The 133,071-nt window shown below is 41.4% G+C and overlaps 1 protein-coding gene across 1 annotated transcript; it reads left to right on the plus strand.

Annotated features, from left to right (window-relative positions):
• The first annotated feature begins 28,728 nt into the window (after window positions 1-28,728).
• LOC122672086 (formin-like protein 20) lies at window positions 28,729-101,154 on the plus strand. Its single transcript, XM_043869588.1, has 19 exons — window positions 28,729-29,812; window positions 30,120-30,150; window positions 30,505-30,890; window positions 37,069-37,772; window positions 37,850-38,071; window positions 38,152-40,538; window positions 40,639-41,445; window positions 41,745-41,877; window positions 42,466-42,537; window positions 65,241-65,339; window positions 65,558-65,599; window positions 80,477-80,557; window positions 80,633-80,683; window positions 80,771-80,852; window positions 81,967-82,058; window positions 98,118-98,189; window positions 98,277-98,393; window positions 100,708-100,776; window positions 100,868-101,154. The coding sequence occupies exons 1-19, from the start codon at window positions 28,729-28,731 to the stop codon at window positions 100,988-100,990; spliced, it is 6,654 nt and encodes a 2,217-aa protein (XP_043725523.1). The 3' UTR covers window positions 100,991-101,154.
• The last annotated feature ends 31,917 nt before the right edge of the window (window positions 101,155-133,071 follow it).

Genomic DNA, 133,071 nt, shown 5'->3' on the forward strand with positions numbered 1-133,071 from the left:
CCTTTACCAGGAGAGGACTTTAGGTACCTTAGGATTCGGTATGCTGCCTCTAAGTGAGAAGAGTGAGGATCATGCATAAACTGGCTGACTACACTTACAGCAAATGCAATATCTGGTCGGGTATGAGACAAGTATATCAATCTCCCAATCAACCTCTGATAATTGCTCTTATCAATAGGGTCACCATCCTTACTCTGTAAGTGTGTGTTAGGTTCCAGAGGTGTATCGGCAGGTTTACACCCAAGCATCCCAATGTCCTTCATCGAGAGTATACTTTCTCTGAGAAAGAGATATACCTTTAGCAGAGTAGGCAACCTCTATTCCTAAGAAATACCGCAACCTGCCTAGGTCCTTGACCTCAAACTCGGTACCCAAATCGGTCTTCAACCGCTGAATTTCTTGTTTATCACTTCCGGTGATCACTATATCATCTACATAGACAATCAAAATAGTGATATGCTGTCCCACCCTTGTAACAAATAGCGTGTGGTCAGCATTGCTTTGCTGATATCTATTAGCAACCATAGCTCTATGGAAACGACCGAACCAGGCCCGGGGAGACTGTTTTAAGACATATAAGGCTTGCTTCAGTTTGCACACCTTTCCCTGAGTATTTGGTGAGGCAAAACCCGGAGGTATCTCCATGTAGACATCTTCTTCCAACTTTGCATGTAAGAAGGCATTTTTCACATCAAGTAGTTGAAGATCCCAACCTTGATTCATAGCACAGGAAATGATGACTCTCACTGTATTCATCTTTGCCACAGGAGCAAAGGTTTTCTGATAGTCGATTCCTTGGGTTTGAGTGAACCCTTTGGCAACCAACCTTGCTTTATACCTTTCAACTGAACCATTAGATTTGTGCTTCACAATAAATACCCATTTATAGCCAACAGGTCTCTTTCCTGATGGAGGAATTACCAAATCCCAGGTCTGATTTTTCTCTAAGGCACACATTTCTTCATGCATCGCATCCTTCCATTTTTGCTCTGCTATTGCTTCCTGCCAATTGTTAGGAATAATAACAGAGGATAATGAAGACAAAAATGTATGGAAAGAAGGAGTAAGGGAGTTGTAAGATACAAAATTAGAAATTGGATGTTGAGTACAACTCCGCTTTGGCTTCCGAACAGCAATAGGTAAATCCAAACTGGGATCATAAGGAGGCTTACCAGGAGAATGAGTGGGAGAACTCGGAACAGGTGCTGATTAAGTAGATAGTGTGGTAGTGGTCTCTTTGTACAATGGTCCATGAGGAGGAAAAAACGTTTCTTGAGAATAATTCTTCAAATCTTTCTCCCCCTGAACTGGTTGCTACTCAATCTGTCCCATTTTTTGTTCTTGACTTGTAATCCCATCCTCCAATTTCACAGAAGAATCCTCTATAACAGGTACATGAACATCCAGAGGAACAATCAGTGGGACCTCTGAATTTGCACTTATGATCTCCCCCTGCAGAGGTTCTGGTGATGAAAAGTAGGCCTTGGATTCACGAAACACAACATCCATGGTAACAAATATTTTTCTGGTTGGAGGATGGTAGCATTTGTAGCCCTTCTGAGTAGCCAAGAAAAATGCACCGAAGTCCCTTTGGGTTGAACTTGCCATGAACATGGTGGTTTCAAGCAAACACCACACAACAAAAAAATTTTGGTGGTATAACAAAGGTCAAGGAGCCCAACGAAATATCCAACGGGCAGCGTCCTCATAAGACTCTCGAGGGAAGCCGATTAATAAGATAAGTAGCTGTGAGGACCGCATCACCCCAAAAACAAGGGGGAACAGCCATATCAAACATCAGAGATCGAGCCATCTCAAGTAAATGTCTATTCTTGTGTTTAGCGACCCCATTCTGAGCAGGTGTATCCACACAAGAGGTTTGATGGATAATCCCATGAGTTTCCAAGTATGACCCAAAGGCCTCATCCATGTATTCTTTGCCATTGTTAGACCGAAGAATTCTTACTTTGGCATCGAACTGGGTCTGAACCATCTTATGAAATAGGGTAAAACAGTGGAAAACATCACTCTTATTGTGCATCAAGTAGACCAAGTGGTCCGACTACAATAATTGATGAAGGTGACAAACCACCGAAAGCCAGAAGTAGAAACACACCGGGTAGGGCCCCAAACGTCAGAATGAATCAAATTAAAAGGGGATCAAAAATAGGATAAACCGTCCGAGTTTGCTTGGCTAAAATGTAAGCATCACTAGAAAGGTTAAATTTATTACATCGTTTAACCAAACTGGGAAAAAGATCAGATAAAATCCCCATAGGGGGATGGCCCAGATGTTTATGCCAATTATTCAACTCCAAAATTGCCGAATCAGATTTAGTAGAGGAAGACTGAGATGTCAAGGCTTTCGGCGCAGCATCAAGTACATAAAGACCATCAACCACTTTACCACATGCAAACATACGACCCGTCTCCAAGTCCTGAAACAAGCAATGGTTGGGAAAAAAAGTCACTCTGCAATTTAAATCTCTGGTTATACTGCTAACTGAAAGTAAATTAGTAGAGAATTTTGGAACATGCAAGACAGAGGAAAGGCAAAGAGAAGATGTGCACTATACAAATCCCTTTCCCAAGATAGAAGAAAGAGATCCGTCAGCAACACGGACTTTAGTATGACCAGATAAAGAAAAATACTTGAAAAAAAAGAGATAAAGAACCTGCCATATGGTTGGTTGCTTTAGAGTCAATCACCCAAGAATCGGGAATGATAGAGGAGCAGTTCCCACCAAATGAAATACCTGGAGAAGGAGTGGTAGGAGTAGTAGAAGGCACAGAAACAGCAGAGGCAGCCAATGAAGAGGATGTAGATGCCGAAGAAGACGTGTCCAAACAAGTCACCATATCCCTGAGATGATTGAGTTCAGCCATAACTTGAGAAAGAGACTACGCAGGTTCTTCTTCAGTGGATGCTTGATTTACACGTGTGCCAGTAGACCGATTGGAACCACCCCTGCCCCGCCCCCGAGTATCTGTAGGGCGACCATGTAGCTTCCAACAACGATCCTTTATGTGTCACTCCTTTCCACAATGATCACATTTAATAGGAGGACGATTCCCAGATGGCCGATCACTAGGAATAGAACGGGAAGTATTGCTACGGGCAGAAGATTGCGAACTAGAAATAAGAGTCGATCGTTCCTGAGGGACAGGATTAACCATGGCTATACGTCGACTGTTCGGCAGAAAGAATTGCATATGCCTGCTCAAGAGTAGGTAGAGGATCACGATTCAGAATATTAGACCGGATCGGATCAAATTCAATATTGAGCCCAGCCAAAAAATCAAAACACGAAGACCGTCTTCCCATTTTCTATAAGCTGTTGCATTAGCAGCACTAGTTGTAGTAAAGGTGCCCAAAAAATCCAACTGTTGCCACAGAGTACACATGGTGTTTTCCATATCTTGGCCGCCGAATCGAGAAGAAGATAACGTCTGACAATCTCTTGCTCCATGGAATTCACCAAATAGTACATAACTAGAAAATTAAAATTCTCCCACCGATCTTGGGCAGAACCAGTTTCAACAGGCCTGACAGAGGTTCCAGTGATGTAGCCAGAGGGACCACGAGAACCGATTGCAAACAAGCATGAACGAAACCACAGGAGGTAATTGGCCCCATTTAACTTTATAGGACTGGCTGGAAAAGGAACAAAGTCACGGTGCGATGTGCCGTCAGGGCCAGAGGAAGCAAACGTAACTTCAGAGTTGTCAGGTATGGTGACTGGTCGGAAAAAAAATAATAATGGAAAAAAAATCGCAGATTTGTTTACTGCATAGGGGAAAAAAGAGCCCTTGATGGGAGACAACTCACCACCAAGGGAGGGTCTAAAATCGCAAGGAGGCGAGAAGTCCTCTCGCGAGAAAAAAAGAGAGAGAGAGAGCTGCGGGAGGCTGGCGGTGGTGTGAAAAAGTGGGGAAAGGCTGCCGGAGGGCTGGTGGGAGGCTGGTGGTGGTATGAGGGGCTGGCGGAAGGCTAGCAGTGGTGTGGAGTGTTGGCAGAAGATTGGCGGAGGTGCTGCTGGCGGTGGTGTTGTTGCTAGGGTGACTTCACGATGGAGAGAAGAGAAAAAACATAAATAAAGGAAAGAAATTTTTAGATCCCATATTCTTGGATTGGCTCTGATGCTATGTTGAAATCCTTGAATAATGGCTTGTGAACAGTATGCCCACAACCTCTTTATTAATAATCAGAGATCATTACAATAAAGGAAATAAAATCCTAGTTAAAATGGGTTGGGTACGATCGGTTTGGTGCGATCAGCCAATTCCATAATACCCCAAACCAAAGCTAGCCTGATAGGGAATCAATTTGAATTGATTCGGGTTTGTTTGGTTGGTTTGATCGGTTCAGTCAAGGCTTTGACACCCCTAGTTAATGGTGTAGGCTCTGTCAAGTCTTAACTCATGTGTCTCCAAATCAAGTCCAGAGTCTGTTATGTTAGGATTGAATAAAATATCAGCAACAACAACAACAACAACAAACACAGCCTTATACGACCTTAATAGGGTCGGCTACATGGATCCAAACAAAACAAAGTAGGTAAAACTGAGGTGTACAAACAAAGGGGGAATGAAGAGATGGGAAAAGAGATGAGACATGAAAAATGGAAAATGACCAATGAAAGATGGAAAATAAAAGACAAATGAAAGATGAAAGTAAGAGGAAAGAGGCACAGCCCAGCAAGTTAGGAGAATCTTAGCTAAGTGGGATTTGCTACATGGATCCTTGCCCACCAATTGGCTCTATCCGAGGTCATACTTGGTACAAGTCCTAGGCTATGCATGTCCTTCCTCACAACTTCTCCGATGGTCATTTTAGGCCTGCCCCTAGCTCTTTTAGCTCTTCCAATCAGAATCATATCACTCCTCCTTACTGGGGTGTCCGTAGGCCTTCGTTGAACATGACCATATCACCTCAAATGACTCTCTCGGAGCTTATTGTTGATCGGGGCATCTCCCAAGTCAGCTCTAATACGTTCGTTCCTTACTTTATCCTTCCTAGTTTTTCCGCACATCCTTCTTATCATCCTCATCTCCGCTACACATAGCTTCGCAATATGACACTTCTTAATTGCCCAACATTCTGCCCCATACATCATAGTCAGTCGTATCACAGTCTTATAGAACTTTCCTTTAAGCTTTAAAGGAATACGTTGGTCACAGATCACTCTGGACGCACCTCTCCACTTCATCAAACAAATTGAGACTTCGAGAAATTGGACCACGAGATTCTCACTTATACATTGTTCTTTTGATGGATAAGTTATTGTTGTAATGTAATGGGTACAAGGGTAATTCTGTCCTAGGGGTATTATTGTCATTTGTATCCATTCTGGAATGTTCCTCATCTAGTTATAAATAAAGAGGCTGTGGACACATTGTTCATAAGCCACATTCTAGGATTTCCATATGGCATTAGAGCGGGAATCAATCCGAAAATCCTGGAGATAAATTTTTCTCAAATTTTTTTCTCCTCCTCTCTTGCGTTCGAACCCTAGCCCCACCACACACTTCCGCCACCCCCCATTGGCAGCCTCTCTTCCGCCTTCCCTCCACCTTCCGCCTCCTCTCACCACTTCCTCCTCCTCCCACCACTTCCGCCAGCCCCTCTCTCGCCTCCCCATACCTTCGGCCACCACCACCACTTCCGCCAGTCCCTTTTACCGCCACCCCCCTTCTCCAATGTTTTTGCCTCCCTAGACCCTTCCGCCTTCCCTTTTATTTTTTATGGAAGGGTTTCTCCTTTTTTTTGTTCCCCGACTCCCTTCCCCACCCATGGTGGTGAGTTGACTCCCACCAAGGGGCTTTTTGGGCTCCTGATGACTTAAGACCATTCGACAGGTTTTTTTTCGATCTTCCCGGTGATTTTTTCTCTATAACTAGCCACCATGCTAGGAGATTCAGACATTTCCACAGCCACCTCTGACCACGAAGGCACAAATCAGTGTGATTTCCTTCCGTTCCAGACTAGCTCCATTAAACTGAATGGAAGCAATTATTTGTTGTGGTCTCGTTCCTGCCTCTTTGCAATCGGTTCCCATGGTCATTCTGGCTATATCACGGCGCGGTTGCCAAACTCTTTGATGCTGGTTCTGCGCTTGACAAGTGGGTGACTTCCAATTTTCTTGTCTTGTCCTACCTTGTCAATTCTATGGAACAGGAAATCGTTGGGCGTTGTCTTTTTCTTGACACGGTTGCGAAAAATTGGAAGACAGCCAAGGATACTTACTCTAAAGTTGACAATGCTGCTGCTCGGTATGAGCTTCGCCAAAAAATTCTTCAGACCAAGCAACTAGAGCTATCCCTTTCCCAGTATTACTCTAAGTTGTGTACCATGTGGCAACAATTGGATTTTTTTGGGACTTATACTGCTACCTGTGAGACGGATGCTATGGGGTTTCAGAAATGGGAAGAGGACTTACATGTGTTTGATTTTCTTGCTGGACTCAATATTGAGTTTAACCAGATCCGAGCTGCCGTCCTCCATTGTGATCCTCTTCCCTCCCTTGAACAGGCGTATTCTCTTGTTGCTGCTGAGGATGATCGCTGGACTGTTATGATTCAGCCTGCTACACAGGAACGATCTGCTCTTCTCTCTGGTTCTCAGTCTAGTACCCGTGGAAATTCTGCCCGTAGTACTAGGACTGATCGTACAGGCACTGATCGACCTCCTGTCAAATGTGATTATTATGGTCGGGAACGACAAACATAGGACTCAAGCTTCACGGCCGTCTTGCAGATACCCGGGGATGTGGTTCGAGTCGTCCTTCCCGGACTAATCAGGCTGTCTCTGATGATCATTTTTTCTGACCCGACCGGCTCTCTTTCTAGTGATGAGATGCAGCACCTCCGTACTTTGATGTCCAGGCTGGACACTACTGCCTCTTTTACGGCTGCCTCTACCATTTCCTTGCCCAAAATTTCTGGTTCAGGTATTTCTTTTTGTGGTAGTTGCTCCTCTGTTGATTCCACCTCATGGGTAATTGACTCTGGCGCAGCTGATCACATGACAGGTTCTTATTTTTTGAATTATTCTCCTTTACCTGGTAATTCCAAAGTTCGTGCTGTTGATGGTTCTCTCTCCCCTATCTTTGGGAAGGGAACCGTACAGTGTTTGCCGTCTATGCGTATTTCCTCTGTCTTGCATGTTCCCAAATTTTCTACTAATCTCGTCTATTAGTAATCTTACTAAAGATTTGCACTGCAAAGTCACCTTTTTTCCTTCTCACTGCTTGTTTCAGGATTTGGACACAAGTTGTACTATTGGTAGTGGTAAGGTGGTTGGTGGTCTCTATGTGCTTGATGGCTGTTCGTCTGCAAATTCTGCTTTGGCATCTCCTGGTTCTCCTACTGGCACCTCAGATTCTGCCCTTACTGAGCTTCTTACATGGCACAAGTGTCTTGGCCATCCTTCCCTTGGAGTTTTATCTACTTTATTTCCGTCTTTGATTAAGAGATGTAATCCGAATAATATTAGTTGTGATGCTTGCATTTTTGCTAAACAAACTAGAGCTGTTTATCCTGTTTTTGATAATAGAAGTTTAGTTCCTTTTACTTTGATTCATTCGGATGTGTGGGGCCCTGCCCGGTGTGTGTTCACTTCTGGGTTTTGTTGGTTCATTACTTTTATTGATTGCTTTAGCCGGACTACCTAGGTCTACTGGATGAATCAAAAGAGTGATGTCTTTAGTTGTTTCTAGTTATTCCATAAGATGGTTCAGACTCAATTCGATGCCCGTGTGAAGATTGTGCGCACTGATAATGGGAAGGAGTACATGGACAGCCGGTTCCGCACTTACTTTGACTCACACGAGATTATCCATCAGACCTCCTGTGTCGACACGTCAGCCCAGATTGGTGTTGCCGAATGAAAAATCAGACATCTTTTGGAGGTTGCTCGCTCCCTTATGTTCACCATGCATGTCCCTACATGATTTTGGGGGGATGCTGTGCTTGCTGCCTCATATTTTATTAGTTGGCTGCCTTCTCGGGTCTTGGATGCTTGCTACCCTCTAGAGGTTCTGTTGGGGAGTTCCTCCTTTGTTGTCCCTCCAAAGGTGTTTGGGTGTGTTGTGTTTGCCCGTAATCACCGTCATATTGGGAAGCTTGATCCTCGGGGTCTTCGGTGTGTGTTCTTGGGATACTCTGCCACTCAAAAGGGCTACAAATGTTACCATCCTCCCACATGGTGATTGTTGATCTCTATGGATGTTGTGTTCCGTGAGTTTAAGGCTTATGTTTCACCTACTACACCTCTTTAAGGGGAGCCTCGGTGTCACACCCCCAGAACAACTAGACCTAGTGGGGCCCATGACATCGAATCTAGTTGGGGTCCATACAAGTTTAACTTAAACACTTCTCTTAAATAACTTACTATGCATGGATCATAAACAGTCATGAAGTTTAAAACTCCATCTATCACAATTATCCAATCAAAGATCCATGACATAATACCTTTCAGAGTCTTAGCGGAAACTTTCTTGGGTTAGGGACATCTAATTAAAACTTTGAACCATAAAAACAATCAATCCCTAATACCCATCTATTGAGTAGTAACACTGTTGGCATCTATCCCTATTATTTACAGTCATCCTTTAAAACATTCTTAAACATCCAATAAGATAATTGTCTAAACATCCATAATGATAATAATGACCTTATCTAAACTGTAAGAAATAGAAAAGGTCCTCCTCTTTAATCCGATTGCTTGTTCAATCACTAATCCTTTACCCTTATCTTTTGCTCCTTGATCTGTGAAAACTTTCAACAATAATGGGATGACCTTTACAGCCCAGTAAGCAAGATAAACAATCATGCATGACTATACATATACATAACTCATAACCATTCTTAGAGCAACATGCATCTTACTTCATTTACATAATCCATAACCATTCTTGGGGCAATGTGCATCTTACATCATTTTCATCATTCTTTGGACCATTCATAAGTTATCCAGTTTCGTTCTTAGCCTTAGTCTCATCTTACTTTTGGGTATGGTATTCCTTTGTGTCAGGCTGTGTCTTGGCAGAAGCCTCGACGCCTTTCCTTACCTTTATTTTGAGTCATATATTGGCCTTAGCCTCAATGTCTTTTTTATCATTTCCATCGAGTTATGTCTCTGCCTTAGCCTCAACGCCTCTTATGACACCATTTCATACCATACCGAATCGTCTATTGACTTAGGATATCAACTGATTTTCTTTCTTTATCCTTGGACATTTATTGTGTACTAAATGTACCATTTCATAATTAATTTTAACATTACCATGAACATGTACATGATACATAGGGAGCATATCATAAGTGTATGCACAACAAGGGCACATGCATTCATTCCATTCCTTAGTTCATTCGTAGTCCTATGTAATTATTGTATCCATTCTGTTGAGATAGGCTAGTTACCCGATTGGGGGAACTAGTCCTACTTGTGTTAGGATTGCAGTCCTAGTTGTGTTTGTGTTAGGAATGCAGTCCTAGTTGTGTTAGGAATACTCTTTTTCTTTCTTTTATTTTTTATTTTCCACTGTTTTATTGTATTTTCCTCCTCAGCCGAGTGCTATTCTGGGATTCCTAGTTGTACTAGGAATTCCTAGTAGGATTAGGACTGAGGAGTTTTACTTCAATTACATGTACTTCAGATTACTATAAATAAGGGCCTGGGTGATCGATTCTGATCACTCAAGCATTCATATTTAGAGCTGACTACATGGTATCAGAGCCATCTCTGATCTGAAGAACAGCTTCCCCTCGATTTTTCTGGTTTCCATCTTCAACACACTCTCGGCTTCTGGTTCTCTTCTTCTCCAACTCTCTCGGACTCTCTACTTCATGCAGGGCAGCAGCTTTGAGGTGATTCAATGAAGAATTAGCTGCTGCCCTCCATGACACCTCTCTGAAAATCATTCAAATACTGGGGTGATCTGAACCTGCCGCAGGTTTAACCTTGGAGATCAAGCTGCTGCCCTAATCGAGCTGGATTTGTGGTTTTATTTGGAGATTGATTCCTGCACCTTCTGATCTACACCTTATTGTTTTCAAACTGCAGATCTAAAGCTGCAATTTTTTTGCATTCAAACTGCAGATCTGAATTCAATCCACAGCAGATCCAAATCTGCAATTATTTTGCATTCAGATCTGTCCCTGCTGACCTAAATCTTCTCCAATTCAGGGCTTTTATTGGCTCATCCGAAGGGGCCACTGTCTGGAGGACACTTTCTCTGCTACAAGGAAGACACTGGAACCTTGTTTCAGCCAGTTCTAAGGGCTGCAACTCATACAGCCTTAAAACCCAGGGCTCTACTCGATTAAGGGTTTCCTATTACATCATCAGTTTTTTTCTGATTTTTGAAGGAACTTTACATGATGTCTGACATCACTTCAGCTGACTCTGAAGGATCTTCTCGATAAGAGTATCTTCCTTTTGCTTCTCCCACCAAACTAGATGGGACAAACTATTTAATGTGGTCCAGATCCACTTACCTTACAGTTGCTGGCCGTGGCTACACAGGACACCTTACAGGCACTACTCCTATCCCTACTGAAGAAGGAGCTGCCAAGACTAAATGGTTATCCACTGACTCCATGGTCATGTCATACCTTATTCATTCTATGCATCCTTCAATTGCATCGGGCTACCTTCTCCTAGACACTGCTGCCCAGATATGGAAGGCTGCCAAAGACACCTATTCACAGGTAGGGAATGATGCTCAGGTCTACGAATTAAGGAAGAAAATCCATGACACCAAGCAGAATGATTCATCAATCCCTCAATACTATGCTGAACTCCGCAAGTATTGGCAAGAACTTGATCATTACTCTGATTATCAGCCCACTAATGCCATTGACATTGCTGCCTACAGAAAGCATATTGACAAAATTAGGGTTTATGACTTTTTGGCTGGACTTAATGTGGAATACGACCCAATTAGGGTTCAGATTCTAGGCAAAGACCCTTTCCCTACATTGGAACAGTCTTATGCCTTGGTTAACAGTGAAGATCGCCGAAGAACTGCTATGCTCAATACTACAGTTCCGGATCGATCAGCATTGCAGACCGGGGCTGGTTCTACTCCTTCAGTTGCTGATACTTCTAAATTTGAGAAGACACAGGTTAAATGTGAGCATTGTGGAAAATTGTGGCACACCAAGGCCACCTGTTGGAAGATACATGGCAAACCAGCCGACTTTGAGGCTAAACGTGCTGCTCGCAAATCGAAAAACAAAGCTAATCATACTGAAGCTGTCACTCCTACCCCTCCTATTGACACTGGACTATCCAAGGATGAACTTCAAGCTTTTCGTCGTATGTTACAGGCTTCCGCTTCTAGAACAACACTTGCCAATTCTTCCACTCCTCCAGGTTCAAATTTAGCTCACTCAGGTATTTCTTTTGTTGGTCACTGTGCATCGGTAGTCTCCTCTCCCTGGATCATAGACTCCGGTGCCACTGATCATATGACTGGATCCTCCAGTATCTTTACTCGTTACTCTCCTACATCTGGTAAAGACAAAGTACGAGTAGCTGATGGCTCTCTCTCCATCTCTGGAAAGGGCTCCATCAGTTGCACACCTTCCTTACAGTTATCATCTCTTTTACATATTCCTAAATTTACCACTAATATTCTTTTTATCAGTAGTCTTACCCGTGACCTAAATTGTAAAGTAACATTTTTTCCTTCACACTGTGTGTTTCAGGATCTGGCAACGGGGGCGACGATTGGATGTGGTAAGATGCATGGTGAATTGTACCTGCTTGATACTGGGAGTCTTACTTCACCACCGCCTTTGGCTTCTCCCATCCATCAAAGTGCGTTAGTTTCTTCTGAACTTCAACAATGGCATAATAGACTAGGTCACCCCCCTGTAGGAACATTATCCCTTTTATTTCCAGTATTAGCTAAAGAATGTCATAAAGATGATTTTTTTTGTGAAGCCTGTGTTTTGGCTAAACAACATCGTTCTACTTATTCTATTTCTAATAAAAGAAGCTCTTCTCCTTTTAATATTGTTCACTCTGATGTTTGGGGGCCTAGCCGCAAACCATCCCTTAAAGGCCACCGTTGGTTTGTTTCTTTCATTGATTGTTATTCTAGGTGTACTTGGGTATATTTAATACACAACAAAAGTGAAGTTTTCTCTTGTTTTCAAAATTTTCATAAAATGATTCAGACCCAATACACTGCCACTCTCAAGATATTGTGTAGTGACAATGGTAAAGAATGCATGGATGGTCAGTTTCAGCAGTACCTTGCTGCCCATGGAATACTCCATCAGACCAGTTGTGTTGATACCCCAGCCCAAAATGGTGTGGCTGAAAGAAAAAACCGCCACCTTCTTGAGGTGACTCGGGCTCTTATGTTTGCCCATTCTGTCCCTTCCCAATATTGGGGAGATCTTTGTCTGATTGCTGCCTATCTTATCAATAGGCTCCCTACTCGAGTCCTTGACTCTGCCACCCTGCTTCATTCTGCAGGGGTCCTCCATCTGTTGTCCCACAAAGGAGTTTGGTTGTGTCTGTTATGTTCGCGATACCCGATCTCCGAGTAAGCTTGAACCCCGTGGGACCTGGTGTATTTTTTTAGGTTACTCTCCTTCCCAAAAGGGATATAAGTGTTACCATCCTCCTACCCGTCGCACCTTCACAGTATCGATGTTGTCTTTCATGAAACTCTATCTTATTATCACCCCACACCTCTTCAGGGGGAGACTTTTGGTGAAGATGTGATGGTTGACCTTCCCATACAGACTCAGACCCGAGTCCAACTACCTATTTCACCCACCCCTCAACCGACTGTTGTTTCCTCCCCTCTCCCCTCTCTTGCTTCCCCACCTGATTTTCCCCAGGGGGAGAACTTAGAGGATGCTGAAAATCCTATTGGTGATAATTCCCTTCAGGGGGAGGCGACTCCAGTCCAACAAACCATTAGGGAATTTCAAAAGAAAATTAACGACTCTAATCTCAAAACATATCACAGGGGACATTCCCAATACAAGCAGCTTCCATCCACTATAGCTCCAGCACCACTACAGTTGTCGGCCCTGGAACCAGATCGATCTTCAGCTAACGTATCCTCTCCTTCATCTCTTGATTTACCTATTGCTCATCGTAAAGGTATTCGGGCTTGTACTCAGCACCCCATTTCTCATGTAGTCTCTTATGACTCCCTTTCTCCATCATTTCGTACATTTGTCTCCTCTCTTTCTTGTGTTCGTATTCCCCAAAATTGGCAGGAAGCTTTTGCAGATGGAAAGTGGAAAGCAGCAATGATGGAAGAAATGCAAGCCTTAAAAAAGAATAATACATGGGAACTTGTGGTTCTTCCTCCAGGAAAGAAACCAGTTGGATGTAAGTGGGTGTTTGTGGTGAAACAGAAGGTAGATGGCACTGTAGATCGATACAAAGCACGTTTGGTTACAAAAGGATTTACTCAGACCTATGGGATCGATTACCAGGAGACTTTTGCACTAGTCTCGAAATTAAACACTGTCAGAGTGCTACTTTCTTGTACAGTGAATCTTGGCTGGGAGTTGCAACAATTAGATGTGAAGAATGCCTTCCTCCATGGAGAACTTGACGAGGAAGTGTACATGGACATTTCACCTGGATTCTCTTGTGATAAGACCAGCGGGAAAGTTTGTAAATTGAAGCATGCTTTATATGGACTGAAACAGTCCCCTCGTGCATGGTTTGGACGATTTCATAAGGCAATGGTCTCTGCAGGTTATAAGCAGAGCAACGCTGATCATACTTTGTTTATCAAGAAAAATGGTGAAAAGGTAACTCTCCTAATAGTTTATGTTGATGATATTGTGGTGACCGGGAATGATAATCATGAAATCACCCAGTTGAAGACTTATCTTGGGCGAGAATTTGAAATAAAAGATCTAGGAAAACTAAAGTACTTTCTAGGGATAGAAGTTGCTAGATCTTCTAAAGGCATCTTTCTTTCTCAAAGAAAGTACATCCTAGATTTATTGACCGAGACTGGAATGCTAGGGTGTCATCCTTCCGATACACCTATGGATGCTAGTACAAGACTTAAAGAAAAGGAGGGAACTCCTGTTGATAAAGGTCGGTATCAAAGATTGGTTGGTAAGCTCATCTATCTGTCTCATACAAGACCTGACATAGCAGTATCTGTGAGTATGGTTAGTCAGTTCATGCATGATCCACACTCCTCTCACATGGATGCTGTTATCCGGATCCTTCGATATTTAAAATCAGCACCGGGTAAAGGAATTCTTTTGTCTCCGAATGGTCATCTTCGTGTCGAAGCATATACTGATGCGGATTGGGCTGGTTCCTCTGATAGAAAGTCCATTTCTGGCTATTGCTCATTTGTTGGCGGCAATCTTGTTACGTGGCATAGTAAAAAGCAGAACGTCGTGGCAAAATCTAGTGCTGAAGCAGAGTTTCGTGCTATGGCACAAGGTATTTGTGAAATGTTGTGGCTCAAAGGTTTATTACAAGATATCAGGACTCCAGTTCCTCTTCCCATGATGTTGTATTGTGACAACAAGGCTGCTATTAGTATTGCTCACAACCCGGTTCAGCATGATCGTACTAAGCATGTGGAGGTTGACAGACACTTTATTAAAGAAAAGTTGGAAGTAGGGCTGGTGTGTGTTCCGTTTGTGCAATCTTCTGACCAGCTTGCTGATGTGTTTACTAAAGGCTTAAGTGGAAAGATTTTTCATCCTATTCTTGTCAAGTTGGGCATGGTTGACATTTATGCTCCAACTTGAGGGGGAGTGTTGAGATAGGCTAGTTACCCGATTGGGGGAACTAGTCCTACTTGTGTTAGGATTGCAGTCCTAGTTGTGTTAGGATTACTCTTTTTCTTTCTTTTATTTTTTATTTTCCACTGTTTTATTGTATTTTCCTCCTCAGCCGAGTGCTATTCTGGGATTCCTAGTTGTACTAGGAATTCCTAGTAGGATTAGGACTGAGGAGTTTTACTTCAATTACATGTACTTCAGATTACTATAAATAAAGGGCCTGGGTGATCGATTCTGATCACTCAAGCATTCATATTCAGAGCTGACTACACATTCAATCATTCACATTATATTATATGTGTGGGATAAACATTGTATCATCATCATCATAACTTTGCATTATGCTTCCTACTCATAGTCCATCTGTCATGCATTCTTATCATTCTAGCCATTCACCGTACGTATAATACTTAATTAGTATCTCGTATCACGTTGAACCATCATAGTTACACTCTAACATGCATCCTTTATATCTATCATGCATGCATAGTTCATAGTTGACATGAATCATAGCATTCATTCATTCCAATCATCATTCATACGTTTTTATCATTCATAACTTATAACTTGCATCTCCTCTCATTTTGAGTTCTCATACTCATTTTCAAACATGTATACTTTAAATCTATCATGTGTGCATCGTTGATAGTTAGCATAGTCTTAGTGTTCATCCATTTGCATAATGATAGACATAGGGAATAATCATTATATCATCATCATTCATAACTTCACATTAGGTTCCCATTAATAGTCCATCATTCAAGCTTTCTTGTCATTCCAATCAATCACTTTAGATATAGCACATAATCATCATCTCTTTTCGTATTGAGCCTTTGTACTCACATTCTATCATGCATTCTTACATCTTTCATGTTTACATAGTTTATAGCTAACATAAAACTTGTCATTCATTCATGGTATTTAACAATTATACATGCATAGCTTAATAGCTATATGTCCTAACATGATTGAGTATCGTTACTTACCTTCCAACGCTTCCCAATATTTCCAACTTTGAATCCAATCTTCGAGTGGCCCTAAGGGTCATCAAATTAATCCATTTTGATGTCATTTTTGGTGTCCAAAGACTGACCAATTTATAGAACAAAGCCATATAAACATTTTTCGAAAAATCACATTTTCAATTTTTGGAACCTTTCTACTCAGGGGAAAATACAGCATGGATGAGGTAACTTCACTGGGGTTTTTTCCCACTTCTAAGCATTTTCTGGTAAAACTCAAAACATAGTTAATGAAGCCCTATGAGTCTACTTTTTAATGCCTCCTTAAACACTGTGTTTGCACTTCAAATGAGTGAGTTATGCCACTCCGAGTACACAAAGGTCAGTCTGCCCAGAATTAAAAATTCAGCAGGACATGGGTAACTTCAAGGGGTTTTTTGACCCAGTTACGAGCAGATTTAGGAAAACCTTATTTCACAAAACATGACGCTATGAAAGTCTTCTTTCACTAGAAACAAGAATCACTCAATTCCGATCTAAAATGAGTGAGATATGGCATCTGGAATGCATAAAGGTCAATCTGTCCAAAATAAAATACAGCAAGAATGATGTTCAATCATGGGGTTTTTCTCAAAAATTGGGGATTTTGTTCCCAAGCTTCCATTCATGCTTTCCAACATTAAAACCCATCAACATAAGCTTCCTAATTCACCTAGAAAGCTCAAACTCAAACTAATTTGATCATTCAATGAATAAAAAAGAGATACCTTCTTCTCAAATGGGAAACCCCCAAAATTCCAAGTGTTCTTTTCTTGAATCCTTTCTCAAATCATGAAATCTCTTAAATTCTTCAATAATCTAGCAACAAAACCATGTAATTTAGTCATTAAAACTATCAATCATCAAAACCCTTTTACTTGGAGGTAAAACTAAACATAAATCTAAACTTTTTTTACCTTCAAATCCTTTGTAAGAAGACACCTCTTCAATCCTAAGCTCAAATCCTCCATTAGCCCTTTCAAATTACCTTGAAAGGCCTTCAATTCCATCATCTTTTAGCTAAAACCCTTCTCTTCTTCTCCTAATCTAATTTCTTAAGCTAAGAGTATCTTTTCTTATGAGCATTAATCTTCCATAGAGATGATTTATAGGGAATGGCAATCTTGTAATTAGTTGGTCTTCTTAATGAAATACCTATAAAACCAAGCCATAAATCTTAACCCTAAACCTTGCAACCAATAGTGCTTCAATAAATGGTATCTTTTTAGTGAGTTTCCTATAATGTCCTTGTTTCCCTATTTTAATAGTGACAAAGTTACTATGCACTTAAATTGAACCAAATAGTAACTCACAATGAACCAACATGAACCAAATAGTAAACCAAACATATATTTCATACACTTTAAACCATAGTATGTAAAAATGTACTATAGTGTATAAAATCAATACATAGTCTATATAAATGACATGAAACCTTACCATAAATTGGCAATATCAAACATGAAAATTGATTCCCTTCCATTCAGTCCAGTCATTCTAAAAGTAAGACAGTAAACCAATAATAAAAGATAATTCTTGGGTCGGGATATTACACTCGGAGTGAAGAGGTGTCTCCTCTCATTGAGCCGTTGAAAGTTGAGATTTCTACTGTGGAAGAACCATTGACGGAAATAGAGACTCAAGATGGGATCACCGGACAGGAACAGGACCAGTCCCTGATACAAGGAGTTATTGAGCAGCCTATTGTCCAGGGGGAGACTAGAAGAAAATACCCCTATTATGATGAGACGTTTGCTAGAGGAATTTGGCACAGACAGACTACCACCACTGAACCATCTCCACCTGTACTTCCGACTCCAAGTTCTCCTCAACCTCCTTCGAGTTCCTCTCCTGGTAAGCCTACTTATGATCCTAGTCTTGATTTCCCTATCGCTATTAGGAAGCCTAAAAGGAGTTGCACTCAACATCCTATTTCTAATTTTGTGTCTTATGACTCCCTTTCCCCTTCCTTCCAAGCCTTTGTTACCTCTCTATCCTCTGTTTCTATTCCTAACTCTTGGCAGGAGGCTATTGCCGAACAGAAGTGGAAAGAAGCAATGAATGAAGAGATGAGTACTTTGGAGAAAAATAAAACTTGGGAGTTGACAACTCTTCCTCTTGGAAAGAAACCAGTCAGTTGTAAATGGGTCTTCGCCATCAAACAAAAAGTAGATGGGCCTATTGAAAGATATAAGGCCAGATTAGTTGCAAAGGGCTTTACCTAAACCCATGGCATTGATTACTAGGAAACATTCGCCCCTTGCGAAGATGAACACAATCAGAGTAATTATCTCTTGTGTTGTTAATCAGGGTTGGGAACTTCAACAACTTGATGTAAAGAATGCCTTCCTCCATGGTGATCTTGAGGAAGAAGCTTACATGGAAATTCCTCCAGGATTTACCACTTCAAAGACTAGAGGAAAGGTATGTCATCTAAAGAAAGCTTTGTATGGGTTGAAGCAGTCTCCAAGAGCCTGGTGTGGGAGATTTCATAAAGCTATGGTGTCAAATGGCTACAAGTAGAGTAATGCTGATCACACATTATTTATCAAGAAATCAGGGCAGCGTATCACAATGCTAATTGTCTCTGTCGACGACATTGTGATTACAAGAAGTCACACTAAAGAAATAAAGAAGTTGAAGAAGTACTTGGGTATTGAATTTGAAGTAAAGGATCTAGGAAAACTTAGATATTTCTTGGGAATTGAGGTTGCCCATTCATCTTGTGGCATCTCTCTGTCCCAACGAAAATATACCCTTGATCTGCTCAGTGAAACTGGAATGTTAGGGTGTAAACCTACAGACACACCTCTGGAGCCTAATACTCATTTGAAGAGCAAGGACGGAGATCCTGTTGATAAAGGCAGCTACCAGAGACTTGTTGGCCACTTGATATACTTATCACATACCCGGCCTGATATAGCCTTTGCCGTGAGCTTGGTCAGTCAATATATGCATGACCCTCATTCTTCTCATTTGGAAGCTGCCTACAGAATTTTGAGATACTTGAAGTCTTCTCCTAGAAAGGGAATTTTATACTCTCCTCATGGCCATACTCGAGTTGAAGCATACACAGATGTTGATTGGGCTGGTTGCCCTGATGATAGGAGATCTACTTCAGGATACTGCACCTTTGTTGGAGGTAAATTAGTCACTTGGCGGAGCAAGAAGCAGTCTGTTGTTGCTTGATCAAGTGCTGAAGCTGAATTCTGAGCCATGGCACATGGAGTTTGTGAGTTACTGTGGTTACAAGGCCTTCTACAGGATTTACGCCTTCCAATAACTCTACCCTTGCATCTCTACTGTGACAGTAAATCTGCCATTAGTATAGCACGCAACCCTGTTCAACATGACCGTACCAAGCATGTGGAGGTTGATAGGAACTTCATTAAAGAGAAGCTGCAGCAAGGAGTTGTGTGTGTCCCATTTGTTCAGTCCAGTGATCAACTGGCTGATGTTCTTACTGAAAGTCTTTGTTCTAAGTCTTTTTCTTCTGTAGTTAGCAAGTTGGGCATGGTTGATATATATGCATCAACTTGAGGGGGAGTGTTGTAATGTAATGGGTACAAGGGTAATTCTGTCCTAGGGGTATTATTGTCATTTGTATCCATTCTGGAATGTTCCTCATCTAGTTATAATAAAGAAGCTGTGGATACATTGTTCATAAGCCACATTCAAGGATTTCCACAGTTATAAATGCATAATATTTCATTAGAAATGGAGAAGGAAATTTAGAAGTGTAAAACAGTACAATAAGGCAATTGTACGGACATCAAAATCCCAAAATCATGCTGTCTTATAATGACACCAAGATCTAAAAGTTATATATCAATCAATGTCCACTACACTGGAGTATTGGACCTGTATTTTTCACATTGAACTATGTTACACAATATAAACTAATGATATGATATTGGCATATGTCACCTAAAGATCATGTGGGTCAGTCAGTATTGGGAAATGTAAGAACAATGCATATTATACTTTTATAATAGCCTTTTGTTACCAGTTCTCTTATTTGCTTTCCTCTAAAGTTTTTTTCTTCTCTTTATTCCTTCTAATTGTCATTTGATGTTGCAAATTCATCTTCACTTTTTTCTCCTTCCTTTTAGGTTGTATTTTTGTGTATTCAGTTCATGTTTTGGCATCATTTCAATGGCAGGCTATCTCGGCCCTTAAGAAAGGGGCATATCTGCTAAAGTATGGGCGCAGAGGAAAGCCTAAGTTTTGCCCATTCCGTCTTGCTAATGTAAGTTGCATCCATCACAAGCATATCATTAGTTATTTGTCGATTTATTACTGGTTTTTCTTCTCATAGTGTTCGGCATGTTATATTGTTATTCTTCAAGATTGTTACTTACTTTGGGGAGGATATAATATGGTTCTAGATCACTTAATGGATAGGTTTCAGAACCAACAGTAAACCAGAATCGAAGACCTAAGGAAAATTTTGGAATTCAGGACAAAACTGATATCAAACAACCAACAAATCAGACAAGTCCAAAAATCTGGTATAAGGCTAGTATTAGACTGATAAACTCTATAAAATTTGAAACAATGGACAGATTAGAAGATATGAACCAGTTAAAGAAACTAAAAATTCACTGCAAATCCAGAATTTGATAAACAGTAACTGACCAGTAATTGCATCAACAAGGTTGGATTTTAAAACTGAGATATTTTTAAGTTTAATAAGCAAACTAAAGTATGAAATCAGATCTTGAAACAACACCAGAAGCTGAGATTTCTAGAGTTTTAAGTAGGAAACCTGAAATGACACCAAGAAATGAAGAAAACAGGAATTTTAGAAACAAAAATAAATATGTGATTAAAGGATCTCTTTGGGTTTGAATATCCCTTCCCCTGTTTCTTGTCCCTTGACATTCATATTTACTTTGAAATTGAAGAGGCTTGGGAAATTCTCCATTTGTTTGGAAGAATGCTGGCAAGGCCTTAGAAGAGTTGAACTATTCAATCACTTGGTAGTTCGAAAGTGTTATGGACTAATCATTTTTGCGTTGGTTATATACTTTGGTTTCTTTCAAATTGGAGATTATTATATGCTGTACGCAAGATTAGTGAAGCTGTCATGGTGTCTGGAAAGATTTTGTTGACCTTGTGGTGAAGTCCTTACCTCGAAGAGAAGCGTCGGTGATTCCATTGAAACTTTCTTCTTGCAATTATAGACGTAGCATGTCTTATTGATAATGACTGCTTTTTTCACCTTTGCTTTCTTTCAATATTTTTCCTGCATTGTTGTCGAATATTTCTATCTTTGGTAGCACTGGATTCGATGGAAAATTTTGTTTTTAAATAAATTATTGTTTGTGTTTGAAACCTGGAGGCTAATATATTGTTTGGGTAATTTGTCGTGTCAGAAGAAACTGAAGTCAAAACTTACTCTTTTCCGACATATTTGGTGTTAGAAAAGAAATAATCTTTCCATCTCTCCTTAATGAGGACATTAAGGAGAGATAGAAAGATAATTTCTACAGCCGACTACATGAAGACAATAAGAGTAATAGTGTCCCAGAAGATTGCATTACCCATCAAGACACCATATCTCGTAGATATGTATGAAAGACTACGGTGTCTGAAGTAGGCAATGTAATAGAAATGTGGAAGAGCTTAGGAATCTGTGATTTATCTTGGTTAATCAAGCTGTTTAATAAGATTATGAGTATAAGGAAAATGCCAGATGAATGGAGGAGAAGTATTGTGGTTTCGATTTACAAAAATAAAGGTGATATTCAGAGTTGCAATCACTATAGAGGCAAAAAACTAATGAGTCGTACTATGAAATAATTATGGAGAGGGTTAATGAAACCCACTTGAGAGTTGAGACAAGAAACTACTATCAAGTTTTATGCTAGGAAGATCCATGAGAAAAGCTATTTACTTAGGAAAGTCATGGAAGGTTTTAGAGATTGCAAGAAGGATTTTCATATGGTCATTATTGACCTAGAAAAAACTTATTATGGAGTCCCTAGAGAGTTAATCTGGAAAGTACTAGAGAACAGAAGTGTTTCAAGTAAATATGTGTACATAATTAAAGATATGTATGATGGTGTGGTGACTAGTGTAAGAACTGTGGGGGGTCAAGATAGTGAATTCCAATTACAATTGGGTTACATCAAAGTTCAGCTTTAAACCCTTATTTTTTTGCGCTTATCATGGATGAACCATGAACATTCAAGTTGAGGTTCCTTGGTATATGTTTTATGCTGATGATATTGTTTTGGTGGATGAGACAAAAGTAGGGATTAACGCCAAGTTGGAGTTATGGAGATCAACCTTGGAATCAAAAGGTTTTAAGATACGTAGAACGAAGATGGAGTATAGCGTAACTTTAGTTACACAGGACTAATGCAAAAGTTGACCTCGAACCAGGGAAACCAGTTGGAGATCGATTGCAGCCAGTATCAACACAATAAGGATGAACAAATTGAATAACTGAAATTTTATTGCTTTTTTTTCCTTTCTGTTTACATATGAATGAAGATAATAAACAAGGATAAGAAGAAGAAGAAGAAGAGGATCTAGAGAAGATAGAAGAAGGGGGTAGGGAATGGCTTTCTCAGCCTGGGTCTCTCACTCACAGCTATCCCAGCTGTTGAAACAAGGAATTACTCCCATAATCGATGGCAAGCTTGGCCACAAAATTCTATTCTTCAAAATCTGTTTCTATTACAAGATGGGCTGCCTATTTAATTTAATAGGTCAGCTTACAAAATTAGAAACTTAAGAAATAGTCTTCTAAAGATAGAAACCTAATGAAAATATAAACTAGACTTTATAGTTCAGCCAACATGCAAGAAACAAAATTAGAAACTAGTAAATATAGTAATTACTAAAAAGAAAGAAACAAAGTTATAAACTACTAGATACCTAGACTTAATAACTAAGAAACTGTTAGAAGATGAGAGAATAATGTAGAGCTAAAAATAGGAGAATGGCTTGAGTGAGTTAATTGTTCACTCAGCCCCTTCATATATATATATATATATATATATATATATTTATATATCATTCAATAATGAGGTAGAATTACAATGTTGTCCCTGTACAGCCGACTATGCTAATAACAGGGAATAAAACAAGGAAAAAACAAAAAATACCCTTATTGGGTTACATAACTCAACAAAAACTATTACAAAAATAGAAACTAAGTTAATAGCAGCTTCTAATAGAATATTCCTCCAACATCCAGTAGCTAATCTTCACACCAGCTGTCCATATCAGCCCCCAAATCATTGTTCACGTGAACAATAACTCAGGTACTGTTCATGTGAACAGTAACTTTTTATTTTTTAAAATTTCTGCCTTGGTCTCTTATCTTCTTCATGCTTCTCTCTGGGCTGGGGCTGCCTTAGGTGATGCTCCATTAAACCAACAAAAAATTGCCACATCATCAGACCAGGCTGCCTCTCACAGCAATTGAATCCCACAACCTTGTTGGGCTGGTTTTGGGGCTTGTTCCTGTGGGTACATAAGGACTTGTGATCTACATCAAGGACAGATAATTAGGTGGAGAAAATTGATTGGTCGGAGATTTCGCAAAGTGATTATTTTAGGTATTTGGGTCAATCATTACTAAGAGAGTGATAATGATGATTCATAGAGAATTAAAATAGGATGAATGAAGTGGGAGAGGTGTGTCCGAAGTTTAGGACAGTCATATGACTGATTATTGATATATGGTGCAAAATGTTGGGCAGTTAAAAACATCATGTAGATGTAAACTCTCCCTCTCTCCTATTTTGTTTCCTTGCGTATTCACCAATAATCCAGATCATTGATGCCTTTGCCTTGGGTTCATCTAGAGTGTCTAAGCTCTCATAGACCGTTGCAATGATGGACTCATAAGTGTTTGGATATTGTCTAAAGATATCTTTGATGACTATAATAGCCTCCTGGACCATATAGTTTGCTTTTATTTTAATCAGTTCAAGCAAAACACTTATACACCGCTCAACTACTCTCTCTAAATTTATTGCACAGCGGCCAATAGCACGGACAGCCTTTGTAACGAAATCTACATCTACCTATGTCGCATACTCTTTGAATTCCAACAGAACCTGGTCTATGTTTCGGTCAGATGCAAGCTTTATCATAATCTCTAAGTTTTCTATCTTAACATAAATCGGATCATTATACTTGTAGAAAAAGAAAACCTTGATTCCGTTAGCAAGGATTGTAAGCTGCCTTTGTACAATAAGGTTGATGTTTCGTAGTGTTGGAACCGCTTCCTCTAAAAGGCCGACCTTGTAGGAAAGGGAGGAAACAGTATGTATATCATACAGGAGCTCTAACACGGCGGATTATCCAAAGGGGGACACGGGTGGATAAATAATTCAACACCTGCCCGCTCCTAGGGGGACTCGATACCGTGATCCCTGCCTACTCTGATACCATGACCCCTGCCTGCTTTGATACCATGTTAGAACCACTTCCTCTAAAAGGCCGACCTTGTAGGAAAGGGAGGAAACAATATGTATATCATACAGGAGCTTTAACACGGCAGACTATCCAAAGGGGGACACGGGTGGATAAATAATTCAACACCTGCTCGCTCCCAGGGGGACTCGATACTGTGACCCTTGTCTGCTCTGATACCATGTAGAAAACCTAGGACCTGTAACCCATAACTTTAGAGAGAAGAAAAGAGAGGTAGAGAAAATAATAACTTATATTCATTGATAGGTAAACCCCTCTATTATAAATAGAGGGGCAAATACAAAGGGACTGAAATAGGCGATGTGGGACTAAAACCCACATAGCTGACTATAGACATAATTACCCCTAACTAACTGTCTCTATAAGAGCAGTGACTTAAACTTAATAACAAAGGAATGAAACTATCCCAAAAGGACCAGAATACCCCCACAGTATTTTGGATTACATATTCCAACACTCCCCCTCAAGCTGGATTATACAAATAAGTAAAGAAAGAAGATCCAGCTTGAACTAATGAGAAAAAAAACTCCATAATAATGCTAACACTCCCCCTCAAGTTGGTGCATACAAGGCACTAATGCCCAACTTGAACAAAAAAGGAAAAAACTAAGTTATAGCAGAATCCAACTTCAAGATGAATGCAACTCCCAAATAAACCTTCAAGAACTTGAAAAAAATAAGTCTTCAAAACCTCGGCAGACTTGATCAGCAAACTTTCACCAATCTTTAATAGCTGTCCAGTGATGAATCTCTGACTGATAATCTTGAAGATAAGCAACTAGGGCAGCAAGCAGCGGAAACAAATAAATCAGGCAGCAGAAATGATCAACCCAATGGCAAACTCAACCCAATAGCAATGGTGAAGAAGACTGATCTTCTATATTTTGCACCAAACATCTTGCAAGTTCTGCTTTCTGCAATGGCTGCAGGTGTAGTGTACATAATCCCCCCCTCACGTGTTGTAGTACACGTGGACAGATAACGGAGATGATGTAAGAAATAGTGCAAAAGTAAAATATTCCAGAATTTTCGAAAAGGTGCTAAGGGTAATGGAAAAGGAAGAAATGGCTATGTAGAGAATACCATAAACTTCCAAAGTGGTTATGGATATATGCCAAAGGTATTGTATGGGAGGTGGTGAAGTGAAAAAAAAGCTGTGGGATAAAGAACCATGGACAAAAACAATGCAACACAGTAATCATCAACCTTCTTTAATAGATCAAACTAATTCCAAAAACACCAATCTCCAATGATCGGATCTGATTATAAAAAACAGGTCTGATTTTAGAAGGAGAAGGCACCATTCTTCAAAACTTGATCGAGCTTCACAAAAGGAAGAACCAGTGTGCAAAATTCCAAACTATAAACTCCCATATGCTAAATAGAACTAATGAAGATATTCGGGCAGAATTGATGTAATAAGCTTCAACAAAAAACTTGGATCAGATGTGAATTAGTGACCAATGCTAGGATCAAGCTCCCAAAGTAAGCTGGATATGAACCAGTAGAACAAGCTTCACACAACTGAATAGGTTCGCAGTTGCAACCAATAACCAACACTGTTGTAATCCCAAATAAGCTGATCTCCAGGGTAGTAGATACGAGTCTTCAATAATGAAAGAAATTCGATCTCCAATAGTATGATACTCAGTCTCAATAATAGGGCAGCAGTAGTCCTCATAAAGGTAGCAGTAACATGTCAACCAGTCATGCTTACAGAAGCCAAACAATAGAACCAGCAAGGTATGTAGTAAAGCTCAATAGAATCAGCAAGTATAAGATAAATAACTCAACATATCCATAAGTAGTTGAAGCTGCCAGCCACATAGGAACAAGTAAAAGAATAGGTTGATAAATGATGAAATCGAGCCATAAGTGTGAACCTGAATTTGTTCAAAAAAATTCGATGAATGATGCTGAAACTTAGGTTGAATACTCCTCTGATATGTATAAGACTCTCCTCAAAAAATTAGCTTGATAGGACAGCCCAAACCCTAAAATCGATTGTTGTCAGGGTTTTAGAAAACCTTGAAATTGAGACCGATTTAGGGAAAGGGGACTTCAATTGCTGATGTCGACTTGCAATAGATGCTGATCAAGACTGCTAGAATGGAACCTCCAAGGTGAACAATCAATCTCCAGTAAGAGTGAGACTTGATCTTCAAAGGGGAGAGCTTCCAAAAAAATCGCAGAAGAATAGGGCAGCAACCATTGCAGTAAAATAGACCTTCTTTAAGCCTTGTATGAATGTAGGAGAGTTCTCTTTTAATGTTAGAACCACCTCCAAAGCACTTCAACAACAGTAAACATCCCTATCCCAAATCGATTTTTATCAGGGTTTTGGAAAACCCTTAAAAGTTGAGATCGATTGGGGTAGGTGTCTTCAAAAAAATTGGATAGGTGCAATATTGAGGTTGATTGGTCCTTGAAGTGGAAGTAATCAGCCCTCCAAAAATCAGCAACAGCTGAAACCTGTAACCTTCAATTCGATTGGAGTCTGGGTTTTGTCAGGGTTTCATGACAGGTAACCAAGCTAGAAGGTTAAGGATGCTTTGCTGTAGAAACTAATCCAGCCATCAGAAAGGGTCCAAATTCAGGACGAGTAGGGCATATAGTAGTAGGGAATCACCCCCAAAAAATCAGCTGCATCTGAAAAGGAAAACCCCAAAATAGATTGGAGTCAGGGTTTTGAAAAAAAGCCTGACAAGTTGGGATCGATTTGGGTATGGAGGCTGGATAGGTTAATGAAAGACGGAGAAAAAGAAAAAAGGGAAGGAGGACAATGGAATAGGGTAGAAAGGGGCTGGAAAAGGGTGCATAGGAGTCTCCAACAAGGGAGGATCAGCCATCTTTAGTGATAGAAATCAGATCTCCAAAAAATTCTGGAAAGCCCCAAATCCTAAAGATGGTTCCAGCAGAATTTTAATGAAAAAAAATCAATAGAATGGAGGAGGCCAGCAACTAAATCACTGGTTATGGTTTTTACCTCATTAGTGCTGACCCCTTACAAGGATAAGAAGAAGAAAACCAGAGGAAGGAGAAGCCGAGAAAGAGAGAAGAAGGTCTTGTTCTTTCTTTCTAACCTAGATTAGACCAGCTTAGATACCATGTTGGAACGTAGTGCAACCTACTGTATCTCAATGTGTCAAAAAAAAGATCATCCTAGTGCATGAGGCTCCCGCTACTGCAGGGTTGGGAGGGGCAAATGTACGCAGCCTTACCCTTGCTTCGCGGAGAGGCTGTTTCCATTTTTGAACCCGCAACCTGATGGTTGCAATAGCGCAACTTAACCATTGCACCAAGGCGCACCCCCTACTGTATCTCAATGTGTATCACTCCATTTTATTGAATTAATCAAATTGTATTTCTCATTGATGCGCCCATTGTTGACAAAATCTCTAAGATAGATGTCCATATGCCCTGGTGATTCCTTGGGTCTGAAATTGAAGCCTATATGTTTACTCATAATTTTAATATGGATCTTCTCATTTATAGGGATTTCTTGTAGCATGAGCTGGAATTCTTCGTTCCAACATGGATCCTGGGTTTCTTCCCCTCTAAAAAATACTAGAGCATAAGGGTTGTGATTCTTCCCCTCAACATCCTTAGAACCTCGGACAATGACCAGACTTACCCGTGGTCCATTGGACACCACGTCCTCTTGTGCTTTCCTCTCATTTCCTTCTTCATGTATCATCCAGAGGTCCACTCAGTGTGTTCCGAAAATTTCGGGGTGTTGGCAGAATCGTGGGTTAGAAAGAGAGAATTAGAGAATAGAATGGCTCAATTAATAAATAAGTAAGCCCTTCTATTTATAACTGTTGTAATATGGGTCCAAGGGTAAATCTGTCTCTTCTTCTATTATGTTTCTTGTATGTGGGTTTAAGTCCCACATTGCTTAGTTGTATTTCTGTCATATGATTTCAATATTATAAATAAAGGCTGGGCTATGATCACATTGATCAAGCCAATATTCACGGAATTCTACATGGCATCAGAGCAAAAAATATTCTGGGGATATGGGAATTAGAATTTTTTTCCTTTTTTTCTTTTTTCTCTCTCTTCTCCTTTGTGTTTCCGCCCTAAGGCCAGCCACCACTGCCAGCCTCCTCCACCTCCGCCAGCTCTCCGACCCCCCGGCAGCCTTCTGCCAGCCCTCCGCCACCACCAGCAACCCTCCGCCACCTCCGCCGGCCCTTTTTTTCCTCCCGCCAGGCCCTCCCAACCCTTCCGCCACTACCGCCAGCCCTTCTAGGGCCTCCCCCCTTCTTAAGCCTTTACCTTAAGTGGGGGCCCCCCACCTCTTGCCTTTCTTTCTTTCTTGCGAGAGGGTCTCCCACACCTTGCCGTTAATTTTTTCCCACCCTTGGTGATGAGTTGACTCCCACCAAGGGTCCTTTTTTTCTCTCCATATGTTTTAATTGTTTTTGGAGGCCTTGTTTTTTGGGTTCTACGATTTTTTCCAGCCACCATGCCTGACGCTTCAAAGATCACCTCTGCTTCTTTTGGATCTGATGGTTCATCGCAATGTGATTTTACTCCGTTTCCTGTGAACACCATCAAGTTGAATGGAAGCAATTATCTTATGTGGTCTCGTTCCTGTTTATTTGCGATTGGTTCTCGTGGCTTTTCTGGCTACATCACAGGCACCACGGTCAGGCCTACAGAGACTGGTTCTGCGCAGGATTGCTGGATGAATTTTAATTTCTTGGTCATGTCATATCTGGTTAATTCTATGGACCAAGACATTGCTGGGCGGTACCTTCTTCTTGACTCGGCTGCAAAAATATGGGAGACAGCCAAAGATACTTATTCTCAAGTTGGGAATGCTGCCCAATGCTATGAACTCCATCAAAAAAGTCATTCTACCAAACAGATGGAGTTAACACTTTCTCAGTATTACAATACCATGTGTACAATGTGGCAACAGTTGGATTTTCTGGGCACCTTCACTGCTACCACTGATGTTGATGCCACGGCCTACCGCAAGTGGGAAGATGGTTTACGCGTCTTTGATTTTTTGGCAGGGCTGAATATTGAGTTTGATCATATCCGGTTAAATATTTTGAATCGGGAACCTCTCCCCACTCTTGAACAGGCCTATGCGATCCTTTCGGATGAGGACATTCGACGAACAACCATAGTTCACCCAGTTACTCTGGAGAGATCAGCTCTTATTTTTGGGTCACAGTCTGCCTGTGGGGGCTCTTCCCGTTCTGCTAGCACTGATCTGTCATCTGGTGATTGCCCTCCCATTAAATGCGATTACTGTGGGAAGGAATGGCATACGAAGGACCGTTGTTGGAAACTTCATGGTCGCCCTGCAGATACTCGCGGCCGTGGTAGGGGTGGTTCCAATCGGTCCAATGATACCCGTGCTCATCAGGCAACTACTGAGGATCAGCCTGATCATTCTCTGTCACAGGTTATGGAGGATTTACAAAATTTACGGGATATGGTGACTCGTTTGGACTCGTCTTCTTCGACATCTGTATCCCCTTCCATGGCTGCCTCGGTTCTATCTCTACCTACTAATCCCAATACACCTTCCACAGGTATTTCATTTGGTGGGAAGTCATGCCCGATTCTTGGGTAATTGACTCAGGGGCAACCGACCATATGACCGGTTCTTCCTCTTTTTATTCCACTTATTTTCCTTTATCTGGTTATAGTAAGGTTCGAGTTGCTGATGGGTCTCTTTCTCCTATCTCGGGAAAGGGATCTGTGCAGTGTTCTTCATCTCTTACCCTTTCATCTGTGCTATTTGTTCCGAAGTTTACTACTAATTTGCTTTCCATTAGTAGCATAACTAAGGATTTAAACTGCACAGTAACATTTTTTCCAACCCATTGTTTATTTCAGGAATTGGAAGCGGACGATGCGATTGCATGTGGTAAGGTGGTTGGTGGTTTTATGCGTGCTTAGCGGTTCCCGGGCAGCTTTGACATCTCGGCTGCATCTTGATTTTGATTACTGCACTCTTTGAATTAAATAATTGGCATCGTCGTTTGGGCCATCCACCGTTTAGTTTGTCTGCTTTATTTCCTAGTTTGGTGAAGAGATGTAATAAACATAATTTTTCTTGTGATGCTTGCACTTTGGCAAAGCAAACTCGAACCATTTTTCCAATTTCTGACAATAGAAGCTTGCATCCTTTTGGTTTGATACATTCTAATGTATGGGACCCTGCCCGTTGTGTGTCTAGCTCTGGATTTCAATGGTTTGTCACTTTCATTGATTGTTTCAGTCGGACGACTTGGGTATATTTGATGCATAGTAAGAGTGACGTCTTTACCTGTTTCACTTTATTTCATAAGATGATCGAGACACAGTTCGATGCCAAGGTCAAGATTCTCAAATCTAATAATGGGAAGGAGTATATGGATGGTGCCTTCTGGTCTTATTTGGACAGCCATGGGATCATTCACCAAACCTCTTGCGTTGATACTCCCGCTCAAAATGGGGTGGCTGAACGCAAGAACCGCCATCTTCTGGAGGTTGCTCTTTCTCTTATGTTCACTATGGCTGTTCCTCTTCGCTTTTGGGGTGATGCTATTCTTACAGCTACATATCTTATCAATCGGCTTCCCTCCCATGTTTTGGATGGTCGCTGCCCCTTGGATGTGCTCTGTGGTAAATCAACCTTTGTTGTGTCTCCCAAAGTCTTTGGCTGTGTCGTGTTTGCCAGGAATCGTCATATACACGGAAAATTTGATCCCAAGGGACTGCGATGCATATTTCTTGGTTATTCTGCTACCCAGAAAGGATATAAGTGCTATCATCCTCCTACCCGGAAAGTGTCTGTCACTATGGATGTAGTGTTCCAGGAGTCTGAAGCGTACTTTAAACAGCCGGAACCTCTGCAGGGGGAGATTATAAGTGGTGAAGAGGTCCCGCTGATTGCTCCTCTAGACATTGAAATACCTACTATAGAGGATACCTCTGTTGAATTCGAAGAAGGGGTTACTAGTCAAGAACAAGAAGTGGGACAGCTACAACAAGAAAAAATTGTGTACACTCAAGGAACTGATTTTCCTCTGGATGGCCCTCTATACAAAGAGACCACCACCACTGATCCTACTCAATCGGCATCTGCTCTTGCTCCAAGTCTTGCTCCTAGTTAGATTTTTGGTAAGCCCCCTATTGATCCCAGTCTTGATTTACCCATTGCTGTTCGGAAATCAAAGAGAAGTTGTACATTGCACCCTATTTCCAACTTTGTGTCATATAACTCACTAACTCCTACTTTCCATGCCTTCATAGCTTCTTTATCCTTTGTTTCCGTCCCTAACAACTGGCAGGAGGCTATAGTCGAACATAAATGGAAGGATACGATGAATGAAGAGATGCATGCCCTTGAAAAAAATCAAACCTGTGATTTGGTGAGTCCTCCACTTGGAAAAAGACCTGTTGGTTGCAAATGGGTCTTTGTAGCGGAGCACAAGGCTGATGGTTCAGTGGAGAGATACAAGGCTAGGCTTATTGCCAAAGGGTATACTCAAACCCAAGGTATTGACTACCAAGAGACCTTTGCTTCTGTAGCAAAGATGAATACTGTACGGGTTATTATCTCTTGTGCTGTGAATTGAGGATGGGAATTCCAGCAACTTGATGTGAAGAATGCCTTCTTGCATGGAGATCTGGAAGAAGATGTCTACATGGAGATACCTCCTGGTTTTACTTCTTCAAAAACTCAGGGAAAGGTATGTAAACTGAAGAAGGCCCTGTATGGTCTGAAACAATCACCTAGGGCTTGGTTTGGCTGGTTCCATAAGGCTATGATTGCTTATGGGTACAAGTAGAGCAATGCTGATCATACGTTGTTTGTGAAGAAGGTAGGACAGCAAGTGACAATGCTGATTGTCTATGTTGATGATATAGTGATCACAAGCAGTGATGCACAAGAAATACAGAAGTTGAAGGCTTATTTGGCACCGAGTTTGAAGTCAAGGAATTGGGTAGATTAAGGTATTTCTTAGGGATTGAGGTTGCCTATTCAGCGAAGGGCATATCTCTCTCTCAAAGGAAATATACCTTAGATTTGTTACAAGAGATAGGGATGCTTGGGTGTAAACCAGCAGATACCCCCTTGAGCCCAACACACATTTGAAGAGTAAGGACGGTGACCCGGTGGACAAGGGCAGCTATCAGAAGTTAGTTGGCCGATTGATCACCTCTCACATACTAGATCGGATATCACATTTGCTGTAAGCCTTGTCAGTCAATACATGCATGATCCTCATTCTTCTCACTTGGAAGCAACATATAGAATTCTCCGTTACCTTAAGTCATCTCCTGGAAAAGGAATCTTGTTCTCTCCTCATAGCCACCTCCGGATAGAAGCATACACTGATGCAGATTGGGCTGGCAGTCTTGATGATAGGAAGTCCACATCCGGGTATTGCACATTTGTTGGAGGAAACCTAACTACCTGGAGAAGCAAAAAGCAAGTTGTTGTAGCTCGATCTAGTGCTGAAGCTGAGTTCCGAGCTATGGCCCAAGGTATTTGTGAATTACTTTGGCTCAAGGGGCTTCTTCAAGATTTGGGGATGGTTACTGATCTTCCTATGCGGCTCTACTGTGACAGCAAGTCCGCAATCAGCATTGCATACAATCCAGTTCAACATGATCGTACTAAACATGTTGAGATTGACCAGCATTTTATCAAAGAGAAGTTGGAACAAGGGCTAATCTGTATTCCATTTATTCAGTCTAGTGATCAGTTGGCTGATATCCTCACCAAAGGAATCAGTCCTAAGTTATTTTTTCCTATAATTAACAAGTTGGGCATGTTTGATATGTATGCACCAACTTGAGGGGGAGTGTTGTAATATGGGTCCAAGGGTAAATCTATCTCTTCTTCTAGTATGTTTCTTGTATGTGGGTTCTAGTCCCACATTGCTTAGTTGTATTTCTGTCATATGATTTCAATATTATAAATAAAGGCTGGGCTATGATCACATTGATCAAGCCAGTATTCACGGAATTCCACAACAATAGAGGGGAAAGTTACAAAGGGACTGAAATAGACATAATTACCCCTAACTAGCTGACTCAATAAGAGCAGCAATCTAATCCTAATAACTTAACAACTAAGTAAGCCCAAAAGGACCAACACTCCCCCTCAAGCTGGATTATACAAATAAGTAAAGAAAGAAGATCCAGCTTGAACTAATAAGAAAAAAAACTCCAACATTCTAATACTCCCCCTCAAGTTGGCGCGTGTAAGTACTAATGCCCAACTTGAACAAAAATAGGAAGAAATAGAGTTACAGCAGAGTCCAGCTTGACAGATGAATGAAGCTCCCAAATAAACCTTCAAGAACTTGAAATAATTGATCTCCAAAAACTAGGCAGACTTGATCAGCAAACTTTCACCAATCTTCAATAGCTGTCCAGTGATGAATCTCAGATTGTCATAGTGACATAAAATCTTGAAGTGTAGAACTAGAGCAGCAAGCAGTGGAACTAATCAACCCAACTGTAAATCCTCAAATAGGTAGGCAACAAATCCTCAAATATCTTCAATACTCTAATACTTCAATCTCCCCCTTACGGCAAACTCAACCCAATAATAAAGGATACCCAATGGCAATGGTGGAAACACTGATTTTCTATGTTTTGCACTAAGTGTTCCTGCAAGTTCTGCATCTGCAATGCCTGTAGGTGTACTGTACATAATCTCCCCCTCACATGTAGTGGTACATGTGGACATAACAGAGATGATGAATGAGATAGTGCAAAACGATAACCTTTCAGAGTTCTCCAAAGGTGCTATGGGTAATGGAAAAGAGGAAGTACTGACGAAGTAGATTATACCATAAACTTCCAAAGTGGTTATTAGTAAATGCCAAAGGTATGGTATGGGAGATGGGTAAGGAAAAAAAAGCAGTGGGATAAAGAACCATAGACAAAAAACAACGCAACACAATAATGTTCAACCATCTTTAATCGATCAAACTAACTCTGAAACACCAATCTCCAATGATCGGATCTGAATAAAAAAACAGGTCTGATTTGTTATAAGGAGAAGGCACCATTCTTCAAAACTTGATCGATCTTCACACAAGGAAGAACCAGTGTGCTAAACTCCAATTTGTAAACTCCCAAATGCTAAATAGAACTGACGGAGATATCTAGGCAGAATTGATGTTATAAACTTAAAAAAAACTTGGATCAGATCTGAATTAGTGAACAATGCTAGGATCAAGCTCTCAAAGTAAGTTGGATTTGAATCAGTAGAGAAAACTTCACACAACTGAATAGATTCGTAGTTGCAACCAATAACTATGGAACACACTGATGTAATCCCAAATAAACTGATCCCCAGGGTAGTAGATTCGAGTCTTCAACAATGAAAGAAATTCGATCTTCAATAGTAGGATACTTAGTCTCAAGAACAGGGCAGCAATAGTCTTCATAAAGGCAGCAGTAACATGTCAACCAGTCATGTTTACAGAAGCCAATGAATAGAACCAGCAAGGTATGTAGTAAAGCTCAATAGAACCAGCAAGTATAAGATAATAACTCAGCAGATCCAATAGTAAGTGATGCAGCCAACCATATAGGAACTAAAAAAAATAGGTTGATAGTTGGTGAAATCGAGCCATAAGAGTGAAACCTGAATTTTTTTAAAAAAAACTTCAAGAATGATGCTGTAATTTGGGTTGAATACTCCTTTGATGTTGATAAAAGTACCCTAAAAAAATCAGCAAGATAGGACATCCCTTCCCCTAAGATCGATTAGAGTCAGGGTTTTGTGAAAAACCCTGAAAGTTGAGATCGATTGTAGGGAAGAGGGCTTCAAAAAAAACTGATGATGACTTGTCAAAGTGATGATGTCTTGGCATAGTTGCTGTCCACAGCTGCTTGAATGGATCTCCAATACGAACACCCAATCTCTTGTAGGGTTTGAGACTTGATCTTCAAGTGGGAGAAACACCAAAAGGTGCAGAAAAAATTGGGCAGCAGCTATCTTGTCTAAAAGAACTTCTTCAAGCCATGAATAATTTGAAGTAAATTGCCTCTCTTGATAGTAGAAACACCTCTAAAAAACTCCAGAAGCAGCAGGTAACCCTAACCCAAAAAACGATTAATGTCAAGGTTTTGGAAAACCCTGAAAAATAGAGATCGATTGGGGTAGGGGTCTTCTAGAAATTTGGATAGGTGCAAGATTGAGGTCGAGTGGTCCTAGTAATTGAAGTAATCAACCCTCCAAAAATCAGCAAAAGTCAAAACCTGTAACCCTAAATTCGATTGGAGTCTGGGTTTTGTCAAGGTTTTTAGCAAGTAATCAAATTAGAAGGTTAAGGAAGCTTTGCTGTAAAAACTAATCCAGCCATCAGAAAGGGTCCAAACTTAGGTCAAGTGGGGCTTATAGTAGTAGAGAATCACCCCCCAAAAATCAGCTGCATCTAAAAGGAGGAACCCAAAAAATCGATTGAGTCAGGGTTTTGAAAAAAACCCTGATAAAGGAGATCGATTGGGGTAAATCAAGGCTGGAAAAGAAAAGAAAGGAGAGTAGATGGCAGAGGGTAGAAAGGTGCTGGAAAAGGTTGCATAGGAGACTCCAACAATGGAGGATCAGCCTTCATGAGTGGAAAAATCTGATCTTCAAGGAATTCTGGAAAAAACTCCAAACCGCAGGTATGCTTCCAGCAAAATTTCAATGGAAAAAATAGATAGAATGGAGGAGGGCAGCAACTAAATCATTGGCATAGGTTTTTACCTTATTAGTGCTGCCCACTTACAAGGATGATAAGAAGAAAACCAGAAGAAGGTGAAACCGAGAAAGAGGGAAAGGAGGGAGAAGTCGGTTGAAGAAAAAAAGGGTTTTTTTTCTTCTTTCTAACCTAGATTAGATCTGCTCTGATACCATGTTGGCACAATTGTGGGTTAGAAAGAGAGAATTAGAGAATAGAATGGCTCAATTCATTGATAAATAGAGGGGAAAGTTACAAAGGGACTGAAATAGACATAATTACCCCTAACTAGCTGACTCAATAAGAGCAGCAATCTAATCCTAATAACTTAACAACTAAGTAAGCCCAAAAGGACCAAAATACTACCACGGTATTCTAGGTTACATATTCCAACACGGGGTATTACAGCTTAGGCCTTTATCAAGTGTGACCTTGAATAGAGCTGATTGGAGGGCAAGGATCCATGTAGCCGACCAATTGGGATAAGGCTGAGTTGTTGTTGTGACATATTTGGTGTCATCTTTGTATTGGAATCAGCAACCATTTGCTCTACATACGAGTTTCTTCTGTATTTGCCATGCAAAATTTCTGCTCCATAACACATGCCGCCCTTTACTTTCATCTAGAGTGGAAAAAGTAGAGGATTTTTTTTGCGTTAATTTTGAAACAGGAAAAGAATTGAGGTTTTAGAAGCAAAGTAACTGCTTACCTTATTCTGATATTAAGGACTTTTCTCTTTAGTGTTTTAAGATAATTGGATCTTTTGTAAGTGGTTAGGGCTTCAAAATTGTATGATAATGCCAAGCTTGTAATTCATTTTCTTATCTTTTTCCCATCACAATAATTCATTATCATTGGCGCTCCAGATTCGCCTTGTCATTACCAAAACTTTATTTCACGGGTTGAACTTCTGGAGCAGTCCCTCAATAGTTGCAAGTTATTCATGTTCACTGGCAAACATTTTTGCAGAAATCAAAATCTTTTAGCATATGGGAAAAGAGAAAAATTTTCATCCTGGAAATAAACATTTTAGACTCTTCTATCTTTTCATTTCTTCCTCCCTCCCCTCTTTAACAAAATTCTGATTGCCTGGTATGTGTGTGGTGCAGTGTTTGACTGTTGCTTCTCCACGGATGTTTTGGAAGAGGACGAGTACAGAGTTTACTTGGGTGGGATCGTGGCCCAGCTACATGACCACTATCCTGATGCCTCTTTCATGTTATTCAATTTTAGAGAGGGAGAAAGGAGAAGCCAGATATCAGATATATTGTCACAGTATGACATGACTGTCATGGACTACCCTGGGCAATATGAGAGGTGTCCTTTGTTACCATGGGAGATGATCTATCACTTCTTGCGGTCAAGTGAGAACTGGTTGTCATTGGAAGGCCAACAGAATGTGCTGCTGGTGCACTGTGAGAGAGGAGGATGGCCTGTTCTTGCTTTCATGCTTGCAGGTCTTCTGCTATATAGGAAACAGTATACTGGGGAGCAGAAGACTTTGGAAATGATTTACAGGCAAGCTCCTAGGGAGCTCCTTCATCTGCTGTCTCCTTTAGACCCACAACCTTCACAACTGAGATATCTCCAGTACATCTCTAGAAGGAATCTGGACTCCGATTGGCCATCTGTGGATGCACCTTTAAGCTTAGATTGTCTTATTCTCAGAGTCCTTCCCATGTTTGATGAAGAAAAGGGTTGCAGGCCAGTTGTTCGTGTTTATGGTCAGGACCCTTCAACTGTGACTAATAGAAGTTCAAAAATTCTTTTTTCAACTGCAAAGACAGAGAAAAACGTTTATCACTATCGGCAGGTAATGCTGAGTTCTCACACCTGAAACCTAAAAGATAAATGTAGTTGGTTCTTAAGAATTCTGATCTGTAAATGCAGGCAGAGTGTGCACTTGTGAAAATGGATATTCAATGCCGTGTTCAAGGTGATGTGGTTCTTGAGTGCATCCATTTGGATGAAGATCTGGTGCGTGAGGAAATGATGTTCCGAGTTATGTTTAACACAGCATTTATCCGCTCAAATATGTTGATACTCAACCGTGATGAGGTTGATGTTTTGTGGGATTCCAAGGACCAGTTTCCTGTGGACTTCAAAGCAGAGGTAGGTGATTGTTCTTCTTCTACAGTATTTTATTTTTCTGATGTTATATGAGGTTTATTGACACTTGTATCTGGACCCAGGTATTATTTTCAGACTCAGATTCTGTTGGGTCTAATATCTCCTCAGAAGTGGCAACTGAAGATGGAGATGAGACTGAAGGGGCTTCAACAGAGGAGTTTTATGAGGCGGAGGAGATCTTCAGCAATGTAGATATGCAGAGTGGAAAAGGGGATCCTGATGTGCAAGAACTTTCAGAAAGCATGTTCTATGATGTAAGTTCTAAACCAGAAAGGAAGGAAGATATTGATCTCCAAACGGTTAAAGAGAGTGCAATGGATGAAAGGAATCAGAAACAGGACAGAAAGCAGGACTCTGATTTACAGACAAAAGAAAACAGCACTTTTGATGATGGAAATAGAAAATTGGTGACAAATGTTGATGAAAGCAGAAACTTAGAAACCATATCACTGCTCACTGATGTGCACCATGATTTGGAAAAAAAAGCAGTGACTTCTAGTATGAGTTCCAAACAGGGAAGGAATGAGGGTATTGATATCGTTGAAGTTAATGAAATGGGTGAAGGGAATCAGAAACAGGTCATACAGGAGGATTCTGATTTACATACAACTCAAGAGAGAACTTTTGATGATGGAAATCACAAGTTGGAAATAAATGCATATACACACAGAAGATTAGAAATGGAATCACCACTTACCAATGTGTGCCATGAATTGGAAAGCAAGGTGGTGACTTCTAACGTGCACCAGGAACTGGTTGAGATGGGCAGTAAACTGAATGCAGAGAATATTGTTACTCAGAAGAAAGATTTGATGGTTCTGCAACAAAAGTTGAATACAGATTTTTGTAGTCCAAAACCCGAGAAATTGATCCCACCCACATCTAAGAAGCAGCTAATTTCCAATGCAAAATTATCTTCCGATCCAGTTGTAGCTAAACAAAATATTAAACAGCAAGAAAATGAAGGAGTTTCTACCAAACCAACAAAACCAGAGACTGTTGTATCTCAATGGATGCTAACAGACCAAGGTCATTGGACTAATTTTATGAATGTGCCATCTTGTCCTCCATCGACATATAACAGTGCACCACCTACTTTTTCCATTACTGCTATTTCAAATGATTGTGGTACAAGTGAGTCTCCAAAGTCTCTTCCATCTGTTGTTGCTGGTCCTGAAGATGTAATTCCATCCGACCATCTACCTGAACCAACTGTAGAAGAACATAAAATTGTTTGTATAGCACCTTCAAAATCTACGGAGGATACATCAACTCCCAGTTCATCATCACCATCACCACCTCCTTTATGGGCAGGTACTTCGGTCCCATTCCTACCAGTTCCTTCCTTTAACACTTCATTGCCTTCTTTTTCCCTAGGATCACCTCCCCATCCCCCTATACTTGAAAGAACAACACTACCTCCTCCTTCTCGTCCCCCTCCCTCTCCCGCTCCTCCTCCGCCTCCATTTACAAGCATTTGGGCGACTCTTCAAGGTCCAACACTGGCTCCTCCTCCTCCCATGAAAAATGTAGTTGGATCAATTGTCCCTCCTCCCCCTCCACCGTCACGTTTTGGTGGAATGGTCTCCCTTAGGGAAACTTTTGATGGGTTTGTTACCCCTGCTCCACCTCCTCCATCCCCTTGGCAGGCTGGAGCTTCTTCAAATAGCTCTTCTGCAGTGCCAACACCTCTACCCCCTCCAACACATGTAGCTCCACTTCCTCCACCACCACCACCTCCTAGGTGGGGAGCTTTGCCTCCACCTCCACCTCTTCTTCCTCTGAAGCATAGAGCTCCACCTCCTCCACCACCACCACCACCACCTCCTAAGGGGGGAGCTTTGTCTCCACCTCCACCTCCTCCTCCTCCAACGCATAGAGCTCCACCTCCTCCACCACCACCACCTCCTAAGGGGGGAGCTTTGTCTCCACCTCCTCCGACATATAGAGCTCCACCTCCTCCACCACCACCACTACCTCTTAAGGTTCTACCTCCTCCTCCGACGCATAGAGCTCCACCTCCTCCACCACCACCACCACCACCACCACCACCTCCTAAGGTTCTATCTTCTCCTCCGACGGATAGAGCTCCACCTCCTCCTCCACCACCACCACCTCCTAAGTTGGCAGCTTTGTCTCCACCTCCACCTCCTTCGACGCTTAGAGCTCCATCTCTTCCTCTACCAGCTCTTCCTCCAACGCATAGAGCTCTACCTCCTCCACCACCACCACCTCCTAAGATAGGAGCTTTGTCTCCACCTCCACCTCCACCTCCACTTCCTCTGACACATAGAGCTTCACCTCCTCTACCACCACCACCACCACCACCACCTCCTAAGGTTCTACCTCCTCCTCCGACGCATAGAGCTCCACCTCCTCCACCACCACCACCTCCTAAAGGGGGAGCTTTGTCTCCATCTCCACCTCCTCCACCACCACCACCTCCAAGGCAAGGGTGGAGCTTTGTCTCCACCTCCTCCACCTCCTCCTCCTCCTCCAACACATAGAGCTCCACCTCTTCCTCCACCACCTCCTCCTTCGATGCATAGAGCTCCACCTCCACCACTACCTCCTATGGGGGGAGCTTTACCTCCACCTCCACCTCCACCTCCTCCACCATCACCTTCTAGGTGGGGAGCTTTGCCCCCACCTCCACCTCCACCTCCTCCTACACGTGGAGATCCACCTCCTACAAGTGGAGCTCCGCCCCCACCACCACTTCCTCCCTTTCGTGGTGGTCCACCTCTGCCACCACCTCCTCCCTTACGTGTGGCTCCACCTCCACCACCTCCTCCATTACACGGAACTCCACCTCCTAGTGGAGCTCCGCCCCCCCCACCACCTACTCCCTTTCGTGGTGGTCCACCTCCGCCACCACCTCCTCCCTTACGTGGGGCTTCACCTCCACCACCTCCTCCTCCATTAAAGGGACCTCCACCTCCTGGTGGAGCTCCACCGCCACCACCTGCCCCTATGCGTGGTCCACCGCCGCCTCCACCTCCAATGCGAGGAGGTGCTCCACCACCACCACCCCCTCCTACAGGTGGAGCTCCACCTCCACCGCCACCTCCTGGAACTACTCGTGCACCTGGTGCTCCTCCTCCTCCTAGACCTCCAGGTGGTGCACCACCTCCACCTCCGCCATTTGGAAATAAAGGTGGAGCTCCACCTCCTCCAGCTGATGCAAGAAGTTTAGCATCAGGAAGGGGACGCGGTCTTGTACGTCCTGGAGGTGCAAATCAGTCTGCTGCTTCACCTCGAAGGTCTTCATTAAAGCCACTACACTGGGTGAAGGTAACACGGGCAGTGCAAGGAAGCTTGTGGGCAGAATTACAGAAATATGGAGAACCACCAACGTATTGCTACTTTCTTTATTAATATCTTTCTGATTTTGTGTGGTGTTTGTTGGGGATTTTGATTCTTTGCTATGATCATTTTCCCTTTGATCCTCCTGCACAAATTTTCTCTGTTTCTGGGAATCTTACATTCTGAAATGTGTCAAGGCTTGTATGGGTTGGAATGCCGTTTTGTTTTCAGTCCCACCATATCTTCTTTAAAATTATTGTTTTGAGTTATGTTTTATGGTTATTTGATTGCAGTTACATATCTCATTTTCATTTCACACCATTGATGGTGTTCACTTCTTATATGCTAGTGCACCAGAATTTGACGTTTCAGAGCTTGAGCGTCTCTTCTCTGCTGCTGTTCCGAAGCTGGTTGATAGTTCAGGAGGTAAATCTGGAGGACAGCGGAAGCCAGCTGGGTCAAAAGCTGACAAAGTGCAACTAGTAAGTTATGAAAATAAATCATTTTCATTTGTAGTTTCAGTGCTCTAAACAATCATGTTTTCATCAGGCACTAAAGTTACTTTTTCTCTGGGTTCCTAGTAGTAACTTAATGTGTTTCTTTTGATTCATATTTTTGTTGTTCTCAACATCCTTTTTTCAGTTACACTTATTCTATGCCTTGTTTTGTCACCCAACATTCTGCTTCTCACAAAATTGCTGTTCTATAGAATTTTCCTTTGATTTTTAGTCACAAAACACATAATACTCCAGAAGTATCTCTGCACTACACCATTTTTTTTTATTTATGATTAATCTTCCTCTTTGCTTTTTACAAAAAATTCTTGGCATCAGAATCTGCTTCCACATTATGTTTTTAGATTGTTGAGACTCAAAATTGCTCTAGAATATTTTTATGTTTGTTGGCATGTACTGTATGGGTTGATTGATTATGGTCTATGTTTTGTTAGCACACTGTAATCACTCGAAAATTCATCAAATACGTTGCATTATTTTATTTATGTTATTTTTTTTTCCTCAATTTATACTTTCTAATAATTCAATATTGTGTATTCATACTGTTTTTTGTAGATTGATTTAAGGCGGGCCTATAATGTTGAAATTATGCTCACAAAAGTTAAGATGCCACTTCCCGATATGATGGTAAGCTAGCTTTAGCATTCAAGCTCATTTATGCACTGGTGGTTTCTGTTTGATGTGATAAAAAAAATAGAGGAACCATGAAGACCATCAGAAATGCTTGAGGAACCATAGGAAAAACATGAGAAGTGCTTTTCTATTATCTCCTTTAAGAAGTTATATTTACAGTTTCGGAATCAATACTTATAAGTTATGATCTTACATCAGCCAATGCCTAAGTTTCAAAAGCTACATTAATTTTATATCTAGTTTAATACTAAAACTTACATGTATTAAAGATCTTACATCAGCCAATGCCTAAGTTTCAAAAGCTACATTAATTTTATATCTAGTTTAATACTAAAACTTTCATATATTTTGAATAGATTACAGTTTTATATTACGTCTAGTGTAATACTAAAGCTTAAATATATTTCAAAATAGATTACAGTTTTGTTATGTTACAATACAAGTGTCTATAATGAAATTATTTTTTATTTTTTTTGAAATTAATAGTACATTCTTTTCCTTAAATAGAACCTTGAATACCATTCTTAATACTACTGAAGCAAATTGTTTCTAGTTCCAAATAAAGTATGTAGTTTTACATGATGGGAATTTAAATTACCATTGATCTACTTTGAGGAGTAGGGCCCTTTTCTTTTTTTTTTTTTAATCTTTTTTACTTTTATTTTGGTTAATTAGGGATTGGAAGGTGAACAGCAGCCATGAGTTGGTTTTTAACATTTATTAGATTATCTTCTGGGCCCCAGAGATATCAATTTATGATGTACTTTCATTTTATCGACTAGTTGAAAATTCGGACCTATTTGGTAGTGCACAGGGATCATTCAGAATTTTTTTTGGTGTTATATTATGTTATATCCAGAATCCCAGATTGCAGATACTTATACCTACAAGAGAATATAGAAAATTTTGAATTAATCCATGTTATTAGGATTGAGGGTCCTTGGGTAAACTTAGCAGCTGTAGGTGCTCTTTGGAATTTTTACTTAAAAACTATTGAATAATTAAACTTGCTATTGCTTCATTTAAGTTTTTGCGATTGAAAGATTAAAGTGCCTCACATAGAATTTAAAATCCTGCAGTATGCTTTGAATCGTTAGGGTAAAGCTATTGTTTCATAAAGAATTTGGCCAAACGGCATAAAGGGATTGCAGGTATGGCTCAATTGAAGAGGGCTGTCATAAGAGATGGAATTCTCTTTGGGGTTGAAGGCTAAGGACGGTTTCTCTTTGTTGAAATCTCGAGTATTAGGGGCAGAATTGTCCACTGCCCTTATTACTGGTTTTATTCACTGTTTTGTGTTAGAGTTTAAGTATGGGGGGTAGTTCTGTACTTGTTGGAATATGTAATCCAGAATACCGTGGGGGTATTTGGTCCTTTTCGGCTTGCTTAGTTGTTAAGTTATTACGGTTCGATTGCTGCTCTTATTGAGTCAGCTAGTTAGGGGTATTTTTGTCTATTTATGTCCCTTTATAATATTTCCCTCTATTATAAATAGAGGGCTTACCTATCAATGAAACCAAATAATTTTATTCTCTTATTCTCTCTTTCTAACTCTCAGTTCTGCTGACATGGTATCAGAGCAGGCAGGGGTCACGGTATTGAGTCTCCTTGGGAGTGGACAGGTGTTAAAAAATTATTTATCCACCCGTATCCCACTTTGGATAGTCCACTGTGTTAGAGCACTTGTATGATATACATATTGTTTCCTCCCTTTCCTATAAGGTCGGCCTTTTAGAGGAAGCGGTTCCAACATGGTATCAGAGCCTCCTAATTTGATCTAGGGTTATAGAACACCCTTCTCACCATCGTTTCTCTTCTCCCACCCTTTTTTTTTCTCTCTCTCTCTCTCTCTCTCTCTCTCGGCTTCTCCTTCTTCTTCTTCTTTGGTTCTCATCCTTGTAAGAGGGCAGCATTAATGAGGTGATCCAATGATTTAGTTGCTGCCCTCCAACCGACTTATCCTTTTTTTCATAACCTAATTTCTGCTCGATAGCTGCTGGAACCATCTCGATATTGCAGTTTTCCAGAATTTTTTGAAGATCAGATCCCTATCACTATTGAAGGCTGATTTTCCATTGTTGGAGCTTCCTTTGCAACCATTCCCAGCCTTTATCTACCTTCTCCAGCCTTCTGAAGACCCCTAACCCCAATCGATCTCTCTTTTCAGGGTTTTACAAAACTGACACATCGATTTTTGGGTTAGGGTTGCTTGCTGCTGCTGTAATTTTTTGGAGGAATTTCTACCATCGAGAGAGACACTTGACTTCATCAATTAATGGTTTGAAGAAGTTCTTTTTTTCTGCGGTAGCTGCCCCTCTTCACCTGCGTTTTTTGGAGTCTCTATTCCCTTGAAGGTCAAGTCTCTTTTTTGCACTGGAGATTGGTTGTTCTTATTGGAGATTCATTCCAGCAGCCGTGGACAGCATCTATCAAAGATTTTCACTCTCTTGGATCGATTTCTCCAAATATCGAACTATTTTTTTTTCTGGTTCTTCTTTGACTGGCTGCATCGATCACTTGCTGGTTTATGGTTTCTCCCTGGTTTCGATCTGAGTTGCAACTTCTGCCAATGCTGATTTCAGAATCACCACTTCAACTCTATCGTTATTCTCTGGACTCAATATTGTGTGAATCAATAGGCCCTGGTATTACATTACAACAGCTTAAATTTCAGGTTGAACCAAGCTTGCAAGAGAGAGAACTCTTAACTGAATCATGTTGGGTTTTCGTTGGATTTGCTGGTTCTGTTGAGTCATATGGAAGAAGATAGCATCCTTCTCTACGATTCCTTTTATTTTATTTTAACCTAATTTTCCCATATTACCCCCATCTTATGTCACTATACTCTTCATATCACATTACTTTAGCCTATTTTCCAAGTATCACGTTACTTGTTAATCTTGGTTTTGCCTTATTTTATTCCAATAATGCCCCTCCATTAAAGCCCATCCACTTTTGTTTTTCCTACATTACCCCTCCCCTTGCTTCATTATTCCACTTTATCCTTATTTTATTTCAATTACCAGTTTGCCCTTTGGCTTAGATTGTGTTTAAAAGTGGACTTCAACCAAATTACAGCCATGCCATCTTTTTTCCAACTCCGTCTCCTTTCAATATTTCTAATTCCCTTCAAATCCCAAACCTTTGGTATTTACCCATGACACCTTTGGAAATTTCTGGTTAATTATAATTTGTCATTCCTTCCTTTTTAATTACCCATATTTGGAAAATTCTGGAAAATTAAAATTTTCCATTATCCATTACATCATCTCCGTCATTTGTCCACGTGTACTACTACACGTGAGGGGGAGACTCTGTACAATTCCATTGCAGAACTTGCAGAAACATTTGTGCAAAAGATTGAAGATCAGCTTTTTCCACCATTGCCATTGGGTATCTTTTGTTATTGGGTTGAATTTTCCGTGAGGAGTATTAAAGATATTTGGTTGTTGCCTATTTGAGGATTTACAGTTAGGTTGATTCAGTTATTTCCGCTGCTTGATTCAGTTTATTCCGCTGCTTGCTGCCCTAGTCTTTCACTTCAAGATTTTATGTCACTATGACAATCTGAGATTCATCATTGGATAGGTATTAAAGATCGTTGAAAGCTGCCTTTTTTGGAAGATATTCCAGTCCCAGTGTGCTAATAATGTCTGTCGTGGTTTTGAAGATCAATTATTTTAAGTTCTTGAAGGTTTATTTGGGAGCTTTATTCATCTATCAAGCTGGACTCTATTGCAACTCTATTTCTTCCCATTTGTTCAAGTTGGGCATTAGTGCCTTATCTGCACCAACTTGAGGGGGAGTGTTAGAATGTTGGAGTTTTTTATTTTTTTATTAGTTCAAGCTGGAGTTTCTTTTGATATATGTATAATCCAGCTTGAGGGGGAGTGTTGGAATATGTAATCCAAAATACCGTGGGGGTATTCTGGTCCTTTTGGGCTTGCTTAGTTGTTAAGTTATTAGGATTAGATTGCTGTTCTTATTGAGTCAGCTAGTTACGGGTATTTTTGTCTATTTATGTCCCTGCATAATATTTCCCTCTATTATAAATAAAGGGGCTTGCCTATCAATGAAACCAAGCAATTCTATTCTCTCATTCTCTTTTTCTAACTCTCGGTTTTGCTAACAGTACTTTTCATACTTTTTTAGTTTCTAATATACTTGGGGAGGCAGCCATGATAGAGAATAATCTCTGTTTACCGCAGGCTGCCTCCTCTCTTGGGATCACAGCTCCCTTTCTCCTCTTTTCTCTTTTCTCTTGTTTTCTTCTCTTCTCTTTTCTTGAAGTCTGGCTACCGGATATTGTTTCTCTAATATGGTATCAGAGCTACTGTAATCAGACAAGGTTTTTTTTTTTTTCTTTTCTCTCTGCTGTTCTTCTTCTCAGTTTCCCCTCCAATGGTGTGCAGACACCTATTGCTGCCTCTATCTTGAAGTGAGAACTTCTCATATTATTCATGAAGTGCTATTTACCTATCTACTACAGTACCAATGCCTGGTGATTGAAGATTTTTTTTTCTACAAAACCCTGAGATCAATTTTCATTAAAACCCTGACAGTAAAATCGATTTTTTGGTTTGTTGGCTGATTGATGACTACTGTGTCATGCTGCGTGGATCAACTTCTTGGTCTTGTTTTTGCTGCCTACTACACTTGCTGAAGATTGAGGAGCCTCTCCTTCAAGTTCATCGCTTTTTGGTGATTCTCTCAAAACCCTGACCAATCGATATTGGAGGTTGGTGCTATTTTTTCTGGGTTTTGTGTTTGGATGACTGGTTGATCTCTCTGCTGGAATTTTTTTTTGGATTCATTGCTTGCTATTATGGCTGCTTCTACTGGTTTTGTTGGCTCTTCATCTATTAGGGTTTCTTCTCCATCCTATATGGTATCGGTTTTTGCTGCGGCTGTTGATTGGGTTTTTTTTTGGTGATCTTTTTGGACTTTTCTCTTACTATGGCTGAGGTCAAATCTACCACCGATTCAGTTAATGTTCAAATTACTTCAATTAGGTTGAAGGGCAGTTCTAATTATTTACTCTAGGCTCAAGCTGTCCGAGTTTATATTATTGCCAAAGATAAGCTACGTTACATAACTGCTGATCCTCCTGCTTCTGATTCCAAGGATTACAATGAGTGGGTCAAGGATAATGCTATTTTGCAGATTTGGTTATGGAATACTATGGAGCCAGATCTGGCTGCCAACATCATGTTTCACACCACAGCCAAGGGTGTGTGGGATGATCTCAAGGAGATGTACTCCCAGGAGAAGAATATGACCCGTATATATAACCTATATGAGAAGATGTTTTCATTTCGACAATCGGACAAGTCTCTACTGGAATACTACAATGTTTTTAAGGGTATGATTGAAGAGCTGAATGTATTTCAGCCTATTACTACTGATATTGAGAAACTCAAGTCTCAAAGGAATGAGTTCTATGTATCTCTCTTCCTTGTTGGTCTGAATCCTACTTTGAAGGCTGTAAAGGGCCACTTGTTAGCTGGAGAGACTGTTCCCACTCTTAATGACATTTTCTTCAGGCTGCAGAGCATGGGTCCTCCTGCAAAATCAGAATCCTTATCTAAGGATAATTCTGCATTAATGCTGGCCGTGGTTGTGGTTGTGGTCGTGGTCGTTCTTATGGTGGAGGCTGTGATTCAGGAGGGCGTAGTAATGCTGGGCAGCAAGGTGATCGTCCTCCTAGACAGTGCTCTTATTGTGGCAAGCCCAATCATACCATTGAGACTTGTTGGGCATGGCAAACCTGAATGGGCTAAACAGCTGGCCAATCATGCCTACTTTGAAGATGGTTCTGATACAATACCTCCCAGTGACTCTAAGTCTGGTCCACCTACTAGTTAGAAATTTGGTATTTATTGATTCAACCAATGGAATAAGGAATAGCAGCTGGGAAGAGAGAAGAAGAAGAAGAAGAAGAAGGGAAGAAGAGAGAAGAGAAAGAGTTGAGAGAGAAATCATAGGGAGAGAGAAAGGAGAGAGAAAACAATTCCTCTCCCTTATATTGTTTCATTAAACACTTCATGGAAATATTACATATGCCTCCCTAGGGAGGTAAAAGATAAAAAAGTAAAACAGATAACATTACAGTAAAAAAGAGACTAAAGTATCCCTATCTCTAACACTTCCCCTCAAGCTGGAGAATAAATGTCATGCATTCCCAACTTGTATAATAGAGTACCAAACTGAAGAGAAGTAAGCACTTTGGTAAAGATGTCCGCCAATTGATCACCAGTCTTCACAAAAAGGAGTGCAAATGCAGCCAGAGTCTATCTTCTCCTTGATGAAGTGTCGGTCCACTTGGATGTGATTTGTTCTGTCATGTTGCACAAGATTGTGGGCTATACTTATGACAACCTTGTTATCACTATAAAGCCTCATAGGTGCTTCAGTATCGAACCCCAATTCTTGGACTAACCTCTTCAGCCATAGGAGTTCATAAACTCCATGAGCCATAGCCCTAAACTCAGCCTTTGTACTAGATTTGGCCACCCCAGGTTGCTTCTTGCTCCACCAGGTGACTAAATTACCACCCACAAATATACAATAGCTTGATGTAGATCGTTTGTCTGAAACTGAACCTGCTTAATCAACATCAGTGTAGCCTTCTATCCTCAAATGGTTGTGCTTGGTATAGAGAAGACCTTTTCTTAGAGAAGACTTCAAGTATTTGATGATGCAATATACAACATCCAAGTGCCCACTCTTGGGGGCATGCATAAATTGGCTCACCACTCCAATTGCATAAGTAATGTCTGGCGGAGTCAAAGAGAGATAGATTAGTTTTCCAACCAATCTCTGATACTTTTCTGCATCTATAAGAGGAGGTCCACAGTCTTCTCCTAATTTGTGATTTTGATCAATAGGAGAGTTTGTTGGTTTGCAACCCAACATTCCTGTTTCCTTCAACACGTCCAACACAAACTTTCTTTGGTAAATATTCATTCCTCTATTTGATCTTGACACTTCAATTCCCAAGAAGTACTTTAACAGTCTAAGATCATTAATCTCAAACTGTTGGGCCAAGTATGACTTCAATCTGCTATCTCAGCTTGATCATTTCCAGTCACCACAATGTCATCAACATAAACAGTTAGTGTTGTGACAGTGCCATTACCTTGCTAGATAAACAAGGTGTGATCAGCCTGACTCTGGGAATACCCATTCCTTAGGTTGGCCTGTCTAAATCACTCAATCCAAGACTTGGGAGACTGCTTGAGACCATAAAGTGCTTTTTTTAGGAGGCAAACTTTCCCTTCAGCAGAGGGAAACTTAAAACTAGGTGGAGGTTGCATATATACTTCCTCTTCTAGGTCACCATGGAGGAAGGCATTTTTCACATCCAGCTGATACAAGGGCTAGTTCCTATTAGCTGCCATTGGTAGGAGGACTCTGATCGAGTTGTGTTTGGCCACAGGAGCAAACGTCTCCTGATAATCAATCCCATGTACCTGACTGTACCCTTTGGCAACCAACCTTTCCTTGTACCTCTCAACTACACCATCAGACCGATACTTGATTGTGTAGACCCACTTGCATCAAACTGAAACTCTCCCCTTGGGAAGATCTACCAATGTCCAAGTACCATTCTTTTCAAGAGCCATCATTTCCTTGGACATGGCTTGCTTGTACATTGGGTCAGACATAGCCTTAATGACATTCTTGGGAATGGAACCAGAAGTGAAGGCAACAGTAAAGGCAAGACCTGTAGGAGAGAGAGCATTATCGGAAACAAACTGGGCTATAGGATTAGTACAAACTCTCTTTCCTTTTTTAACAACAATAGGAAGGGAAGGGTTGTCACTTGACTAAGGATGGTGGACCTCAGGATGTGGATCCAAAGAGGATTCTTGGCAGGTCTTCTTTCCCTTTCCCTTCAAGCATTCACCTCTTTTGTACACAACTACCTCTTTTTCATTGCTAGCATCAACACCTGAGTGAGTATCAATGCCAACAACAGTATCAATGTCAACAACATCCACTTCTTTGTGTTTCCCAATGTCAAGCATAAAAGGAGAAATAGGTAGGGGAGAAAGAAAGGGAATATCATCAGTAGCCTTTTCACTCCCACAATTCTCTCCCTGAACAGGATGCTGATGAGGAGTAAAGAAGGGTACGGATTCAAGGAATTTGACATTTTTGGGGATGAGACGCTGACGGGAGGAAGGATGATAACACTTGTAGCCTTTGAAATTAGAAGAATACCTAAGAAAGAGGCATTTGAGAGCCTTGGGGTGAAGTTTAGTCTGAGAAGATTTGTTAACATGAACATAACAAACACATCCAAAGACTTTGGGAGGAAGAGAGCACGCAAAATATTGAGGAGACAGGGTTTCTAGGGAGGATTTTGAACCAAGAAGTTTTGTAGGCATATGGTTGATGAGAAAGGAAGCAGTAAGAAGGGCATTAGACCAAAAAGTCTTAGGAACATGAATGCCAAATAGAAGACTCCGAGTGACCTCCAATAAATGACGATTTTTCCTCTTAGCTACCCCCTTTTGTTGGGGTGTGTCAACACGTGCGAGCTGATGGATAATGCCATTGTCAGTAAAGTAGGTTTGGAGGCCACCAAATATGTACTCCCCCCCTTTATCAGAACAAAAAATTTTGATTCGAGAGTCAAATTGAGTCAAAATCATTTGATAAAAATTCTTAAAGGCATCATAGACATCACTCTTATGCTTCATCAGAATAATCTAAGTAGTGCAGGAATAGTCATCAACAAATGAAACAAAGTAGCGATAGCCAAGTAAAGAAGTAGTAGGAGAGGGTCCCCAAACATCAGTATGGACAAAATGAAAGGGAACAGTGGATTGATTGCCATTGTAAGGATAAGAAGAACAACAATGTTTAGCAAAAAGACATGGTTTATACTGAAATACATGGGGTGCAGGTATGGAAGAAACAAATGTGGTAATTTTTGTCTCATAACACTAAAGGAAGGGTGGCCCAAATGTTGATGCTACAACATCACAAAATCAGCGGTACTATTGTCACCACATCCACATGTGTAAGACTGAGCAGTAGGTAGGGGGATGCTCATGGGTCAAGAAGGTAGAGTCCCTTTTCCTCACGTCCTCTGCCAATAACCCTGTTTGTCACCAAATCCTGAAAAACATAATGAGAGGGAAAAAAAGTAACACAACAATTCAAGGATTTGGTTAGGTGGCTCACAGATAAGAGGTTAGTATTAAACTGAGGAACATGAAGAACAGAGTCAAGGGAGATAGAAGAAGTGACACAAACACTACCTTTACCAGAGATAGAAGAAAGGGATCCATCAACAACTCTAACCTTTTCCTTACCAAAACAGATAGAGTAGGAGTCATAACACTGAGATAGGCCTGTCATATGGTCAGTGGCTCTAGAATTAATGACCATGTAGAAGGGCCAGATGCAGAGGCCTATAAAGTGGAAGCTGAAGAATCTAGCACTGCAGGTGTAGAGTTAGACCTGTCTAGATATGACAAAACCTTACGAAATGCTGCAATATCATCCTGAGTGAGGGATCTGGTATCTGTCTGTAGTCCATATGTAGATTCCATAGGTGCAACCTTTGGCTCCCCCTCTCCTACTGCCTTGCATACTAGGGGGACGGCCATAAAGTATCCAACATCTCTCTCTCTCTCTCGTGTGTCCAGATTTCCCACAGTGGTTACATCTGAACCTATTTATGTCATTTCCTTGGGGTGGAACCTGCCCTCGTCTTCCAATAGCTGACATAATATTTGAATACACGTAAAATGGGGGTGATACCCAAATCCAATGGGGAGTACACACTCTACCCAAACAGATGCAGTTCCTCTCAGGTAAGACTTCTACAAACAACCTTTGTCGATGCACTGATCTTGACAAGCTGAAGAAGCACACTTATAAGATGGGAGTAATACCCAAAGTCTAATGGGGAGGATATTGTCAACCCAAAGAAGTATTTCAAACACTGGTGAACATAGTCCAGCAACCAAAGAAGGTAAAGTAGAGCCTCATCACACAACCACTAGAGGAGCTCAAACAACACCAAGCAGTCCCACTTCAAAAAAATAATATCCAAATGGGAGGAACTTCACTCAAACAAACCCTCCGAAGGGTAACAAACTAACAACATATCAATACAACTCAAACAGCCAAATGAGGCATCCCACAACCATTTCAACAACACAACAATCAACTGGGGAGTATACTCGACCCAAAAAAAAAGGGCAGCAAGTAGACAAATCACTTTCTTGAAGAAAAAACAAGTCAAATGCATTTCTGGTAACATAGCTTCATTCCAAAGTACCTAAGAAAAACCATATAATATAGTCCTTCAACTAACAGCAGCCAATCAACACTTCCTGAAGCTTTCAGCCAAAACCGAGACAAAAAAAATGAACCAGTCGATACCTGCCCAGCTGAGGGAGAAGGAGCAGTGCTTCCAATGTACATAGCTTTAGAAAATGGGTCCTTAGGGGCTAGAAAGAACACTCCTGGGAGATTCTAACAGCCCTAGCCACAGCTCAAACAAAGGCTTGATGATGGAGAATCGAAACCAAGGAGGACAGGCTGGCGGTAACTTTGTCTGAGGCTGTTATGGTTTCAATCGACTTCTCCAGCCTTCAAACTTCCTCCACTTAGCTTTGTATGAGAGAATAGAACTTCACGAAAGCTTCTATGTGAAGTATTTTACATAGTACAACCCCTAGTGGAACCCTCTACCTTTTTATGGTTCCAAGAGAGGTGAAGAGAAAGAAGGGTAAGCTTGATCGACTCTCAAAACCGCTCTGATACCAAGTTAGAAATTAGGTATGTATTGATTCAACCAAAGGAACAAGGAATAGCAACTAGGAAGGGAGAAGAATAACAAAAAGAGGGAAGAAGAGAGAAAGAAGAGAAAGAGTTGAGAGAGAAATCGTAGGGCGAGAGAAAACAATTCCTCTCCCCTATATTGTTTCATTAAACACTTCATGGAAATTACATATGCCTCCCTAGGGAGGTAAAAGGTAAAAAAGTAAAAAAGATAGAATTACAATTTAACATAACATTCCAGTAAACAGGAGACTAAAGTACCCTTATCTCTAACACTATTAGTAATGGTTCTACCTCCAACCTTCGTGATGAGGTTCAACAATTGATGCGCCATTTACATAGTATTGAGACATCCACCTCCACATCCACTGGGGCATCTTCTTCCTCTGCTACTTTGGCCCATGCAGGTACACCGTCTTTTCTCACTACTACTTCTACACCCTAGATCATTGATTTAGGTGCCTGTACTCATATGATTGGTAACTCTTCTTGCTTTAGTTCTCTTTCCCCTAATTCCTACACTTCTCCTGTTATTCTTGCTGATGGTACCCCTACACCAGTCACTGGTCATGGCATAGTTTCCATTGACCCTTCTCTCAATTCTCCTCTGTGTTGCGTGTTCCTAAATTTCCTATTAGCCTCTTGTCTGTTAGCCAACTAACTAAGTCTCTCAACTATTCAGTAACCTTTTTTTGCCTTTATATTGTGTTTTTCAGGATCTTCACAAGAGGAAGACGATTGATGGAGGGCGTGAAAAAGATGGATTGTACTACCTCTCTAGTACTACCCCTACTACTTCCACTGCTACTACAACTGTTGATAAGGTGTTTGCCTTTCAGTGACATTGTTGGTTAGGTCATTTGTCGTTATCTAGGTCAAAACTTTTGTTTCAGCAGTTTAAGTCATTGGTTAGATTAGAGTGCGAGGGTTGTGAGTTGGGAAAACACCATCGGGCTTCATTTCCCTCTCGCACCATTTCATGTAGTCCTAGTTTATTTTCCTTAGTTCATTCTGATGTTTGGGGTCCTTGTAGGGTCAGTAATAGGCATGGTTTTCATTACTGTCACTTTTGTGGTCGATTATTCTCGTCTTACATGGTTATATCTTTTGAAGGATCGTTCAGAGTTTTTATCTGTATTAAAACAATTTATCACTGAAATAAAGACTCAGTTTGGCTTACTTGTTCAAATTTTTCGTTCTGATAATACTTTGGAGTATGTTCAAACTGAAATTTCTAATTTTTACACCTCTAGTAGCATGATTCGCCAGACTAGTTGTTCTTATACTCCACAACAGAATGGAGTAGCGGAACGTAAAAAATTGACATTTACTAGAGGTGGCTTGTGCCATTATGATTCATATGCATGTTCTAAAGTCTTTTTGGTGTGATGCTATTTTAACTGCTTGCTATTTGATTAACCGTATGCCATCCTCTCTCCTTTCTGACAAGTCCCCGTTCTCTATTTTATTTCCAACCTTACCGATTTTTCATTTGCCTCCCCGGGTTTTTCTGTGTGTGTGCTTTGTTCACAACTTACATTCCAATGGTGATAAGTTTTCGCTGAAGTCCACTAAGTGTGTTTTTCTGGGGTATTCTTGTACTCAGAAAGGTTATCGTTGCTATGACCTTACTACCCATAAATAGTTTGTTAGTGTTGATGTGACTTTCTTTGAAAGCACATCCTACTTTTCCAATCCATCCTCTTTCTCTGAGGACCCATGGGCTGAGTCTGACCCTCTTCTTCTACCATACGTGGTTCCTATCTCTGGTAGGCAGCAGCCCCCTTCTCAAGTTTATACCCGACAGCGAAGGAAGACACTGGGGCAACCTATTCTACCTCCTTTACCTCCTGCTTCAATGGCACCCTCTGGTGCAGATTCTAGTCCTCCCGTGCTTGATGATTTGCCCATTGCTCTTCGTAAAGGTATATACAGTCATGTACTAAAAAAATCCATGGTTGTGTATCCCATTGATCGGTTTGTTTCCTTATCTCATCTTCCATCGTCTATTAATGTTGTTGCTCTATCTTTGTCTACTAATCCTATCCCTAGAACTCACACTGAAGCTCTTACTATCCCTGGATGGAAAGGTGCCATGCATGTTGAGATGGATGCCCTTTTGGCTCGTAACACCTGGAGGTTGGTGGATTTACCCTTGGTAAGGACCTGGTAAGGTGTCGTTGGGTTGATACTGTCAAGTACCATTATAATGGGTCGGTTGAACGGCTAAAAGCCCGTCTAGTTGCTAAAGGATACACCCAGACTTATGGTGTTGATTACTTTGAGATGTTCTCCCATGTTGTTAGTTTGAATTCTGTGCTTGTTCTTATATCTTTGGTTGTTAACTATGATTGGCCTTTATTTCAGCTTGATATTAAGAATGCTTTTCTCTATGGTGATGACTTGAGGAGGTTTATATGGAGCAACCTCCAGTGTATGTTGCTCAGGGGGAGAATAGTGGTCATGTATGCAGGTTGCAGAAAGCTATTTACGGACTTAAACAATCTCCTCGCTCTTGGTTCGAGTAGTTTAGTGCTACTGTGACTGCATGTGGGTTCTCTAAGTTCTATTATGATCATTCAGTCTTTGTTTGCAGGCGTGTTAACAATTTGGTTGTCCTGGTGGTATATGTTGATGATATCATTGTAATAGGCGATGATGAGGTTGGCGTGGCAGAAGTCAAGCCATATTTACAACAATATTTTCAGACTAAGGATTTTCGTCCAACTTCATTATTTTCTGGGTATTGAGGTGATCAGAAGCAAAAAGGGGATCAATTTATCCCAAAGGAAGTACATGTTAGATCTACTATCAGACACTGGTATGCTTGCTTCAAAACTAGTGGATGTTCCTACAGACCCTCATCAGAAATTTGGTATTAATGATGTGAACTTCTCAAGGACGTGCACTCTTATAGGAGCTTGATTGGGAAGTTGATTTATCTGACCGTCACAGGACCGGACATATACTTTGTTGTTGAGGCACTCAGTCAATTTATACAGTCTCCTTAGAAGGCACATTGGGATGCTATTGTTCGTATTCTTCGTTACTTGAAAGGTGTTCCGGATAAAGGACTTGTTTATCATCCTAATAGGCATATGGAGTTGGTGGCGTACTCTGTTGCTGATTGGGTTGATTCGGCTAGTGATCATCGTTCTACTATAGGATATTGTACTTTTATAGGGGATAACCTGGTTACATGGTGTAGTAAGAAACAAACTACCATTGGCAGGTCTAGTGCAGAAACAGAGTATAGAGCAATGGCGCATACTATTAATGAATTAATGTGGGTTCACTCCTTACTTCTTGAGATGGGCTTTCCTGTGCCAACTCCGATGAAGATTACTGTGACAACCAAGCAGCCAGACATATTTCTAGTAATCCTGTCTTCCATGAGAGGACTAAATATATTGAAGTGGATTGTCACTTTGTTCGAGATGCTGTCTTGAAGAAGCTGGTCGAAACTCCTTTTGTATCTTCGTCAGATCAACTGGCGGACATGTTTACCAAGTCTTTGTTTGCTCCTTCTTTTCGTGTGTCTTGTAACAAGCTGCATGGATGATATATGCTCCAGCTTGAGGGGGAATGTTGAAATCTCGAGTATTAGGGGCAGAATTGTCCACTGCCCTTATTACTGGTTTTATTCTCTTTTTTAAAGAACTTCCTTAGCCTTTCTGCAGGGTCAAAGAGAACTACTATATATTGTTTGGGCATACATAGCGCTTAGATCGAAGGTAAAGAGAAAGGTGACGGTGTTGCATTTACGGAAGCGAGAGTATGTGTTCCCATTCAACTAGGTAGGTTTGAATCATAAAATAGGAAATTGCTGGTTTTTCTGGCAAGGAAAGGGAGAATCATTTACCTGACGTATCTGTCTTGTCTGCCCAACCAACGCCCCACCACCCAATAAGCAGCAAGCAATAGAAGAACATGAGCATAAAAGAAATATGATATAACCCTTTTTTTCTCCGGCTTAGACATCGTTCCAACCTTCGTCTATCGCATCTGAATAAACAATTTCTACTGCATTTGAGGAAGCTAGCAATATCCATATAAGTCATCGACCGTTTCAGAGATTCCCATGTTGATTGGTAAAGCGGCTTTCATGCAAGCAACCCTTTGTATGTGCCAACCAATCAAAGAACATTGATGTTCACAAGAACGGACCAGAAAATTCAGCATTTAAAAAAATTAGCTTTTAAAAACATGGACATTGTTACACCCCGGCCTGGTTAATAAGGGCATGGTGTGACTGGTTACCGACCGACACTCAATCAATCTCCAGGATCACAAGTACAGTACTCCCATTCATAATCCATCACAATACAGAAATCAAACGTAGTGGAAGAGAAACAGATAGTATTAAGGATAATGTTGGAATATGGGTATATCGTGTGACATGGGTCGATCCATAATATAAGATCGACCCATGGGGTGTTACTTCTATTTTAGTTATTTCCCATTCCTAGTTCCATTCTAACTCTATTTAATTAGTTGGAGTTTGAGTTATAGAGTTAGAGTCCTATTTGTAATAGGTTCCAGCTTTACTATTATAAATACATATCGTGGAGGGCTATCATAGCAAGCCATTCACTTGTTTCTACAGATAACAATAATAAGGAGAATTCTAAATGATAAACATGTTATATTGATCGAATTTGTGATTACACTATACATCATACCAAAAGTAATTACGAGTATAAAGTACTACCAAAGCTATTACATGCTTATCTATAGCAAAAGTAGTATATAAACACAAAGAGATAAAGACTATCCCATCAGGCCACATCATAGGAATGCGCACTGGTTGTACACATATGAAGCATCATGCACTTCAAACCCTTGCACCCTATAGTCACCATCGGTGTTGAAGTCCAATGCTGTAACAGCTCCAGATACTGGTTCCTCACAACTAGCCATACCATCTGAAAAGGGGGATATCCATGGGGATGAGCTTCACTGGGCCCAGCAAGGGAAAACATGCAAGCAGATGCAAATAGTCCATGATGCATGTCTTAAAGCTAAGCATACAACTAGCAACAAATCTAGCTCTCATGAGGTTTAAGTGCTACAGTAGTACGTATGATATTCTAGTCCCGGAAACACAAACCATACATCGGTCACCCGAGAATACCACTCTACTACGGTGAAGACCTGCTAGTTCTGGAATGTATACATCAGATCCCAGCGGACCCTCAATGTTAACTTTACTGTTTGTTCCCATTATGGTAGTACTCTTCAGATCTGGGACAGTGAATGACATTCTGGAATTACCCTTCAGACCTACCACGGGCTATCCAACACCTCACCCCTGTTGGCAAGGGTCGTAGCATTGGGTTTATGATAGCCTAACCATATGCATTTCTAACATGGATGACATATGAAGCAGTAGATAGTATAGTAAGCAGTTCTAGCATCATTTGTCAAACACATTAATGTAGATCACAGTATAAGTATGCAAATGCAATATGAAATGACAATCTATAACATGCATTCATCTAATGCAAAAGAAAAGCTACAAAACTACATGATTAATACTTCTATAATGACGTATGTCAATGGCAGCCAGCATAAACAGAAAATTAAAGAAAGAAAACACTCTCAAAATAAGGTCAAAATCTCTTACCTTGAGTTGGATGTTAACCCAATCAAGTAGATGATCCAACTCCCGATTAACGTCACCAAAAGAAAACTTACAGTCCTAAACAAGCAATAGGTAGCATGTATTAGACACTAGGTAAGCCTAGGATAAAGCCTAAACTAACTAGGACCAAAGCTGAGACAGTAGGGATGAACCGGATTCAGACTAGCCCTGATCCGGTTGGCCGTAGGGGTCACAGGCTTGAATCCGGTGGGTGTTGCAGAGCCTGGATTTGAGACCCCAATTCATGGATCTTGACATGCACAGTCATCAGATCATAAATCAGGTTAAAGGAGGGCAGAATTTACAGCGGGTTACAATGGCTCAAATGCATGATGAAATTGGGGATTTCACAAACAATTGCCTAGATTCCTAAGCTTGGCTGAGATGAGCCAAGAACTCATCAAGAACAGAGAAGGAGGAGAATTATGTCAGATTCAAGGAGGTTGGGGCCTACCTCAAAGAGATTAACCAGGAGAGGGTAGTAGGCTAGTAGCAAGCCAGCAGACCGGTTGATCTCCAGACCTTGTCTCTCCACAAGCGAATTCCTCCAAGTTTCTACCTCTAACTTCACTTTGTCTTTCTATTCTCTTCTTTCTCCTTAGAGTAGAATTCGTTTTCAGCCTTGGTTACAAAATGAATCCTAAGCTAAGTATGGTGTATATATATAAAGGCAACTTAAGGGCTGTTTGGTTTGGTGCCCTACAGAATTAGTTTTGGGAATGTGTTTCTCTAAGCTAATTAAATGGCATTTAACTCCCTAAAAGCCTATAGTTAAGTGACGGGTTTGATGTATCATGACATGATTGAGGACCCGAGCATGTTGGCACACGGGCAGCTCGGTCAACGCGTGGTTGTGGGTCCCCCAAGTGGAAAATTACATTTCAGCCCCCCATGTTTCACAAATAAGACAATTAGTTTTACATATAGCATTACTAACGGGTTATTACCTATGATCCGGCCTAAAAGATTGACAGGTTCTGCATGTGTTCAATCTAGCATGTTTGACATATAAAGCTTATGAATTGGGACTTGACAGGTTCTTTAGATTCGATGATGGTTAACTGTGTTGGCTCCCCGGAATCCTCCATAGGTGCGTCAATGGATTGGTCCGAATCCACAACCGATGTAGCCCACAACATCGAGGTATACATGGTTACTGAACCGAAACCTGAAATCGTAAAATTTCAGTTAGACCTAGTTTAGGGGCGGGTTTCATAGATAAATCAATGCTTTTATATCTTGCGATTTGTTCTTCAGTTTGAGTCCCGGTTGGAGTTTCAGTTGACTTAGTTTACCTGAAGCACCCGTAGAAGAAGCAAAGGTAGCATCAGTAGTTTCACCACCACCATGAAGCATGTACAAATGCCAACAAAGGAGCAAAGGTAGCCACTAGAGAGGCTGCATATTAGAATACATATCCATATCCATTCTCTGTTTTGTATTAGAGTTGAAGTACAGGGTAGTTCTGTACTTTTCATACTTTTTTAGTTTCTAATATATTTGGGGGAGGCAGCCATGATAGAGAATAATCTCTCTTTACCACAGGCTGCCTCCTCCCTTGGGATTGCAGCTCCCTTTCTCTGTTCTTTTTTCTCTTGTCTTCTCTTGTCTTGAAGTCTGGTTACAGGATTCTGGTTCTCTAACACTCTTCACAGTGGGGCTGTAAAATGCCTGAAAAGCTGGCTGGAAAATCAAGTTATTACTGCTGTTTTCATTGGGTCTTTAGAGTTAGGACTAGGGTTTGAGGAAACAGAGGTGCTTGCAGGTTTCAATGGACTTCAATGTAAAACAGCTGAGAATTTGGTAATGCTACAGAAGAACAGTTAATAGAAGAAACAGAGAGGAGAAAATTAAGCAATCACAGTAAGTTGCTAGAGCACAAGTATGGTCTTTTGTGAATGATGTCTTACTTTTTTTTTTTTGGGTGAATAGAATAATTCATTACCAAAGAGAAAAGAAAAAACAACAGCCCCAGAAAAAGGGGGAGAAAAAAGAATCAAAAACACAAAAGGCCAAAGCCTCAAACAGAGGAGGCAGAGGCTCGAAGAGAGATAGAAGAGATACCCAGGAAGCAACAATAATCCTGTTCCTTGGGGTGTCGTTACAAATAGAGCAGCCAAAGAGAGCTTGGCTTTAATTTCAAAAGAAATGGAATCACAAATCTGGGCCAAAGTCCTGGAGTTGGAAGTCCATTTCCTGATATTACGCTCCATCCAAATATGATTGATAACCGCATAAGAAGCCAACTTGCCAATCGAGTCGCAAAGAGTAGAACCGGCAAAAGTCATATCAACCTAGATCCATTCTCTGTTGAAAGAGAGAATTCTCCTACTTCTAGGCCAACATTTTGCAAGGATGCTTTTCCAGATGGAAGCAGAGAGAGGGCAAACAAAAAAGAGATGGTCAATATCTTCCACAATATTCCAACATAGACCACACAAAGGGAAGACAACGATCTGGCAATGACGGAGAAAGGAGTGCATTGGAAGGCAGTTAGAGAGAGCTCTCCAGGCGGTGAAGCAGTACCTAGGGATGTGATGCTTGAACCAAAGAATGTTCCTCCAAGGAGCTAAGGGGCCTCTAGAACGGATAAAATCCCATGCAGCTTTAGATTTAAAGGAACCAGAATTGCTTGGAGACCAGATAACGAAGTCTTCACTCCCAAAGGATCTTCTAGCAATAGAGGGCAAGACACTCCAAATATTGGTGAGCGCAGGAATGAGAGAGGTTGGAGGAGACCAACCAGCAGTATCTAAGATATTAGCCACCAAAGCTTGCATAGGAAGACCAGAGCTGTAAATAGTTCTAGAGGTAACAAGATGAGCAAGGATTCCCATAGGGTGCCAATTATCCAGCCATAAAAGAGTAGACGACCCATCACCAATATAAGAACAAATAGCCTAATGACACAAGGGCGAGTAGCAAGGATTTTGCACCAAACCCAAGAGGCATTAGATGGGATAGGGACTGACCAAATAGAATCCGAGCGAAGCAACCCCGAGTAAATCCAATCAACCCAGATACTTCTCTTTTTGGAGGCAATCTTCCTGGTCAGTTTAATAATTCTAGCCAAGTTCATCTCTTTGATTCTCCTAATACCCAAGCATCCTTCTTTCAGAGGAAGACAAACTGAAGCCCAGCTGATTGGGCAAAGAAATTTGGAGGAGTCAGAGGCTCAGAGCCTTTCCAAAGAAAAGAGGACATGAGAGACTCCATGGACTTGATTATAGATCGAGGGAGACCATAAATACTAGACCAATAAATATAAGATGACTGCAAGACAGATTTGATGAGAGTCAATCGCCCTACATAGGAGAGAAGCTTGGCTTTCCAAAGCTGAAGCCTTTTCCTAATGAGATCTAACATAGGAGTACAGTGATGAGCTGAAAGCCTAGCCAGAATCAGAGGCAAACCCAAATACTTCACAGGGAGATGACCAATAGAGAACCCAGATATATCATATATCAATCAAAGCCTCTTTTTCCGCTTCAGAGACTCCAGCAAGGAAGAGAAGGGACTTTGTTGGGTTAATGTGAATCTTAGAAATATCTTGAAAGTTCTGCAGACAGTACATGATACTTTCAAAAGTGCTATTTGAGGCCTTGGAGAAAATCATGAGATCATCTGCGAAAGCTAAATGGGAGAGCTTGAGAGCTTTGTACTTGGGAATAGGAGAGGAGCTGCTGATCAGTGCAAATTTGGATGTGCCTAGATAAAATCTCCATAGCCAAAGTGAAAATGTAGGGAGAGAGTGGACATCCTTGGCGGATACCCACTGACGAAGCAAAATAACCAGCCGGGCTACCATTGATCAGAACAGAGAACCTGGGAGAAGAAATGCACTGGTGAATCCAATTTATAAATAGGCAGGAATCCCATCTTAGACATCACCTTGACTATAATGTCCCATCTCAGAGAATCAAAAGCCTTGTGAATATCAATCTTCATGAGAGCAGCAGGGGAATGATTTTTCCTCTTAAAGCCTCCAACAATCTCACAACAAAGGAGGATATTGTCCGAAATATTTCTACCCGGAATGAAGGCTGATTGATTTTTACTGGCAAGAATGTCCACAATAACCTTGAGCCTGAAGGCAAGGATCTTGGCAATGAATTTGTATAATAGATTGCAGAGGGCAATAGACCTAAAATCTGCCATCATTGAAGCACCTTCCTTCTTTGGAATGAGACAAAGAAAAGTGTGGTTAATCCCTTTAATCTGACTAGGATTAAGGAAGAAACTCCTGATGGCTTTTATAAGATCATCCTTGATAATATCCCAGGAGGCTAAGAAGAAGCCCATGCTGAAACCATCAGGACCAGGAGCCCTATTCACCTTGAGAGACCGAATAGCAGCAACAATTTTATCTTCTTTTGGGATGGACTGGAGAGAGGAGATGAGCTCACTGGGGATAAATTTATTGAGCAAGTCATTTGGGATAGGACCCGAAACAATCATAGGACCACTAAAAAGATCTTTGAAATAATTCACAGGCATATCATTAATATCCTTGACTTTGGTAACAGTGGAACCATCGGGAGCCATGAGCTGCAAAATGGAGTTGATATTTGACCTTGATTTCAAGGAGCGATGAAAATAAGCAGTATTAGAATCTCCCAAATCCAGCCACTTAATCCTCGACATCTGCTTAAGAAAACTCTCCTCTTGAGATAGCAAAGAGGACAGCTCTAATGAAGCCGCTTTCTCATCTTCGGCAAGAGACCCATTGAGATTATCAGATTGGAGCTGTATCTGAATAGAGGTAAGTTTCTCCTTGCAATCTAACACATTCTGAGAGATATTCCCAAAGATGTCATAATTCCACACTTTAAGAGCAGCCTTCACATTGCGGAGCTTCCTGGCAAAAGCAATAAGGGGGGAAGAGAAGGCTTGCATAGGTAGATTCCAGGCTTCCATGACCGTAGATAGGAAGGATGGATGAGGCGCCCACATATCAAAATATTTGAAGGGTTTGGGGCCAAAAGAAATAAGCGGCTGAATGTATAAGGAGATGGGACAGTGGTCAGAGATACCTGGAGGTTCAAAAACTGCATGAGAAGCTGGGAATGAAGAAAGCCAAACTTCATTAACAATAACTCGATCAAGCTTGCAAGCAATGCGAGCACTACCCACCCTTTTGTTGTTCCAAGTGTAAGTTGGGCCAGTCCATCGAAGATCATTCACTCCAAAAACTGCATGATATCTTACTTTTATTAGCTTTGAAAGAGTAAAAAGCTACATTTCTACTGAAAAAGGAATTCAAAGATGTAGAGATTTGAAGAAATTAAGGATTCTATTAAAGAACCTGAAACAATGTAGAAACCAGGAAAACCAGTCCCTACGTGATCAAAGAGAGAAAGAAGAGAGGGAAGAATAAGAGAAAAGGAGAGAGGAGAGAAAGCACGAAGGACAAAAGGAGCCCTAGGCTCACGGTAGGATTCAAAATCACTCTACCGTGGGTCCAGGTCCACATATTTAAAAGAGCGTACCCAGTGCACAAGGCTCCTGCCACTGTGGGGTCTGGGGAGGGTCATAATGTACGCAGCCTTACCCCTTCTTTCGCAAAGAGACTGTTTCCAGACTTGAACCCGTGACCACTTGGTCACAATGGAGCAACCTTACCGTTTCACATATTTATATAAATAAAAAAGGAACATTACACACGAGGACAGTTAGGACAGTTTAATCTAATCACAATTAAACCAACTCAATAATAAGAACTTGACATAAAACCCTAGACTATACTGTTTAACACTCCCCCTGAAGCTGGAGCATATATATCTCCCATGCCCAGCTTGGAACAACCGTTAAGAAACGCCGTCCTAAACAATGCCTTAGTGAAGATATTTCTCAGTTGATCGCTAGAGTTCACAAATGGAGTAGAAATCAGTTCCTGCTGATCCTTAGAAAGAAACACATCTTGTGGACTTTCTAAATCCTCTATTTACCCCCCTATATATTAAGAAGTTGTTATCATCTTAGGGTAGGTGTAGCATTTAGGAAATCATCTTTCCATCATGTAGGCTGTAGCAGTTACCTTATATTACAAATTCATTCTTAGCGAGCTCGATGGCTTGCCGGAGGCTTATTATTAATGCCAAGATGTTCAATATTTTCTGCCTTTGGTCAAATCTGTCTCTCCCCATTTCGTATGTCTGTATTCAACATGCGATACTATACTTTTAAGCTCAACTAGGTTCTTTCTACTTGAATCGACCCTGTTGGCTAACCATGTAGGTGTTTACAGAGTGCAGCATTAGCGTTGGATGATTCAATTTTAGATGCTGATCAGGTGGAGAATCTTATAAAGTTCAGTCCTACAAAAGAGGAGATGGAACTTCTGAAGGTGAAGATATATAAATAATCAAGTTTTCTTGTGCTCTAAGTTCTGAAAAGTTTTCTTTAGTTTTGCCTATCAAATAAAAAACAAAGTTTCTTGCAATCTTTTTTGAATTATTATGTGATTATCTTCTATGACAGATGAAGTCTCTTTCCTGAAATTTGCTTTGAATATTTAGTCGCATATTCTTCTCATGGCTTTGATATTTGTCTTTTTTTGTTCAGGGCTATAGTGGTGATATAGAAAAACTGGGAAAGTGTGAACAGGTTTGTGAAGTCTGTCCTTGTCCAGATATTATCTTACTTTTTAGTGACACAATTCCCCTTTTGATTGTGATACTTCTACAGTTCTTCCTCCCATGTTTAGCATAAAGTTGGAAAATGGTTATTAATGTATGGCATTGGCTTTGTTATTTATTTTTTTGGTCAATGGAAGTCCTTTTGGCCAAAGATATTATTTAAACAATTCAGAGAGGTTCCTGCTAGAGAGGAGAGCAGGATTAACAACAAAAGCTGGTGGTTTCACCCACCACACGGAAGACAAGTTTAACATGGAAGCCCCTTTCGCTAATACATGAGTTTTCCTTATTCAAGACCCTAGGAACATACAAAAACAAAACATTTACAAAGGTACTCTTTAAAGACAAAATGTCAAAGGCTAAAACTGAGGTAGCCCAGTCCAGAGAGTGGTGAGACCCATTCAAGAAGCCCACTAATGCCTTGCAATTTGAGAACACAGTGATGTGCTCAAGATGGAGACTACGCGCGAAGAGAAGTCCATCCCTAATTGCCTCGGCTTCCGTAGCTGAGGTAGAAAAGCTGCTACCAGACTTGCATTTAGCTGCTCCAAACATACCCTTGTAATTTCTGAATTAGAGAATGTTGCTTGAATGATCAATGTGATCAAACAAGCCTTGTATTTATAATAAAAGAGATTACAGCCTAATGTCCAAAATACCCCTAGCTTAGCCGACTTAACTAGGAGGTATATAAACATAATATTACAACTGTAAAAAGACCAGAATACCCCCACGGTATTCTGGTGTACATTATTCAACACTCCCCCTCAAGTTGGAGCAAATATGTCAATCATGCCCAACTTGACTAAGTTTGGGTGAAATAGCTTTCCAGACAATCCCTTGGTGAAAATGTCAGCAACCTGATCAATAGACTTCACAAAGGGAACACAAATCACCCCCTGAAGAAATGCCTATCCACTTCAACATGCTTAGTGCGATCACGCTGTACCGGGTTATGTGCAAATTAGTTCGAGAACTCGCGAGATCTCGCCGAGTTTCTCCGTTTTTGGAAAAGCCAAGTCGAAACTGCCTACGAGTCTCAAAAGTGCAATATCTCGGCGAGATCTCGGTTTGGATCTCGGTTTCGACCCATTTTTTAACTCACCTACCACTTAAATACCTTACCTAACTTGACAAAACTCGATATATCTCAGCGAGATCTTAGATCTCGGGTCCAGATCTCAGATTGACCCAAAGTTGAGGCTTTGAGTTGGAAAAAAAAATGCACCAACTTGGCGAGATCGACTCGTCTCGGTTTTTCCAAGAGCCAAGTTGGTACCGAGACCTGAGTTTTAGTGCTTTGATGTGCAATGCTGATTGCAACCTTGTTGTCACAGTACACCATCATAGGAAGACAAATAGGAATACCAAGGTTTTGTAGCAAGCCTTTCAGCCAAAGTAAGTCACAAATGCCATGGGCCATAGCACGAAATTCTGCTTTAGCACTAGAACGAGCCACCACATTCTGCTTCTTGCTACGCCAAGTGACAAGATTGTCACCAACAGAAGAACAATACCCAGAGATAAACTTGTGATCTGTAGAACCAGCCCAACTAGCATCAGTATACGCCTCTATCCGTAGGTGACCATGAGGAGACAGGAGAATCCCTTTTCCAGGAGCTGACTTCAAGTAGTGAAGCATGCAAAGAACAGCCTCCATATGAGAAGAGTAGGGATTCTGCATAAACTGACTCACAGCAACAACAATGTGAGGACGTGTGTGTGAGGGATAAATCAACTTCCCCACTAGTCTTTGGTACCGGCCTTTATCAACAGGTTCACCCTCCTTTTCTTTGAGACGAACATTAACATCATAAGAGTATCTAAAGGGTAACATCCTAACAAACCAGTTTTAGCCAATAAATCCAAGACATACTTCCTTTGAGAGAGAAAGATGCCTTTAGAAGATCTGGCAACCTCAATCCCAAGAAAGTACCATAGCATTCCTAGATCTTTAATCTCAAACTCCTGCCCAAGAAAGATCTTCAAACGGCTGATATCATCACCATCATTGCCAGTAACAACAATGTCATCAACGTAGACTATAAGAGCGGTGAGTTTTCTACCAACCCTCTTTATAAAGAGAGTGTGATCAGCATTACTCTGCTTATAGCCTACATAAACCATGGCCTTGTGAAATCTGCCAAACCACGCTCGAGGCAACTGCTTCAGCCCATAAAGTGCACGCTTCAATTTACACACTTTACCTTTATTACTATCACAAGAAAACCCTGGTGGAATATCCGTATACACCTCCTCACCAAAGTTCTCCATTGAGGAAGGCATTCTTCACATCTAGCTGTTGTAGATCCCATCCAAGATTGACTGTACAATGCCATATGTCTAAGTAAAGCCCTTTGTGACCAGGCATGCCGTATATCAATCCACAGTCCCATCAACCTTTTGTTTGACCACGAACACCCATTTACATCCCACTGGTCTTTTCCCTGGAGGAAGAGCTACAAGATCCCAAGTATTATTTTTTTTTTCAATACTCTCATTTCTTCCAACATTGTTGCCTTCCACTTTCTATCTGCATAAGCTTCCTGCTAATTGTTAGGAATGGAAATAGAAGAAAGAGAGGACACAAATGCACAAAAGGATGGAGAAAGAGAACTATAAGAAACAAAGCGAGAAATGGGATGCTGAGTGCAAGTTCTAGTACCTTTGCGATGAGCAATAGGTAGGTCGGAGGAAGAAGTCTTACCAGGAGAAGGAGGATTTGGATCCTGAGTCGGCGATTGGATAGGTATTAGTGCCATAGTGGATTGAAGCTGCCCTGTTTTGAAACATCTTTTTTTATAGGTGATAATGTTGGAGTTGTCAATTCTCTTCTGAAATTCAGTAAGGGTTCTCTGGAATGGAGTCAGCTCCCCCTGAATAGGAACACCACCACCATTATTTTTCATGATCTCCCTCTGTAATGGATTCCCTTGCGATAAAGGGGCAGCAGCCAAAGGGGGCTGGGCAGCATCTAAAGGGTATAAAAGAGGAGGAAACTCAAGAGGAGGAACCACATCTTCACTAGAACTCTCCCCCTGAAGACGTGGTGAAGAATAACATAGAAGGTGTTCATGAAAAATGACGTGCATACTGACCAGAGTACGATGGGAAGGAGGATGGTAACACTTATACCCTTTCTAGGTTGGAGAATAACCCAAAAAAATACACCGTAACCCATGGGGTTCAAGTTTGCCAGGAGATTTAGTATCCCGAGCATAACACACACAGCCAAACAACTTGGGAGAAACCACAAAGGAGGAATTCCCAAGTAAAATCTCAACTGGGCTACGGGAGTTAAGAACTCGAGAAGGCAACAGATTAATGAGATAGGTTGGAGTGAGAACAACATCCCCCCAATATTGGGATGGAACATTACGAGCAAACATCAATGCTCTGGCCACTTCTAAAAAGCGGCGGTTCTTCCTTTTAATCACACCGTTTTGGGCTAGGGTATCTACACAACTAGTTTGGTGAATAATCCCATGATCAGCAAAATATTTTTGAAATTGATTTTCTGTATACTCGGTCCCATTATCACTTCTCAAAATTTTGAGAATAGCCTGGAACTGAGTTTGGACCATTTTATGAAAATGCTGAAAACATGAAAAAACCTAATTTTTTGTGTGCATAAGATAAATCTACGTGTTTCTAGAATGACAGTCAATAAATGAAACAAACCATTGATTACCAGAAAGAGAAGTCTTACGACTAGGGCCCCAAACATCAGAATGCACCAAATGGAAAAGTGAAGAACTTTTATTTGAAATAGAATAAGTTGAACGTGTCTGTTTGGCCAGAACACAAGCCTCACAAAAAAAATCATCCTTATTACATTCTTTGACCAAAGTAGGAAATAAACATGCGAAGATTCCTAATGGAGGGTGTGTTAGAGTTTTTGTGTTAGGGGTATATTTATCTTTGTCTTTATTATAAGCCATAGAGTTGTAATTTTCCTTTTTATTCTCTTTTTATCTTTTACCTCCTTAGGGAGTTCTATGTAATTTCCTAAGAGTTATTAGCATAGTTTGAAATCTCACGATATCTCGCCATCTCGGGCTGGTCGAGATATCCGAAATATACCAAAATTTCGCCGAAATATGGTATTTTTTCTGCCATATTTCGGCACTCCATCTCGGTGGGTTTTTGGCCATATTAAGTCCTAATACTTCATGTATTATTTAAGCTAAATAAACACATTTATACCTTCATATTGCAACAAAAAAAAAAAAGAACTCAAAGTGGTGTTGTGGGTTTGCACCCTTGATTGACAGTATACGGTCGCCAATCCTGATATATAAATAGTTAAATACACATTGATTAGGTACTAAAAGACATATGAGAAATGTAAACAAAGTAATGAAACAAAAATAACTCATAACTTCATAAGTCAGAACTCATAACTCATAAACTCTATAATAGTCAATAGTTCAATACTCAATAGTCAATACACAAAGTCACAAGTTCACAACTCACAAGAGTGCAAGACTCACAAGACTCACAAGTCACAACTGGCATATAAGTATAAAACAAATCCTAGTAATAATTGTTATGCCTTCTTGGATCGACCCCACTGATGCTCCGCTGGAGTCATCGTCATTGCTCTCTGTTTGAAGGACATACGTGGACCACGATATAGATTGGGAGAAGAAACGAGTGTAGTCATCCACAATTGTCATGTAAATGGAGTCATCAACATACTGAAGGTAACAATCTGTCGAAAATGATGAAGAACAATGCTTGAATGAGGCTTGGAAGAGTGGAAGAAACCAAGAAAATGAAGCAAAGAGAGCTCTCTGCAGGTCTCGTCGAAATTTTGACCAAGACTTGCAAGATTTTGTATTTAAACTCAAGAGTCACGTGAGGCTTTAAGTGATTATAACAGATTTCGGCGATATTTTGGTATATGACCAAAATATCCCGAAATATCACGAAATCTCTCCGAAATCTGTACATTTTCCATTTCGCCTGGCCATCTCGTCTCGGTACTCTCGAGATATCCGAAATTTACCGATATATCGGCGAAATTTCGCAAAATCTTGAACCATGGTTATTAGTGAAGTACATATAGGAGTTAGGAGAGGGTTTCTCTCTAACTCACGATTCTCCATACTTCTCTTCTTCTTCCTCTTCTTTCTTTCCAGCTTTCATTCCTTGTTCTTTTGATTAAATCATCCTACATCTGATTTCCAACTTGGTATCAGGGCTGGTTTGAGAGTCGACCAAGCTCGTTGTGTCTCTACACCTATTTATGGAATCATAGAAAGGTAAAGAGTTTCGATAGAGGCTGCACTATGTAAAGATACCATACATTGAAGCTTCATTGGAGTTTTATTCACCAAACCGAAGTATAATGGAGGAGATTTGAGAGCTGTTTATGTGTTTGGAACCTTAGAAGCCAAATACAGAATTTCCACCAGTTTTTTCTTCTCAGGCTCAATTCTCCTTCATTCTGTCTCTATTTGGGCTGGAACTAGGGCTGTTAGAATCACCCAGAAGTGTGCTTCCCAGTCCCTAGGGACTCGTTTGCTGGAAGCGTGTGCTTTGGGAGCACAACTCTTTTTTCCCTCTGCTGAACAGGTACTGTCAGATCCTTTTTTTCCTCTGTTTTGTTTGAAATGCCATGTGAAAGCCTGAATGGATACTTTTTGTTGAAGATCTATGTTATATGGAATCTATTGGGTGTTATAGATTGAGACTATGTTGCTCGAAATGTGTTCAACTTGAGTTTTCTTCATTGGACTGCTGTGCATTAGTTGTTGAAAGTGTGTAGTTGGCTTTTTTTCCATCGAGAGTGTGCTCTCGGTTTCCTTGCTGTTTGCTGATTTGATTCTTGTGGTTGGGTTGAGGTTGCTTCCCCCTTGTACAAGACTTTTTTGAGTTTTGTTTTTTGGCATATTTCCAACCATGACTGGAAATGGTTCTGAAGTTAGTGGGCCTGTGGGAGCTACTAGTGGCTGCTCAATTGGAATGACTCTTCCCACCATGGCTGTCTCTGAAAAACCAATGCCCAACTTTCTATTGTGAAACTCGACAGGACCAACTACTTGGATTGGTCTCGATCAATGAAGTTGTCCCTACGCAGTAGAGGAATGTTGGGGTATATTACAAGCTCCATCAAGGCGCCCGCTTCTACTGAGCCAGACTACTTAAAGTGGGAGACTGAGAACTCCATTGTTATGACCTGGCTGATATTCTCCATGAAACCTGAGATCGGTAGGAGGTTTATGAGTAAGGAAATTGCGAAGGATATTTGGGACAGTGCTTCCAGGATTTCTGATAGAGTTGGTGATTCAGCCAAAGTGTATCAAACCCTCCAAAAAATCATCCATATAAAACAGGGTGATCGAAGCATATTTGACTACTACAACTCTGTTATTAGCTTGTGGGAGGAATATGATCACTACGGTAATCTCCAACTGTCCAATTCTGAGGATGAGGCCAAGGTTCACAGGAAAGAAGAAAAGGAACGGATCCTTATTTTACTTGGTGGCCTTAACCCAGAGTATGAGCCTCTTCTCGCTTGCAGATCTTAGGGAGGTCTCCTCTCCCATTACTGGATGAAGTGTGTATCTACTTGTAGAGTGAGGAGACCAGAAGAGGATCCATGAACACTGCCTCATCACTGGAGAGATCTACTCTCGTTTCCAGTTCCCACCGTGACCAGAGAAGTGGGGGGAGAGGTCGAGACAGATTTAAATGTGACCATTGTGGAAAGTTGGGGCACACTACGGATAGGTGTTATACCCTTCATAGGCAGCCTCCTAGTGGGCGTGGTGGATCATTTGGTACCCGAGGTGGTAAGACCGTGGGAGCTCGAGCCTATTCTATGACAGCTAATACAGAGTCACCTGGACCACAGCCTGATCCGGATTCTCTTTCTAGAGAAGATATTGCAGCACTTCGTCGGATGATGTCCCAACTTGGTCAGCCTTCTATTGCTCCTGCAGCGTCAGACTCAGCCTCAGCCTTGCAGGCCTCTACATCTGCCCCCTCCACTGCTCCCACTTGGGTCGTGGACTCTGGTGCCACAGATCATATGACTGGTATGTCTCAGTGTTATGACTCTTATTCTATTTGCTCCGGTAAAGATAAGGTTAGAGTTGCCGATGGTTCTCTTTCCTCTATCTCTAGTAAGGGCAATGTTCGAGTCATTTCTTCTCTCTCTCTTGATTCTATACTTCATGTTCCCAATTTTGCTACTAACTTGTTATCTGTCAGTCATTTAACCAAAGCCTTGAACTATTCCGTCACTTTCTTTCCTTCTCATTGTCTCTTTCAGGATTTGGTGACGAAGAGGGTTATTGGCAGTGGAAATGAGGAGAAAGGACTCTACCTTCTGGAGCCCTAGCCACCTGTTTTGCCTACTGCTCAGTCCTATGTTTGTGGCTAGACTGACAGTACTTGGATTCTGTGATGCTTTGGCATCAACGTTTAGGCCACCCATCTTTTGATGTTATGAGGAAACAGTTGCCTCACTTATTTACTTCCTTTTCTTCTTCTCATGTTTTTCAGTGTGAACCATGTAGTTTTGCTAAACATTGTCATACATCTTATCCCTATCATGGTAATAGATCCACTGTTCCTTTTCATATTGTGCATTCTGATGTTTGGGGACCTGCTCCCACTACTTCTTTGTCTGGATATTGTTATTTTGTTTCATTTGTTGATGACTACTCTAGGACCACTTGGACCTTTTTAATGAAACAAAAAGTGATGTTTATGATGCTTTCAAGAATTTCTATCAGTTAATTTTACTTAGTTTGGTACCCGCATCCAGATAGTCTGCTCAGATAAAGGGGGGGGGGGAGTACATGTATGGGGGGCTCCAACAGTTTTTTATTGATCATGGTTTATCCACCAGATTGCATGTGTTGATCAACAGAATGGTGTGGTTGAAAGAAAAAACCGCCATCTGTTGGAGGTCACTAGAAGTCTTTTCTTTAGCATGCATGTTCCCAAGAATTTTTGGGCTGATGCTCTCCTTGTTGCTGCCTTTCTCATCAATAGGATGCCAACTCCGCTACTTGGCTCCGAATCCCCTCTCGGACCTCTACTTCCTTAGACTTCTGCCTTTCCTCTTCCTCCCAAGGTATTTGGGTGTGTCCGCTATGTCCATGTCAATAAATCGGCTAGGACTAAGCTTGATCCCAAGGCCCTCAAGTGCCTCTTCCTTGGTTATTCATCTTCTACCAAGGGGTATAAGTGCTATCATCCCGCTTCCCGAAGGCGCTTTCTCTCCAAAGATGTCACCCTCTTTGAGTCTAGACCCTTCTTCACTCCTTCTCATCAGCATTCTCTTCGGGGGGAGAATAGAAGGAATGAAGAGGATGTTGATATCTCTTTCCTCCCACCTCTGCCTACTTCTCCATTTCTGTTTGATATTGGGAAACCTAAAGAAGGGGCTGTTATTGATATTGGTGATCAAGGGGCTGTTGTTGAAAGTGGCAAGGGGAAGGATTACCATATTCAGTACAAACAAGGTGCATGCTTGCAGAGTACAGGAAAGAATTCCTGCCAAGAGCCCTCTTTGGAGCTACATCCTGAGCTCCATCATCCTCAGTCAGGCGATCTTCCTTCTGATTTAGATCTCCCAATTGCTACTAGAAAGGGACAAACAACTTGAAAGTCATCATAAAATTCTAGTTCTTGCCACATACATACTTCTCAATTTGGAGTAATATTGAGAAAGGGACAACTCCTTTTGCTTTGTCTCATTGATCTTCTTCCTCAATTCAAAGACTTGGGCATCACTCCCCACTTGGGAATATGTGTCCTTGGCTGCCGTGTCCATTAAGAGATATCCTCGGGCAATAGTAATCAAATTCAGAAGAAATGACATAACTAGGGAGTTGTCAGAACTCTATTTCTTCTAAGGTGCACCAGCAATTGTAGGCTTCTCAGATTCACCTGTAAGATACCCGGAAAAACCTCGGGAATCAATGGAGAGAAAGCAGGATCTTGACCACATCAAGTAGTTGCTCCATCCAGCTTGATGGAGCTAGTAGGGAACGAGGGAAAGTCACCATGGGATCCATGAATCCCCCCTTCCAAAACAATAGATGTAGTCTAAGTCTCTGTATCAGCCATGACTGCTGAACTTAAAGTCCTCACGAATCAATCTTCAAGAAACTCCCCAACACATGCTACGTCAGTCACAGGCTCACAGCTAACAAACAAACCAGATCTGAAAAATAGGGGAACTGGTTTAGATCATGGGAAACAACCGAAAGAAGGCCCTTCGGTGGGATAAAACTCTACCAAGGGTGGAAAAGGCCACCGCAACCCTACAGGGTCGTGGGAAGAAGGCGAGAGAGACGAGGGAGGCAAGCGGGGTGAGACTCGCGTGCGCGAGAGATAGAGGTGGGATCAACTAGGGTTTTGGCATTAGGGCACAGATCCCAACGTGGATCTCCGCTCTGATACCATATTGAGAATTGGGAGAAAACCGATTTGTCTCTTAGACACTAGCCACCTCTATTTGTAATAAAGTGATAAAGGGTACAAGTATAGTAATGCCCCTAGGGCAACAAAATAGAAACCCTAATGTCATAAATACCCTTATGCCCATATTACAACACTAAGTTAAAATACTTGAAATCTCTGAAGTCCAGAGTACCCATATCCTTTTGCTCAAACACATTTTCTCCCATCTTGTCCAAAAAAATGCCCATCAGAATTATTTTTCCACCAGAAACAACTGACAGCCTTACTTAAAATAGTGCAAATCGAAGCTGGGATTAAAAACATAGACATCATATAAGAGGGCAGACTCCTTTGCAACTGCTTTGAGAGATTTTGTGGACTGTCAAAACTGGAAAATTAACAAAATGGTCAATGAAAACACTCTTAGGTTGATGGACTGATGCATATCATATCCTGTGGAGTCGGATTTGGGTTTGGCTCAGTTTTTTGGGTCAAGTTGAACCTGTGATTCAATAAGTTAGGCTCAATTTTAAGTCCCCAATGGGTTATATGGGTCATGGGCTAAGTAATTTTGAGTTTCTATTGTAATGGAACCATTCTATAAGCCCAAATACTATGGATTTAAGACATATATGGGATTAAGTAGTTAGATTTTATTTTCTTAGTTTGAATTCCATGTAATGAGTAACTTAGGATTAAGATAGATATTAAGTCGTAGGTTCTAATTTTGTTACTTTCTATTTTGCATGTAATAGCAATGGATCCTCTAGAAGGATTCCACCCTAGTTTCTATTTTAATTGCGTTCTAGTTTCCTTGTAATAGCTAAGGATCCTTTCTAGAAGAATTCCTTTTTAGTGTTTACTTCACAGACAAGCAAGGTTCTAAAACTTGGATCTCGATACCAACTCGGCTCTGGGAAAAACCGAGTCGAGTCGAGATCTCGGCAAGATCTCGCCGAGTTGGTGCATTTTTTTTTTCCCGACTCGAAGCCTCTTCTTGGTGGGTTTTAGACCTAATTTGGGTCTGAAACTTGCTATCAGTCTATTTTAGGCCATTTAAACACAATGACACTATCAGATTTTACAAAAACAAAGTCCAAATATGAGTTTCACTTCGGACCATAGGTTGGTAGGCATCGAGGGCGACGACATACTAAAATACCCTACTCTACACAGTTTAAAATGGTAGACGGGCCATTAAAAGGGTAGATGGGCATTAAAATGGTAGATGGGCCATTAAAAGGGTAGATGGGCATTAAAAGAGTAACTTGGGTGAACATTAAAATGGTAGATGGGCATTAAAAATGGATCACCGAGATATCGACCGAGATCCGAGATCTCGCGAGATATGGACAAGATGCCTATAAAAATGGATCAAACCGAGATATCGACCCGAGATCCGAGATCTCACACTTTTGGGACTCACCTTAGTTCTCGTCTCATTTTTTCCAAAAACCGAGAAACTCGGCGAGATCTCGCGAGTTCTCAAACTATGCAGACAAGTAACAAGGAGAGTTTCTATTCTTGTAATCAGTTCATTGGTAATTAATTATAAAAAAAGAGCAAAGGGCACACTAGCCCACAGATTTTTTTTTGGGTGAATAAATGTGTATTACCTTACCCCGGGGGGGCAGGAAGAAGAAAGAATATACAAGGGAGAGGGGGGGGAGGGGGAGAAACAACACAAGCCTACGTAGAGGTGGTAGAAAAAAGAGAGGGCAGGTCAAGGCCCCAGTACACGGCAATGTGTCTGTTCCTAGGGGTGTCCCTGACAGACCGAAGAAGGGCATGGCTGAGCTTGGAAGAGACTTCAAAGGAGATGGCTTTGATTGAGAGTTGGAATTCCATCTCCTAAGGTTAGGCTCCATCCAAATATGGTGAATAGCAGCTCCAAAGACTAGTTTACCAATGGTGTCACAAATCGAGGACCCAGAGAAGGACTTAGCCACCCAAAGCCATTCTCTATCAAAGTGAAGCGGTCTCCTGTTGCGGTGCCAGATTGAGGAAAGGGCTTTTTTCCAGATGGTAGAGGTAAAGGGGCAGTCAAAGAAGAGGTGGGGGATATCCGCTAGACCATTCCAGCAAAGGGAGCAGGCAGGGGAAACGGGGATGTGACGATGAATGAGGAAGGGTTGGGTGGGAAGGCAAAGGCTAAGGGCTCTCCAAGAAGTAAGACTATGGCGGGGAATGTGGCCTTTGAACCAGACTAGGTTGTGCTAGGGGACAGAGGGGGCGGTGGGACGGACAAAGTTCCAGGCAGAGCTAGTGCTAAAGAGGCCATTGGGGGAGGGCAACCACAGAAGTCTGTCATCATGGGGGGGAGTGGAAGGGGGGAGGGGGGGGAGAGCAGGCCAAATCCGAGAGACTATGGAGGGATTGAGGTAAGGGGGGGGGACCAGGAACCAGAGGAAATGAGACAGGAGGGGGGCATTTTTTGGAAGACCAGAAGAGTATATAGACCTGGGACCAAGGACACAGAAAAGGGTACCAAGGGTCGAGCCATAGGGAGGTGGAGGATCCATGAACAACGGAGAAGGAGATACCACGGAGGGCCAGGGGGCGGAGGGCAAGGATCTTTCTCCAAATCCAGGAGGCATCAGAGGGGGTGGATACAGTCCATAAGGAGTCGGACTTGAGAAGGTGAGAGTAGACCCAATTGACCAAGATGAAATCATGGCGGGAGGAGATTTTCCAGATCAACTTAAGAATGCTAGAAGTATTGGAGTCTTTAATGCGCCGGATCCCAAGACCTCCCTCGGATTTTAGAAGGCAGATGGATTTCCAGCTGACAGGGTGGAGGAACCTAGAAGCATCGGCCCCTTTCCAGAGGAAAGCACAGAAGAGACACTCCATCGCCTGGGTAGTGGCTTTAGGTAAGCCAAAGATCCCACACCAATAGATGTAAGAAGCTTGGAGGACTGAGCGGATACAAACAAGGCGGCCAGCATAAGAAAGGAGTTTGCTTTTCCAGAGCTGGAGGCGCTTGCGGATGTTGTCCAGCATAGGAGTGTAGTGGTGCTTGGAGAGCAGGCTGGAATGAGGGGAAGACCAAGGTATTTGACTGGGAGGGAGCCAATGGAGAAGCCAGTCAGGTGCAGGAGGGAGTCACTCTCCTGATCGGAGATACCAGAGAGGAAGATTTTGGATTTGAGGAGATTAATGCGATGGCCGGAGAGGGTCTCAAAGAGATGCAGGGAATCCATTATAGTAGAGATAGAGGAGTGAGAGGCCTTGGAGAAGATCATCAGATCGTCTGCAAAAGCGAGATGGGTGAGATTGATATGCTTACATTTAGGAATGGGAGAGATGAGGTGGAGGTCTGTTTTGGATTGGAGGCTACGGGAGAGGACTTCCAAGGCGATGGAGAAAAGGAAGGGAGAGAGGGGACAGCCTTGGCGGATACCCACTTTGGAGTGGAAGAATGCAGCAGGAGAACCATTGACCAGAACGGAGAAGGAGGGGGAGGAAATGCAAGCATGAATCCAGTGAACAAAGGCAGGGGGGAAGCCCATTTGAGAGAGCACTCCACAGATGAAGTCCCAACGAAGAGAGTCAAAAGCTTTATGGAGGTCAATTTTCATGAGGGCGGCCGGAGAGTGAGATTTGCGGTCAAAACCCCGCACGATCTCTGAGCACAGGATAATGTTATCTGCAATGCTACGCCTTGCAGATTTGATGCTTTGGAAAACTAGTTCTATGTGAGTGTGTGCACTGTGGTGAATCAGTCACAGCCCTTGTGGTGAAGCAAGTGGCAACCCAAGGTGGTGAATCCCTGGTTTGGGACTGGTGGTGAAACCTTTCCAGCGGGACATAGGTGGTGAAGCATATGGTCATATCCCCTTCTTCTCTTCTTTTTATTTTTTCCCTTTTCTTTTCTTCCTCTTCCTTTAGTGTTCTGCAGAATTTCCAGCTTGTATTCTCTCTCTCCGTGGCCTTCTCTTTGGAGAATTCTTTATTTTGTGTTTTATCTAATCTTCTATAGTTATTCTTATGATTTTTCTCATCTTCCATTGATTAACATACTGTTACAGGTCTGCAATAGGACTGTTTTCACAGCATACATGTCTGAATTTCAGTCACTTTTGAGTATCTAACCTTCAGATTGGGCTGAGTTTTGACTATATTATTCCCTTCCCCTTCTACTCCACTCGACCCAAACTTGAGCACCATTGCACTGATGGATTGAAAGTTATTCAAGTTTTCCGTACTTGTTATTTTCTGATTTTACTTAGTTTCTATTTTCTGTCCATGTTTGTATCTCGTAATCTAATCATCATCTTGCTTTGATATTTTAACCATATACTCACCCCATTAGGACCTCTAACATATGTTAATTTCAGCCCCATCAGATTTGTGGTTTGCAAGTTCTAATCACATTTTATTTCTGTCATATTCATAGTATTCTGGTTCACTCCGAGTCTGGTTTTTTGTAGGTTTGCTAGTGTTTGCTTTGTTTCAGCCTAGCATACCTCATCACGGAACTCTTGTTTGATGGAAGCTATGTTAACTTCCTCTATATTTTCAACTTATACACACACACACACACTCACACACACAGATGGTTTAAAGTATCGGTATCGGGTATCGTGTCGGAAGGGTGATTTTAAGAGATGTATCATATTGTATCCGGGACACGTATTGTAAGCTATAGATTTGCATGGAAATGGTCAAGATACACATGGAAATATACTTTTGGAGCAAAAAACTATATAAATAAGCAATGTATAACATGTATAATGCATAAACACTAAAATGGAGAACAACGTATCACGAGACAAGAGATTTTCATTGATTTGAGTACAAATCCTTGCAAATGATCAAGTTTGATGCATCAACAAACTTAGTTTTATCTAAATCTATTGATTTTTAGCAAAAATAGGATTAAGAATCATGATTTAAACACAAAGATCAAATTTTTCTGAAACCTACGTTTTCCTGTGAAATCTCCTTCAATGTCTGATCTCAAAAACAAAATCATAGTCTGATAGTCACATGGGCCTTTAATGGCCTTATCAACATGTATCGGTTGGTATTGACCGTATCGGTATGTATCGAGCTGTATCGGTCTGTATTGAGCCATATCGGCCGATACATACTGATATGTATAGATACTCTCACAGAACCTTTAATGTACATATCATAAGTATCAGTACGTAACGGCCGATACAATACGATACAAATCAAGACATACTATTTTCTTTAAAAAAAAAGATAGGTATTGGTATCGTATCAGTATTGACCAATACTGATACGTATCGGTTCGTATCGTATCAGCTGATACTTTAAACCATGTGTGTGTGTGTATATATATATGTTGGAATCTTAGTTTATCTTTTAAGTTTCTGCCTTTCTGGTATATTTTTCTTGATGTTTTGGTTATATTGGAACTGTCCTTGATAGTTCGCTGTTGATGTTGTAGTTCTTTCTGGAGTTGATGAAGGTGCCACGGGTCGAGTCCAAACTAAGAGTGTTTTTTTTCAAGATGCAATTTGTCTCTCAGGTTGAGTGCTGTCTATATTATTCTTTTGAGTATTGGAAAATTTAGTTGTTGTCTGATTCATGACCTTTCTTGCAGACTACAGATTTTAGAAAGAGTCTGAATACTATAAACTTGGCAAGTGATGAGGTATGCTATTAGTGCTTTTGACACATTACAAGCATCTAATTAAATTTATTCTAACCTTAGTACTCCAATTTTTAAATGTTTAATCAGGTTCGAAATTCAGTCAAATTGAAGGAAATCTTGAAAAGGATCCTATATCTGGGGAATACATTAAACCAAGGAACTGCAAGGGGTACATAACTTTTTGAAGTACTATGAAGCTCTCTTCTACTTAAACACTTCTCAGTTTTTTGGATCTATATAGCAGTAAAGAGTATGCATTACTTTTCTCATTGACATGCTTAACTTTTGTAATTATCCAAACTCTGTGGCTCACTATCAGATGAGTATAAATGTCTGGTCAAAACTCTCAGGGGGTTGGTGCCCCTCTAGTGGATGGAATATCCTTGAGCCATCATGATCATAAATTGCAAAATACGAATATGTACGATCAAAAGCTGTTTTGAGCTAGTTTTGTCTCAGTTAAGTCTGGTCCTTTTGATACAAAATGTGGACGAGTTAGAAAAGCCTTGTCCCTGATATTAATCTATTTGGTGTGAGGTGTTAACTGTAGACAGTTTTGAACAAGTCTGGGTGACATGCCTAACTAGATTCTTTTCTGGAGGAGTCTTGGCTTGGGTAGAAGGGGCAAGACTTTATTGAATCTCCCTGGCTGTGGTGTATAGGGCTCTATGGGAAAGTTAAGTTCCAGAATTTTGAAGCATCAAGATCGATTGATATATACATCCTTATAACTATGGTCTTTTGGCATCAAATTCCAAGATTGCAAGAAGCGTACATGGGCATCTTACAGTTCTAACAGGTGGTCCATAATTTTTTTTGATAGGCAACAAAAAAAAATTGCATTATAAGGAAAGAAAATTAGAAATATTGGAGGCCTGGATCAAAGAGTTGAGTATTCCCATAAATTTTTTTTTTTGGATAGGCAACAAAAAAAAAGTATTATAAGGGAAAAAAATTATAAATATTGGAAGCTTGGATCGAAGAGATCGAAAATACTGAACTTCCCAATAAACATCACCAATGGACCATCATTGATTCAAACACAGATATTTATTCAGTGGCCAGAAAGAACCTTTTGATCTCTGCTAATTTGTCTGAGTGACTTTTGTTTTTGATTGCGTGACTGATTCAGAAGACGCAGGTATTTATCTAGCATAGCATGATGCAACCATGTTCTTTTGCAACTTTGATTGTGTTACATCTAGGGTTTTGTAACTTCCTAATATAGTTTTCATTCTTTCTTCCTCTCCTCATGCGGTGATTGGTTATCTTAATGTGTACAGGTTCTGCAGTTGGATTCAAGTTGGACAGCCTTCTAAAACTCATTGACACACGTGCTAACAATAGGATGACTTTAATGCATTACCTTTGTAAGGTACGGCTGCTGCATCATTTTTCATGTTGTGCAATTTAGTTTAGATAATTTTAGTGCAACAAACCTAGACTCCATATCTGTTCAGGAAAGTTGTACCATTAGCTCCATGGTTCGAGAACTCGGTTTCGGTACTGGTTTCGCCCAGCCAGAAAACCGAGTTGGACTGAGATCTCGGCGAGTTGGTGCACTTTTTTTTTTTTGAACTCGGTAAATGGTTTTGGTGGGTTTTGACCAAGTTTGGTCATGAAACTTGGTATACAGCCTATTTTGGGCCATTTAAACACAATGGCACTATCAGATTGTCCAAAATCAAAGTCCAAATAGGAGTTTGACTTCGGACCCTAGTTTGGTAGGCTAGGATGTACTAATAGGCCCTATTCTATACATAATTTGGTAATAGAAAGCAATCAAAGTATATAATTAATATAAAACAACTTAAATAATCATTAGAAATGTAAAAGTATAAAATACATCAATCATAACATATACATCTATCATCTCAAGCCATATTGCCGAATCAAGTATTCCTCTGAATGTGCCACATAGGATTCCCCCATGTCATAGTGCTGTTGAAGAATCGCACATAGTCTTCCATACAATTCATTTATGGATTGTCATCAACTAACGGAAGGTACCCTATCCTAAGTTAGGAAGAGGCGGTTGCGATGAGATCGATCCGTTGCTACTGCCACCAGGCTATTGAATGACCATCGGCATGTATGGCTGGGTTGGGACTGTGAATATGTTGTCCACAAAACCTGACCCAGTGCTCCGACTGTCGTACTCATATGTAGAGTGAACTGACTATGGCTGCCCAAACTGACCATAGCCTCTATATTCGGAACCAGTGCTCTTATGGCCACACTCATAGTCATGCTGAGGCTAAGATGCATGCCACGACTGACGCCATAGAGCATCCAACGGTGTCCAACATACATAAAATCACTTCCAAACAATCACTATTGACCCTATTTTTTCATTCTTTTTTTGCAAGAAATTCATTTTTTTTTCTAGAAATTTAAAAAAAAATAATAACAGAAAAATAAATTGGACACCATAAAATCATAGATAGGCCAAAGTTGTGTAACATATATTAATTTGACACCCAACCACCAAGATTTGAACATATTTTTTGGAAAAAATAAATTTTGGGAAAAATGGTTTACCTTGTAATCCTCCACAAACTTCTTTGGATTTGTTATAGATGTAGCAAATTTGATGTTGGATGAAGCTTCTCTGTGCAATCCAATGAATTTTCTGTGGAAAATGGGATCAAAACCATGCAAATTGGGTTTTTTGGGGGTTCTCTGTCGAGACCAACTAGAGTAGCGAGATCTCGACTGAGACCAGTCGAGATCTGCACATTTTATATGGGTCAGGAACTTAAGTGAATCGAGATCTCGGACGAGATAATGTAAACCAGCCATTTTGCTACTCATCTTGTCTTCCCTTTCCAAAAAAGCGAGATATTAGCAAGATCTCACCAGTTCTTGTTCCATGGTATCGACTCATAGAATAGTGATTTCTTTTACCCTTTTAATCCCACATCTTGCAAAAGTTTCTAGCCACAATGGATTCTCAATTTCATAGTTGTCAAGGTGACGCCTAGGTGATCAAGCACCTCGGTCGCCTTGGTAGACTTGTTGATATTGCTTTGCGTCCAGGCCCCCTCCAACATGGTACAAGATCTCAAAATTATCTCAGTTTCACCAGGACTCGAGACGAGACCAGTGGCGATACAGAAAATTGACAATATCTCGGTCGAGATCTCGGTATCTCGCCGAGATCTCGGCACTTATCTTGGTCTCGATTCGACTCGGGACCAAACCAAGCTATAAAAAGGCACCCTCTTGGCGAGATTTCGACCTCAACTCGAAATCTTGCCTAGGTCGAAATCTCGCCTCTGTCTCGCTTCTCTCACTTTGCTATGAAGGAAAAACACTTGGAGGTGAGGATTTTGGTGCCTTTTTTTTTTGGCAAATCTTACCTCAACTAAAGATTAAAGCTTGGAGATTCAAGATTGAAGCTTCAACATCAGGAGAGGGAGTTGCTATTGCATCTCAAGAACAGTTTTAAGTACACTTATATTTGTTTAATCTATGTCTCTTTTCAAGTTTCTAACAATTATTAGCAAGCCGTCAAACCATCACCATGTATGATTATGATTATGATGCCTAATGCTTAAATGGCTTATGGTGTGATGTTTTTTAATTCCTAATGCTTATTTAAGTTGTTTTACACCTCTACTTTAATTATGTGTTCTAAATATTGTGTGGAATAACCTAGGGTAGATGATGCAGATTTATCACCAAACTGGGCTTCTTTTATTAGGAATAAGTCTAAGGTTGGGTTACATACATGTTGGGCCTTTGATCCCATGGGTTTCTAATGTAATAGGCCACTTTTATGGGCCTAAAATATAGGTAAATAGGTTGCATACGGGATTAGCTCCCATACTATCGGCAGAATCGTGGGTTAGAAAGAGAGAATGAGAGAAAATAATGTGTTGTTTTCATTGATAGGTAAGGCCCTCTATTTATAATAGAGGGGAAATTATAAAGAGACTAAACTAGGCGATGTGGGACTAAAACCCACATAGCCCACTTACACTTAATAACATAAGAAGAATAAAGCTACCCCAAAAAGACCAGAATACCCCATGGTATTCTAGATTACATATTCCAACACTCCCCCTCAAGCTGGATTGTACAAATAAGTAAAGAAAGAAGATCCAGCTTGAACTAAAGAAAAAATAACTTCTAATAATGCTAACACTCCCCCTCAAGTTGGCGCATACAAGGTACTAATGCCCAACTTGAACATAAAAAGGGAAAAAACTAAGTTGTAGCAGAATCCAACTTGATAGCTGAATGCAGCTCCCAAATAAACCTTCAAGAACTTGAAAAAAATAGGTCTTCAAAACCCGGGCAGACTTGATGAATCTATGACTGATAATCTTGAAGCTAAGCAACTAGGGCAGCAAGCAGATGAATCAAACAGTAGAAAAAATCAACCCAACTGTAGAATTTCATGTAGGCAGGCAATAACCAAACATCGTCAGTACTTTAATACTACAATCTCCCCCTTACGGCAAACTCAACCCAATAACAAAGTAGATATCCATTGGCAATGGTGAAAACTATGATCTTCTATGTTTTGCACCAAGTGTTCTTGCAAGTTTTGCTTCTACAATGTCTGCAGGTATACTATACATAATCCCCCCTTCACGTGTAGTACATGTGGACATAACAGAGATGATGTAAGAGATAGGGCAAAACATTATATTCCAGAATTTTCCAAGAGGTGCTAAGGGTAAGGGAAAAGGAAGAAATGGAAAATTAGAGAATACCATTAACTTCCAAAGGGGTTATAGGTATATGCCAAAGTTATGTTTTGGGAGGTGGTGAAGTAAAAAGAGCAATGGGATAATGAACCATGGACAAAAACAATGCAACACAGTAATCTTCAACCTTTTTCAATCGATCAAACTAATTCCAAAACACCAATCTCTAATGATCAGATCTGAATTATAAAAAAACAGGTCTGATTTTTAGAAGGAGAAGGCACCATTCTTCAAAAACTTGATCGATCTTCACACAAGGAAGAACCAGTGTGCAAAATTCCAAACTATAAACTCCCACATGCTAAATAGAATTGACGAAGATATCTGGACAGCAATGGATGTAAGAAGCTTCAACAAAAAACTTGGATCAGATCTGAATTAGTGAATAAGGCTAGGATCAAGCTCTCAAAGTAAGCCGGATATGAACCAAAAAAGCTTCACATAACTGAATAGTTCGTGATTGCAACCAATAACCTTGGAACACACTGTTGTAATCCTAAATAAGCTGATCTCCAGGGTAGTAGATTCGACTCTTCAATAATGAAACAAATTCGATCTCCAATAGTAGGATACTCAGTCTCAATAATAGGGCAGCAGTAGTCCATATAAAGGCAGCAGTAACATGTCAACTAGTCATGCTTACAGAAGCCAATCAATAGAACCAGCAAGGTAGGTAGTAAAGCTCAATAGAACCAGCAAATATAAGATACTCACTCAGTAGATCCAATAGGTAGTTGAAGCAGCCAGCCACATAAGAACAAGGAAAATAGGTTGATTATTGGAAAAATCGAGCCATAAGAATGAACCTGAATTTTTCCCAAAAATAACTGATGAATGATGCTGAAATCTGGGTTGAATACTCCTTTGATATGTATAAGACTCTCCTCAAAATATGAGCTTGATAGGAAAACCCTAACCCTAAAATCGATTGTTGTCAGGGTTTTCTAAAACCCTGAAATTGAGATCGATTTAGGGGAAGGGGGCTGTAATTGCTGATGTAGACATGCAATAGATGCTGACCATGGCTGCTAGAATGGAACCTCCAAGGTGAACAATCAATCTCCACTAAGAGTGAGACCTGATCTTCAAAGGGGAGAGACTCTAAAAAATCACAAAAGTAGAGCAGGGTAGCATTACAGCACTACACCAGCATAAAGGACCTTCTTCAAGCCTTGAACTGATGAAGGAGAATTCTCTTTTTATGTCAGAACCACCTCCAATGCACTCGAACAGCAGCAAACATCCCAAGTCCAAATCGATTTTTATCAGGGTTTTGGAAAACCCTGAAAAGAAGAGATTGATTGGGGTAGGGGTCTTCATAAAACTTGGATAGGTGTAATATTGAGATCGATTAGTCCTTAAAGTGGGAGTAATCAGCCCTCCAAAAATTAGCAAAAACTGAAACCTGAAAGTCAGGGTTTTTGGCAGGTAACCAAATTAGCAGGTTAAGGAATTTTTGCTGTAGAAACAAATCCAGCCATCAGAAAGGGTCCAAACTTAGTTTGAGTAGGGCTTGTAGTAATAGGGAATCACCCCAAAAGATCAGCTGCATCTGAAAATGGAAACATCAAAATCGATTGAAGTCAGGGTTTTTCAAAACCTTGACAAGTTGAGATCGATTAGGGTATGGTGGCTGAAATTAATTAAAGCTTGGAGAAAAAGGAAATAGGGAATGAGGATAATGGAATATGGTAGAAAGGGGCTGGAGAAGGGTGCATAGGGAGCTCTAATGGTGGAAGGTCAGCCTTTAATAGTAATAGGAAGTCGATCTCCAAAAAATTCTAGAAAACCCCAAATTGCAAAGATGATTCCAGCAGTATTTTACTATAAAAAAGTAGATAGAATGAAGGAGGGCAGAAACTAAATCATTGGTCAGGGATTTTACCTCATTAGTGCTGTCCCCTTACAAGGAGAAGAAGAAGAAAACCAGAGAAAGAGAAGCCCAGAGAAAGAAAGAAGAAGGAGAGGTCGATTGGAGAGATGGAGTAGGGTTTTTTTCTTCCTCTAACCGAGATCAGACCAGCTCTGATACCATGTTGGCAGAATCGTCGGTTAGAAAGAGAGAATGAGCGAAAATAATGTGTTGTTTTCATTGATAGGTAAGCCCCTCTATTTATAATAGAGGGAAAATTACAAAGAGACTAAACTAGGCGATGTGGGACTAAAACCCACATAGCCCACTTACACTTAATAACATAAGAAGAATAAAACTACCCCCAAAAAGACCAGAATACCCCCACGGTATTTTGGATTACATATTCCAACACATACTTAGTTTTATTTTCATACTTAGCTTTTTATTTCGTTTTTTAAATTGAACCGGTTCAACTAATGGTTCAATTTAAGTGATTTTATTAGTTTTTCTTTTAGTTGTATAGTTGGGCTGGATTAGGACTCTATTTTGAGTCTATTTCAGTTTCCTAGTCAGTTTAAGTTACCTAATAGGTTAGGGATAGGGTTAGGCCTTTCCTTTTTAGTGTCTAAGGCTATTTTTGAGTCTTCTATATAAGTTTGTAAGAGAGGCCAGATTGGATACAAATTTGATTAATAAAACTCACCTTTATGCTTCTTTGCCTTTGTTCTTGCTATTCTCTCCTATGAGATCTAGTCTTGTGAGTCATATCAAGAGAGATTGATGGATTAGAATCCCTAGTGACTCCTTGCATCTTGTAGATTGGGAGGTTCTCTCTTAGCTCTTCTTCAATCTGCTACTGTTGGAGATCAGTGTTATTCAAGTAAATAGTTTGTTTAATTCTGCAATTACTTTTTTCTTCTAATCCTCCAACCCTAGCCGTCGCAATCTGCCCAGCATTCCCTTCATTAGACCACATCCAAACCCCCCTCCATCCATCAAACCCTAGCCTCCATTAAACCTGCAACTACCCCATTCGATCGTTAGCTTAAATTCTAAGCAACCCACATCCAGCCATCAGACCAGCCCCAAACTCCCATCGAACATCCTTCTCATCCCTCCCTACACTCGATCTAAGTAGAAGCCCCGAACTCCCACTCTAACCCCTTCATCTCCTTGCTCCATTAAAACCCAAACCCAAAACCCTAAAATTCAATTCTGCCCAATGTTGCAGAATTTCAAAACTCATCCAAACCCTAACTTCTTTATACCATATTTAATCCCCTAGACCTGCCCATTAATACCCTATAAACCCCTTTCCCAATATCCAACCCTAACCCTAGTTTTGCCCTAAATTAGTAAACCCTAACCCAATTGGCCAGCCTTTGTGTGGGACCCCATTACCCTGGCTCCTAGTGGGATTACTCCTACCTAAGACTACATTAAATTGGTATCAGAGTTATGGCGGAGGGAAGCTCTAACCAAGCCTCGAAAGACCCACCTCCATTCGTTTTTAAGACCCGAGTTCGTCTACCCAATGGGAGCACAACCATATTAATTGTTGATGAGAGACAACGTAACAACATTATTTCACAATCCGTGGTGGATATGTTGTCCCAATTAGGAGAGATTCGCATCATGCTTACAGGTCAAGTCTTCGTTGAATTTGAGCATTCCTCATACTCTGATGGTGCTTCGTGTCAGCCGGTACCATCTCCAAGGAGCGTTATTGCAATAGGTTGTAATTGGTTGGACGAGCGACAAGGTTGGATTGAACCTGAAAACAACTCGTATGTCCTACCTGATCGATACCACTTATACCATTGTTTTACTCTAAAAGGGTTACAACCAAAGGTGACCACATCGACTGTACAGCCATAGGGAATGCTGTACATGTCAACTCAAACGCAAGTGGCATCTACTGTTCTTGAAGCTTCACCAATGGTGGATGCACCAACAGAAGATTCTACTAAGGCGGTTTGTGTTGAAGAGATTCAAGAACCTCTAGCTAAAGAAATTCAAGTAGACCAAGCTGCACCAGTAGTTGAGATCATGGTTGAGAAGCTCAGCCATCAAATTGATGTGGAGGTCCAAAACACAATGGTAGAAGAAACTGCTGAAGAGGTCTACACTGAAGAGAGCAAAGTATACAAGGCTAAGGACATGGAAGATGAAGTAGTGGTTGAGAACACTCTACAAGAAATCATTGACATTCAAGATGCTGTTCTTGAAGAGGGACAGCTTGTGCCTCAAGTCCTAGGTAAGAAGGTTACCACTGCTGAAGACTCTATGAACACGACATACACAGTTGATATTGATTCAGAGGTCAAACACATAGAGTTTGTTATGCCACCATGGTTCTTCAAAGAGAAAGCTCCACGCCTTGAAGATTTTATTCCTAATGTCCATGCTTCACCAGAATTCTGTTTGGGGATGGTCAAAGCTGCTGATCACATATTGATTCCCCCTCATCAGTACAAAATTCAAGGACGAATTTTTTCAAGTTGGGGAGAGTTGATGCAAATTTATCACCAAACTGTGCTTCTTTTATTAGGAATAAGTCTAGGGTTGGGTTACATACATGTTGGGCCTTTGATCCCATGGGTTTCTGATGTAATAGGCCACTTTTATGGGCCTAAAATATGGGTAAATAGATTGCAACCGGGATTAGCTCTCATACTTAGTTTTATTTCCATACTTAGCTTTTTATTTCGTGTTTTAAATTGAACCGGTTCAACCAATGGTTCAATTTAAGTGATTTTATTAGTTTTTCTTTTAGTTGTTTAGTTGGGCTGGATTAGGACTCTATTTTGAGTCAATTTCAGTTTTTCAGTCAGTTTAAGTTACGTAATAGGTTAGGGATAGGGTTAGGCCTTTCCTTTTTAGTGTCTAAGTCTATTTTTGAGTCTTCTATATAAGTTTGTAAGAGAGGCCAGCATTGGTTACGAATTTGATTAATAAAACTCACCTTTATGCTTGCTGCCTTTGTTGCTGCTATTCTCTCCTATGAGATCTAGTCTTGTGAGTCATATCAAGGATTGATGGATTGGAATCCCCAGTGACTCCTTGCATCTTGTAGATCGGGAGGTCCTCCTCTTAGCTCTTCTTCAATCTGCTACTGTTGGAGATTAGTGTTATTCAAGTAAGTAGTTTATTTAATTCTGCAACTACTTTCTTCTTCTAATCCTCCAACCCTAGCCGTCACAATCTGCCCAGCATTCCCTTCATTAGACCACATCCCAACCCCCCTCCATCCATCAAACCCTAGCCTCCATTAAACCTGCAACTACCCCATTCGATCCTTAGCTTAAATTCTAAGCAACCCACATCCAGCCATCAGACCAGCCCCAAACTCCCACTCTAACCTCTTCATCTCCTTGCTCCATTAAAACCCAAACCCAAAACCCTAAAATTCAATTCTGCCCAATATTGCAGAATTTCAATACTCACCCAAACCCTAACTTCTTTATACCATATTAATCCCCTAGACCTGCCCATTAATACCCTATAAACTCCTTTCCCAATATCCAACCCTAACCCTAGTTTTGCCCTAAATTAGTAAACCCTAACCCAATCGGCCAGCCTTTGTGTGTGACCCCAGTACCCTGGGTCCTAGTAGGATTACTCCTACCTAGGACTACATTAGTAGACCTCACGTACGTCATAGACTACCAACCTAGGGTTCGAAGTCAAAGTACCACTTTGGGATTGAATTTATAAAAACTAATGTTTCCATTGTGTGTAGAAGGCCTAAAATAGGGTGGATGTCAAATTTCAGGACCTATCTTGGCCATATGGCCACCGAAACCACCACCGAGTTGAGACTGGAAAAAAATACACCATCTCGCCGAGATCTCGGCAGAACTCAGTTTCGTGGCCTGGCAAAACCAGGGGTGAAAGTGTGAAACCAAGACCTAAAACCTTGCCCTCCAATGCCTTGGGTCACTTAGACAAAGTCACAACTATGCTCAAGTTGTTGGGACGTGATAGAGTGAATATGAGTAAAGGAAACTAATGCTTGCTTTACTTGAGAGAAGAAACATTTTTTATTGATTTTTTGTTTTGATGAACGACAACATCTTGTAATTTCATCAACCACCATTTGAAAGGAAAAACGTTCTATCTTACCCAATAAATTCTTTACAATACATAGCCCCAAATCCAGTAAATACATTGTAGTATTAGCACAAATCCTGGGGAGAGCTCTAGGATTGTCATAAAAAATTCTTCTAGTGCTTTCCTTCCATAACCCTTAACAATAGCCAAAGAAAGCTAGTCCCATAAACCATTCCTCTTTCACCAAAAGGGCATCCCAGGGCATATATTAAACAGCTTCTCCACTGAACCAGACCAAGTTGAATGTAACCCAAAGAGACCAAGAAAGTTTGCGCATACCTTGAATGCAATCAAAATAGTGTATCACTTCCTAATACCTCTATTCCTAAGAAATATCGCAATCTGCCCAAGTCTTTGACCTCAAACTCAGTACTCAAGTAGGTCTTCAACTTCTAAATTTCTTGTGTATCACTTCCGGTAATCACTATATCATCTACATAGACAATCAAAATAGTGATATGCTGTCCCACTCTTTTAACAAACAGTGTGTGGTCAGCATTGCTCTGTTTATATCCATTGGCAACCATGGCTTTATGGAACCGATCAAACCAGGCCCTGGGAGACTGCTTTAAGCCGTATAATGCCTTCTTCAACTTACACACATTTCCCTTGGTGTCTGGTGAGGCAAATCCAGGGGATATCTCCATATAGGCATCTTCTTCCAACTCTCCATGTAGGAAGGCATTCTTCACATCAAGTTGTTAAAGATCCCAACCTTGATTCACAGCGCAAGAAATGATGACTCTCACTGTATTCATCTTTGCTACAGTAGCAAAGGTCTCTTAATAGTTGATTCCTTGGGTTTGAGTAAACCCTTTAGCAACCAACCTTGTTTTATACCTTTCTACTGAGCCGTCGGACTTGTGTTGCACAATAAAGACCCATTTGCAACCAACGGGTTTCTTCCCTAGAGGAGGAATCACCAAATCCCAGGTCAGATTTTTCTCTAAGGCACGCATTTCTTCATTCATCGCATCTTTCCATTTTGGTTCTGCTACTGCTTCCTGCCAATTGTTAGGAATAGTAATAGAGGATAATGAAGGCACAAAGGCATGGAAAGGAGTTAGAGAGTTGTATGACACAAAATTGGAAATTGGATGTTGTGTACAACTTCGCTTTGGTTTCCGAATAGCAATAGGTAAATCCAAACTAGGATCAGAAGGAAGCTTACCAGGAGAGTGAGTGGGATGACTCATAGCAGGTGCTAATTGAGTAGGATTAGTGGTGGGAGGTTGGCGGAAGGCTAGCGGAGGGCTGGCGGTGGTGTGGAGGGGCTGGCGGAAGGCTGGCGATGGTGTTTAGGTGTTGGCAGAAGGCTAGCGGAGGTGTGGTTGGCTGCTAGTAGAGGTGGCTGGTGGTGGTGGTGCCTGCTAGGATGAAATCACGACAGAGAGAAGAGAGAAAAAAAACAAAAAATGAAAAGAGATTTTAGGTCCCATATTCTTGGATTTTTTGCTCTGATACCATGTTGAAATCCTTGAATAATGGCTTGTCAAGACAGTGGCCCCTGTTACTGGGGGGTTAGGCTCGATTGGCAATATAAAGGTATTGCCATGTGAGGAGGAGATTCCTACTACAACTATGGGTGGCGCACTCTAAACAGTGGAGGAGGGGGAGATTCATTCTGATGAAACTGATGTGGCCACGGAGGGCGAGAGCAGGTTGGAAGCGCAGACCTGGGCTGTGGTGGATGCGAGGGCTGCTGGCACCTCGTTAGGCCCCGACAGGGGCTTAAATGGTGTGCGTTCGCATTCTGCTTGTGACCGGCCTCAGCCTTATTTTGATAACAGAGCTTTGCCCCTGGGATTGAAGGATGATGGCTTCGCCTCGAGATTGGCTGGCCTTATGTTGGAGCGTTAGGCTATGCTGGAAAGTTTGAGGGAGTTCAATGCCACACTAGAAGGGAGGATTCGCAACACTCTAGAGAGGCTGGAAACAGGAAGAAGTGCCTTGGTACCTGTAGGACGTCGAGTGGGGGGCCGAGTTCACCCAAAAACTGCCTTCCTCAATGCGGCACAGGTGTATAGCAGAAAGAAAATCAAGAAGGCAAGGCATGGTAGACAGACCAGGGAGGGAGCCCAAAGGCGTGTCACGAGATCGATGCGATCGACAGTCGCCCCCCGCAATAATTCCTCGTGAGCTATGTTTTTTGGAATGCCCGGGGTGTCGGAAATAAGCCTATGATCAGGCGGCTGAAATCTTTAGTAACCTTAGAAACGGTGGACATTGTAGCAGTGACTGAACCCAAAGCCCAGGTAGCGAAAGCACCCTTGGTGCTGCGAAAAATTGGGCTGGATTCGATGCACTTGTTGGACAGAATTTGGGTCTTCTGGAGGGCTACCTTGAAGGTCAAAGTGATGGAGGAACATGATCAATTTATCACTCTCGAATGTGAAGATGACAACAGAGGGATTTTTCTTATTTCTTTTGTCCATGGCCGGTGTTCAGCCATGGAGCGAAGGGAGCTGTGGGAGAGGCTTGAGTTCTTCTCTCGGGCCGTCACTTTGCCTTGGGCAGTGGGTGGAGACTTTAATGCAGTAGTGTCCCCCTTGGAAAAGATAGGAAGTAGACCGGCTTGTTCTCTTTCTTTAGAGGAATTTGGGACTTTTATGAGTCGGGCGGGTCTAGTTGACGCGGGTTATGTTGGTAACATGTTCACTTGGTCTAATAACCAGGTTGGCGCTAGTAGGGTGCTGGCCAGGTTGGATCGGTTCCTGGTTAGCACAGCTTGGATTAATGCTTTTCCTAGATGCTTAGTCTCCCACTTCAACAGGACTTGTTCTGACCATGCGCCCATTGGCCTTTTATTCATGACTGCTGGCCATCATACCTTCTTTACATTCAAATTTCAGCAGATGTGGCTTCGGCACCTAGGCTTTTATGACTTTGTTAAAGACCAGTGGATCTTGCCGGCTTTTGGCTCGCCTCTCTTTGTTTTATTCATGAAACTCAAGTCACTTTGCAGTGCTCTGCGAAAGTGGAACAAGGAGGTCTATAGCAACATACATCAGAAGGTTAGGGATGCGGAAGACTCGGTGAGTAGGGCAGAAACGGCTTTTGATTAGTAGGCTTCCGATGACTCTAGGGATGCTTTGTTGAAGGCCAGGGAGGGCTTGCAGGAGATGTTGTTGCAAGAGGAAATTTTCTAGAAGTAAAAATCCAGGGTGACTTGGCTAAAGGAGGGGGATCGAAACACAAAGTTTTTCCACTCTATGGTTAACATTAGAAGGAGGCAGTCCAATATTCAGAGAATTAAAGGGGGGGATGGTGCTTGGATTACGGACCCGGAGGGGATTCAAGCGGAGGCGGTGCGGCATTTCTCGGACATTTTTACCTCTCAGGGTTGTTTGGTGGACGAGGGCCTGCTTGCTCTGATCCCCAAGGTAGTTTTTTATGCTGATAATACAGCGCTTCTTGTGATACCCTCGATGGACGAGGTTAAGGGGGCGGTCTTCTCCTTGTCTTGCGATAGTGCGCCGGGCCCTGATGGCTTCTCAGGTTACTTTTTCACGTCTTGTTGGGATGTGGTGGGCAAGGATGTTTTGGCTGCTGTCAAGGATTTCTTTGCTGGAGGTGAGCTGCCCAGGAGCTTCACTTCTACCAATTTCGTACTCATTCCCAAAAAGGAGAACCATGAGGTAATGTCTCATTTGCGACCCATTAGCCTGTGCAACTTTGCTTATAAAATTATTGCCAAGATTTTTGCATCCAAGCTAGCAGGTATCCTTCCTTCTGTCATTGCGAAGGAGCAAGGGGCGTTTGTGCAGGGCATAAGCATACATGACAATATTTCCATTGTCCAAGAGATGGCCTAAGATATCATCAGAAAAACTAGGGGGACAACGTGATACTTAAGCTTGACATGGCAAAGGCCTATGACCGGCTAGAATGGGAGTTCCTATGGCAGGTCCTCTCTAGCTTTGGGTTTAGCGATGACTAGAACAACTTGATCAAGAAGATGGTGGTTAACCGTTGGTTCTCTACAGTTCTGGGGGGCAGACAGTCGGGCTTCTTCAAGTCAACTCGAGGGGTGAGGCAAGGGGATCCCCTATCCCTTGCTCTATTTATAATCGTGGAGGAGATTCTAAGCAGGGGAATTAAAAATCTGTTTGAAGAAGGGCATGCCTCCTACTTTAAGCTGCCAAGAGGGTGCCCTGGGGTTTCTCATTGCCTTTTCGCAGATGATACTATTATTTTCTCTCGGGCGCTGAACGGCTCTCTTAAGCAAATCATGGGGTTCCTTAGCAGATATGAAGATTTTTCGGGTCAGCTTGTCAACATACAGAAGAGCTGTTTTGTTTTGAGCGGAAGGGCGTCTCCAGCTAGGGCCCGCTTGGTAGGAGAGATCACTGGGTTCTCACAAAAGTCTTTACCTATCACCTACCTGGGGGCACCTCTCCACTCGGGAAGACTGAAGATCTGCTTGTTTGATGGGTTGGTTGAGAAGATACGAAACAAAGTAGCAGGCTGGCAGGGAAGGTTGCTGTCCGCAGGTGGCAGAATCACTCTCTTAAAACATGTGCTCTCTTCGATCCCCATTCATGTTCTTGCTATGTTGGCTCCGCCTAAGGCGGTCATTCGGAGAATTTATGGGGTCTTTGCTGGCTTTCTTTGGGGCAATTCCGAGTGGGGAAAGCGGAAGCATTGGGTTAGTTGGCAGAAGGTATGTAGGCCACTTGAGGAAGGTGGATTGGGGATTAGATTGTTGGAGGATGTAGGTCTTTCCCTCAGGCTTAAGGGACTGTGGAGGTTTCTTGCGGAACGGTCGTTATGGAGTGATTTTTTTAAGGCCAAGTTCTTTAAGAATCAGCATGTGGCGTTAGCAGGATCGATGGGGGCTGGTTTGAAATCCTGGCGGCTGTTGAGCAACTCCAGATGGTTACTGGGCGTTGGCAACATATTCTTTTGGCTGGATAACTGGACGGGGACTGGTCCGCTGATAGATACTATGGACAATGGGCCCCTGGTTGACTTGGGGCTGCGAGTAAAGGATGCTATTTGTGAGGATGGTTCCTGGAGATAGGGCGTGTTGGATAGCATTGATTCAGCTGTTGCTAGAGATTGTATCGCATCAGGTCCCTTTTTCTATCTGTACGCGAGGACGTGTTGGTATGGACCCCCTCTAGTAATGGATTGTTCTCTACAAAGGCTGTTTGGAATGAAGTGTGGGGTGGGGCCCCAACGGTGCTGTATGTGAAATGGATCTGGAATCAAACTCTCCCAGTGAAAGTTGGTTTTTTTCATGGCAGCTCTTGAATGGGAAGATTCCTATTGATGACACCCTAATGTTGCTGGTCATACCCCTGGCTTCAAAGTGCTACTGTTGTGGTAGGCCTCAGATGGAGACGACAGATCATTGCCTTGTTGATGGTGGAACAGCCACCAAAGTCTGGGGATACTTCTCTCGTGTTTTTGACATTGCTCTTCTCTCTGCCCAGGGTGCCAAAAGCCGGGTTTTACTTTGGCAGGGGATGGCGGGCTGCCACTGCCTCAGTGCGTATATCACAGGGATCCTGCCATCTCTGATCATTTGGGAACTTTGGAAGGAAAGAAATAACAGAAGGCACGGGGAAAAGAGGAGGACAGCTAGATCCATAATCGAGTGCATCAAGATTTGGGTGAGGGAGCTTCCCTATCCTTCCAAGGTTGGTTGTCATGGTTCTACTAGGGATGGTTTATTACTGCAGTGTTTTGGTTTGTCGGCTCCACCCCCCAGGAGGAAACGCCCTTCTCCAGTGTACTGGTGCCCCCCTTTTGTCTCGGTTAAGCTGAATGTGGATGGTGCATGCCGCGGCAATCCTGGCCTGGGTGGCAGGGGAGGGATCATCAGGGATCGGGATGGGGATGTGCTGGCTACCTTCTCTAATTTTTATGACCCCTGCACTAACTCGTTGGCAGAGCTGAGGGCCCTGAGCGATGGACTGAAGTTATGCAAGGTGATGGGATTAATGGATGTGGTGGTTAATTCTGACTCTGAGACAACTGTAAGGGTTGTTAATCTGAAGAGATGTAGGTTATGGGAACTGGGAAGGTTGGTACTGTTTTAAGGAGATCCTGGAGTTAGTTGCTTCCACGCGGGCTCATGTGTCCTTTGCTTTCCGGGAGAGCAACAGGGAGGCAGACTGGTTGGCCAATCTTTCTTGTGATATTGAGGCATCTGCCAGGTTTCAGCCTGGGAGCATGCCTTTGGGACCCTTGCAGAGCATCCTTCGTGAGGACAAAGCAGGCTTGCCTGTTCTTAGAAGCTAGGTTTTTGTGCTTTTTTGTTCATGTAAGCGCTGGTAAGGCTGTCTTAAGAGGAGTGTCTTCTTGGAGGTGTGGGTTTGGGTAAGGTGGTATGTCCCTGTAATCTTTATAATTTTTTTTTTGGATTCTAATAAAATCTTAGGGGCCAGCCCGGGTCCCAGGTAATATTCGGGTTAAAAAAAAAAAAAAAGACAGTGGCCATGCCTTTATTTATAATCTTAGAATATTACAAATATGGAAGACTTGCTCAACACTCAACTAGCACATTTAACTTGTGCATAATGAACCTAGACACTATAGGTACAAGGACGATATTACCTCTGAACCCATATTACAACAGATAGGCATAAATAAATATGCTACATGCTGTGGGTATTTATTTATTTTAGTTTTTTCGTTGCCATACCTTGATTTCTGAACTGCCTGGTGCTCATCTGTTTACTTGAACTCATGCTATCATCTGTATAATGTGTAATCTTAATGTTCAGACTTTGATTCTCAGGTTCTAGCCTCCAAGACACCAGAATTTCTTGATTTTCATCAGGACCTGGTTAGCCTGGAATCTGCATCAAAGGTTCTACCCTTTCACTTTCTATAATCCTCATTGTTTATCTCAAAGACTGTAATTGGCATATAACATCAGGACCTTTTTTGCATTCAGATACAATTAAAGTCCTTAGCAGAGGAAATGCAAGCCATAATCAAAGGGATAGAAAAGGTAAAGCAAGAGCTGTTTGCATCTGAAAATGATGGTCCTGTGTCAGAAGTTTTTCGCAAGGTATTGTGGCATCATCTTCGCTGACCATATTATTATGTTACTGAATGTGAGAAGGATTGAACATTTGTGCTATATCAGTGGCAACCAGTTGACATCTCAATTTTCTACTTTAGCAATTCTGTTTCTACAACTGAAGTTTATTCAAACTCTTTAATTAGTCTTGGTGCTAGTACTTCCTTTATTAAACAAATAGGATCTAGGTAGGAGTTAGGACATCATAGTGGCATCAACTGATGAAAATTCAGAACTAGTTATCAAATATATTTCCAATAGGTTTGAGGACCATGCAAGATGAGAAAAATTATTGAGAAGACTGATGACTATACTTGCCTCCAAATCTGAACTCTTTATCATCATGAAAATGAAAATAACATAGCATGATTTCCATAAAAAAAATATTAAAATTTCTCTTGTTTTAGTACATTTGGACTTAAAGAACATATACCTCTCATCAGTCCAATTGATTGCAACTGCAAACTGGGTGGGTCGGTCCAAATCTAGCCTGGTGCTGACCTAGTTGAAGCTGAAGTCTATAGGGTCCTCTTACACATGGGATCTATATACCAGCTGTGATGTTTTTTACACATTATGAAGAAATCAAAACATATCAATTTTAAGAAACAAATGGTTTCCTGAGTTTGATGGGAAAAACTTAAGGCTCTCAATGGTGTCTGATCATTATCTCAGAATTTTAAGAAACAAATGGTTTCCTTAGCTGCATTTTTTAAGTTCATTAATAGCAGATAGTCTTCCTCATATCTTTTCCTAGTTTTCTGGTGCGGTTTTTGCAGCTTCTTGTTTCATGCAATGAGTTTAATCATTATCTTAGAATTCCATCTTCGATTTTCCTCTTTAATAGTTTAAATTCTAATTTCAGTTTTAAGTAGTCCACCTTAAATCTAGTTCTGTAACTTGGCTTCAAATTTCAGGAACTCTAATCTCCTCTTCGCCATGACCATATTCTGGTCTGGAAAACTTGCTTCTAGGTTGTCCGCCCTGTGTTATCATCTTTATTGCTGTTATTTTGATGTCCTTGCAAACCCTAGCTAGTAATTCAGATGCTATAATTGTTTTGGAGTTATAACAGATCAAGAACCTCTTTTGATTGAACTGTGTCTGTTTTCAGAGATGTTCTAACATAGTTTTTAAAACCGGATTGGAGGGTGAACCAGAAAGCTATCCGGTTCTGGTTCAGGCTGGTTTAGACCAAAAGAACTATGGATTTGGCTAGAGGAAAATAATAAATAAATGCTAAAATAAAAATAACAATAATAAAGCAAATTTCTGAACCAAACCGGACGGTTTGCAAAAAACTGAATGGTTTTTTATAGACTGGTTTTGGAAGAGGGCCCAATCGAAATAGTGCCCAGTTCTGGTTTTTTGGTTCTACTGCCAGTAAAGTCCAGTTTTTTAAACAGTGATCTAAGCTTTCAGCACGCTGTTTCCAGGGAATTTTACTTGTTATAAGTTTTTTTAGTGTTGGTATTGTTGGTTCATCCCAATGCCAGTCTTGTATATACATGGCATATCATGCTCCATTAGTGGGTCGCTTGAACTCTTGTGATGACATGGTTCCTTCATTATATGCAGCCTGATATTAGATGCCTAGATTAACAGTTATGAAACATTTTTAGGATTTATCAAATTGAGTTGTGTTGTCTCCTTCTGTGTAAAAAAGGGCGTACCCAGTACATGAGACTCCCGCCACTGCGGGGTCTGGGGAGGGTCATAATGTTCGCAGGCTTACCCCCGCTTCGCATAGAGGCTGTTTCCCAAGTTGTCTCCTTTCCGTGACCCAGAGAATAATTCCTAGCCATTTTTATTTTGCTTCCTAACATATCATACGTGGGAGGAACTTGGTTGTTCCCAAGGATTATGTGGCTTAGTCCTACTGCTGATGCGTCAAATATGGGAAGGTGATTTCTCATACCTTCTGATTCTTGGTAGTGTTGAATACATGAATCATAAGTATGACAAGCATTTTTTCATTAGTTACATTTACTCCTTTGAGAAGCAACACACAACATGCTCTCTTACCTTTTTGTATGCTCTTGTTTTCTGTTCTTCATATTCTCTAACCCGTTCGGACATTTTACATTATGTTGATCACATGGTAACTTACAATAGTCATGATTCATTCGGAGATTGTAGTTCCTTCTATTGGATTAGACCAAAATTTTAATTCGTTAGAAGTAAAAGATTCTACATTGCTCTTCATGTCTCTAGGAGAAATTGTTGTATTTCTTTTCTTTTTCCCTTGACATATTAAGTACAGTTATTTTGTTTGCTGTCTTGACAAAGATTTGTTCATTAGACATTGAAGGAATTCATTGGCAGTGCTGAGACAGAAGTGGCATCCTTAACATCATTTTATGCAGCAGTGGTATGCTACTAAACATCTCTCTCTGAGGATATATTAGTGTTGTTCTATTATTTTTTAATGGATCTCTTTGATCATGTTTGGCGGTGGACAGGGTAGAAATGCAGATGCACTTGCCCTTTATTTTGGTGAAGACCCTGCCCGTTGCCCATTTGAACAAGGTATCTACAATATCAAAGTTCTTTTATTCTCTGCATATGTAAACTCCGATGAGTAAATGTATGGTGGAGTTGTTTCTGGTTTACATTTTTTTACTATTTCCTCTTATCAAAGCATGTGCCATGTGGTTATCATTCAACTTAACACGAATCAATGAAGAAGGCCGATATTGTATATTCAATGTCATCATCTATCCTTCTGGTAAATTCAGCCCAAATGTATGGTGGAGTACACTCATTGGGAGTACACTCAACCCAAACAAAGGCAGCAAACCAATAGGCAAATAACTCCAAATCAACCAAACAAGGAGCAGATAACAGAACCAGCAGGCATAAAGAGAACAAGAACTTGTATAAAATCAGCCAAATCCTGCTAATAACCAAGATTCTTCATTCCATAACAACCAAAGACACTTCTTGCATCACAACTTCATGCAACCTTTCTACTCACAGCAGTCATTCAACATGCAACATGCAAAAAATTTCAGGCAGAGAAGAAAAAAGGGCTGCTGGCAGTACCTGGGCAGCAGCATAGAAGAGAGCGATGCTCTCTAACCATTCCTCCTTTCCAACCAAACTATTAGGGGTTTAAAAGGGACCCTTGGACGATCCAAAAGGGCTGGATTTCATAGCAAACCAAGCAGAAAAAAAAGGCAGAACCAGAACTGAGAAGGAAAGGCTGGCGGAAATCTGTGTTTACCTTCCAATGGCTCCAAATGACTTCTACAGCCTTGCAACTCCTTCCCTTAAGCATTGGATTGAAGATCAGAACTCCAATAAGTCTTCTATGTGTAATACTTTACATAGTATGGCCTCTATTGGAACCCTCTACCTTTCTAGGGTTTCAAAGAGAGGTGAAGAGAGCAGCTGAGATTGATCGACTCTCAAACCCGCTCTGATACCAAATTAGAAACTAAATGGAGGTAGATTCTAATGGAGGAACAAGGTCTAATAGTAAGAGGAAGAAGGAGAAGTGAAGAAGGAAGAAGAGGAGAAGATTGTATGTTGAGAGATTCTCAACACACATATTAACTTCATTAATAAACTTCTAGAAATTACATAGGTCTCCCTAGGGAGTAAAGAGGAAATAAGAAAAAATGAAGAAATAACAACTAAGTCATGTCTTATAATAAGACAGTGACGGAACTACCCTTACACACCAAACATTCTAACAACTCTAACAATATGGCATAGCAAGAAACAGTCAGTCGTCTCTCGCTCCAGTGCAGATTCGAATTATGTGCCAGGGCACAGGGAATTTGTGAACTTATGTGGCTTAAGGGAATTTTGAGTGATTTGGGAATCGTTACTTATGTGGCTTAAGGGAATTTTGAGTGATTTGGGAATTGTTGCCTATGCGCCTTTATAGTGACAACAAGGCTGCCATCAGTATCGCTCATAATCCTGTTCAGCACGACCGCACCAAACATGTGGAGATCGATAGACACTTTATTAAGGAAAAGCTTGAAGGAGTGATCTGCATTCCTTTTTTAGTTCTGATAATCAATTAGCTGATGTATTCACCAAGGGCTTAAATTGTAAGGTGTTCCACCCACTGGTCTCCAAGTTGGGCATGTTTGATATATTTGCACCAACTTGAGGGAGAGTGTTGAGAACCGTGGGATTAGAATATTGTCACTTTGTCTTAGGTTACTTTTGGGTTTTATTATTTCTTCCTATTTACTGTTTTGCCCTTGGGTTGTAATTCTTATTATAAATAAAGTAGACCTCCGTCATTAATGACAAGTCACATCATTCTCATTCTCTTATTCTAAACTCCCTCCTTTATCAGAACGAAAAATTTTGATTTTAGTTTGAAATTGAGTAAGAACTAGCTGATAGAAATTTTTAAAGGCATCATATGTTTTTTTTTTTGGATGAATAAGAATATCATTACCAAAAGAGAAGGAGAACAAGAGGCCCTGAGGGGAAGAAAGAAAAATAATAACCAGGCTGTAGCAAAGCTAGCGGCCGGCTGCAACAATAAAAGAAACATTTGAGAGACCCCAGGAATCAACAATGAGTCTGTTCCTTGGGGTGTCAGTACAGCAAGATGGAGGAGCTAGCGAGAGCTTAGCTTTGATTTCAAAGGAAATGGAACCCCAAATCTTCTGAAAGGAGCGAGAGTTGGAGGTCCATTTCCTGATGTTACGCTCCAGCCAAATGTGGTTGAGGGCTGCACAAAAAGCTAATTTGCCAGCAGAGTCGCAAATTGAATGGCCGGCGAAGGTCATGTCAATCCAAATCCATTCCCTTGAGAAAGGGAGGATCCTTCTGCGAGCAGGCCAACACTTAGACAAGACTCCTTTCCAGATGGCAGAGGCAGTAGGGCACTCAAAGAAGAGGTGATCCAAGTCTTCAATACCAATCCAGCAAAGGTAACAGGCCGTAGAGACTGGGATCTGTCTAGCACGAAGGAAAGACTGGGTAGGCAAACAATGGTTAAAAATTCTCCAAGCTGTGAAGCAGTGACGAGGGATGTGATGCTTGAACCAAAGAAGCTTGCGCCACGGGACCAGCTGTCCATGCATCCTAATAAGATTCCAGGCAGCCTTGGAAGAGAAAGAGCAAGAGTTGTTTGTCTTCCAAGTAACACAGTCACCTCTAGGGGCAGGCCTTCTGGAAATAGAATGGAGCTCATTCCAGAGAAGGCCAAGAGTGGTAGAGGAGGTAGGAGGAGGAGCCCAACCGTCTTGATCAATGATATCAGCCACTAAAGAGAGTCTGTTGAGACCTAAAGCATAAATGGATCTCGGGGTGACCATGTGTAAGAGGATTCCCATGGGGTGCCAGTGGTCCAACCACAAGTAAGAGGAGAGGCCATCGCCAATACTGGAGCGGATGGTATGTAGAACCAGATGCCGGCTGGCAAGGATCTTACGCCAAACCCAAGAAGCATCGGGAGAGGCTGAAGCAGTCCAGATAGAGTCTTGGTGAAGCAAGGCAGAGTATAACCAGTCAACCCAAATACTTTTCTGCTTGGAGGCAATCTTCCAAATGAGCTTGATAACACCTGCTGAGTTCACTTCGTAGAATCTTCTTTTATTCTACGAATACCAAGACCACCTTTTTTTGGAAGACACACAGCCGCCCAGCTGATTGGATGAAGGAATCTGGAAGAATCCTTACCCTTCCAAAGAAAAGCAGCCAAGAGAGCCTCCAGGGATTTTATAACCAATTGTGGGAGACCAAAAATACTAGACCAGAATATATAGGAAGATTCTAGGACTGATTTGATGAGAACCGCTCTCCCAGCATAGGATAAGAGCTTACCCTTCCAAAGTTGGAGTCTCTTCCTAATAAGATCAAGCATAGGGGTACAGTGGTGGGCTGAAAGTCTTGCCGGAATCAGAGGAAGCCCCAGGTATTTGATTGGAAGGTGACCTTCAAGAAAACCTGATTTCTCCAAGTAGGCAGCTTTGTCTGACTCAGGCACCCTTGCAAAGAACATCAGAGACTTGGCCGGATTGATGTGCAAACCTGAAAGCTCATGGAAGTGCTGAAGGCCAAGCAGAATAGACTCAAGCGAGCTGATCGAGGCCTTGGAGAAGAACATCAAGTCATCAGCAAAGGCCAGGTGAGTAAGCTTAAGGGCTTTGCACTTGGGCATCGGAGAGATAAGCAACTGGTCATTGCAAATCTGGATATCTCTAGAGAGAACTTCCAAGGCCAAAGTAAATAAATAAGGGGAGAGCGGGCAGCCTTGGCGAATACCCACCGAAGCTCCGAAGTAACCTGCCGGGCTGCCATTGACCAGAACTGAGAACATGGGAGTGGTGATACAAGAAGAGATCCAATTAATAAAGACTAACAGAAACCCCATCTTGGTCAAAACTTGAGCTATAAATCCCATCTGAGAGTATCAAAAGCCTTATGGATGTCGATCTTCAAAAGGATAGAGGGAGCATGGTTCTTCCTGTCAAATCCTCTCACAATGTCATGGCATAAAAGGATGTTGTCCGCAATATTTCTACCAGGGATAAAGGCAGACTGATTGTTGCTGACAAGCGGGTCCACAACACCTTTTAAGCGACGAGCAAAAATCTTGGCTATGAACTTGTAGAGCAGGTTGCAAAGAGCTATGGGCCTGTAGTCATTCATGGCATTTACCCCTTCCTTTTTGGGGATGAGACAAAGGAAGGTATGATTGATGCTCTTGATCTGACTGGGGTTGAAGAAGAAGCTTCTAATGGCTGCAATGAGATCAGATTTAATGATGTCCCAGCAGTCAAGGAAGAAGCCCATACTAAAACCATCAGGGCCCGGGGCCCCACATATGTTAGAAGTCATATAATAGGGGTAGTGTTGCACCCACACCTGAAATACATCCTAATACCCCGGGTCAAATTGGACTTTTACTAACGGGTGATGCCAAGATGGCAATGATCAACACCTGTGACCTTGGACCCTAAATTCTATTATGGGTATCCCCTCGAAGTCCTAAAAGTACGGGTCAAAGCCCCCCAACTTTCCTTGTGCTTTGGGCCCTGACAGCAGCAACGGAGTCACGAACGGACTCACCAGACTGGTTCCCTTCGTGGATCCGTCCGTACTGTTTCTTGCCCTTTTGTTGTATTTTCATGTGGGACCCACGTCCCCATGTTCCGAACACGATAACTAGGTCCTTGGACAAGATGGACTCCCACCTTTACCTTCTTTTGGTTAGTTGGGCCATGAAAGTGAGCCCACAAGACTTAACTTAAAAGAATAATGGGTTCTTTTATTTAGCTTGAGCCAAACAAGCCCTAAAACTAACATGCCTTTACAGGACCTTAGGCTAAGCCAAATGTGTCCTAACCAATTAGACTTCATAGGGTTTGTGACTTAGCCAAACAGGCCTTAAGGCCCTCTTAAACCTAAAGGACCATCCTTAGTCTTAGGGGCACCTAGGCAAACAAGCCTTAAGGCCTCTTTTGATCTTTAAAAGATAGGGCTTAGCCTAATATTCCCCCATCTCTCCCCCTCCAAGCCAAACCGTGGAGGAGAAGAGGAAAGGAAGAAGAAGAAGAAGTAAGGAAGAGGAATGGGAGGGAAAGGAAGAAGATGGAAGGTAAGCCAAAGGGGTTTTGCTGCCCTACCTTCCCTCCTCTTGCTGTCCGGACAAGGATTGAAGAAAAGAAGAAGGGAAGAAGGAGAGAGGAGAAGGTGGATCTTTAAGGCTGGCTGGAGCTGGGTTGGAGCTCCACTCACCAAGGTATGTTCTATCTCTTGGTACCTCCCTCTTCTCCACCTATTCCTGAGTTTGAGCCAACTTAGGGTTATTGGAACTCAAGGTGGAGCTCAGCCCTCAAATGGGACTCTAATAGTGACGACCAATACCTAATGTAGGCTCCTAACAGCCACTCTGCAGCCATTGTTGCTCATTCCCTGGTTTTCAAACCCCAAACCCTATATGGGATCAAAAAGGAGTTAGATCCTTGTGTGATCTTGGATCCTTGAGGTAGGGCGAGGTTCTAATGACCTTAGGGACACCTATGACACCCCTCCATGACCCTGAGTGCCATGTGAACTCCAAGTTCCAAGATGGAGGAGAAAACCTTAAGAAATCTCGAAAAGAACTCCGACAGATGCACAAACGGAGTCACCGTCGTGGTTCCGTCTGTAAGTTCGTCCAATGTATTTTGATAGCTAGTTCGAAAGGATGCAGGAACGGATTTACTCTGTTGCCTCCGTCCGTGGTTCCATTCCCTCTTGGGAATGTCTCAGGGACGGAACAGATGCAGGGACGGATTCATGAAGAGGTTCCGTCCGTAGTTCCGTTCGCTCTCGGGTGTGTCTCAGGGACCAAACGGATGCAGAAACGGATTCAGGTGGAAGTTCCGTCCGTGGATCCGTCCCTCATATTTTGACCTGTTGGCCTGAACAGAGTCAGGGACGGACTCACCTTGTTATAACCGTCTGCGAGTCCGTCTATGCTGTCTTGTTTGAAACCCCATTTTAACTTTGGGGGCATAACATAGGATCCCTCTGTACATATTTTAACATTTGCTCTCGCATTCTTAGGCTACCCAACTCGATGGATAGAAGGTGCACCGGTGAGATTCATGTCAACCACGTCGGGTGATACCCGAGTTCGGTGAGTGGGTTTTGGGTGATTTGTTTGGGCTTGAATATCTATTAAACAACCATTATCATGCTATTATATGAATTATAAGCATTTTGCGCATTGCATTATTTATCTTGATTGAGAATATGGAATGATTATGATATGTTAATAGTTCACTAATGTATCGGGTCATGGTGCCGGGTGTGCCGGTACTGGAACCCCATAAATGATTATAAAATATGTTGACTGTCATCCTGCCCTGTATGCACCGTGCCGTGCTGGTACCTAGGTACTAGATGGAATGGGACGTTGATGCACCCGGAATACCTCTCAGGACGATAGGACTTGCATGTAGTATATCTATGGTTAGGGTTCTTGTTCCCTTATGCTACGACCCTTACCAACAGGGGTTTATGTGTTGGATAGTTTGAGCACCTGTTGCTTGTGGGGGAGAGAGGCCAGGTCAGGGGTAGTGATGACTATCGGAGTCTACCACTGGGTGGTCTGATAGCTTCTACTGGCGTAGGCTCCCTCGTGATAACTGAGGTTTCATTGTGGCGATAAGTTAAGTGACCCATAGTGCCTCCCAAGTTATCACAGTAGCATACATTTGACTTAGAATTTGTGTGTTTGGTGGAAAATGAATCTAACATTGCATGCATCATGACTTGTTCGTAATTGCATGTTTGTATGTATGCGCATTCCCCATTGCTCTCTCATTAGCTTGTGGAGCTAACCCTGTTCTGCAACCTCTTTTAGTTGATATGCAGGTAACCAAGGTTTAAAGTATCGGTATCGGGTATCGTATCGGTCGGGTGATTTTAAGAGACGTATCGTATCATTTCGGAGATACGTATCGAACAATACAGATACACATAGAAATGGTCAAGATATACATGGAAATACACTTTTGGAACAAAAAACAATATAAATAAGTAATATATAATGAGTGTCATGAATAAAACCTAAAATGGTGAATAATATATAACCAAACAAGTGCATTAAATTGAAATTGTTATAAAAGATGAGGTTTCTTAGATGTTGTAATCGTCTATAGAGATGAAGAGTATTAGATGATGCAAGGATGAGGTTGTAGTACTCCTTTATTCATTTTTTAGTTTACAAGTGTGAAAAACCAAGATTAAATGAAAGATTTTAGACTTTTGGTTGAGAGTTTTCCTTCATTTTTTTGTTAGATTGTGAGGTGTATCGAGTCTGCGAGTGAAAATGGCTTTTTTATGGAATGTATCGATGGTATCGGTGCCGGTACGTATCGGTATGTATCGGTAATGTATCGATATGTATCGAGCCGTATCGGTCGATACTTTAAACCATGCAGGTAACCTCTTGATGAGCTCCTATGGATGCGAATCGAGTGGAGCCGGAAGCTTGGACTTGGATGTCGATGTACACCCAAGAATGGTGCCCTTGTGGCATGATTTAAACCTTTACTTCTGTATTCATCTTCATTCATGTATGAACTTCATGTGTAAATGTACGGAAATTATCGGATGGATACGTGATATTGTAATTGTAAATTATGTTATCATTAGAGAATCGATACGTTGTATTTATACGATTTTAAAATGATTTACGCTTCCGCTAATCTCAATCTCTGTAATTGGAATGATTTATTCCATTAGTTTACGTTCCCTGACATTATCATGCCTTGATAATTGAGTAGACTGTGGCTCGGAACACTGTATCTGTGATCCTGGTAGTATTGGGATGACACCTGTCGTCCCAGTCACCCTTTTTCTTGTAAAATAACCCTTTATTGGGATGGGGGCGTGACAGGGTAGTTGAGGTACTAGTCTCATTACTAGTTGCCTTATTATGTAATTCTATTCTTTCCTCTTTATTTCCCTTGTACCTCCCTAGGGAGATGGATGTAATTCTCTCCTTATTATGTTTGAAGTAATATAGGTGTATGGAGAAGTCTCTCCAACACAACCGTATTCACAACATAACATATTCTCTTCTCTCTTCTCTTGACTCCTTCTTCCTCCTCTCCTACTTATCTCCCTAACCTAAATCTAATTTGGTATCAGAGCCTAAGGGTTTGAGAGTCGAATCTATATCCTTGTTCCCATTCTTTTCTTCTCTTTGAAACCCTAGGGAACAAAGGGTTTCAACTTTCAAGGAGAAGCTCCATATGTAAGAAACCTGTTGAAAGGAGAATGAAATATGTTTAGTACAACCTATTCTCAGGTCTGCAACTGCCATTTGAGCTTGGAGGAAGCTCCTTGAATGTTTTGAAGCTTCTCTAGCCACTGCTAGAGTTACCGCCTGCTCCACCTTGGAGTTTCTATCTCTCTCTATCTCGGCAGCGTTTTGGAGCTTGGACTATGTCACTAGAATCGCCCAAGAGTGCTGGTGCTCCTTCTTGGTACTTGGAGACTCCATAAGGGTACTATCCTTTTTTCGTGGGGCTCTGTTTTCTGCCCAGGTAAAGCCGAGAATGCTCAACTTCTGGTTTTCTCATATTCGGACTGTAATACCCTATCTCCTTTGGTGAGTGATGCTTGTGCACAGCTTTTGTGAAGCAGTTTGAACTTGTTTGAGATTGATGCTATCTATTGGAATGTATTAGGGTGCAGTTTTTTCAATTCTGCCTCTGTTTTTCCTTGTATTTGGTTCTCTTTGGGTTCAGTGTGTACTTCCCACTTTGATTGGTACCCTAGTATATGGTCAAGTACCATTTCCCTTACATGATGGTTGGTACAGAGTCTTCAGAGCTTGGTTCGGCTGATTCACAGCTTCCTTCAACAGCTCCTCAGTTGGTTTATGAGAGCACTCACCAACAGATTTCCTTTGTAAAGCTTGATGGTACTAATTAGTTGGATTGGTCACATTCTGTGAGACTTTACCTTAGAAGTAGAGGAAAAATTGGATATATCACAGATTCACAGGTACTATCAAGGCTCCAGAAGCTGGTTCACCTACTTTTGATAAATGAGAGACTGAAAATTCTACAGTTATGACATGGTTGATCTTCTCCATGAAGCCTGAGATTGGTAGAAGGTTTATAAGGAAAGAAACTGCCAAAGCTATCTGGGATAGTGTCTCTGTGGCCTATGACAGAGTAGATGACTCTGCCAAGGTCTATCAGCTCCATCAAAAAATTCACTCAATGAAGCAGGGTGACAGAACTATTTCTGAGTGCTATAGTGCTTTTCTTAGTCTTGTGGAGGAGTATGACCACTATAGGGACCTTCATTTGACCAACCCAAAGGATGAAGCAAAGGTGTATCGGACTCTTGAAAAGGAGCATGCCTTTTCTTTACTTGGTGGTTTGAACCCTAACTATGAGCCGGTTAGACTCCAGTTGTTAGGCCGGTCTCCCCTTCCCTCTCTTAGTGAGGTCTGTAGTCACTTACAGAGTGAGGAGACTCAGCAGCTTACTATGGAACCACCACTAGCATCATCTCATGAGAGGTCAGCCCTCAATTCCAGTTCTTTTCAGGACACCCATGGAGGTGGTAGAGGCCAAGGGCCTAACCGTGAGGAAGCCAGTACTGTGGAGACAGTTGGTGCCAGTAGAGTTGGGCGAGATAGAATTAAATGTGATCATTGTGGACGAGCTGGACATACCAAGGATAGGTGTTGGTCTCTCTATGGTCGTCCTCCTAGTACACGTGGTCGTGATGGCCGTAGAGGGGGAGCTCGAGCTCATTCCGCGACGACTGAGGCTGATGCTCCACATGATGACTCCACCTTTATGGATGCAGTGGTTCGCAGGGTCGTGTCACAGTTGAGCACATCTTCTACATCTAATGTGGCTGGCTCCTCATCATCCTCAGCTTTACAGGTCTCCACCTCAGCTTCTACTGCCGCCCAGTCTTGGGTCATTGACTCTGGTGCCACAAATCACATGACTAGTACGTCTCATTATTATGATTCCTATACCATTTTCTCTGGTAAGGATAAGGTTAGGGTAGCTGATGGCTCCCTTTCCTCCATCTCTGGTAAGGTTAATATCCCTGTGACATCATCTATTTCCCTCACTTCTGTTCTTCATGTCCCTAACCTTACACTGAACCTTTTATCTGTGAGTCATCTGACTAAATCTCTCAACTGTTGTGTCACATTTTTTCCTTCTCACTGTCTTTTTTAGGATTTGGTGACGAAGAGGATTATTGGTAGTAGACGTGAGGAGCAAGGCTTCTATCTTTTTTACCCTTTTTTGCCCACAGCTCAATCCTATGTGTGTGGCCGTAATGATAGTAGTTCTGTGGATTCTGTTATGTTATGGCATCGTCGTCTTGGCCATCCATCTTTTATTGTAATGAGGAAACAATTGCCTCACTTATTTTCTTCTATTGCCTCTTCTCATGTTTTTCAATGTGAACCATGTATGTTTGCCAAATATTGGCGGTCTTCATATCCTTATTATGGTAATAGAACTGTTGCTCCTTTCCAAATTGTGCTGTTTGCAGTCCTTCCCCTACTACTTCTTTATTTGGCTATCGTTACTTTGTGTCATTTGTTGATGATTTTCACGTGCTACATGGACTGTTCTTCTGAAGCATAAAAGTGATGTTTATGATGCCTTTCAGAATTTTTATCAAATGATTCTTACTCAATTTGACACTCGAATCAAAATTGTTCGATTTGATAAAGGGGGAGGGTACATGTTTGGTGGCCTTCAAACGTTCTTTACTACTCATGGCATTATCCATCAGCTAGCGTGTGTTGACACGCCCCAACAAAATGGGGTTGCTAAGGGGAAAAATCACCATCTACTAGAGGTCACCTTTAGTCTCTTGTTTGGCATGCATGTCCCCAAGACCTTCTAGTCCGCGGCTCTTCTCTCTGCCTCTTTTCTCATCAATCGTATGCCTACCAAGCTTCTTGCTTTCAAATCTCCCTTGAACATCTTATCTCCCAAGGTCTCTGCTTTTTCTCTTCCCCCTAGAGTCTTTGGTTGTATTTGTTATGTGCATGTAAACAAATCTGCTTGCACTAAACTTGACCCCAAAGCTCTCAAGTGTCTCTTCCTTGGGTATTCTTCTACTACCAAGGGTTACAAGTGTTATCACCCCTCTTCCCGCAGATGTATCATTTCCAAGGATGTATGGGGGGCTCCAATAGTTCTTTACTGATATGGCATCATCCATTAACTAACATGTGTTTGTTAAGGAAAAGTCCTCATACAAAAACTCCAATCATCTATCATGATGATATAAATGTTTTGATGATAATAAATAAACCGAATTGTACTAACTCTTGTCTAAAAGATGCGTAGATAAGAGCATAGCACCAAGTAAGGGGGAGCATGCACTCAATTGAAGAGCAAGTACTCAATTGGAGCATGCACTCAATTTAAGAGCAAGCGCTCAATTGGAGCACGCACTCAATTCAAGTGAAATGAAGAATTAAGCTTTGAAGATAAAGACCAAGTCAAGATAGAAGATTTTACTTTGATTTGAAGTTGTACTACTTTGTAAAATCTTTTGTTAAAGTCAAAATTAATGTAATGCACACACACACGTATACATTCATATAGAATGACTTTAGGAGGTTAAAACAACCCCAATTCTTGTGACCAAATTAATTTAGAAACCCCCAAGGTAGCCCATCAAAGGACTTAGTTTATTTCAGCAAAAATTAGCTAATCCAGCATACCGGATCCTTAAACGGCATACCGGATAGCTGTTGATCTCAGGAAATAGCCTATAGTAGCTTTCCAGCATACGATCCAGCATACCAGATCAAAGGCTTGCTGTGTTCTACCCTGAACCGGCATACCGGCATACCGGATTATGATCCAGCATACCGAATTAAATATTACTGTTGGAATTTTACCGTTATACCTTAGCTCATTTAAGGAAATTTGGTGAACCGGTATACTGGATTAGGAATCGGTATACCGGATTATTACCGTCTAAGTCAATCCGATCTTAAGACAGTTTCTAAAATTATTAGAGCTACCTAGCCTATAAATAGACTATTGTTTAAGGCTCTAATCACTACTACTAATCACAATTAAGAGCCTTCATTACAAGATTCATTGCAATAGCATTAAGTGAGCCATTCATTGATTGTAAGCATCAATTTATCACAAAGCTCACACATTCAAGCTCCTCTACCTCACTTAGTTTCAAGCTCCAAGGGTGGAAGGTAGCTTACACACTTACTAAGGTTGAGGTAATCCTTTTCTTAGTAAATTTTCATTATATGTGTTAAGTTGAATCCTCTTACTCGGAATCAAGATTGGTTGAGTCTTCTTGCTCGAAATCAAGAGTAGTTATTAGTGTTGAGTTCTCTTGCTCATTCTCAAGATTCTTTTTAGTGGAATTCTCTCTAAGGTGAGAGGAGTGGACGTAGGCAAGTTTTGGCCGAACCATTATAAATTCTTGTGTTATCTTTATTATTTACTTGTCTTTCATTGATAACTCTTTTATTTCCGCAATATTTTTTATATTCCACTACTTTCACCTATTCACCCCCCCTCTAGGTGAATTCACATTTAGTATCAGAGCATGAGCTCAAGACTTTGATTGTTTAATCTTATTAAGAGTAAAAGACCATGGGATCATCTAGCAATCGAAAGATTGAAGGATACATCATCACTAGACCACCCTTCTTTGAAGGAGAAGGATTTTCCTATTAGAAAAATCGCTTCAAAAATTTTGTTTGTGCCAATAACATTGATGCTTGGGAAGTTATTGAAAATGGACCAAATACCATAGATAAACCCAAAGAAGAATGGATTACCACTGATAAAGCAAAAGTCCAACTTTGTAGCAAGAAGCTATATTCAATGTGCTTTGGGAGAAAAAGAGTACAATAGAACTTGTATGTGTGACTCAGCTAAGGAGATGTTTGACAAACTTGTTGTAACCTATGAAGGTACCTCAGAGGTCAAACAATCCAAAATAGATATGCTTGTTAATGAATATGAATTGTTTAAAATGAAAAATGATGAGGATATCTATGCTATGTTTACTCGTTTCACTAACATTATGAACAAGTTGAAAGGTTTAGGTAAGATCTATTCAAACGGAGAAAATGTAAAAAAGATCTTGAGATCTCTTTCCAAAGAATGGAGACCCAAAACTACAGCAATCAAAGAATCAAAAGACATCGACAAATTGAGCCTAGATGAGCTTTTGGGATCACTCCAAACCCACGAAATGGAACTTAAACTAGACACCAAGGAAGATGAACCAAAAGAACCTAAGAAGAAGGTCGTAGCTTTCAAATCATGCTACGAAATCAGTGATGATGAAGAAGAACTTTCTGATGACGAGATCGCCTATCTCTCTAAGAAGTTTTCAAGATTCCTGAAGAACAAGGGCAAAACCTCATTCAGTAGGAGGAGATTTTCTGAGAACCAGAAAGGTAAGAGTATTTCCAAAGATAATACTGATTCCTCTTCAAAAGACGTTATTTGCTTTGAGTGTAGCAAATCAGGACACTATAAGGAAGACTGTCCGAAAATGAAGAAATACAAAAAGGCATACAAAGCCAAACACTCCTTTGATTCAAGCGATGAAGAAGAGGAAGACGAAGAATCTCAAGATGAAGAGCAAACCAACCTTGCACTTATGGCTCTTGAAGATGAAGAAAATCAAAATGAGGTAACCCCCACTTCTCCATCTCATAAGGATACGGATTTTCTAGAATTAGAAGAAGCTTTTGAAGACCTTTATCAAAGTAGCATGGAATTAGCAAGCACCAAAAAGAATCTCTTAAAAGAGATCAATACCCTTAAAGACCAAAACATGATTTTAACTTCTCAAGTTAATGACTTGGAAGAAGAAAAAGAAAAGTTGTGTAAAGCTATAGAATCTTTTACTAATGGTAAAAAGACTCTTGACATTTTACATGGATCTTCATCCAAAGCACCTTTCAACAAGGAAGGGCTAGGCTGTGATGTGAACAAAAGTTCAAATCAAACCAAAGAGCCAAGTACAAGTAAAATGGCAAGTAAGGAAGTGAAGAATAACAAATACTGTAACTATTGTAGGAAGAAAGGACATTCTATTGAGGAATGCTTCTCTAAGAAGAAAAGTCTTCAAGTTAAGTACCCCAATCCCAAAGGGAAGACTCTAAATACAAATACCCCTCAAGTTGTTGTATGCAATAACTGCAACAGAAAGGGGCATTCAATTTGGGATTGCCATGATACTCGATGGAGAAATCAGTACATAGGATCAAAGAATACAAATCAAGCGTATCATGAACCTAAAAGACCTTATTATGGTCAATATCGGAGAGACCCTCCCAAAATGCAAAGACCACATAAGGTAACCCAAAACCAAAGGCCTTGGAACCCCCAATCATACAAAAATTGGTATGGCAAGTTAAGATTGAGATTAAGAGTGTAAGTAGAAGAAGAAGAAGAAGTTGAAGGAGGATGAAGAAGAAGAAGAAGAAGAAGAAGAAGAAGAAGGAGGAGGAGAAAGAGTCTCGGTTGTAAGTTGTGTCTAAGGATTTCTCCCTCCACACCTATATTACTCAAATATGATGTCTTGACATATTACATCCAACCTCCCTAGGGAGGTAAAGGGTAAAAAGAAAGAAAAAGAAGAAATTACATAATAAGGAAACTAGTTAATATCTAGTTCCAGAAATACCCCTAGGACAAGAGAACTAATAACTCTAACACTCCCCCTCAAGATGGAGAATAAATATCATGCATTCCCAGCTTGCATAGAAGAGAGCCAAACTGAGGAGAGGCAAGGGCCTTGGTGAAGATGTCAGCTAGTTGATCACCAGTCTTAACAAAAGGAGTGCAAATATAGCTAGAGTCAATCTTCTCCTTGATGAAGTGTCGATTCACTTCAATGTGCTTGGTTCTGTCATGTTGTACAGGATTGTGGGCAATACTGATGGCAGCCTTGTTATCACAGTAAAGCCTCATAGGAACTGCAGTGCCAAAACCCAATTCCTGAACAAGTCTTTTCAACCATATAAGTTCACACACTCCATGAGCCATAACTCTGAATTCTGCTTTGGCACTGGATCTAGCTACAACCGGCTGTTTTTTGCTTCTCCATGTGACTAAGTTACCTCCCACAAAGGTACAACAGCCGGAGGTAGACCTCCTGTCTATGATGGAGCCAGCCCAATCAGCATCAGTAAAACCTTCCACTCTCAGGTGGTTGTGCCTGGCATGCAACAAACCTTTCCTTGGGCATGATTTCAAATATCTCAGAATACGATACACAACATCTAAGTGACCACTCTTGGGGGCATGCATAAATTGGCTCACTACTCCCACTGCATAGGAGATATCTGGGCGTGTCATAGAAAGGTAAATAAGCTTCCCAACTAGCCTCTGGTACTTTCCCGCATTAACAAGAGGAGAACCACAATCTTCTCCTAGTTTGTGATTCTGCTCAATAGGAGAACTTGCTGGTTTACATCCTAACATCCCTGTCTCTGTCAATAAATCAAGCACAAACTTTCGTTGACATATGTTGATTCCTTTCTTGGTCCTTGATACTTCAATGCCTAAGAAATACTTCAAGGGGCCCAGATCTTTGATTTCAAACTGTTTAGCCAAGTAGCTTTTCAGTTTATCTATCTCAGCCATATCATCTCCAGTGACTACAATATCATCAACATAAACAATGAGAGCTGTGATGGTACCATTGCCCCGCTTGGTAAAGAGAGTGTGATCTGCTTGACTCTGAGAATATCCATTCTGAAGAATAGCTTGTCGAAAGCGTTCAAACCATGCCTTTGGAGATTGTTTGAGCCCATATATTGCCTTCTTGAGGAGGCACACCTTCCCTTTAGCTGAGGGTACTTTGAAGCCCGGTGGGGGTTGCATGTACACTTCCTCTTCCAAGTCACCATGAAGAAAGGCATTCTTCACATCTAACTGATATAGAGGCCAATCTTTATTGGCAGCCAGAGATAAAAGAACTCTTATGGAGTTGTGCTTAGCTACTGGAGCAAATGTCTCCTGATAATCAATCCCATAGACCTGACTGTACCCTTTGGCTACTAACCTTGCTTTGTATCTTTCAACAGTACCATCGGATTTATACTTGATTGTATAGACCCATCTGCATCCAACAGGGACACGTCTCTTGGGAGGATCTACCAACTGCCAAGTGCCATTCTTCTCAAGAGCCATCATCTCCTCAAACATAGCTTGTCTCCACTTTGGGTCAGACATAGCATCAGTAACATTCCTGGGAATAGAAGCTGTAGAGAGAGCAGTAATAAAGGCAATACTTGTAGAAGAAAGAGCATTATAGGAGATAAACTGGGCTATAGGATTAGGTCAAGCTCTTTTCCCTTTTCTAACAGCAATAGGAAGCTCTAAATCAGATGGAGGAGAATGAGTGTCACCTGATTGAGGAGGATGCGGATCTGGATCCAAAGAGGACTCTTGGTAGATCTGCTTTTCTCTGTTATGCAAGCCTTCACCCTTTTTGTAGGTAATGTGGTAATCCTTCTCCTTACCAGAATCATTCTCAACCACCAATTCTGTATTCACACCTAATTGTGATTGATCACCCATATTACCGACATCCACAGTCTCCACAGTCTTGTGTGTTCCAATATCAAACATAAAAGGGGAGATAAGGAGAGGAGAGTGAAGATAATCAGCAGCCTGTTCACTTCCACAATGCTCCCCCTGAAGAGGATGCTGAGAAGGAGCAAAGAAAGGAATAGATTCAAGGAAGATGACATCCTTGGAGATAATGCACCGACGAGAAGAAGGGTGATAGCACTTGTAACCCTTAGTAGTAGAAGAATATCCAAGGAATAGACACTTGAGGGCTTTAGAGTCAAGTTTAGTGCGAGCAAATTTGTTAACATGCACATAACAGACACAACCAAAGACTCTAGGAGGAAGAGAGAAAGCAGAAACCTTGGGAGATAAAATGTCCAAGGGAGATCTGAAATCAAGAAGCTTGGTTGGCATGCGGTTGATGAGAAAAGAAGTTGTGAGAAGGGCAGCAGACCAGAAGGTCTTGCGGACATTCATGCTAAACAAGAGACTGCGGGTGACCTCCAATAAATGGCGATTTTCCCTCTTAGCAACCCCATTTTTTTGGGGTGTGTCAACACACGCTAGCTGATGGATAATGCCATTATTAGAAAAGAAGGTTTGGAGGCCACCAAACATGTATTCACCCCCTTTATCGGACCGAACAATTTTGATCCGAGTGTCAAACTGAGTAAGAATCATCTGATAAAAGGTTTTAAATGCATCACAAACATCACTCTTATGCTTCATGAGAACAGTCCAAGTAGCACGAGAAAAATCATCAATAAATGACACAAAGTAACGATAGCCAAATAAGGAAGTAGTAGGAGAAGGTCCCCAAACATCTGTATGCACAATATGAAAGGGAGCAGCAGTTCTATTACCATGATATGGATAAGAGGAACGATAATGTTTGGCAAACATACATGGTTCACATTGAAAAATATGACAAGAAGCAACAGAAAAAAATAAGTGAGGCAATTGTTTCCTCATTACAACAAAAGATGGATGGCCAAGACGGCGGTGCCATAACATAACAGACTCCACAGAACTACTATCATCACGTCCACATACATAGGACTAAGCTGTGGGCAAAAAAGGGTAAAAAAGATACAGGCCTTATTCCTCACGTCCTCTACCAATAATCCTCTTTGTCACCAAATCCTGAAAAAGATAATGAGAAGGATAAAAGGTGAAACAACAATTCAGAGATTTAGTCAAGTGACTCACAGATAAAAGATTAAGAGTAAGGTTAGGGACATGAAGGACAGAAGTAAGAGAAATAGACGGTGTAACAGGGATACTGCCCTTACCAGAGATGGAGGAAAGGGAACCATCGGCTACCCTAACCTTGTCCTTACTAGAACAAATGGTATAGGAATCATAGTAATGGGACGTACCAGTCATATGGTCAGTGGCACCAGAATCAATGACCCAAGACTGGGCTGCAGTAGAAGCTGAGGTGGAGACTTGTAAAGCTGAGGATGAGGAAGAATTGGCCACTGTGGATGCAGGAGATGTGCTCAGCTGCGACATAACTCTGTGAAACACCGCATCTACCAAAGTGGAGTCATCACAGAATGTGCTCTAGTGCCCCTTTACGGCCACCACGACCACGAATGCCAGGAGGGCGACCATGAAGAGACCAACACCTATCCTTGGTGTGTCCTGTCCTCCCACAATGATCACATTTAAACCTGTCGCGACCAACTCCACTAGCACCAATTGGCTCCACTACTCTTTCTTCAGTACGGCTAGGCCCTTGGCCTCTACCACCTCCACTGGTGTCTCGGAAGGAACTCATATTGAGGGCTGACCGCTCAAGAGATCGAACAGATGTTGGTGCCATAGTAGTACGTCGAGTTTCCTCACTCTGTAAGTAACTACAGACCTCACTAAGAGATGGAAAGGGAAACCTGCCTAAGATCTGAAGCCTAATTGGCTCATAGTCAGGATTCAAACCACCAAGTAAGGAGAAGACACGCTCCTTTTCAAGGGTCCGGTGTACTTTGGCTTCATCCTCTGGGTTAGTCAACTGGAGGTCGCTGTAGTGGTCATACTCCTCCAAAAGACTAAGAAAAGCACTGTAGTACTCAGAAATGGTCTTATCACCTTGTTTCATTGAGTTAATTCTCTGGTGGAGCTGATAAACCTTGGCAGAGTCACCCACTCTGTCAAAGGTCAGGGCGACACTATCCCAGATTGCCTTGGCAGTTTCTTTTCTTATAAATCTTCTCCCAATCTCGGGTTTCATGGAGAAGATTAACCAAGTCGTCACTGTAGAGTTTTCTGTCTCCCATGTTCCATAGGTAGGTGAACTGGGCTCTGGGGCTTTAATGGCACCTGTAATATACCCAACCTTCCCTTTGCTTCGAAGAGAAAGCTTCACAGAGTGTGACCAGTCCAAGTAATTAGTGCCATCAAGCTGCACAAAGGAGATCTGTAGATGAGTGTTCTCATAAACCAACCGAGGAACTGTTGGAGTGGGTTGTGAATCAGCCGAACCAAGACCAGATGTGATGAATCAACCATAGTATAAGGAAAGGAACACTTGACCATACACAAGGGTCCCAACAACAAGTGGGGAGTACACACTCAACCCAAGAAATGATTCCAACAACAGAAAAAAAGAAATTCTAGCAGGAAGAAAAATAACATAAGCTAGAACAGCCTTTACCCACACACTTTCCAAAGTAGCTCAAGAGGTAGCATCACTAACTTGAATAGGTTGAAAATTACCTATTTCAGACTCCTTCAACAAGCAGTTTACATAAGAGCCTCTTCCTTGGAATCCCTTATGTTCTTGGATTCCAAAGAGAGGAAAAAATAGGGAGAGGGAGATTGGATACGACTCTCAAAACCTACGCTCTGATACCAAGTTAAGATTGAGATTGAGAGTGAAAGTAGAAGAAGAAGAAGAAGAAGAAGAAGAAGAAGAACAAGGAGGAGAAAGAGTCTCGGTTGTAAGTTCTGTCTAAGGATTTCTCCCTCCATACCTATATTACTCAAATATGATGTCTTGACATATTACATCCAACCTCCCTAGGGAGGTAAAGGGTAAAAAGAAAGAAAAAGAAGAAATTACATAATAAGGAAACTAGTTAATATCTAGTTCCAGAAATACCCCTAGGACAAGAGAACTTATAACTCTAACATGGCAACCAAAAGGTAAATGGGAACCAAATGGTTTAGAGACCAAGAGGAATGTATGATACTAACAATGACGAACCCAACACATAATGGGGACCAAAATTTTATTAAGTATTATTGTTTTGTAAGTGCAAAAGAGCAACTTAGGGTATGTTAAGAAGAAAATTGGGCTATGTAACTGTCACACCCCGGCCCGGTTTATAAGGGCCAAGTGTGACTGGATGTCTCTGACATCCAACCAATCCACCAGGATCGCAAGTGATGTACTCTATTCGCAAGTCTTATTCACAATAACAGAATTAAATGCAGTGGAAGCAATTAATTATAAGAATAAGGCAATAATAAAGAAGATCTAGTGATAACAGCAGCAAATATATTAAGTGAAACTTTGAGTTACATAGTATGATCACAAAAGTAACCCAAAACCCCAAAAGACTTATGTACAATAGTCTATACAAAAGTGTTTATACAAAAAGAGAAAGGAAAGAGGTAGCCTGGCAGCCAGGCGGCTCAAGTGAAAGCACAATCGTCGCAAGAGCACGAGGCATCGTGCTTCACCAAGATAGGAGTGTCGAATCCGAGAACTGGAGGAGTGTCCTGAGCGGAGGAGACTCCCATAGAAGCAGCAGCAATATCATCTGTAAAATATAGGGATCCGCGGGGGTGAGCACCACTGAGCCCAATAAGGAAATGCATGCAAACATGTCACAACAATCATGATGCATGTTCTAAACTAGCATGCTCCTAACATAGATACTAAGTCACATGAGGTATAAGTGCTACTACTGTAGTAGATGCTAACCTCGATCCTGGAATATAAAATCAACCTTCGGTCACCCGAGCGAAACTATTCTACTACGGTGAAAACCCGCCAGTTCCGGCATGAGCCATCGGACCCTAGCAGACCCCCAAAAGACTAACCCTACTATTGATCCCACAGCGGAGTGGATCACTAACATGGGGACAGTGAATGGCATCCCGGCATTACCCTTCGGACCTACCACGCAACACCTCAACCCCTGTTGGTAAGGGTCGTAGCACTGGGTTATGAAATCATCCTAGCCCAATGCAATCTATTCATGATGGCACATGTATGTATAGATCATTTGTAAAGTAACAGTGCATCATTAACAGCAATTACACAGTATCAAGTAATAATAATGCAAATGCAATATGCGATGCAACCTAATCACATGCAGTCTAATGCAGAAATTACAAGCTAATAAACTACATGATCTGGATAATAATAGTGATGCATGTCATGGCACACTAACAAAGAGAAATTAAGAGTCAAACATACTGAAATTAAACCAAATTCCCTTACCTGTAGTGTTTAGGCTAGCCTAGGTGACAAACTCCAGCAGATCAGACAAGGACAGTAGGAACACAGCAAGAATAGGCTTAGAACAGTAGGAAACAACAAGAATTAGGGTCTGGACTGGGTTCAGATCAACACCTAACTATTAAGAGGTATTTTGGGCATAAAAAGGGTGAATCGGATTCAGGCCCAGGGTGAACCGGTCGACCGGTTCAGGGCCTGGTTCTGCATCCGATTCAAATCCCAGAATTGGGGGTTTTGCTCCCATGGCCTGGATCTTTGCATGCATGGCCCCAATTTCATGTTTTGATACTAATCTAAGGTGGGTCTATTCTATTAGAGGTCCAATTTCACAATCTAAGTTCCAATTTGGGATTTTTAGCAATTAGCCCCAAATTGATGGTTTTAGGTTTTAACATTGGGTTACTAGAATCTGAAATTGGGTTCAGAAGGGGGTCATCCAAGAAGTTTCAGGTCTAACTGAACCAAGATTGATCTAAAACAGTCCATTACATGCAGAATTTTTACTATCTAAGCTTGGTTTTAAAGCTTTAATGGCAGCCAATAACTTAGGCTGAGTTTAGACTGAATTAGAGAAGAAATTAGGGAGGAAAGAGATGGGAACAGCAAGGAGTTAAAGACTTACCTGAAATCAGTAGGTAGCAGCCTTGAAATGTGCAACAAGGGCTCCAATTTCAGTCCCAAAGCTTCAAATTCAGATGTAGGAGTAAAGCCTTAGGTCAAGCCCTCTCTTTCCCTTCTTCGTCTCCTCCTTTTTTCTTTTCTTTTTCTTCTCCTTGGTTTCTCCTTAGGCTGAATCGTTTCTCTCCTCTTGTTTAGATATAGGAATAGTAAAATGAGATTTGTATATATAGTGGTTAATGACGAAGGGCTGTTTGGCTTAATGGGGTTAAAATCAGTTTTCTAAAATTAATTCCTAAACTGATTCTTATTAGAAGTTCATACATAATTAGTTCTTTTAATTATAAAATGATGTCATATGACACCAGGGGTAATCCGAATACAGGTAACTACGGGAAATAGGATTCCCCACTAGGGATGCGGGTCCCACAGGGCAAAATTACTAAAATACCCCTATAACTCTATTTGGTCATACAAAACTGTAGAAACAGATTTGAATTAGGTTAATGCTTGGATGATTAGTTCATCCCAAGCACATTGTATTTATAACTATAATGAAATAGTAAAAATAATTACATAAGCAATGTGCGATTAAACCACATAAGAAACTAACAAATAATAAAGAAAAAAAGTCCAGAATACCCCCACGGTATTCTGGCCTAATATAACTAACACTCCCCCTCAAGTTGGAGCATATATATCATGCATGCCCAACTTGATTAAGATAGGATGAAACAGCTTGCTACTCAATCCCTTAGTGAACACATCAGCTAGCTGATCAGAAGACTTCACAAAGGGAACCCAAATGAGGCCAGCTTCAAGCTTCTCCTTAATGAAATGTCGGTCAACCTCCACATGTTTCGTGCGATCATGCTGAACAGGGTTATGAGCAATACTAATAGCCGCTTTATTGTGACAATAAAGCATCATTGGAAAATGGACAGCAACACCAATATCCTGCAATAACCCTCTAAGCCACAGAAGTTCACAAATTCCTGGTGCCATTGCGCTGAATTCGGCTTCAAGACTAGACCTCGCCACAACATTCTCGCTTTGCTCCGCCTGACAAGGTTTCCACCCACAAAGGAACAAAGAGCTGAGATAGATTTCCTGTCAGAGAACCCGCCCAATCGGCATCAGATAGGCTTCAACCTTCAGTGACCATGGCAGATAGAAGAATTCCCTTTCCTGGAGCAGACTTCAAGTACCTCAAAATACGACGGACCGCATCCATATGAGAGGAATATGGATCGTGCATGAACTGACTCACCAAACTCACAGCAACTGCAATGTCAGGGAGTGTGTGGGAAAGGTAGATTAGTTTGCCTACTAACCGCTGATAGGCACCCTTATCAACCGGCTCACCCTCTTTCTCCCTAAGTTTCAAAGTAGCTTCCATAGGAGTATTTGAAGGATGACAGCCAAGTAGCCCTGTCTCAGTCAATAGATCAAGGACATATTTTCTTTGAGAAAGAAAGATGCCCTTTGAAGATCGAGCAACTTCTATCCCTAGAAAATATTTTAGGGAACCAAGATCTTTGACCTCAAACTCACGGCCAAAAAGAATTTTCAAATCCCCGACACAAGATCATCATTACCAGTGATCACAATATCATCCACATAGACTACGAGAAGAGTAACCTTGTCACCAAGTCGTCTCGATAAACAAAGTGTGATCAGCATTGCTTCTGCGTGTAACCCGCTGAAATCATAGCCTTATGAAATTTGCAAACCAGGCCCTGGCGATCGCTTCAAGCCATAAAGGGCACGCTTCAATTTACACACCTTGCCCTTAGTCCTGTCATCAGAGAAACCAGGTGGAATGTCCATATATACCTCCTCCTCAAGCTCCCCATGGAGAAAGGCATTTTTGACATCTAACTGCTGAAGACCCCACCCAAGATTTACAGCACAAGATAATAACACCCTGATAGTGTTAAGCTTTGCCACTGGTGCAAAGGTCTCCTGATAGTCAACTCCATAAGTCTGAGTAAACCCCTTTGCAACCAAACATGCCTTGTACCTGTCCACCGAACCATCCGCCTTCTGTTTAACTACGAAGACCCATCTACAGCCCACTGGTTTTTTCCCTGGAGGAAGAGCCACAAGATCCCACGTATTATTTTTGTGTAGTGCTCTCATTTCTTCCAACATTGCTGTCTTCCACTTTCCATCTGTAGATGCTTCCTGCCAATTTCTAGGAACCGAAACAGAGGAAAGAGAAGATACAAAAGCATGAAAAGAGGGAGAAAGAGAGTTATACGAAACAAAATGAGATATGGGATGTAAAGTGCAAGTCCTAGTACCTTTGCGAAGTACAATAGGTAGGTCGGAAGGATTACTAGGAGATGTAGGATCTGTGTCTGGAGCCGGCAATTGGATGGGTACTAGTGCTATAGTGGGATGCAACTACCCTCTTGTGGACCTTCCCCTTGTATAGGTGATCATGTTGGAGTTGTCAATTCTCTTCTGAAATTCACCAATAGTTCTCTGGACCGGAGTCTGCTCCCCCTGAGTAGGAATATTAACAACACTATTGTCTATGGTCTCTCCCTGTAAAGGATTCACATTAGGTGAGGGAGGAACAGCCAGAGGTTGTTGGGAGGTCTCCAAAGTAGGATGGGCAGCATCCAAGGGTGGATGGGAAGCATCCAAAAAGGGCTGGACAGCAGCCGTGGGTGGTAAAGAGGGTTGGGCAGCCAGAGGCTCCTCAGGTAGAGGAATCTCGAAAGCCACATCTTCACCAGCACTCTCCCCCTGAAGAGGTGGCGAAGAATAATAAGAAAGGGACTTATGGAAAACAACATCCATGCTAACCATGGTACCCGGGAAGGGGGATTGTAACATTTATATCCTTTCTGGGTTGGAGAATAACCCAAGAAAATACACCGGAGTCCACGAGGTTCAAGTTTGCTGGGAGATTTAGTGTCTCAAGCATAACACACACAACCAAACACCTTGGGAGGCACAATAAAGGAGGAATTACCAATTAAAACATCAGAGGGGCTACGGGAGTAAAGTACCCGAGATGGCAGCCTATTGATGAGATAGGCTGCCGTGATAACCGCATCCCCCCAATATTGAGACGGGACATTCCTCGCAAACATTAAGGCTCTGGCCATTTCTAACAAGTGGCGGTTTTTCCTCTCTGCCACACCATTCTGGGCAGGGGTATCAACACAACTAGTCTGATGAATGATGCCATGGTCAGCCAAATATTTTTGAAATGGTGATTCTTTATACTCTGTTCCATTATCACTTCTCAATATTTTGAGAGTAGCCTGGAACTGAGTTTGGACCATTTTATGAAAGTGTTGAAAGCATGAAAAAACTTGATTTTTGGTGTGCAAGAGATAAACCCATGTGTTCCTAGAATGACAATCAATGAAAGATACAAACCACCGATGGCCAGAAATAGAGGGTTTCCGATTAGGGCCCCAAACATCAGAATGCACTAACTCAAAACAAGAAGAACTTCTTTTATTTGAAATAGGATAATTTTAACGTGTCTGTTTGGCCAGAACACACGCCTCACAAAAAAAATCATCCTTAGTATGTAGGGTGACCAAACTAGGAAATAAATGTGCTAAAATTCCTAAAGGGGGGTGACCTAACCGAGAGGCCACTGGTAGAGTTCAGAAGAGACCATGGAGTTCTGGTGCAGTGGAGAAGGTAATGGTGGTGGAGAGAAGCGACCATCATCAAGCAAGTACAGCCCACCGTGCACTTTACCCAATCCAATCGTCTTCCCGAGGCCGATCCTCGAAACACACAATGAGAAGGAAAGAAAGTAACTGCAGTTAAGATCACGAGTAATACTACTAATGGAAAGAAGGTTAGTAGTAAAATTAGGAATGTGCAAAACAGAGTTAAGGGAAGGGAGGAGGTGCGATTGATGATTCCCTTTCCAGAGATAGATGAAAGAGAACCATCAACTACCTTGACCTTGTGCTTCCCGAAGTAGGAGAGTATCGATGAAACAAACTAGAGGAACCGGTCATATGATCTGTAGCCCCAGAATCTATGATCCAAGGATGGGAGGCTACAGAAGCACAATGACCGCCAAAAGGAATACCTGACCGGGCAAAGTGTGAACCTGAATGAGCGGAAGAATTGGCAGTAGCTGATGTAGTAGAGGCAGCAGCAGCGGAAGACCTCAGCATACGTCGGAATGCCTGTAGCTCATCCTGGGATAGACCAGGGTCAGTAGTAGGGTCTGTAGTAATAGTCTCAGTCTGATGGGCCTTGGGCTTTGTCTTGGTCTTGGTCTTGGCAGCCCGTTTTGCTTCAAAGTCAGCTGGTTTCCCATGAAGTTTCCAGCACCTCTCCTTGGTGTGATATGGTTTGTGACAGTGCTCACAAACAACAGTCCCTGTAGTAGAATCACCAAGAGAAGCAGTGCCAATAGGTGTAGGAGTAATGGGGGCAACAGCCTTGAGAGCAGATCTGTCAGTAATAGGAGGATGTAACATGGCAGCCCTACGGTTCTCCTCAGAAGAAACCAATGCATAAGATTGTTCAAGTGTGGGAAAAGGTATATGGCCCAACTAAAAAATCGTAGACTCTGATCTTGTCCACATGTTTTTTATAAGAGGCAATATCAGCAACTGTAGAGGGGTGAAAATCAGAGTAATGATCCAACTATTGCCACAGGCTGCGGAGAGAAGCATAGTAGTCCGAAATAAAAAGGTCTCCCTGAGTAGTGTGAAGGACCTTCTTTCGAATTTCATAAACTTGGGCATCATTGCCAAGCTGTCCGTAGGTCTCCTTGCAAGCAGCCCAAATCTGGTCGGCAGTGTCCAGAAGAAGAAAATTATGCTGTAAGGCTGAAGTCATAGAGCCTATGAGGTAGGACATGAGAACACCATTATTGGCCAGCCACTTAGTCTGATCAGGGCCTTTATCACTAGGCTTAACAATAGTGCCATCAATATGGTCAGTGAGGCCACGGCCAGCAATGGCAAAGGAGGCTGATCTAGACCACAGAAGGTAATTTGAGCCATCCAGTTTGATGGGGTTAGGTGGAAAGCTGTGATAATCTGTCTTGTGATTGCCATCATGAACAGAAGTAGCAGTAGAGTTGGTAGAGTCACCCATACCGGCAGCAGAGAAGGCCAAACAATCTTCAAGTAAAGTCCCAAACAAATAGAACCAGCAGCCAAAGAGAACCTTGATCGATTATGGTTTTTAGGGTTTTGAACAAAACCCTAAAGTGATGGAATCGATGGATGAGCCTAGGCTGCAATAAATAATATCAAAGTGGCTGAAAGACTAAGGTAGAGAAGTCCTTAATACGAGAAACACATCTGCAGAAAAATTCAGATCCAAAAAACAGGTGCAGCAGCCCAATATCGATAGAGTTAGGGTTAAAAAACCCTGTAATGATGAGATCGATCTCAAGGTCTTCACACACCAAAAAACAGATCTGTAGAAGCTGATATAGCTGTTGAAGGAGCCCTTATAAGTGAAGAAAAAACCTGCAACAAAATCAGCAACAGTGGGCAGCAATAACCCTAAGATCGATAGATGTCAGGGTTTTGAAAAAACCCTGATAATGGAGGAATCGATCTTAAGGAAGTCTTCAATCTTGAGGAATAATTTCTGAATCTATAAAACAACAATTCTGCAGCAGCTTCTGGTCTTCAAAGAGAGGAGAGGAGCCCTTGTATCTGATGTAGAAGCAATCTCCAAGAAGGAACTGAAGAACCAATATCGCAGCATTGTTGATTGGAGTCTATCGGACAGAATTACAAGTCATAAATGAGGTAATGGGGGCAGCAACTGGATCGCATGATTACCTCATCAGTGCTGCCCTATATGGGAATGAAGAACAAGGGAGAAAAAGGAGAGAACTAGAAGAGAAGAAGATCGAGAGAGAGAAGAAGAACAAAAATCGAGAAAAATTGGTGTCCTCAGTTCGAAATCTGCTCTGATACCATGTAGAAACAGATTTGAATTAGGTTAATTCTTGGATGATTAGTTCATCCCAAGCACATTGTATTTATAACTATAATGAAATAGTAAAAATAATTACATAAGCAATGTGGGATTAAACCACATAAGAAACTAACAAATAATAAAGGAAAAAAGTCCAGAATACCCCCACGGTATTCTGGCCCAATATAACTAACAAAAACACTATAAGATACAATTAAATTATACTTACAATGAGTTTAATTAAGAGAGAGGTTTTGCATACTGTCCAAGCAGCAGATCAGGCACAGGTAGCTCAGGTGCGGGGTTCCAGTGGGGTCCTCCGACTCCAGAAGAGCAAGTTGGGAAGAATCCCTGGAATCCTCCATAGGCGTGTCAAGTGATTCATTTGTGTCCTCAACCGATGCAGCCCATAGCATCGAAGCAACCATAGACACCGAGATGGAACCTGAAATCACACAAGTCCCAAGGTTTAAATTTGTTGCGGATTTTACAGTAACCCCTTTGAATGATTAATTATATCTTTATTATTTTCTTATTATCCCCGCTTTTTGATAATGCCAAAGGGGGAGAGAAATGGGGAGAAAAAGTTGTTATTTGAACTTAAAATGAATGTAGTTTTCTCTTTGAACTTATTATGCAATCAATGTTATACATTTCTTGAATATTGCATTATTTTCGGTTAATATATGTCATCATAAAAAAGGGGGAGATTGTTGACTAAAGTCCTCATACATAAACTCCAATCATCTATCATGATGATATAAATGTTTTGATGATAACAAATAAACTGAATTGTTGCACGTAATTCAAGAGCAAGTACTCAATTGGAGCATGCACTCAATTTAAGAGCAAGCACTCAATTGGAGCACGCACTCAATTCAAGTGAAATGAAGAATTAAGCTTTAAAGATAAAGACCAAGTCAAGATAGAAGATTTTACTTTGATTTCAAGTTATACTACTTTGTAAAATCTTTTGTTAAAGTCAAAATTAATGTAATGCACACACACACACGTATACATTCATATAGAATGACTTTAGGAGGTTAAAACAACCCCAATTCTTGTGACCAAATTAATTTGAAAACCCCCAAGGTAGCCCATTAAAGGACTTAGTTTATTTCAGCAGAAATTAACTAATCCAGCATACCGGATCAGTGTTGATCTCAGGAAATAGCCTACAATAGCTTTCCAGCACACGCTGGATTGTGATCCAGCATACCAGATCAAAGGCTTGCTGTGTTCTACCCTGAACCGGCATATCGGATTATGATCCAGCATACCGGATCAAATATTACTGTTGGAATTTGACCGTTATACCTCAGATCATTTAAGGAAATTTGGTGAACCGGCATACTGGATTAGGAATCGGTATACCGGATTATTACTGTCTAATCTAATCCGATCTTAAGACAGTTTCTAAAATTATTAGAGCTACCTAGCCTATAAATAGACTATTGTTTAAGGCTCTAATCACTACTACTAATCACAATTAAGAACCTTCATTACAAGATTCATTGCAATAGCATCAAGTGAGTCATTCATTGATTGTAAGCATCAATTCATCACAAAGCTCACACACTCAAGCTCCTCTACCTCACTTAGCTTCAAGCTCCAAGGGTGGAAGGTAGCTTACACACTTACTAAGGTTAAGGTAATCCTTTTCTTAGTAAATTTTCATTATATGTGTTAAGTTGGAGTCCTCTTGCTCGGAATCAAGATTGGTTGAGTCCTCTTGCTCGAAATCAAGAGTAGTTATTAGTGTTGAGTTATCTTGCTCTCAATCAAGATTTGTACGAGTTCTCTTGCTCATTCTCAAGATTCTTTTTAATGGAATTCTCTCTAAGGTAAGAGGAGTGGACGTAGGCAAGTTTTGGCCGACCACCATTTGTGTTATCTTTATTATTTACTTGTCTTTCATTGATAACTCTTTTATTTCCGCAATATTTTTTATATTCCACTACCTTCACCTATTCACCCCCCCCCCTCTAGGTGAATTCACAGTGTTAACACCCCTAAACAAAATGGGGTGGCGGAGAGGAAAAACCGTCACTTGTTGGAAATCACCAGGAGTCTTCTCTTTGGTATGCATGTGCCTTGGGCTGCAACAGGGTCGGGTTGGGCCGGGCTTTATAGAACCCTTGCCAACCCAAAGTCCCCTTAGCTGGGCCTAGGCCCGACCCGACCCTAACTCAGGGCCAGAAAAATCCAACCCTGACCCGCCCTCAAGGTCGGGCTGGGTTGACCTTAATTGGCCCTGATCATAGGGAGGGGGAAAGAAATGCATGGGTTGGAATGGGTTGGGAGAACATTATCTATTTTACATAAAATAACACTATAATAAAATGTATTATATCACTTATTGTCTTCATATATAGTATATTATATAAACATATGTGGGTGACGTTTAAAATTTATAATGTATATATTATATCAATATATATTTTACAGTATAAATTAAATCAGGGTCAGGCGGGCTGGGCCAAGCTTAGCTCGAGACCTCAACCCTACCCCGATCCGACCCTAACTCTGGGCCAGAAATTTCTAGCCCTGACCTGCCCCAAGGCCCAAATATCTCAGCCCAGGCCCTATTCGGGCTCAGGGCGGGTTCGGGCTAACAGGGCCAAACTTGCACCTCTACTGCTCTACATGTGCCTACGACTTTTTGGCCTAATGCACTTCTTATGGTTGCCTTTTTTATTAACTGGATGCCATCTTCCCTCCTTGGCTCCAAATCTCCCTTGGCACTTCTTTCTCCTCAATTTTCAGCCTTCTCTTTACCTCCAAAGGTCTTTGGTTGTGTTTATTACGTTCATGTTAACAAAACAGCCTGCACCAAGCTTGATCCCAAAGCTCTCAAGTGCATTTTCTTGAGCTACTCTAATTCAACCAAAGGGTATAAATGCTATCACCCTTATTCCCGAAGGCGACTTCTCTCCAAAGATGTCACCTTCTTTGAGTCTATTCCCTACTTTTCTTCCCCTTAATATCCTCTTCAGGTGGAGAGGAGTACTAGAAGTGAACAGGATGCTGATGACATTCCTTTTCTATCTCCCTTGCCTACCTCCACTTCCCCATTCCTATTCGATATTGGAAAATACAAAGAAGTGTATGTTGCTGATGATGTTGATGCTGATGGTGTTATTGATATTGATGCTAGTAGTGGTGGTGATGCTAGCAGACAAAAAGAGCACAAGGGAAGATTCAAGGATGTTATATTCAAAAGAGGTGAATGCTTAAAGAGAAAAGGAAAGCAGCCCTGCCAAAACCCCTCTTTGGATCCACATCCTCAGTCTCATCCTCCCCAGTCAAGTAACAATTCTCCTTCTGAGTTAGATCTTCCCATTATTATGGTAAAGGGGAAGAGAGCTTGTACTAACCCCATAGCCCGGTTTGTTTCCTATGACTCTATATCTCCTACAGGTATTGCCTTCTCCACTGCTCTTGAGTCTTCTTCCATTCCCAAAAATGTCACTGGGGCCTTAGCTGATCGAAAATGGGTACAAGCAATGTCTGAGGAAATGATGGCTCTGGAGAAGAATGTGTTAGAATTGTTAGAATTTATGTTCTAGGTGTATTTTAGGAACTGGACTTTATCAGTTTATCTAGTTCCCTTATATTGTAATTTCTCCCTTTTTTACCTTTTACCTCCCTAGAGGGGTTGGATGTAATATGTTTAGGGTTGTTAGTTGAGTAATATAGGTGTGGAGAGAATCATCTCACACACAACAATTACAACCGAACTCTTCTCTCTTGTCTTCTTGTTCTTCTCCTTCTTCCCTCTTTCTCCTTCAACTTCCTCTCTTCCTATCACTTACATCTAACACATAAAACTCAACTTGGTATCAAAGCATACAGGTTTGAGAGTCGTATTTCCCTTTTCCTGCTCTATTTTTTCTTTCTCTTTGGAATCCATTATGCCCTAGGATTCCAAAGAAGAGACCTCTATGTGAAACAACTGCTTAGGTGTTGAAGGAGTATGGAATAGGTTCTTTATAACCTATTTAGATGTTTGAAGCCAGCCTTTGAGCTCTATTTCAGTTCTCTTGAAGATATGAAGCTGTCTTGAAGACTTGAAGCTGCTCCTTGCTTTTCCGCCAGTCAACAGTTGCAGGTCCAAGTTCTCTTTCCTTCGGCATGTGTTTGGACTTATGGATGGACCACTAGAATTTTCCAAGGGTGCTGGTTATGCCCTTGCTGTTCCTTTTTAGCTGCTTGAAGAAGTTCCTTGAGTTTGGCTCAGTTTCGTGAAACCTAACAGGGTAAAGCCGATTCCTGTTTCCCTTTTCCTCTTACATTTGGTCTGCAATATATGGCTCTCTTGATTAAAACCATACTATGGACAGTCTTGGCAGTATGTTTTGACTTTTGAGTTTGCTTGAGTTGGTATTGTTTCTTGGAAAGAGCTAAGGTGGATTTTACCTTAGTCTATGCTGTTTTTTCTTCCCTGCTGGATATTTTCTTTGTGTGGGACTGCATATTGAGTGTGTACTCCCTAGGGATGTAAATGGATATTCGTAAATCCGTATTCGATCCGCATTCGTATCCGTTTAGGAGAATCCGAATCCGTCCGAAACTAATCGGATACGAA

Source organism: Telopea speciosissima, chromosome 8, assembly GCF_018873765.1.
Source record: "Telopea speciosissima isolate NSW1024214 ecotype Mountain lineage chromosome 8, Tspe_v1, whole genome shotgun sequence".
NCBI classification, from domain to species: Eukaryota; Viridiplantae; Streptophyta; class Magnoliopsida; order Proteales; family Proteaceae; genus Telopea; species Telopea speciosissima.

What these genes read in the sequence shown, in the direction of transcription:
- LOC122672086 (XM_043869588.1), top strand. Translation starts at nt 28,729, where the DNA reads ATGCCTGACGCTTCAAAGATCACCTCTGCTTCTTTTGGATCTGATGGT. An exon ending in ACGTTTATCACTATCGGCAG is followed by an intron (nt 37,773 to 37,849) that starts GTAATGCTGAGT and finishes CTGTAAATGCAG; the next exon opens with GCAGAGTGTGCACTTGTGAA. An exon ending in TGCCACTTCCCGATATGATG is followed by an intron (nt 42,538 to 65,240) that starts GTAAGCTAGCTT and finishes AGGTGTTTACAG; the next exon opens with AGTGCAGCATTAGCGTTGGA.